This window comes from Oryzias latipes, chromosome 10 (assembly GCF_053564925.1).
Source record: "Oryzias latipes strain Hd-rR chromosome 10, Olatipes_Hd-rR_3.1".
NCBI lineage: Eukaryota > Metazoa > Chordata > Actinopteri > Beloniformes > Adrianichthyidae > Oryzias > Oryzias latipes.
The window spans coordinates 6,796,631-6,940,809 of record NC_136246.1 but is presented as its reverse complement, the minus strand read 5'-3'; the positions used below and the strand labels follow the sequence as shown (position 1 = coordinate 6,940,809).

Below are 144,179 nucleotides of genomic sequence, written 5' to 3'. Positions count from 1 at the left end.
TAGGTGAGAGAGTGTAAACAAATTTAGAAAAAAACAAAGGGGAAAGTGGTACAATCAGAATATGAACTAAGCTCACAAAGACACGGAGTCCACTCTTGATGCGGAACAAAGAACCGGAGTGACAGATTGGCTGAATGTTCAGGGAGGAAGGGAACGCTCATGTTGTGGGTTAGTTCACAGAAATATTCTGCTCTACAGCTACTAGAAAGTTATTCCTATTCTGAGCAGGTCAGTCTCAACTAAAAAATAATGTTCAAATCTTATAACAGGATACCCTAGCTCATGTTGGGCCTAAAAATCATTTTTCCCAAGAAGGTATTTTTTAGAGAAAAAATACTTGTTCTCATTACTTCCCTGCTGACCTCTCAGTTGCCCTGCACAGTCAGCAGAATCATCAGTGTCTGTTGGTCCTCTCCAGAGCTGGAGTCTCCATCATCATGGATGACAACCACAAGTCCTGTTGAAGACAGGACTCAGCACCACAACCGGAGCTCCGCTCAGAGGTGTCCGTCCAGCCATGAGGCCTACTGCCTGTACCAGGGCGTCTGCTTCTACTACCCTGAGATGGAGGCCTACGCCTGCAAGTAATCACTGTTTGCTTGTCCTCAGCCTGAAGATTTAACTGAATGCTTCACATGTATCAGAACTTAAAAGCTTCACATGAATATGTATCTAGAGAAGAGCATAAATGCGTCAGCAGGAAAAGCTTTGAATTCTCCTCTGCTGTGTCATTTTTGGAGCACCAAGTGTCGCTGTTGTTCCATCATCACACCTTCATCTGCCCCAAAAGCAGATTGAAAGACAGACATCGTTCTTCCCGTTAAAAACAACCTTTTATTGTCCCCCAACTCAGAATGTTATGATGTCTGTGTGTGATTTCCATGGTCATCTCCTCCTGCTTTATGCTCAGGTAACTTTGACAGGTTTCCTTCCTCGTACAGTTGTGGCTGCTTTTCCAACTATCACTTTAGTTCAGGATTCATTGCCTTTAGTTTGTAAAGGATTAAAAAGTTATGGATTTCAAAAATGCATGAATTTCTAAAGCTTTTTTTTCTTTTTCTTCAAATTTTCTTTTATATTCTGAATACAAATTCTAAGATAATTTAGTTCATTTTTTGGTGGTTTATCTAGTCCCCAGACTGGTTTAAACTGAAATTCAAATACTTTCGTCCCATCTTCATAATTTGCATTTATAAAAACAAATCTAAGTTTAAAAAAAAAACATGTATCTGCACACACAGTTCCCACGGCAGACAGTTTGACAGATTCAGGCATTAAACTAGGAAATACATAAAAATAAATCTATACAAAACAAAACTTACAAAAGATAAAGCGTATATTTAGACTGAAAACATTGACCTTATTTGCATCAGTGTTGTTCTGAAATGTTACACTTTTGTCGCGTTTTGAAATAAGGATAGTAAGTTCTCCTTTTACCAGCTCTTTTCAAACCACAAGCATCAGTAATGTTCTAACAGGAGTCGCTATGTATCAGTGGAGGAACGCTTCTGTAGTTACAGTTACATTTAGTGTTACAGTTACATTTAGAGTTACAGTTACATTTAAAGCTACATTTACATTTAGAGTTACGTTTACATTTAGAGTTATATCTAAATTTAGAGTTACAGTTACATTTAAAGTTACATTTAGAGTTACATCTACATTTAGAGGTACATTTACATTTAGAGTTACAGTTACATCTAAAGTTACATTTACATTTAGAGTTACATCCACATTTAAAGTTACATTTACATTTAGAGTTACATCCACATTTAAAGTTACATTTACATTTAGAGTTACATCTACATTTAAAGTTACAATTACATTTAAAGTTACATTTACATTTATACTTACATCCACATTTAAAGTTACATTTACATTTAGAGTTACATCTACATTTAGAGTCACATCTACATTTAAAGTTAGTTACATTTAAAGTTACATTTACATTTATAGTTACATCCACATTTAAAGTTACATTTAGAGTTACAGTTACATTTAGAGTTACAGTTACATTTAAAGCTACATCTACATTTAGAGTTACAGTTACATTTATACTTACATCCACATTTAAAGTTACATTTACATTTAGAGTTACATCTACATTTAGAGTCACATCTACATTTAAAGTTAGTTACATTTAAAGTTACATTTACATTTATAGTTACATCCACATTTAAAGTTACATTTAGAGTTACAGTTACATTTAGAGTTACAGTTACATTTAAAGCTACATCTACATTTAGAGTTACAGTTACATTTAGAGTTACATTTACATTTAGAGTTACATTTACATTTAGAGTTACATCTATATTTAGAGTTACATTAACATTTTGAGTTACATCTACATTTAGAGTTACATTTAGAGTTACATTTAGAGTTACATTTAGAGTTACAGTTACATTCAGAGTTACAGTTACATTTAAAGCTACATCTACATTTAGAGTTACAGTTACATTTAGAGTTACAGTTACAAAGGTGCTGACTGTGAAAACAGCTGTGATCAACATAATGGGTTTTAGCTTCTGTGTTCCTGGACTTTTGCAGACATGTAGAAGGGAGAACTGTGTGGTAAATTACTAATGAAACGGCAAAAAGTCCCACCTTTTATAATTACATACAGAATTGAATTAAATCAGAATTCGTATGCCTTCTTTTACAGATTAGAGAGCTTTCGACATCTAACATAGCCATACGTAGCTTTGATGGGGGTGTTGTCTGATCGGTTGCAGCTGTGTATCGGGGTACATGGGGGAGCGCTGCCAGTTCAGCGACCTGGAGTGGTTGGAGCTTCGGCGGGCTGAGAAGGAGAAGAGGAAGAAGGTGACCATTGCAGCCTGCATAGTGGTGCTCCTGTCCCTGCTCTCCCTCATCGCATGCGTCACCTACTGTTTCAGGTGAGAGCGGCTGGGGGTGGAGGGGAGAAGCTGAGGGTTGATGCTCTCAATCAGGTCCTTTCATTCTATAAACCAGTGCAGCAGCCAGCTGGTAGATTGTTTGATTTGATTTGATTTGATTTATTTTTGTTTTAAGCATTAATTGTAGTCAATATAATAAAAAAAATCCCAGATTTTTCAAGCTCATTACAGAAATGAGGAAATGCATAGACAAACTAAAACAAAGACATTTAAATAGAGAATTAAATGATTACATAGAGCAGGGGTGTCATCGAGGGCCACATCAGCATAGTGGCTGGGCCAGATACAACTTCTACATGTAACTAAATGTAATGAAAAATAAATGTAACTACTCCTTAATGTTAAAAAACTCATTGTTTGTTTATTCTAACTTTTTAAAGTGACAATTACAGTTGCATAGAAACATGTTTGCTTGTTACTCTAGCATAAATCCTTTTACATTTGATTCTGTCAGGTTAAGTTATATGGACAGTGTTTAAGTCCTACTGTTTAGTTGCCCAATCCCATATTTCAAGTCTGATTCCCCCTAGATATGAATAAATACACAACAATTTTTATTTTAAGAAATTAAAAACTTGTATGCTCTCGCGGGTAGAGCTGTGACGTGTTGGATTTTCTTATCACCGCGGTGATGAACCACCAGGGGGCGCAGTTAACTGCAGCCCCCCCCCCCCCCCCCCCCCCCAAAAAAAAAAAAAAACCCACATAAAATTCCCTGGCGGCTGCATCAGAAATAAATACAATTACAACGTGGTATTCTTTATCAACAAATAACAGTAATAACTAACTACTGCCTATCTAACTAATGAACTAACAATATAGGTGTTGTAGATTGACTGTGACTGTGTGAGCACGCTGCGTCGTGTGTAGGACTTGGAGGAGGGAGCGCGCACACGTGTGTTGGGGGTGTGTGTTGATTCTTCTGCAGTGGACCGCTCTGGAGATGCATGTGAGCCTTCACCTGTGCTCTCTGGTACAGACATATTCTCAGAATATTATATATTGCCCGGTAATAAACAGACTGCAGCAGTGACGTGCGGTGAGGTTAATGGCTGGTGAGGCACTGACGTCATCAGTCAGATTTACAAACATAGGAACCATACTGAGTAACTTATTCACCATTTGATTGACAACAGTTAACGTGTTTTGTTTAAAATATCATTTCAACATGTGTTTTTTTCATATACAAACTGCAGCATAGAAAAAAGCACAAGCGTCATTATCGTCTTACCTTTACTTGTAAATAAAGTCCATACGCCGCTCCTTCTGAAGAAAATGACTTGCCGCTTGCTATCACTTCTTCTGTACACTTCTTCTTCTTCTGACGACATCTCCTCAGTTTGTAGCCTCCGTCATTTTCTCAGAACTGTTTTTGGTAATGATTTCCCACTCGCTCTATATTGAAGTTGTGCGGTTTAAAAATGGTCATAAAGTCTTAAAAGTCTGGATTGATAAAATAAATTGTTTTTATGATCAAGATATTTCTGTACAATTCTGACGGCTCGTTTTTGAAGTAAAAAGAGAGGATGTAGTTAGCTCTTATAATTATTCCCCCAAATTTCTATACATTCATTCATTCATTTTCTTAACTGTTTTTCCCTTTTGGGGTCACAGGGCTGCTGGAGCCTATCCCAGCCACTTTTGGGTAAAGGCAGGGGTCAACCTGGACTGGTAGCCAGTCTGTCGCAGGGTAGAATGTCCACAAACACACACCCATTCACTCTCACACTCACACCTATGGACAATTTAGATTGACCAATTAACCTATGAAGCATGTTTTTGGACGGTGGGAGGAAGCCGGAGACCCCGGAGAAAACCCACGCATGCACGGGGAGAAGATGCAAACTCCACACAGAAAGGTCCCCTGTTGATGTCGTTTTTCATGTCCCCCAGCTGGGACTTGAACTGGAGGCTTTCTTGCTGTGAGGCAAGAGCGCTAATCACTGCGCCACCGTGCACCCACAATTTTTGATTTTCCACAATTTCTATACAGTAGGTGAAATATGGTAATATTAAGGAGCAGTACAATAAACATCTACTGTTGTATTCTAATGTATGTTTAGATTTATTTATGATTGAAATACATTTTGAGACTTTAGTTTGTATGTGTCTGATGTGTTGCTTCCAACTTAGTTTGTTATCGATAACAACCCCAATCAAAGAATTTGATTTCTGTGACACTTTCAATTGAGACATTTTTCATTTTAATTGAGAGCTCGGTATTGGTGTTAATGTTACCAAAGACAATCACTTTGGTTTTATCTAGGTTCATTCATAATTAGTTCTAATCCATCCCTGGTTTTTTTGTTTAACTCTTTGTTTACCACATTGATGAGTTCCCTATGATTGTCTGTAGAATAGAATACATTTGTGTCATCAGCAAATAATACGAGTTTTTAAAGTTTTGAAACACTGAATGCCGGTACATCGTTTATGTAAATGTTGAATAGCAGCGGGCCCAGAATTGATCCTTATGGGACACCACAACTTATGTCTTTGGATTTTGATTTAAATTAATCAATCTTGACAAACTGTTTTATTCCCGTTAGATAGCTTTTGACCCATGTTGGTGCTAGTCCTCTTATCCCATACACTTCCAGTTTGTCAGGTAGGATGTCCTGATTGAGAGTGTCAAATGCTTTTTTATAAGTCAATGAAAATTCCAGCTGCATTTTTTTTTTTTTTGTCCAGAGCATTTGTGATTTCCTCCGCAGCATCAATGATAGCCAATGAGGTTGGTCTGTTTTCTCTAAAACCATATTGGTTTTCATTTATAATGTTATGTTTATCAATAAATGTAACTAATTTGTTATTGATTTTTTTTTCTCTCAAATTTTTGAGAATTGTGGAAGAAGAGAAACGGGTCTGTAAGTTAGTGTTTGTCTCTTTTGAAACTGGAAGGTTGATGGTTTGAATTCACAAAGGATTTTCATATGAATTTGTATTTTAATCAATTAAACTATGTTTGTGCTTTGAAAGCAACATCCAAATGATCACTGTAAGAACTTAAAGCAACGATACATAAACATTTACTGATAATCACTTAGTTAGGGGATTATTGTTCAACAGATGTGTGCAGTTGTGTTTTCTTAAAATGTTAAAAGAGTGAAGTGAAAACCTTCACAGGGATTTAGACACCGTTTCTGGGTAAAGGTCTCAAACTTGGAGGGGCAGCTCAGTCATGGATCATCTGACGCGCTTGGCGGTGCGTGCAGGTACCTGCTGATCGTCCCGGGGTAAATGTTGCGAGCAGACGGCTCAGGCTAACAGGAAGAGCAGTTAGAGGTGTTTATCAAAACGGCGGCGGCGTGAGCCGTGTAATGTGAGCATAACAGCAGAAGGTAGGGGACCACTTGGCCTGTGGAACAAATGATGACATGCAGCGCTGCTTAGCTGAATGAGGAGGTGGCACAAAGCACGCACTGTGAAGTCTTATCTCCACCTGAGATGTCTCCAAGTATCTGATTTGTTTTACGCTTGTTTGGCCGACTTACAGACAAAGCTGCTGCCACTCTACACTCTTTTGACTCACAAAGTACCCCCCCCCCTCCACACACACACACACACACACACACACACACAGCTCCTCAGCCTTCAACATTAGAGTGCTCACACTTTTGGTCCTGCTGTGGAAGTGGCACGCTTTCAATTACATGGTTGGTTTAACTTGTTCTACAGCAATTACACACAAAAATAGGTCATTTCTCAGCTACAGAATGGAGCTGCTGAGGTATGACCCCACGGAAACACTACATGCTCACCAATCGCTCTGCCTCAAATTGCCTTCTGCACTTCACTGACAGCGTACCTGTGCGGCGTTTAGCTTCTCCTGATTATCAAAGACTGGAAATCGGATGAAACCTCTGAACATCATACTTTACCTTCAGGCTCTTTAAACTTACATCAAGGTAAACATTTGTAAATCCTGCCCACTTTTCCATGTTTCAGTTTTCACCTTTTGTCCCGCATTTCCCAGTTTTCTACCATTTTTCCTGCATTTTTCTGCAAGCTCTGGGTTCATTGATCATAAGTTTAACCCTTGTGCTATCCTAGGCACTTTAATGTTGGGAGTTGGGTCATCTAGACCCACTAGACAGTGCTCTGAACCTTTTTTCTTCAATGATTTGTGATCTTCACTGGTGTCCATGGATTACATGAAATCTTTCCACCTTTATCCACCTTTGTCATGGTAGGGAGAACACGTCAAAGTAAGGGTGGGGTCATCTAAGATAGCACAAGGGTTAAGCAGCAGAAAAACAAAGCTTATTTTGCTAAATTAAACTTAGTGGAGAAGTAAAATTTATAGAGAAGGTTTTATTGTATACAAACAAACAAGATCAAACCTGTGCAGAGCTCTGATGACCAGAAAACAGGATGTTTTGATTCCTTAATCAATCGAATGCAGGAAAACTATATTGGAAAAAGTACTTTTGTTTTCCTGTGTATTGTTTTTTTTAATGTAAAAAACCTTTTACAGGCACAGTTTTTGCTTTATTTTTTGCTTTTACATAATACATGATTTCATTAAACTATAAAACAGAAGACCATGAGTTGTCTTCTTTATCCAGATGATGATGTCACTGGTCCTGAGGCTTTGACCTCACATTAAGGGAGTCCATCAAAAAGTTGCTCCCATGTTTCTTTTTTCCTCGGTCAAGCCTTTTGTGAGTCACAGAGGCTTGAGCAGTGATGATTCTTCTCCCTGTCAAGTCTGTTCCTCTGGAACAGTTCTACCATCAAGCTGCAAACCCTCTCTGACAAACATCTGAATAAAGCAAAACTGTATTTTCAATAAAAAAAAAAATACCCTCTTTTTCAAACAGCATTTTTTTCATCTGATCCCAATTCAAAAAGATTTAAAAATACTCAGTACTGCAATTCTATGCTTATTTTTCTATATAAATGCCCTCCAGCATCAGAAAACTGCAACAAAAACATGTTAAAAACACCAAAAACACAATTTTCATCTGAGTGGGTCTTTAAGGATTTCATGTGTTTATTATTTAAAGATATTTTTTTTCTGTTTTCCTCTCTGTAGTTATCCTTAGCTCAGTATGTTTGTGGCTCACAGAGCTTCATGCTGCCTGCCTGGATCTGTCTTAGTTTAAAGTTAACAAAATAAAAAAAAAACATCAGAATTTTAAAGTTAAACATCTTCCTTCAGTGGTCATCAGTGTTTGAAGGTATCTGCAGGTATTTTGGATCCACAGCTGCCCTGAAGTCCTCATTCTAAATGTTTCTTTCAGTAATCACAACATCCTAGAACTCTGCAGAAGACCTTCAGCATGCATCAAACCAGATCAATGCATTTGATCGGAAAATTGAAACTGAAAAGCTGCAGACTTTCAATAAAAAACGTTAAATGCTAATATGTTATTCCGTCCACCTGGGAGAAAATCCTCAGAATTACATCCTTTTCCAACTTCCAAATTTCTTTAAAAATAAGATCAATGCAACCATTCAAAAACACACCTTTCTCCCACCAGACCCTTGCTGTCACTCACAAGACATGCATCTGTTAAATGAGACTGAGCTATGCTGGTCTGTGTTTTGTAGGACCAGAAGACTCCTCTATAAGGGCCCCTCTGTGGATGATGTAAGGGAGATCAGTGTGGCAGAAGAGAGCGTGTCCCAGAGCACCACCGCCAGTCTTCCTCAGGTAAAAGCAAGACCGCGTACAACCCCAGGGAGGGGCGGTCATGCCAGCCTCCAGATGTGTGGAACAAGACCGCGCTCTGAAGCATTTCTGTGTGCAGTTCTGCCCCGCAGCAGAGCGCCGAGTGGTGGGAGGGGCCCTGCCTACAGACTCTCCAAAAACAGCCAGGAGTTCGTCCAGCACCACAGAAACAGGTGTTTGACTAATGAAACACGTCCTCATCTTACTCTGGTTTTTTTGCTCACTTTTCTGTCTCTTAATTCTGTGATTTTGGGTCAGACACAGGATCTTTGTCCAAACACATCTGGTACCAAAGTCCCGCAGCAGCAGCTGTTGTCATGGAGACCACCCAACCAGATACCAAGCCCACCAGTCTATCACAGTCTGGCTCCTGTCATGGCAGCTCCTCATCTTTTCAGGATCCTTTCTAACTCTGGCATGATGCCGGCACACTTCCTGCAGACAAATGTAGATGAAGTCAAACATGAAAAAGCAGCGTCAGGTTTTTTCTTTTTTGGAAAAACAACGTATTGTGTTCAGAGTGAAGATAATAAAGAACGTTTGTTCAGCGTGCTCACGTGGATTACAGTTTGGTTTATGAGCTGCTGCATCTTTGAGAATCACTTCTTTCTGATCCAAAGGAAAAATTAAGATGGGCTGTGCTGAGGAACAGAACAGGGGTTAGCGCCTTTGCCTTACAGCAAGAAGGTCCTGGTTCAAATCCTGGCTGAGACCTTTCTGTGTGGAGTTTGCATGTTCTCTCTGTGCATGTTTGGGTTTTCTTCAGGCACTCTAGCTTTCTCCCACAGTCCAGAAACATGCTTCCTTGGTTCTTTGGTGTCTCTAAAGGGGCATGTGAGTGTATGCCCCTGCAACAGCCTGGTGACCTTTCAGGGAGTACCCACCCTCGCCAACAGTAGTTGGATTCGCTCCATCAACCTGGAGACTCCAAAAGGGATTTAGTGTGTTCTGAAGATGGATGGAGAGAGGACAATTTAAGACAACTGGTTTTCAAAATGTTGTGATTTTCCAGGGTTGTAAAAAGGACAAAAACCCTGAAATGATGTTTGTAGTATAGGTACCTCTCTTCCTGTTCTCTGCAATTAAGTAAAAACATTTTAAATGTGAAGTTGCCATTTTAAAAAAGAGACATTATAGCTCATTTATAGCTGGATACTCAGCTGGAACCTGCTTTAGTTATGACATCATTTATTAGAGTCAAACTAAATGGTGCCATGAGGTGATTGAAAACCTTTGACCAAACTTCTTCCTTTTTGTTTCTGTCCCACAGAAAGCACTACAACTATAATCTGGTCATGTTCTGTTTCTATTGTATTTGTGTCAATACAGGTCTGCAGATTGTTGGATTGTTCAAAAGAAAACTTCTCTTAAAAATGTCAGAATCTTGGCTGTGGCACACAAGCTGCATTAAAAGACATCAAGGCCTGAACTGAACAGGATGACCACAGATTTTAGATGCTTATGGGAACAATAGAGTCTCATTTTGATGATGGACTAACATAGTAATGAGACCAGAACTCTATATTCCACGACCAATAAGTGTATGATTAGTTATGTTCACATGTGTTCAGGGATAAATGTGATATAAAGCCTCCTTCATGTTGTTAATAATTACAGGACCCGCCAAACTTCCAACATGGCCGAGCCTGGTCGGGCCATATTTATAACATCCCTTGTGGGCCGCCCTTTTTTCCCCGGGGTTCCCCCCTCCTGGGCGGGGGCGGCGGGCCCCTGCCTTGCTCCTACCTGGACCAACCGTGGGCCGGGTGGGTGGCTGCCTGGAGTGCGGAGCGGGTCTCCCTTGGGGGGTCCTGGCTCGTACCTGGGGTCGGGGCGGGGGGATGCCCGGAACTCCTGGGTGGTGGTGGGGTGCTCGTCTGGGGCTGTGGGCGTCCCTCTCCGGTGGGGCCCTGCGTTGGGCTCTTCCGGCGCGGCGGGGGGCTGCTTTCCTGGCTGGGCTGGGGCGGCGCTCTCTTTCCCTCTGCGCCTCCCTGCTCTCTGGCTCTGGGGGCCTCGCGGCGGTCCGGCTGGCCCTGGCCTGGGTGGCGGTCTTGGTCGCCCGGGGGGCGGTTGTTCCCTGCCTGTTCCCGTGTGGCGTTGGGGGAATTCCGGCTGCCGCTGCTGCTGCGGCGGGGGTATGGGTGTGGGGGTGGCTGGGCGCTCCTCCTCCTTCTTTTCACATTCCACCATCCATTTTAGAAGAACATAAACACTCACCTGAGCACAGGTGTTAGCTCACCTTTGCACTAATAGTTTGCATGATTGAATGAATGAAAGATTTCACACTAGTTGGTTTAAAGGCATAGGTATGCGTTCGTGAACACTATCTGTTTTGTGTGCATGTTGACATGTGGACATTTTTGCGGCTAGCAGGTGTGTTGATAATATTTGAGTGTGTGTGAACAGGCCCCGCCCTTTATGTACTACATTTGAACCGTACCGTAACGATAAACAACCAGTAAGCCTGTCTGCTCTATGCTGCTTCATGGTCTTACCCCCCTTCCCCTCCTATTATCACCCTCCTACCCCCCCCTCTCTCTAACGTCCCTCTCTCTTCTTCCCCTCTTTCCTTTTCCGTCCGGTCCAACACCAAAGATTTTCAAACATGATTGAAATTAATAAATTTTGGCCTCAATTACAAAAGGGGTTTATTCAGACATACCTTTGGTTTGTCTGAAGATGAATAACCCCTCTTGTTAAAATAAAATATGTCCAACACAAGAGGCCCTCAGCTCTCATCTGTTTGCCTAGCTGTTGGACAGGACAAGTTAAAAAAAAAAAAAAAAAAAAAAAAAAAAAGAAAAAGAAAAAAAATAATTACAGGACAATTGCTGCATACCTACAGCGGGGGTGGGGGGGGGGGGGGGGGGTAAACTGAAAGATTCTAGAAGCAATTTATAACTGAGGAATAAATATAAAAATGTTATCTTGACCACTTGTTCACTTTACATAAAAACTAATTTTGGTACAATTGTGCATTCCTAAAGTGCCCCATCTTTTGATCTAGTCTCAAAGTGTTCCCAGTGGTCTTTTAATTATGATCATGCTGTTTTTCTCCAAAAGGACAAAAGCTGTTGTTTTCTATAAAATATTTTCTGCAGAGAACCAGGAGTACATTAGAAATTCACCTCTGAGTTGTCAGTTTTTGTCTGGTTCATCCAAAGGACAAAATTCCTAGCTACACACAGTGTAATGTTGTGTACTCTATACACTGCAAAGAGAACTGCAATGAACAGTTTAACCCTTGTGCTATCTTAGATGACCCCGCCCTTACATTGACGTGTTCTCCCTACCATGACAAAGGTGGATAAAGGTGGAAAGATTTCATGTAATCCATGGACACCAGTGAAGATCACAAATCATTGAAGAAAAAAGGTTCAGAGCACTGTCTAGTGGGTCTAGATGACCCAACTCCCAATGTTAAAGTGCCTAGGATATCACAAGGGATATAGGAGAAACCAAGCAACCTCTACACAAGCGGCTTCACCAACATCGCAGAGCCAACCCGAGTGGAGCTGAGTCTGTAGTGCACCTCCACCTGAAGGCCACAAACCACTTGTTCGAGGACAGTGAAGTTAAAATTCTAGCCAGGGAGAAAGGATGGTTTGAGCAAGGAGTGAAATAAGCCGTCTTTGTCGATATTCCTTCTCTTAATAATAATGGTTATGTCAGGTTCATTCTTCCATCCATCTACGGCAGTGTTCTGAAAACCAAACAAACCGAACCAGTTCCACCTGGGTCGTTAACAGCTGAAAGAGATGACCAGTTTGTGGAGGGAGTCACTGGCTCCCCAACCCCCAGCTTAAAATGTTTTTTTTTACAAAAAAATAAATATATAATCTCACGAGTGTGTTTCTTTGCATGGTTTTGGGCTGTTGTTAAAAAAAACCTAACATGATGCACATTTTGATGAGTCAGCAGGTTTATACAGTCATGTATCACCTCTTTTCTTGGCTCATGAAGATTAGGTCACACAAACACCACATTTTTCAAACACATACACTTTCATGATAACATACCGTAGTGTAATTGTAGTATTATTTCATTCATTGGTAGAGCGTCTGCTCTCTGTTTTTTACTCCATCAGACTCCTCTGAGCTCATCTCTGATGATGCCTGTCTATCCTCCGCCAAATCAAACGCTCTGGTGACGTTTGTCCCAAAGCGGCCGTCCTCCTCCCCACTCTATCTCTCTGTTTCCATTTCTACCTCCATCTCTTCTCAGGGCTGACTGGCAACAGTTAATAAAGCTGTCTGCGTCTCTCTGCCTTAAAAACAAAGCTCTTTCACTCAAACCATCAGAGGCCACTTCGATATTGATTTTTGTGGCGAGACACACTTATCCATATATTGGCCTCAATTAGGTCTGATAAGTGGGTTAGAGGGCAACTCTAAACAGAACCAGATCAGATGAAATCAGGCTCTTTGTCAACTTATCTTATTTTAATGTCTAATGAGGGCAACAGGGGCAATGGAGGCAGTGACACTGGAAGAGACCAAAGCCTTGGGGAGCCTCCTTTTATTTCCTTCTCATTCCTGGAGAGTTGGTTGATTTAAAACCACTGAAACAATAATAAATGTTTATACAAATTTGCTTTGCCAGAAAGGAACTATATAAACCCCAAATGTTAAAGAAGCTGCACAGGTAAATACGTTGCCCATCCCTTATATTAGGAGAATTCTCTGAGAATAAAAGCCGCCATGTTTAAGCCACATTGGTGTTCACAGCATCTTCATCTTTTTGTGCAGACAGGGACGCTTTCATCCGTTCATTCTGGAACCGCAGCTGATGTCCAAACAACGACCCCCTCACAGATGTAAATACCTGCTGCCTCACACGTGCACGGTGCGTGTGGGCATGTTGCATCCTAAATGCCGTCAGGTAAAGAAAACCGAATTTGACCAAAGGAGAGAAACTTTTTGTCAGATCCATTAAAAAGAAAAACAGTTTAAAAAGAAAGAGCGGGAGAAAAAAGAGAAGGCTTTTGAATTCATGCGCAAACAAAAAAAGCAAACCAGGATTTACAAATGAATAGTTTGAAGTGGAAAAAAGGCTTGGGCAGTGGTTTTTCATTTTCCTGTCAGATGGATCCATTCTGGTCCCACCACACTCATCCCAGAGCACAGCTGATGAGGGCGGAAGAGGGAATTACACACCCACTCAAAGGCATTGCTCTGATCCTTCAAGTGGGCCTTCAGTCCCTCCAGCTCTGGAGCAGGATGGATAAACAGGGGTTTGTAAGGATTCAGAACCATAAAGGGAGGGGCGGGGGTGTCTAATGTACGCACTGGACACATGAGCCAGAATCTGAAAGCATGCAAGCGTAGAAGCCTCAGGAGGTCTTCACCATTGGAGGTGGCTGATGGTCAGAGTGTGAGGGAGACAGTTCAGAAATGAAGACTGGATTTATGTCAATGAAGACACTCAGGCTGAGACACTCAGGTTTGTCTGTTTAATGATGTCAAATGAATGTGAGGTTGAACAGTCAGGAAGTTTTCATCTTTGATTGAACATCAAACAGGAAGTCCAACCATAAATGTCCATGATTAGGACAAACAGACTGAAAGAGATGGAGCTTCTATCAGCCCAAATGAACCACTTTGAGGAAATTACGTCAGTAAATCAAAGCTCGGAAGAATTCAGAAAGCAGTCACATTTTCCTGTTGCCTTGAAGGGGTCGAAATTTGCCACTAGATGGCAGCAGAGCGTAGAGCAGTGTGCTGCACAGTCTGACAGTGTGCCAATGGTATTTTAAACACATCAGTGATGAACCATAAATGTTTTATTGCTGTGACATGTGATCATATCTCTGACATTAGTGACAGCTTTACTCAATTCTTTTCCAATCAATTATTTTTCTTTTCCTTTCAGCTTTTTCCTTCAGGTGTCGTCACGGTGAATCAGCTTCCTCCATCTAGCCCAGTCTTATGCTTCCTCTACTCTAACACCAAGTACCTTCATGTCTTCACTCACTGCATCCATAAACCTCCACTTTGGTCTTCCTCTAGAGCTCTTCCCTGGCAGCTCTGGACTCAGCATCCTTCTACCAATAGATTCACTGCCTTTTCACTCTTCATCCTCTAACCCTAACCCCCTCACTTCACCCTAACTAATCTTTGTTACCTCCGGCTCCACAGCAGTGTTCTATTCTTTGTTCTCTCTCATTTTTTTCATTCATTAAATCTTTAAAATATCCTTTCCATCTTGCCATGTCACTACTGACAGCTATCCCTGTCCACAGCAGCTGGTGGAGAAGCTGAGGCTACTAGGTGTGGACACTGCAACCTGCAACTGGACACTCAGCTTCCTGACAGACAGGCAGCAGACAGTCAAGATCAGCAGACACACATCCAGGCCCATCTCAGTGAGCACGGGCACACCACAGGGGTGTGTCCTGAGCCCACTGCTGTTCGGTCTGCTCACGCATGACTGCGCAGCTCGATACAACACCAACCACAAGTCAAATTCACAGACGACACAACAGTGATCGGTCTCATAAGCGACAATGACGAGTCTGCTTACAGAATGGAGGTGGGGCAGCTAGCAGTGTGGTGCACATCCCATAACCTCCAGATCAACGTGGACAAAACAAAAGAAATGGTGATCGACTTCTGAACATCTGGTAATCACCACACTCATCTGATCTGGGGCGGACGTGGTGCAGCGGTAGGGCACGGACTGTCCTCCTCATGCATCCATGCTCTCACAAACTCCACTCTGCAGTAAGACAAAAAGGATTACACCCCCCACCCCCCCAAACAAGACTGCTGCTAAACGCACACAAGTCACTTTAGTCACACTGAATGCTGGTCTCCATTTAGTTTTAATTTTAATTTTTTTCTATTGCATCTCTATCTATCTTATTTACTGCTATTTCTTTTTATTCTTTGATTTTTTTTATTGCTGCACTGTCATGCTAGTGAGAAACAACATCTGTGTATTTCTCTGCAAATACTGTGTGTGGAATGACAGTAAACCAAATCTTGAATCTGAATCACTCTAACCTGCTCCATGTCCGTCTCATCTCTCTGCCTTGCTAATCTGGAATAGGTTAGCCTCCACATCTTTACTACCCAACCTAGCATACAAATCATTAGTTCCTTTTTTTGCCCTCGGACACCTCTACTTATGCTACATGTCCCTGTCTTCCTGTCTATTCTCATCAGTCCTCTCAGAGCCCCACTTCTTCATAGCTAGGCTCCTTCCCCTCCTCATCCTGATGATGCACCAATCACACTCCTAAGTGTCTCCCTGATCACATCAGCTGTAGTTATCCAGTCATCTGGGAGTATCTCCTGCCCACCCAGAGCCTGTTTCAACTGCTTTTTAAAAGTCATGCAACCGTCTTCCTTTTTCAGCGTCCAAAATTTGTCCACGTATCTGCCTTTGCCCTTTCTTTCTTCATCTTCATCCCCAGAGTCATCCTACACACCACCACCCCATGCTGCCTGGTAACACTCTCATCTACCACTACTTTGCAGTCACTGATATCCTTCAGATAACACCGTCTACACAAGATGTAGTCTGTGTGCTTCTACTTATAGGTCACCCTATGTTCCTGCCTCTTCTCAAAGAATGTTTCACTATAGACACTTCCGTCTTTTAAGCTAAATCAACCACTATCTGTCCCTCTACATTTCTCTCCTGGATCGCAAACTTGCCCATCACCTCTGTTTCCTGCTCCAAGATGTCCATTAAAATCTGTGCCAATGACAGGGATGTTCATCATCACTTCATCAAGGTCCAACCAGAATTTCACATCCTACCTGTGGGGCCTACCCACCAACAACATTAAACATCTCACCTTCCATTTCTATCTTCAGACTCATTACTCTATATGGCACTTTTTTTACATGCACAAAACTCCAAACAAACTCCTCCTGTAACCTTTTTGTGCTTTCCTAGGCACTTTAACATTGGTAGTTGGGTCATCTAGACCCACTAGACAGTGCTCTGAACCTATTTTCTTCAATGATTTGTGATCTTCACTGGTGTCCATGGATTACATGAAATCTTTCCACCTTTATCCACCTTTGTCATGGTAGGGAGAACACATCAATGTAAGGGTGGAGTCATCTAAGATAGCACAAGGGTTAACCCTTTCAGAGCACTGTCTAGTGGGTCTACATGACCCAACTCCCAACGTTAAAGTGCCTAGGATAGCACAAGGATAAACATGACTGACTGTGTCTCTGGTGGGACACACTCTTAGCAAGAAATATGTCCAGTGTCTAACCATTCCTCTCTCTTGCCAGCACAGAAGTGCTGATGCATGCTTTTATCTTTAGTCGTTTAGATTATTGTTTACCCAAAAAGTCTCTTTCAAATTTACAACTTCTACAGAACTCAGCGGCACGAGTTTTGACAAGGACCAGAGGGCGGGAACATTTTACACTGCTTTTAAAATCGCTGCATTGGCTCCCTGTGCATTTCAGGATTGATTTTAAAGGTTTACAGATGTTTAGATGGTCTTGGGCCTTCTTCTTTAACTGATCTGCTTTTAAGATATGAGCCCACGTGGACCCTGCGGTCCTCCAGCACTGGCCTCTCAGTTGTTCCTATGGGTGAGAACCAAACCATACGGTGACGCCTTGTTCCACCATTACGGTTCTCGCCTGTGGAACAGCCTGCCGGAGAACCTCAGGGCCACAGAGACTGTAGAGGTTTTTAAGAAGAGGCTCAAGACCCACCTTTTAATCTGGCTTTTATATGACTTTTGTAATTGCTTAATTCTTTTATTCTTTGTCTATTTATCAATTTATCTGTTTTCCCTACTTAATACATTTTTTAAACTTAATCTAGCCACAGGGGTTGCAAGTTACTTCTGTGCCGGTCCCAAGCCCGGATAAATAGAGAGGGTTGCGTCAGGAAGGGCATACGGCGTAAAAATTGCCAAATAACCATGCGAATCATCCACAATAGTTTAGACATACCGGATCGGTCGAGGCCCGGGTTAACAACGACCGCCACCGATGCTGTTAACCTACAGGATGTCGGTGGAAATTTGACTACTGTTGGTCGAAGAAAGAGGGAGGCAGAAGGGTCCGTGGCCAGAGAGAGAAGGGAAAAGGCAGGAACATAGGTTTGAGAATAGGGACTCTTAACGTTGGCACAATGACAGGGAAAGGCAGAGAGCTGGCAGACATGATGGAGAGAAGGAAGGTAGATGTACTGTGTGTGCAGGAGACAAGGTGGAAGGGCAGCAAGGCACGTAGTATTGGAGGAGGATACAAACTTTTCTATCATGGTGTTGATAGGAAGAGAAATGGGGTAGGAGTGATTCTGAAGGGGGAGTTTGTAAACAGTGTTCTAGAGGTGAAAAGAGTCTCAGACAGGATGATGAGCCTAAAGTTAGAAATTGAAGGGGTGATGGTGAATGTAGTCAGTGGGTATGCGCCACAGGTTGGCTGTGAGTTAGAAGTGAAGGAGAGATTCTGGAGTGAGTTGGATGAGGTCATAGAGAGTTTTCCCAGAGGAGAGAGAGTTGTTATTGGAGCAGACTTTAATGGGCATGTTGGTGAGGGCAACAGAGGTGATGAGGAGGTGATGGGTAGGTTTGGTGTGAAGGAAAGGAATCTGGAGGGACAGATGGTGGTGGACTTTGCGAATAAGATGGAAATGGCTGTAGTCAACACTTACTTCCAGAAGAGAGAGGAACATAGAGTGACATACAGAAGTGGAGGTAGGAGTACTCAGGTGGACTACATCCTATGTAGACGAGGTCATTTGAGAGAGGTTAATGACTGCAAAGTGGTGGTAGGAGAGAGTGTAGCCAGACAGCACCGCATGGTGGTGTGTAAGATGACTCTGGAGGTCAGGAAGAAGAAGAGAGGGAAAACAGAAAAGAAGACCAAGTGGTGGAAGCTACAGAATGAAGAAACTTGTGAGGAATTTAGGCAGAAGTTGAGACAGGTCCTGGGTGGTCAGGATGAACTTCCAGATGACTGGGAAACTACAGCAGAGATTATCAGGGAAACAGGTAGGAAGGTGCTAGGTGTGTCATCTGGAAAGAGGAAAGATGGTAAAGACACTTGGTGGTGGAATGAGGAAGTACAGGAATGCGTCCAGAGGAAGAGGTTGGCTAAAAGGAAGTGGGATGTAGAAAGGACTGAGGAAGGTAGACAGGAGTACAAGGAAGCGCAGCGTAGAGTGAAGAGAGAGGTGGCAAAGGCCAAACAGAAAGCTTATGATGAGCTATATGACAGGTTAGACACAAAGGAAGGAAAGAAGGACTTGTACAGACTAGCCAGACAGAGAGACAGAGATGGGAAGGACGTGCAACAGGTAAGGGTGATAAAGGACAGAGATGGAAAGGTGCTAACAACCCAGGAGAGTGTACAGAAAAGATGGAAGGAGTATTTTGAGGAGCTGATGAACGAGGAAAATGACAGGGAAAGAAGGGAGGAAGATGTGGTTGTTGTGGAGCAGGAAGTAGCAGAGATTGGAAAGGATGAGGTTAGGAAGGCTCTGAAAAGGATGAAGAGCGGAAAGGCCGTTGGTCCTGATGACGTACCTGTGGAGGTATGGAAGTGCCTAGGAGAGACAGCAGTGGAATTTCTAACAAGGTTGTTCAATAGGATTTTAGAGAGTGAGAAGATGCCTGAGGAATGGAGGAGAAGCGTTCTGGTCCCAATCTTTAAGAACAAGGGTGACACGCAGAACTGCAGCAACTATAGAGGAATAAAGTTGATGAGCCACACAATGAAGCTGTGGGAAAGAGTAGTGGAAGCCAGGCTTAGGAAGAAGGTGGAGATTTGTGAGCAGCAGTATGGTTTCATGCCCCGTAAGAGCACCACTGATGCCATTTTTGCTTTGAGAATGTTGATGGAAAAGTACAGAGATGGTCAGAAGGACCTGCATTGTGTGTTCATAGATTTAGAGAAGGCGTATGACAGGGTGCCGAGGGAGGAGCTGTGGTACTGTATGAGGTCGTCTGGAGTGGCAGAGAAGTATGTCAGAGTAGTTCAGGACATGTATGAGAGAAGTATGACTGTGGTGAGATGTGCTGTAGGTCAGACAGAGGAGTTCAAGGTGGAGGTGGGACTACACCAAGGATCAGCTTTGAGTCCCTTTTTGTTTGCTATGCTGATGGACAGGCTGACAGACGAGGTAAGACAGGAATCTCCCTGGACAATGATGTTTGCGGATGACATTGTAATTTGCAGTGAGAGTAGAGAGCAGGTGGAGGAACACCTAGAGAGGTGGAGGTTTGCTCTGGAAAGAAGAGGCATGAAGGTCAGTCGTAGTAAGACAGAATACATGTGTCTGAACGAGAGGGATCAAGGTAGAAGCGTTAGGTTACAGGGGGCTGAGGTGAAGAAGGTGCAGGAGTTTAAGTACTTGGGGTCTACAGTTCAGTGTGATGGAGAGTGTGGAAAAGAGGTGAAGAGGCGAGTGCAGGCAGGTTGGAGCGGGTGGAGGAAAATGTCAGCAGTATTGTGTGACAGAAGAGTGTCAGCAAGACTCAAAGGAAAGGTGTACAAGACAGTGGTGAGACCAGCTCTGCTCTATGGGTTAGAGACGGTAGCAGTGAGACAGAGACAAGAGGCTGAAATGGAGGTAGCGGAGATGAAGATGTTGAGGTTCTCCTTAGGAGTGACCAGGTTAGACAGGATAAGGAACGAGTAGATCAGAGGGACGGCTCATGTTGCCTGTGTTAGCGACAAAGTCAGAGAAGCCAGACTGAGATGGTTTGGACATGTTCAGAGGAGGGACAGTGGATATATTGGTAGAAGGATGTTGGAGATGGAGCTGCCTGGCAGCAGGGCAAGAGGACGGCCAAAGAGGAGATATATGGATGTCTTAACAGAGGACATGAAGTTGGCTAATGTTAAGGTAGAAGATGTTCATGATAGAGTGAGGTGGAAAAGGGTGATTCTCTGTGGCGACCCCTGATGGGAAAAGCCGAAACAGAAAGAAGAATACATTTTTTAAACTTATATGACTATTTATACAATTTTTAATATACTATAATTTTATCATTATTTTATCATTATTTACATACTGATGTTTCCTGGGGAGCCGGTTTAGCTCGTGCTGGTTTGCGGCGCCTTCCAACCGTTCAACTCCGGGCTGCTCCCTGTTCCCTTCTCTACCTCTGTGCCGGTTTGAGAAGGTTGCGTCAGAAAGGGCATCCGGCGTAGAACATTTCCAAGTTTACCATGCGACTTGTTCGCTGTGGCGACCCCTGATGGGAGAAGCCGAAAGAGGAAGAAGTAGACATACTGATGTTTCCTCTTGGGGATCCATTGTTCTGGGGCACTACCGGCTCTGCCTGTAGGGGTTGCTGTTGCAGAGCTCGTTCTCATAAGGCCAGCTTGGGTCCCACTCTGTGGTCTAATAGCCATAGAGTGGGCCCTGACCTGCTGAGTTGGGCGGGCGTCGTGGCAGTGACCCTCGTGGTCTGGTGGCTTGGAATAAATCCCATGATATCGTTTCCTCACAGCAGAACTATTGAATTCTATGTATTCATGATCCTTTGATTCTATGTTTTACTTTCTCAATTACCGATATGAAGCCCATCGAGACGACTGTTGTTGTGAATTTGGGCTATACAAATAAAATTAATTTGAATTGAACTGTTTCTTTAAGCTGCAGTTCTTACATTTCTGTTCAGGATTATAGTGGGGGAACTGGCTGGTTGGAGGGAGGAATCTGAGAGGCAGGGGTTGTCCTGTGTTTTCTGTTTTAATTAATTTTCATCTCTCGTGACTATTTTATTTGCTTTTATGTAAAGCGCTTTGTGTTTTCAACTGGAATGAAAGGCGCTATACAAATAAGATAAGATAAAGATAAAGATACTTTGTTGATCCCAGCTTGGGAAATTGGGTTGTTGCAGCGTCAGCGTTAGGCTCAAGATACAAACATACAAACAATGGGTGACAACAGAGAACAGAACAATCAATCAGAAGGAAGCATCAGTGAAAAAAAGCTGTATGACAGCGAAACTGCCTTAGCCTATTGGAGAAGGTGCTCCGCCTCTCCATCACAGCTTTAAACGGGTCCAGTTTACATGATTACAGAGCCAGCTCTTCTAATATGTTTGTTCAGTTTATTAGTGGCCCTGGCAGATATGCTGCCCCCCCAGCAGACCACCCAGAAGAACAGAGTGCTGGGCACAACAGACTGGTAGCAAATCTCGAGCATCCTGCTGCACACGTTGAAGGACCTTAGTCTCCTCAGGAAGTAGAGTCTGCTGCTGGCCTTCTTATACGCAGCAGTGCTGTTGCTCTTCCAGCTCAGTCTGTTGTCGATGGTAACTCCCAAGTACTTGTACTCCTCTACCTCTGCCACACCTCTGCCCAAGTTGCTGAGAGGCTGAAGCTGGTGGTTTCTTCCTGAAGTGCATCACCATGTCTCTGGTCTTTTCCACATTCAGCAGCAGGTGGTTTGCTCCAGCCCAACTCACGAATTTATCCACGAGTTCCCTGTACTCCTCCTCCTGCCCACCATTAATGAAGCCGACAACCGCAGAGTCGTCAGAGAATTTCTGATGATGGCATGACTGAGTTCTACTGGAAATCACTGGTGTACAAAGTGAACAGGAAAGGAGAGAGCACAGTTCCCTGTGGGGCCCCCACACTGCTCGTCACCACGTCAGACAGGACACCGCCCAGCCGGACAAACTGCAGCCTGTCCGACAAGTTGTCAATGATCCAAGAGACCAAGGCCCCGTCCACACCCATCAGCCGCAGCTTCTCACCCAGTAACCAGGGCTGCATGGTGTTGAACGCACTGGAGAAGTCAAAGAATGTGACCCTCACAGTTCTCCCCCTCCATCCAGTTGAGAATGAGCATGTTGCAGCAGGTAAATAACAGCATCCTCAACCCCCAGGCGTGGCTGGTAGGCAAACTGAAGTGGGTCCAGAGATGGTTTCACCAAAGGTCTCAGGTGGGATAACAAAATCCTTTCCAGCACTTTAGCTGCATGGGACGTGAGGGCAACAGGACGGTAATCCCTGGGTCCAGAGGGTGCAGCCTTCTTGGGAACAGGAACCAGACATGCGGTTTTCCAGGTGGCCGCCACCTTCACCAGACTGAGGCTCAGGTTGAAGAGGCGCTGGAAAACTGGATAGCTGGGCGGCGTTTGAAGTTGAAACAACATTGTTCTATATCTGTCATTTACTGTTTATCTCTCAGTGAATGCTTCCATCAGCCAAATGATTGATAATAGGAGCTAGGTGGACATTCAGATCTGAATGGAACTGTTTGGTTATAAATGAAAACTGATCTTGCAGGCGTCATCTGCCTGACAGAGATAAACAAAGATTCACCAATCACTCGGTCACACCCATCGTTCCTGACAAACTATGGATCTTTATATTTGTTGAATGTGTTGATTTCCTGTAATGCTTTGGAAATTAATCGTACTTGACATTTTGAACTGGTAAATAAATCCCCTTGTGAAGTCAGCTAGATTATTGATCCATTCTTGAACTCCAGCAAGGAGGCATTGGTACCATCTTTTTTCATTTCAGAATGTTGAGAATCAGCTGACCTACATGGAAAATCACCACGCATGTCAGCTGGAATCAACAGGAACATTACCCCTTCAAATGGGCACTAATATGCAGTCTCAGTTCACTTCTGAAGAAACATCTACTGTCAGTCAGTCATTGTCATTTTTTCTCTGGGACATTGCAACTTCTTTCTCATTCTGCAAAAGATAAATGCATCACAAAAACAGACTTGTGCTCTACTGAGAAGAACAAAAGGATGGCAGATCATAGTTATAGGATTTGTTTTTATCAACAGAATACAAATTAGAATGAGCGCTGGAACAGGAGGGCCCACACTGATCACCAGTCACCTCCACCACTACCATCTGTTCAGAGAAGGTATCAGCCATGTTGAATGGTTCAAGTCTGGCCAAGTAGTAAAGAGAGGAATTCTTCTTTCCTGAGAAGAACAGAATGCAGAAACCAGACTGGAACACTTAACTTCACCTCAGGTTCCTAAAGTTTCCGTTTTTTTAATCAATGAAAAAGGCGACTGTGTGTTTGACGCTTAGAAAGACACAAACTGAGTGTATGAGGCCACTGCTGGGAAACTGAGGAATGCACTAAGAACATGCGGTAGTGCAACAATAATCCTTACTTCACTGGGATGAAGCCTCCTAAACTCAATTGTTAAATTCTTGTACTAAAGTAAAAAAAATAATCTGCAAAACATTGCAGGACATTGCTAAGTTATTGTTTTTAAAAACAATACATTAAAACATTGTGCTTTTAAAACCTGACATTGGTGAGGTTGTCAATTCATCTCTGATTCTTTCTGGACATCAAGATGAGATGGTCTGTAAACATGACCACTGTGTACAAAAAAGAGAGCAGGGAGTTTTTTTTTAGGAGACTTGGCCAGCAATTACAAGGGTGGGGCAAAGCAACAAGAGAAAAAATAATGGAAGTCCTGCGCTTTGTAGTACTAGTCGGGAATAATTCACTTATTCAAATTTTATATTTGCAGACCAATTTTAAACGTCTGTAACAACGTCAGGTACAACCCTTTTTATTTGCTACTTTGGTACAGCAGAAGCATGCTGTAAGGCGGTTACTGAGGAGACAACGGTTAAGAAGGTTTTTAACTAGATTGTTGGGAAAACAGTGTGAGAATCTTGCGTATCACTTTAAAAGTAGTTTTAATTAACCTGCATTCATCTGACCAACTGTCAATGAGTAGCTGTGTCTCGTCGTCATGGTTGCTTCCTTATTACTCTGTAATGCTTGGCTACGGTGGCTTGTTCAGTTCAGTTGTTCTGTTCAAAGCACAGACAGAGAGTGGTTCCTGGTCCCAGACCATGGGTCCATTGGAATGTAGTCAGACTTAAAATTTGTTCTGTTTTTTTGTGGGAAACAAACTCTGGTTCACTCTAAGCAAATTAACTGTTTTCAGTCTGAATACACCCTTTAAATTCTGTTCCCAACTGCGTTATACACTCTCTGGCCACTTTATTAGGCACACCTGTCCAACTGCTTGTCAATGAAAATTTCTAATCAGCCAATCACATGGCAGCAACTCAGTGCATTTAGACATGTAGACATGGTCCAGACGATCAGCTGCAGTTTAAACCAAGCATCAGAACGGGGAAAATAGGTGATTGAAGTGACTTTGAATGTAGCATGTTGAGGATTTCAGAAACAGCTGATCTATTGGGATGTTCACCCACAACCATCCAATCAGATGGTAGGGTCAGAATTCGGCCTTAACAGCATTAAAGCATGGATCCATCAATGGTTCAGGCTGGTGGTGGTGGTGTAATGGTGTGGGGGATATTTTCTTGGCATACTTTAATTGAGCACGATTACAATGCAACATGGATAGATTTTTTTATTTTAATTGTGATTCTACACCAATGTTGTCCTGCTTCTATTTGTTAGTAAAAGTAGAAAAAGGATGAAGGCGTACCAAAGTGGTATTGATAGATGTCATGTTTAACTTTCTTGCATTTTAATTCAAGTAAATTAAAATGTTGCAACAAGAGGATCTTATGACACAGGGTGGATTTTTTTAAATTAAATTATTATTACACTATGATAATTTATTGTGGTTTAAAGTATTTAAAAGCTATATATCATAAACTAATGCACATAAAGTGAATTTTTCTAAACGGTGAAGTCCGACTTTGTGGCTCTCGTTGGCAGAGAAACTGATCCAAATGGCTCTTTTAGTGTTAAGGTTGCAGGTCCCTCTTCTAAAGCATACTGTACTTGATAAACATACTGTCCATCTATACTTGAGTATTGGGGGTGTAACGGTACACGTAGTTGTACAGAACCGTTTCGGCAATTTCGGTTCGGTTCACTTTTATGCCGTTTCGGTTTTCTGGGTACCCCCCCCCCCCAAATGTATTAACTTTGCGCCGAGGTGGAACTAAAGTTAACCGTGAGTTTCTGCCGAGACACTATGTTGTCTGTTGTTCTTCGCAAGTGTGTTGCTCAGTTCGCCGGAACAGTAATAAAAAAAAGTTTCCTCCAGAAGAACAGAGACTGGTTCTTTTATTAACCCGCTCTGGAGGCTATGAGCGGGGAAGTGAACCCCGAAGGGAGATCGGCCTTCGGCCCTGGAGGAGACCTCCACTGCGTTTTCCGACCACGGTCAGAAACGTCATGGCAGTAAAGGTTCAACAGCTATTAGCTGACGGAGGTGACAGTGAGCATGTCAACAGTATCAGCATGGCTAATGCAGACGCGAGGACAGAGCTGGAGGACCCCCACCCCCCATCTCCCTCCTGTGTGGGAACACTGTGGCTTTGTTGTCAGCATGAAGGGGAAAGACAATTGGATAAGTCGAATGCTGTGTGTCGACATTGTTACACGAAGATAGTATGTATGCCACAGGTAACACATCTGCTAACATACTTAAATGACATCACCCGACTGTAAAAATCGGGTCTACAAGCAAAAAAATGTTCAAGTTAATTTTTTTTTAGGCCAGTGTTAAGTATCCAAAGTTTTTGGTTCCAGACAGTTAATACTTGTCTTATTTTATTTATTCTTATATAAAACCAATAAATACATTTTGCAAGAAAAAAAATTCTGCCTTTTTGTACCAAAAAAAAAAACGAACCGAGACCTATGAAATTCTAAATCGAATCGAATTGACATTTTAGTGTACCGTTACACCCCTATTAGGTGTATGAAATAAAATAAACTTTGAGTGTATCAGAGATTGGCAGCTGATTCTCATGTCTCAGCCGTGTCATTTCCAGATGTAGGTCAGGCATGCCTAACGTGCAGCTAACTCTGCAGGTATGAACGTTCAAAGAAAGAGCAGAGACTAGAGCAGGTCACCTGAGAGCGACGTGCACTCAGCCCTACTTTCGTTGACTCAGGTGTGAGGCAGCTCAGATGTAGCGCGGCCCCACCTCCCTTCATGGCGTGGAGCTCAGTCCCTTCAATCATTTGGTCAGATGAGACAAAGGGACGGACGGGGACACATGCTCACTCCAAACACTGCCAGCATGGCTGTACACCATTTATTTGTGTTTTTGACCTTCAGCACCAAGAGACCGATTATGCATTGTAATGACAGGATGGCAGCAGAAGAACACCACAGGCATGTCACATCTCTGCTCGTCTGCATACACCCAGGTTCTCTGTTGTTTTCTGACATTGATACAGTAGAAATGCACAAAAAGCACAAGACACCATTACAGGTACATCCGATTTTTCTCAATACAGCAGATTTTGACAATTTTTTTGTTTGATTTTTATTCTCCTTTGCTAAACATAAAAATATTTGTCCTTCATTTAATCCTTCAGGGCCCGACGACCTGTTTTCCCTTTAAGACACAGAAGAGTTTGGGAACCAGTGGCAGCTCGTACCTCGAATGCGGTCAAGACAAGCTGGGCGGCGTGTTTCCGTCACACTCAGGCGCAGCGCGCTCGTCCGTCAGTCCGTCCGCCCGACTTCATTCCGTCGCTCACACCTCCGATAAGCTCAGATGTTAGACAAGTCTACTTTGTCTTGATATGCATGTTATTGATACAAATAGCCTGAGAAAAATCACACCCTGCCCTGCCACCCGCCCGTCAGCTCACATCCACCCAAACTGCTCCCGCCCAAACTAAACAAGCGCAGACAGGCAGAGACCGGGACCTGTCAAAGGTCACACATCCACCTTCATACGTACCTACTATTTTGGAAATTAATAAATAAAGTAGCTTCTGGCAGATGTGAAGGATTTGATCCCATTCTTTTTACATGTTAGGTTTCATAAAGAACTAAATCTAAGTTGAATCAGAGAGGGGGGCAAAGCTTTGATGGCTTTGATCATGGTGCTGCCTTCCCCTCCTCAGTGACTTCCTCTTTTTCTTTTACATCTGCACATTAGTTATTGTGCTCAAGCACAACCCCCACCCCCCAACCCCCACATCCTCTGGCTCCACAGCCTGTTCGTCTTTGATTTTCGTCTTCCATTTTCAAGCACCCGCCTGACCGCTGTGACTTTGGTCGGCTTCTACTCGCTCTTCTTGCTGCCGCTGGCGGCGGACGACTTTGACTTTCCCACATAGGCTTCAAAGAAGAACTGGACGAAGAGCACAAAGTAGCTGAGGTACATGAGGGAGGACCACACAATGTTCTGCATGTGGGACGGACACTCCTGGCCCTGCTGCATCCACGAGTACACCAGGTAGTTGACCACGCAGCCCATAAGCATCTGGGTGATCTGGGTCAACGTGATGAACATGGCAAACTTGCGTGACACCTTGAATCCGGCGGCCCGCAGGGCGTAGTACGAGTACATGACGGCGTGCACCAGGTAGTTCATGGTCATGAACCATCCGCCGCCAGCCACCATGTCTTTGTAAGAGTACCAGGAGTAGAGCAGCACGGTGATGTGGTGGTACCAGTGGAGGAAGATGAGCTTCTGCTTCCTCAGAACGATGAAGAGCGTGTCACCTGCAGGCAGACGAGATCAGGAGGAAAAGCCACCAGACGGCAATGAGAACTTGAACCAGATAAAACCAAAGACAAGTCCAGAGTCAGGAGCATGACGAATGCAAACGCAGTCATCATGCAGTTCCTGTGGTCTTTCAGCCAAAGTAACAATAAGTGATAAAAAAAATCCTCATTTTTTGTAGTTATGATGATATAAAGGCTAAAGACAAAACAGTGGGTCAGATATGCAGTTATTTCATTTGTCTTTGTTAGCTTTAAATCACTTCATCCCATAATAAACTCAATAATATTACTTGATCACTGAGTAAAGGAAGGTTTGAACTTCTGCTGAGGTGGAGCAGATCAGAGCAGTCTCTGCTGCTCCTTCATCCTTTTATCTGTTTGACTATCAGCTGTGCGATCTTACCCAGCTCAGGCGCTTTACTCAGAACAAAGGCGTACGCCCAGAACTTGCTGACGGGTCCGTTGTAGAAGCTCTGGTCACAAACCGACTGTTTGAGCCCTTTGGTCATCAGGATGAGCATCATGTAGCTCCCGGTCCGTATGGCACCAAAGATGCTGCATTCACAGAGACGTCAGAGGATTAGGGAGTGGCTTCAGCTCCTCCCCTCAGGTCACGTGTGACAGTGCAGCTGAGGACACTTCCTGTTTACAACCCTGTGGTTTGACAGCTTATCCATTTCTTAGACAAACACTCACCCTAACACATTTGTCAACTATCCAAATCAACACCTGGAAAAATGTGTGACTAATGTGACAAATCAAAAGAAGTTTTGATTTGATTTGTTTAAAACAAAGCAAGAATAATGCACAAAACAATACAATCAGTAGTTATGCATTCGTACAAAGACGTTTCAAACTTAGGATAGTTTGCTTCAGCTGTCTGTGTTGCTGTTGCTTTGGGATGTGGGAGGGGCTGAGTCACTGAATGCAGCTTCTCTGAATAACCCTTTAACACAGAAGCTTTAGCTGCAGTGTTGACATTGTTTGTCTACCTTAACTCTTCAACCCTTTGCACAGCTAATGTAGTTCCAGCGGATTGTGAAGCGCAGAAAAGCAGCCTTGTGCGTAGTACTGTAGTACTACTGTAGTAGTACAGTAGTGAAGTCAATCAACAGAAATCAGCTAATTCTGCCGCAGTGAAGCGCAACTTTGCGCCATTATGCAACACTTTAGGTTAGTAAAGTGGTGCACAGCTGATGAGAAAAGCCTTTTTTGGCTGCATCAGAAACAGCTGATTCACATAAACGGTTGAAAATGTACATTACGTCTAATGTCGTATGTTATTTAGGCGTCTCCAGATACATCTTCAGTTTTTCAGGGTTTGGAAAAACAATAAATAAAACACACTTTACATCCACAATTCTTTAGAACTAATTTTCTAAAAAGGCCCGTAAACTGGTATTTGGACCAACTGTTACAAGGACAAATTAACAAAAGCTGATTTGCACATTAAGATTCTAAAAGAAAGGGTTGTTTTTTTTATTCAGTTTATCACATCTACCTTTCTCCACAAATTCAACCCTCCAGTTCTCATCGCTCTGGTCTCCAGAATGACAGTCAGGCGCTTTGCCATTCACCAGTCACTGCTAAAAACGTGCTGACTGGCAGGCTTCTCCCCGTTTGGCGGGCCTGTCTTTGTGTTGCTTAGCTACATTTATAGTCTCTCTTGGTTTTACACGTCTCCGTTTCTGATTCTATGAAAAATCCTGCAATCTTTTCTAGAGTTAGCTTCTTTTTTCATGTTAAACATGCTTACATGTCATCTGGTTCTTTGATTTGGATTCATTCTTGGTTAAATCCCCACAAATTCCTCCAAATACTCCCAAAACGACACGACATGTTTGTAATTATAGCGACGTTTTTTGAGCTCGACTCTTCAGACTCTGCGCTCTAATCCCAGTTTAAATCCCATTTTACCTGAAAACTGCCAGGGTGAGCGACCACAACACCAGCGGTTTCCTCAGCTCAAACTTCTCCCTTTGTTTCATGACATGGCGCCCCCCCAGGATGCAGGCGGCATAGAGAGCAGAGAACAGAAAGGACTTCTTCCTGTAACAGAGAGGAGACATTAGGGATCCACTGTCACGTCCACAGCAGTCAAACAGGAACATGTGAATCACTCTGAACTCCACGCCTGGAATAACAAAAAGAGGCTTTTAATTTTTTAAAGCTGAATGTTCCTCTTCCAGAAATGCTCCTATAATAACTGCAAACTGAGTCTGGACCAGGTTCTGCTGTAGACCTGAGTCCTTCACTGCTCCTCCCTTAGCAGAGAGCATTCTGGGTAAAGCGTTTTGACCTGACAGACAGACTGCTGAGGAGACCAGAGCCACTCTGAGCTAACCACAAATGCAGCATCTGTGGGCTCTGCTGCCTCTAGAATTTACCGCTCTTCTCTTCCGTTCAGTCCAGTCCTCAGAGCCGCCGGCTGTCTTTGGACTGAGACTGTTTTTGGCTGTTCCTTTGACCTTTGATCCCTCTAGCTTTAGCCTGATCTTCATCATTTAAATGAAGTCATGACTCCATGTAAGAATGAACGATGTTGCATTTTTCCTGTTTCTGAAATGTTGATTTTTGAAAACATATTGGCTATTATCTATAACAGATATTCTCTATTTATTGGGGTTTTTGCCTGGATCCTGTCAGGTTAGGACACCCGGTTCAGTCTGTTTCTGTCCCACACAGACCGGATCCACAATGAGAACAGAATCCATTTGAGACCAGCTTTAAATCCAAAAACATCCGTGATTTTTTCAAGAGACACCTGTAGTGCTGCCCGGCAGACAGGAAGCTCCATTAGGTTAGAGACCCGACCCCCCCAGCTCTCCAGGACACCACCTCCATAATACTCTTCACTAAATGCACCAAACATTGAAATCCTCTTTTTTTTATTGTGATGGATTTGAGGGATCAGAACTGAAGGGAAAAATGTTACAGGGACTAGAGTCCGGGAAGATTAGCTTTCCATAAGGACAAGTCTGTTCAGCATTCTGTTCGTCTAGAATGTTCCTCTAGAACAGGGGTGTCAAACATACGGCCCACGGGCCGTATCCGGCCCGCCAGGTGGTTTAGTCTGGCCCACACATGAAGAATAAAAATCATAAGGATGTCTAAAAAAGAAAGCAAGTTTCTAGTCCATTCCTGTGGCGAGTTATGGTTATTTAAAGAAATAACCAAAATGCGCAATTCCGCCACTAGGGGGAGCAAAGGAAAAGCTTAACAGGTGAAACAACATATCTCTGCATGTGCCAAAAACGAAACCTAACAGCTCTGTGTCTGGGTAGGCAGTAGTTTGGTTCCCTGTGAGCCTCACCACTGAAGGATGATCAGTAGTGACACTAATGACCAAAAATGTTGTCAAAAAGAAAAAAAAGGTTGAAGTGAAGTCCTGAGCTTTCCAGGAAAATGGAAAGCGTTTTATTTGTTCACGGAGCTGAATGCAAACCTGCAAGCTTGGTATGTCTTTAACAGGTTCTCCAAGAACATAACATTCAGCACCACTATGAGACTCTCCACAAAAAAAAGTTTCACCATTTGCAGTTAAGAAAAAAAAAGATTTAGCAACTATTAGCTGGATCGATAAATAACCAACTGTCTGGATTTACTGCAGCCATGACGTCAGTCATGGAGCAGTGAAAGCTAGCTACCTTATTGCAAACAAGTTGGAGCAAACATCCAATCCATTTTCTGATGGTGAACTTATTGAAAAATGCTGAAGGCGGCAGAAGTCTTGTGCCCCAAAAAGGAGTCGACCTTAAACATGAGTCTGTCAAGAATTACGATCAGATCCAACATCTCTGAGGAAACATGGGCAGCCATATGAAGGAATCTAGTCATTTATTGTATTTTCAGTCACTATTGATGAAAGCACCAACATCACAGATATGTACAGCTGTGCATATTTATTAAAGGTGTTGCAGAGACCGTCACAGTGGAGTTTCTGGAGTTGATGGACACAACAGCAACTGATGACTTAGTCAGCTCTCTAGTTACTGTGCTGGACAATGTTGGAGTGAACTGGTCACATGAAGTAATTTTGGTCACTGATGGCGCTCCATCAAAAGGTCAGGAAGAAGGCAGGTGTTGCCACAAAATTCAGGCAGAAACCAGGAAAAGATTCTTATAATAATGAATAATAATAATAATAATGGACATTTCATTGTGTTTTGCACACTTGAATGACAGTAAATGTGTTTCTGCACAGGATTTGAATCCTGATATTGACGGTCTTGTGAAGTTTCAGGAGAGAAAGGAGGTTAACTCCAAACTCTCATGTTCACAAATGTTTGCAAGTTTAATTTAGTGTCATTTTGTCATCGTTTGGACGTTTACATTTTAGGAAGATGTTTCATTTTTTTCTGTAGCCCCTCTTGAATTTATTATCAGGATTGCTTCAGTGTCAGATTTAAAATATTCAGGCTGTATAAAATTGAATAAACCAATATTTTTTAAAGTGAAATTAATTTTTTTTTTAAGATCCATTGGCCTCTGTGAATGAATGTGTAATAAGAAATAATCAGGCTACCATGTTGGTTGAGGCATGTTTTCCAATTGGGTAAAAAAACAAGAATAAAGCTGTAATTTTGCCTTTACGTTACTGTTCCGGCCCACTTGAGATCAGACGGGTTGAATGTGGCCCCCGAACCATAATGAGTTTGACACCCCTGGTCTAGAAAAAATGTCACGGATTTTTCAGTTCAAGCTGCTGATAGAAGAATTTAGCTGCTTGATGTTCTGACTTCAACAAAGAACAGATGCTGCACAGATAGGAGACATGGTTGGAGAAGGAGTCAAAGAATATGTCTTTGTCCAAACAGAAAAAACCTTCTCTCAGCAGAGGGGGTGGAGGGGTGTGTGTGGGGGCTGCCCACCATGTTCAAGCTGGTTTGATGTCTTTGCCCAGCAGGGCCGTGCACAGGATTTTAGAGAGGCAGGGGCCCAGAGTCAGAAAAGGGCAGCAAAAACACTTTTTTATTTGGTCTTTTAGCGATCTACCGGTACGAAGCCCATTGAGACGACTGTTGTTGTGAATACATAAAATTGAATTGATATGGAAAGTAAGTAAAATTAAAAAAACAAACTACTAGTACATAATAGATTGTCCTGTTTAGGTTTATTTATTAAATGTTTGTGTTTCTGCCTCCAAGCCCAGTTTCCTGCATTTGGTCTCCTAAACTTCCAGTTCCCTGATGGCTGGATCCAATTTGACTCTGGTTCTAAGCTCGGATTCTCTTCTGTGTCATATCCTCTTAACACAGGATTTTGTTCTGATTGGAAAGAATTTAATTCTAAAATATTGTAAAAACTGAATGATACAGAGTAAAAAGAAGACGATTCTAATCAGGAAATATTGACATATTAATTTACTGTAGTGTCAGACACGTAGTGAGGAAGCTTTGAACTCGCCATAAATCCAGATTTATTTTCAACTCAATATCCAACTTCCTGTTCCTACATGATCTGGCTAGAGTCAAAAGTGACGTCTTGACTTATATAGAGCATTTTTCTCAAATATATAGCATTTAAGCTCGTTAAACCAGTGGACTGCGACTAGTTAGACCAGAACTCTCAGATTCAAGCTGCTTCTTTGTCACATCTCTTCAGGTCTCCATGGGTCAGCAGCTTCTCTCAACGTCCTTAGCTCTCTCTCTGGCAGCTCTGAGTCCGAGTGCAGCCGCAAAGACAGAAGCAGCAGTGCAGAACCCCCGTATTACAAGAAAAATGGGTTTGATAGAATTTTGGGATATTTTGTAGCCACATTTTTTCTTGTATCTCTAACAGAAATGTATGAATATTAATACCAAAAAAGAGGCCAGAGGGCACTAGGGCACTTTTTGTAACAGGGCTAAAAGGGCAGGTGCTCAAGCACCCCTAGGGCCCTATGAGTGCACATGCCTTCTGCCCAGCAGATGAACTCTTCGAGCTGCTTTTAGTTGATTTACTGACTCAGGTCTGCTCTACTTATTTTGATTGTCTAAACACACACGACGCAGCTAATCAGCAGCACTAAGTTCAGCATGGGTGGTAGATCTCCAGGACCAGGGGTTGGGCAGCTCTGCTTTAGACCCGTGTGTGCAGCTGAACATCAGTGTTCTGAGCATCACTCAAAGCCAGATGACTAATCTAGAATTCAGGGTCCGAATGTTGCTGCACAATAGCCATGCCCATAACCATCTGCCTTCAGCTCTGGGACCAAAGCAGAAGCATGTCAGTTCTAAAAAGCTCAGAGAAGCCTCCTCTCAATCGCTCCACACTGACAGGCTGCTGCAGTGAAGACAGGAGGCTGTTTGTGGCGTGACTCAGCAGCTCTGTCAAAGGAAACAGGGCGTTGTGTTTTTCAGGCGGAAGGATGCTCTTATCTCTGCTTCTGCGCTGAACAAAAGGACAAAACGGCTGTTCAAAGTCAGCCGAGCTGCTGCCACAGAATGACAAAAGGGTGGACTGCAGGATGACATCACAGTTTTCTCCCCCACACAGGGGAGGGGGCAGAGGAACTCACAACACAGTGGCCTACATACTCCGGAGTGGCTGTGGGGGGGCTGCAGAGGATGAACAAGCTCAGAATTCCTCTTCAGGGAGGAGCCAAGGTCAGAGGTCAGCGTGATTCCATGATGAGTCCTGTATCCCTAAACATTTATGTTTCCTCCAAAGAGTCTGGATGCATTTATTTTGAAAATCATGTACAAATGATGGGAAGAAATGGATTAATGCCTCATGTAAAAAAAACAATACTAACACCTTCAGCTTATCACCATGGAGTCACAAGGATTACATGATCAGCCCTCCGTTATGTCCAGAGTAGAGGTAAGATCTTAAGCCCGAGCCCGAGTCAGAACCCGACCCGGCTCGAAATTCGGGTCGGGGACTAAAATGACAATCATTACGTTCTGGTCGGGTCGGGCCGGGCTTTTCTCTCGCTGAGTTTTTAAATAAATATATGTTTATAAAATGTATACTAAAACGATGTGTGGATACTAAACTAAGGAATACCTGTTATAAATAAATAATTTGGTTAAAACAGAGAAGGCACTGTAAGGTAATTCATTGCTATATAACTACTACTAAACAAGCGCAGAGGCAGAGCCAGGGCACGCTTTGCGCACCTGTCGGGAATGTAATTTTCCCTCCGCAAGTCAGCATCTATTTTTTTAGGTATCCCCGATATGGAGCAGCAAGAAGTCAAGGATAAACTTAAGACAGGGGAACTGAAAAGGCAAACACGCACCGCGGCTGCAGAATTTCTCTGCATAATGAAGCGAGTGCGCATCAAGATCTCTCTTTCACTCTCTTTGTCTGGCCTCTCATTCTGTGTTCCAGCATTATTTTGTTGTGCAAATGCATTTATCATGATCATAAAAATATGTAGATATTTTAACCTTATGAAATCTGGCGTTTTTTTCTGCCAAAAATACTTTGGGAAAAATTGAAATTTCGGGTTTGCTTCGGGCTCGGGCCTGCAAATCAAGTTAATTGGTCGGGTTTGGACCGGGTTGGGCTTTAATGCCCGCGGGCCTGTGTCGGGTCCGGCTGGATTTTTTAGGCCCGATCTTACCTCTAGTCCAGATGATTAATTGTCCTTCTGAAATGAAGAAGCATAAAAAGACACAGCCAGAGCTGCTGTGGGAAGAGGAAGTGCTGCTGTTGTCCCTTCTTAGAAATGAGAAATCCAGCAAGTTTAGGTCAAAGACTGACTTATTATTCCAGACCTGCGAGCTGATAAGCTTATAGAGCTGCTCCATCACATCGCAATGATATTTATCATTAGTACAGATAACTTTACATTTCATTCAAATGTGTTTTTTGATCATTAAGAAATAAAAGTCTTTGTGATCCCAGGGCTCTAGACTACATTTCTGCAGCGGTGCGCATAACTTTTCTTTTTTTCTTGTTTGTGCACCCAATTTCTCGACCACATTGCATTTAGCTCAGCAGTTTCCCATGGTCACTTTCCTTTTTAGCCACTGTCAAATCAGACCAAATAAAAACATGCTGTTTGAAAAAGCTCAGATTTGTGTAGATATCGGTGAACAACAGTCTCTCTGCTCTGCTCCATTCTGATGCTTCCACCTCCAAACAAATAGATCCATGAATGTCTTTGTTTTCCTCGTCTGAGCTGGAATCTGGTCTTAAACTGTACCGCTAGGTAGCTCTGATATTGATCGCCATTTTTGTTGCATCTGTAATGTTGCTATACCAATTATGGTTGGGGTTGTTAGGGGCTGTAAGCTAGCGGGAGAGAGTGTAAACAAAGATTTTATGGGATATCAGCAAAGGGCTACTCCTGTCCAAACATTCCCAACCACACCTCAACTAGCGAGAGTGATTTTCGGAAACCTTTCAAATAAAAATATTTTTGTAATTATAGTTTTATCGATCAGCCCTGCCTCATGTATTAACTACAGAAAGTCAAAAGAGTTCAACTTCCAGCTATGTTTCAGTTCCTAAATCAGATATGGTTCATGTGGCTCCCAGAATAAATGATGCATCCAGGAAGAAATCTCCAGATCAGCGGTCGGAGCTTCATTTCTCTTCCTGCTCTCTTAATCAGCAAGTGACAAATACTGCACCATCATGCAGGTTTTCTGCTGAAACTCCATCACGCCTTATAGAAGCCACGGCTGAGGCTTTGTAGGTGTTCACTGTCTGAGACCGGAAACAAAAATATGACCAACTAGCAGAGTCTGACAAGAATCTGAGGCAGAGCCAATAAACTAGTCTAAAACCAACCATGTGCCATCGGTCACAGAGATACCAACTACTGGACCATGGCTCAGTCACAGCCCATGTGTCATTCAGTACCGACCCATATCAGACTAAATACAAGTATTGTATCAGAACCACAGGCTTTTTCCATCCCTCGTAAAGTCACTAAAGTGCGTGTGTTCAGACTCGGACTCCATCAATCAATCTGGATTTATGTTTCCATTTCAGGCTCTAAAAAAATGCCTGATGCAAAGAAGACATTCTTTCAGTTCAGATGCATATGACCCTCCACAGAAGTGTCTGCGGCTCATGACATGGTAAAAGCACACAGAGGTCAGAGGTTAAAAAAGAAACAACAGGAATGCAATGACAGCCAAGCTTTCCCTGCTGGAACGCTGCTGCACAGCATTCCAGCAGAAACCTCCACCTGGTTAAGAAAAGCAGGATTCATACGAGTTGAACTTTTTAAAAAGCGCTTCATTCTGTTGAATATGGAAGAATTCCTTCTCAAATAACTAGAAAAATTATTTTCACAAACGCTCTTTCACTTTAACTCTCATAGTGAAAATAAATATAAAAATAATTCTGAACAAAAAAAATGTAAAATAATAAATGTAAAAAAGATAATGTTTGTAATATGAGCTCAATTTTATTAAATTGTTGTGATTAAAACTTTTTCTTATTGCATTTATCTACATTTGTTCAGTTGTGTTCAAAGAAGTTCAAACCTTCATCCACCTGTTGAGCCTGGATGTGACTAGGTCACCAGTAATCTCTGAGCCCACGAGGGAGGAACGAGCAGCAGATCTATGACCTGCCTGATCCAGATGGTTGGGAGAGCAAGGACATCCTCCTCTGGAATGATGTCCAGATGACGGACGTCCAGAAGAACGCAGTGTTGGAAACCTTTATAATCTCAATAATTTAGACAGCACTCAGAAAAGACAACATAGTGAATCTCTGGGAGACAACACCAAGACCACATCACAGTCTGACTGAGAGTTATCTTAATTTTGGAGGGAAGGAGGTAAAAACCAACTAGTTTTATCACAAGAAGGAAAGAAAAACAAGAGGAGTGGTGAACAGCACCAACTGTCTTCATTCTTCCGACTCCTGCCTTTGCCACAAAGCACATCTTTGTCCACTGTGGCCTTCTGCTCAGAGTAAAGCCACACACACACACACACACACACACACACACACACACACACACACACACACACACACACACACACACACACACACACACACACACACACACACACACACACACACACACACACACACACATCTCTCTGGGGCAGCTTCCATGTACATACACAAACCACCAGTGCAGCGTTTGCACAACTATCCTCACACTCTTGCAGAACTGTGGCAGTTAGTCTGAATTTGCTGTTTTCTCTAAGCCCGAGGAAGCACAAATGAAAAATACAGAGTCAGAGCTCCTGTGGGGATGGGGAAGGGGCCAACTCGAGAACCAGCAGAGACCTCATGTTTGGGAACCTTTGCTGAATAGAAACCGAGCAGCATCATCTCTAATGAACTGAAAATGTCAGTGTTTAGCTTTCTGGCTACTCCATTCAGGGGTCCAATCATCCCCATGTGATTCCGCCTCCGTTTTACAGCGGATGCCTTTCCTGGACCAACCCCCGCATTGACCCAGACCCAGGACCACCACATGGGAACCCTTAGAAGTAGTATCAAAAATGTACAGCACCTGTTATTCTAAAGAGGTCTCCAGTCCAGGAACTGACCTGACCCAAGCTGAGCTTCGGATGAGTCCAGGTAGAAACAGCAGTCAAACTGTACATGTTGGCTATGTTAAAGAGAGATGCTCAGTCCCAGTGGGTCCAAACTTTGGGAAAGCATTGGTCACATTTGTGTGTTTATGGAGTTCCCAGGGGCAAAATCACTGCACACGATTTGTTCCGTGTCAGAGTTTACTTGACCCCAAAGTACTTTGGTACTTTGTTCTCGCAGTACAGCACCATGGACCCGAGATCAGTATTGTTCTTCTGCGAGTACAAAACAATACAAAGAACACCAGATTTCTGTGGCTGTTCCAACAAAGCAATTTTCCCCTTGCAGGACTAATAAAAGTCTTCTAATGTCAACTTCTGGTTCTACAAATCCTATAAATAGCCAGAACACTCTTCTTCCACTTTCGGCTTCTCCCATCAGGGGTCGCCACAGCGAACGAGTCGCATGGTAGATTTTGGCAATGTTTTACGCCGGATGCCCTTCCTGACGCAACCTTCTCAAACCGGGCTTGGAACCGGCAGAGGTAGAGAAGGGAACAGGGAGCAGCCCGGAGTCGAACCCTGGTTTCACGGACGGAAGGCGCCGCAAACCAGCACGAGCTAAACCGGCTCCCTAGCCAGAACACAAAACATAAAAACTAAAGCCTGTAGTCGTAGTGTCAGCAGGACATTTGGACAAACAAGACAATGCAGGAGCTGTGCAAAAAAATCCACAAAAAAACGTACAGCTGCACTCAAAGTTCACGATGATCTGAATTCTTGAGGATTTAATGCAACAACCAATAATACCTCAACAAAATGAAAACATTCTAACTGATTTGTGGCGATCTACACAAGTTGAGAGGAGACTTGAGGCTGACAGAAGGGATAAATACTACCACTGTATGCGAGTGCAGACATAGTCAGTGATGTTCGGACGAATAGTTCACTGTGAGTAGGCCCTTTGTGACAGATCAGTGTCCTGTTATGTTATCAGAAAAGAAGATCTTACCAGAGTAACTGGTTTGTAATGTTGTTGTTTCATTGTGACAAACTACTGTCTATCTGAAATCTGGCTTCATATTTGATTAACTTGAGAAACTTTAAATCTACAAACAGAACAGTTGTGATAATTCCACTTACCCGTGCTTTTCAAACAGACAGTTCTCAAACTAAACCAATACAGAAACTAAATAACAGCAACATGACTGTATAACCTGTGGAAAATCCGAATTAACACAAGTTTAACGATCCACTCCCATGAAAATTGTGTTTTTAACATGTTCTTGTGGCATTTTTCTTCTTATGTAGGGCATATATAAAGAAAATGAAGCTCAACACTAAATTTCTGTGTATTTCTTTAATCAAATGGTTGTGAACCAGGAGCAGACAAAAAAATGCAGTTGTAGCAGTGAAGTAGGAGGTGCTACAGTCGACAGGTCCACAAGCTCCCTCCTCCACTCCATTTTAATATATCGACTTGCTGACAAATAATGTAAATCATGTACATATTTCAGGGTTCCTACATGTTTCTTCATGTTAAATTTAAGACTTTTTTAAAGACCCTTTTAAGATCTTGAATATAAAAAAGACCAACTTCTAAGCCAAATTCCCAGCCCTATCGAAGAAAAAAAAACTAAATCCCTGAATTTCAGAACAATTACTTGTCAATAATGAAGTAGAACACAGATTTTTGTTTACTTGTTTGTATCTGGAAAACTTCACCTGCAGTGTTGGGTATCCAAATATTTATCTATGAGTCACGCTGGTGGAAGCACATCTTCATCCTCACTTGCAATCTTCCTCCTGAACAATCTTCCCTGCATTGTTCTTTTTTCAATAACCTTTTTAATTAATAAGTTGACTGTGAATAAATTGAGTGTTCCTGCACAACAAATCAAATGTACCCTGGCTGTAACATGCGCATGCTCAGCATGTTTGTCTAGGGAAGCATTGGTCATATTTGGTGGTGATGATGAGACACCAAAAACCATAGAGATGCTAAGATTATAAGATGAAGTGCTGCCAGGTTGACAATTTTAGCGAAATCAGCCCACAGATGCTTTTGAATAGGTGTAAAAGCATCAAAGGCAAAACACAAAGCCGTGCGTACCTCCGCCACATCGGGCTTACTTTTAGCCCTGGCCACAACTAGCTAAAGCGGGTGTTTCTTTTGTTGTTTTTTTTGGCATCTGTTATGATAGTGCATAACGCGCCTTACTAAAACAAAGCTGGTTAAAAAACTACAACTTTAGAACAGAAAAGCCATTCGGAAAAAGTTTTAAACTGCACTATTTATGAGACCAAGATAACATTTTTAAAATCCTTTTTAAAAGCTTTTTTTCCCGAACTTTGAAATTCAAGGCTTTTAAGGGCTGGGCGTTACTGCCGGAAAATAAACTCTCGAATTTTAATTTTTTTTATTCGATTTCCGATTTATCCCAATCCCCCCCACACACACACACACTTAAGGAAAGCAATAAGTAAAAACGGCAGAAACTTAAAGCAAATTTACCTTTAATTTAAGACAAATGTAACCCCCCTTTCTGGGATGAATAATAAATAAATGAACACAGTCTTTGAATCAAAGTCCCAGCTGTGTTAGTCTGTGGCAGCAAACCCATACCAGTTCCAAACAACGGATGATTTTATTCCTTTCTTGGAAACAAACTTCCCACTCTCACTGGTAGCCATGTTGTCACTTGCTGTTTCGTGTGTGCTAAGATGTTGTTGTTTGTCGCTTGCCATACTGCTGTGTGAAACTAACGCTACGGAAACTCTGGCCAAACATGTGCCATTACACAAAAACTCAATTTAGTTATTTTTAAATCGCCGAACAAAAAATACGAATGAATCCATTCAATCGATTTTTGCCCAGGCCTACTTTAAGACTTTTTAAGATCCTGCAGGAACCCTGGTCTTTGTTTTCCTCGTCTTGAGTTGGAATCTGGATCAAGACTGTACAACTGGATAGCTCTGACATTGCTCACCATTTCTGTTGCACTGATACTATTAGGTTGGGGTTGTGAGGTAAGTAAGCTAGTGGGAGAGAATGTAAACAAATGGATGATGGGAAGGAAGGCAAGCTCACTCTACACCAACACACACGTCTGACAACTCTGAGGTAAATTTCTGATGAACTCCTGCTGCTCTGCAGAAACTACAGTATGTCCAAGAAAACAACACAGGTTTCTGGATTTTGGCAAAAAAACAGCATTTAGATTAAAAGATGATTGAAGTGGGACTTTAACCGGGGACTCTTGGTTGTTATGGTGTAAATATTTGTTTTAAAAAGATGTATGACATAAGAGGAGGATTGATTCTGCTGGCTTTGCTCTCCCACACCCACAGTGTTGAATAAAGCTGCAGGCTGACCTACTCTGGAACGCAGATTTGTCTAAAGTGGCCAAGAGATTTCACCATTATGTAACCCTGTTTGCAGTCAGAGAATATATCTGCCTGTGACAGTGAGCAGGTGCTTGTCTCACCTGTAAGTGTGTGGGTGACTGTGCCAGACATGGAAACATATGCAAATGTGCACACGTAGAGCCACATTTATCCAGTTCAGTGCTGCTTGGAAGAGGCAGAGGAAAAAGGTTTACTTTGCCAAAGTGTGGGAGGAACAGAACATGACAGAAGAGGTTCTGTCATGGATTCCTAACTGGTGAAATATAAAGTTAAATTACATGAAAAGGAAAGGTGCGTGATCCTCCAGAGGGCTCAGTTAACATGGTAAACTGCAGCATCGTTAATAAAAACTGCTCATTTGGGAGGATAACAGGATGATGGCAGCAAGCCTTTAACCAAGCAAATATGCTTTTAAATGTGCCACAACAGATAAGAAGCCATGTCAAAAATCAGGTGTCTGTGATAACTGAGCCCCATGAATGTATGCCAGTTGGACATCTGCTATGGTCAGAGGATTTCTAATTTTTATTCACTGAAAGTCACCCCCCATCTACCCGTTACATTTGTCCGCATATGTTTTTTCACTTCACTTTCATTGAGTGCTATTTTCGTGAACCATAATAAACTCTACTGTGTCTATCAAAGCTCAGTTTAAAACCGAAAAGACTCTTCCGAGATTGTGATGTAAATAAGCTTCATGGTTTGTTTACTTTGGAGCTGTATCAGACAGAAAACAAAGCTTTTTGATCCATTCAATTCAGTTGTTTTTTGTGGAGCTCAAATAAAAACTTCAAAGGCTCTGAAATGTACCAACAATATTAAAGCATCACTTTTTTCCTTATTTTTAGTATTTTCCAAAATGCAGATGTGGTAGCTCTGCAGACTAACCCTAGCTTAGCCAGTCGTTGATCAGAATGGTACAGTTGGCATGAGTCAACGATTAGTTGTAATTTATTACTACATTAGTTACAATGACAAACTGTAGAAGTAGGTAGAAAGCGTGTAAACAAGGACTGGATGAGCAAACATCTCAGAATGCACCAGCTTACCGGCATCCACTTGGTCTGGCTCAAAGTAGCTGTGGGTTTGTACGGGTCCGAATTTATTGTAAAGCAAGTTCCTTCCTGAATTCACCCTCACAATACACCATAGACATGTAATCACTGAGTGAAAATCTCTAATGTCACTCATTGAGGGGCAAAGATGAACCATAGAGTGGGAGCGACACCTTGACCAGTTTGCGCCACGCAATCCTACAGCAAGCCAAAATTGGCCAATTAGCCCAGATAAAGTAAAGTGAAAGTTCTGTTGAGTCTATTTATTAGTTAGACTTAAGACTTCCTGGTTTATTGGTTATCAGTACACACCAACTGTGAGGTTGTCTGGCAGGAAAATAATGACTGTTTGGTTTTCTGTAAGCGGGGCATAGTTGATAACATCGACTGCAAAAATGTGTTTGAATGCATCCATGCATGACTTGGTATCCTTCTTCAACAGAAACCAAGTCAAGTTTTATAATGGGAGTTGTGCCATATACAAACTGGTAGATCTGCATGCTGTGAAAGGTTCTCTGAGAGTTTTTATTGAACCACAAGACTTTGTTACATCTTGAAAGAGTCATAAAATGAAGAGATGAAAGCTCTGGAAACATTGTTTATGTCAAGATGAGGTGAATAGTTGTGTTAGAAGATATTATCTACAAGGAAATTTGTCTTCCATTCTGCAGTAAAATAAAGAAGACGATCAGGATTCCCTCCAAAAAATAAACATTCCTTAAAACTGGATTTCTGAAATGTTGATCAGTGTAACGTTGAATAAACTTGAAAAGTCACTGAGAGTGATCGGACATTCAAAAAGAGGGTAGAAGAATTAGCTAAATAAATTAGCATTACCGGTAATTAAATGAGTTAGCTTGAAAATATCAAAGATCCATTTGTAACTTGGAACTTCATTGGTAATGAAAGTTAATGGAAACGTTCAAAGCTTGTGTAAGAAAAGTCATATTGAAGAGAGGCTTGATACGAGTCGATATTCAATAAGTCAACATTTTCCATTACTTTTCATATAACCTTACAACAGGGGTAGGCAAACTAAGGCCCGCGGGCTGGACCTGGCCCGCCTCCATGTTTGGTCCGGCCCACTGAACAGTATCAGAGACCAGAGGTTTTTTCTTTTTTTATCTGGCCACACGATTGAGACCCGCATAGAACGTGACATTTTAACCAGCTCGTAATTAGTACACTGATCTAGTTTAAATTTAAACTGCAAATGTTGTTTTTAGATAGTGTTTAATCATTTGCTTTAGTGTAACTTCTAAAAACTTATTTTGTTTAGTGTAACTTCTAAAATCCTATTTTGTTTAGATATGTATCAATACTTTGTCAAAATTCTTGAAAAAATCTAAAAATATAAAATAAATAAAACAATGGATATAGTTCCTAGGGCAATCATCTACCAGCTAAAGCTTACTGGGGCGTGCACCATGACAATTCTCCCCTCCCGAAGAATGTTTGGCAAAAAGCAAGCTCAGCAAAAGCAGCTGGGCACGGTGGAGGTAAGATGATGGCTTGGGCTTGTGGGATGTCCCCTTCCAGTCACAGAGTGCAAAAAATAATTTGGAGGAAAAAAAAGCCAATTTTCGACTTTGGTTCCTTTCTCTACTGTCGCAGGGAGACTTAACTGGAACGTTTGGTTTGTTGGTTTCAGAAGCAGAGAGAAGGCAGTTGAGGCTGAAGAAAACTGGCACAAAAGTAAATAGAGCACAAAATCCAACAGTAATGGTGATCAGACATGACAAGCCAGCAACCGCAGTGGCATCTCCCAACACACACATGCAGCATCTCCCAACACATGTAAAATCCCAGGAAACAATCGAATTTAAGCCACTGAAGGTGAACGTGTCTCCATCAGGCTGATGGAGCGTGAAAGTGAGCAACAACACTTCAGGAAGACCTCGGTTCTTCAGCAGGTCGTTAATAGTCAAGAGAACAATGGCAGCTTGAAGCCTGAGGTTCTTTAGCATGGTCAGGCCCCTCCCCCAACAGCTGCCACTGGTACAGAGGCAGCAGCATGCAAAAATACTTCACCTTCAACTGCACCGTCATCAAGATGAATCTTTGACGGCAGTAATGCATTTAGATGCTCCCCTGCCTAATATAGTTCTGCATGGGGTCATCCTCTCCATCCTGTACATGACGGACAGCACAGCGCCTTTTCCAAGAGGCTAATCCAGCTTCACTGTCACACCAACCTCTAGCATTACCTCACTCCATTAAGACTTTATAACTCTTCATCCTTTTGCCATAGATAAATTCATTTGATGTTTGTTGTTTTCTGACCGAGTGCTTCCCTGTTTTTGTCACTCATTGTTTGTCATTGAGCCTGTACACGGAACAACCGAATTTCCAAAGCTGGGATCCATAAAGTATCTTTATCTATCTTATCTCATCACAAAATCCATCATGAAACACAAATATGGGCAGCTAGATGGTCTGCTGTAGCTCAGTGGGTTGAGCAGCTAACTGCCATTCAGTTGGTCAGAGGTCCAATTTTCTAGATTAGACTATCACTTGACCAATACACATGAGGACACCGGTGAGACCAGGATTCAAATCTCTGAAGGTAATCAGGTCCATCACCAAGAACCCCACACACACAGAGCACCAGCTTACTCCCACCCTGCCCTCCCATGTCCAGGGACATGGCGTGCACACTTGGTTTCTGCAGGCGAAGAAATGTCAGCTACGTTCAGCTTCTACAGTTCTGGCTAAGCTTCTGAGTTTCTGAACTTCATCACTGCCACTGCCGTGCTTCTGATCCTTTTGATATACTGTATTTGATGATATTGTCTTCTGGTGGTTCCTGTAACACATGTAGCCTCTTCTTCTTAAAGCTGTACGCCTCTTTGCATGACCGTTTCTGCTAATTGCATTTTGTAGAGTGCAGTGTTCCCCTTTTGCGGTCCTGCAGTTTTTCATGGAGCTTTTTTTTACATAGCAAAGTATGTTCTGCATCCTGATTGGGTAGAGACCTTGTCAATCATTCTCCTCCATGCAATGTCTCCTGAACAGAATGCACTCAGTTTTCCTCACAATTCTTCAGCCGTCTCTTTTCATTATACTGGACTTATAGTTCCATGAGGGTTCGAACTTAGTGAGTTTACCACCATTAAGAGGTAGGGGTGTGGTCTTCAGTCAAGCCTACTCCTGAGTGGTACCCATAGAAATGCTGACTCAGTCCAACGAGTACCAATCACTGCCTTCTGATGTCGTCTGGTTTCACTATGTCAACGTCCGCACCCCAAGAAAATGGCAACTGAATTGACTTCATTTCATTGGAACTGGAAGCAAGTCAGTTTCTATGGGTGACAACACACTCACTCTGTCCAGTTCTCATTTACAGTTAATTGTAATCCGACTTCCCAGATTTCACCTAGTGCAGGTTAATTTTAAAATGGATCCCCTGCGTTAAACAAGGGAGCACTGTGATTTATAACAACTCTACTCATGTATCATCAAGCATGTTCAGGTGTCTCACTGTGATGCTGCAGATGTGTCAACCCTAAAACATCTTCTGAAACCAAGAAAAGTTCTCTGTAATTTTCTGGACTCTTTGAAACTGAGCTGGGCTTCCTGCGAACAGAGTAACAGGATACTGGCAGGAACCTCCTTCACTTATCAGGTACCAGAAACCTGAGCCCACCAAGCACAGTAATTAATTGAAACTTGGAATCCTAGTTCCAACATTGACCAGAGCCCATGAATGATAACTGCTGAAATAAAATTCCAATTACAGCAGAACTGTATTTGTCATCCCCACTGATGTATCAGTTCATGGACATGGTCTGTAGAAGTCCATCAAATGTTGATCAAACTTTGTAGTTTAGACAAAACCTCCAAGTCTGTAGTTTCACAGAGGAGCTTAACTGTCCTTCATTTCTCTTGTTGTCCTTGTTTCTGTTGTTATCACCTATATACAAATATATTTCCTTTTTCCCATGAGGGCAAACATTATGTCATTCAAGTAGGTTTCATGACAGAAGTTTAAAATGCAGAAGTAAAAAGCCATGTCAGTCTGTGATGTGTGCACACATGTAAAGTACAAATTCAATTTCAAAATTCCTTTATCAAGAGGTGAATTTCAAACAGTGTCCCCAAAGTTTTTATCTACAATCTGAGACACTAGAGTCAGCATGTGTCCCTTCCTCCGCCATGAGGAAGGGACACATGCTCATCGCCATGTTTCTCCACTGAAGCAGCAGAAGTCTGAGGAGAAGCAGAAGAACCCTAGTCTGCAGATAAACCACCTCAACATCAGAGGAAAACTCTCCGCTCTCATGTTGGTTCATGATAAGGCCAGCTTTGGGTTATCAAAGTCCACAAATATATACCGCATTTATTGGACTGTAAGCCACACCAGATTATAAAGCGCATCAAGCAAATTAAAATCAGCCATGTGAAGATATGACCACACCACACAGAAATCCTAGAGGGGCGAAGAGCCAGCAGGCGACTGGTCAGAAACGTTGATGGGAAGTGTCTCTATTGAACTGTACTGTTATTCGTGTTGGCCTCTTTTGCAGCTCAGATAAAATACAGGATTGTGTCAGGTAGGGCATCCGGCATAAAAACTCTGCCAAACCACTTGTGCGAATCAGTCAAAGCGGTTTTGCTGTGGCGACCCTTAAACGGATATGCTGAGAGATGGACAAGCAACCTGTGCAGAAAGTCAGATAAGTCAATCTTTATTCACAATAACTCAATATTATTTAGTTGTAACACATAAAATACAAAACAATGCTCTCTCTTTTTCAGTTCATTATGTTAAAACTGTTATGATCACTCCACCTGGCTCTTGACCACATAATGTTTCAATAATCCATCAAGTGGTGCAACTTCATGGTTTACCAGTCATACAAAGAATTTGGACAGATTTCTGAGCGTCATGTACCAAAGAAAAGAGGCCAATAAGGACAACAAAAATACATACGGCACTCCAGTTTATTAGTTGCACGATTTTTTTTTAAAGAAAATTTTATTTTAAGTGTGTCTTAGAGTCAGAACAAACTACAGTAGAAAGGTGTTGATTTTAATGCAAATCATTTTTTATCTCATATGTGAAGGATTAGATTTGTGCACAAATTTATTAACATCTGTAGTTAGTTCTGACTTTTCTGCTGCTAGACGGCGTAATCCACACATTCATTCGAAACAACACTTAGATCTGCTGATACATGTCTTCAACAAACCACATTCCCGCCAACAGACTTGAAAGACCCACTCTGGTCATCTTTTAATCCATTTATAAAGCATCCCCGGGTGGTCTTCGAATTATAATTTTGCCATTTCTAGCAAAAATAAAAAGATCCTGTGTCGTTGTCTAAGACATAGTTTCTGCAGAGAGGCAGGAGTACATTAGAGATTCACCTCTGAGTTGTAGATGGGACAACTGGCATGAAGCAACTCTGTCCTCCTTTCCCCTCCCCGTTACTGAGAGCTTGGAGATGGGAGCTTGTGGCCCGCCCAGCATAACTTCTAAAGTGGTGTCAAATTATTGCGTTCATCGCAATTAACTAGTTATAGACAAATTAGCATGTTTCTTTTATTGCATTGATCACATTTTTAGTCTATTATTATTGTCTTGTTAACAAATATAAAAACAGAGGTTCAACTGTGAACTCAGCTGAAACGCCTCTTTCATCGCTTTCATACCGTGCAGGTCACGGTGTCCATGTTGGCGGCACGTACCGTGTCACTGGTGTGACATTGTCAATGTGTGACTTTGTAGTTCTTACACTGTTTTTTCCCCCCAGAGCAGTCAACTTTCTAAACAAAATATGAACTTTCAAAATAAAAAAAATAAACTGTAACAACTGTATACCAATTATGTGCAATGAAGTCCACAAAGTGCAATAACGATTACCGGTATGTGCAATACATGTAAGTAGGTATGTACATATCAATAGTTCCGAAAAACTCTTCTCTTGTTCTTCTCTTTATTCCATATATATATATGTATATTACTTTATTTAAATTGCCCAAAGCAGCTGGAGAGAACCGGGATTTTTGTTGTCACAAGCTTCTTGTGTAACTATGACAAAGGATTTCTGATTTCTGAACTAACCCAAAACAACTATCATCTATTACGTAAGGGATAAAGCCTGACAAGGTGTTCGTTATCATAAATTGATGGGGTAAGTGGAGTGCTGATTCCATTGGGCAGTAATTTGTGGAACAAGGTGTAAACATGTGTATTGTGGTATTAATTTTGTATCAATATTTTTTGGATTATTCAAAACGTGTTCATATTGTTTTGATGTGTTAAATTAGAGCACTCTGGACCTGATGTTTTGTTCTTGGTGCCCCCCCATTTGTTCGATATTGGTGGTGGTGTAAAAGTAAAGGTTGGGGATCTGCAGTTATAAAAACACTTCCTAAAGCTATATTTTAGTTGGGTTTTGATCTTTTCTGTGCTACAACGTCACCCAATTAAAATAAAATACCTAAAAATGAGGCTTTTATAGAATTTTTTTAAGTTTTATTAAAAATAGACTAATTAGGTTAATTAATTAATAATAATAATTTATACTTTATTCATCCCACAATGGGGAAATTCTTCTCTGCATTTTGGCCCATCCCCTGGGAGGGGGGGGGGGGTAGATCCGCCAACCCTTCAGTTGTTGGACGACCTGCTCTACCGCCTGAGCTAAACTGCCGCCCTCCAGGTCATTCATTGCATAATAGCACTAATTTCTACTTCATAAATCAGCTCAAACTGCAGCTGGACATTTGTTCGGTGGAGTGCTCCTCTTCTGTGCATCCTTTTCCAGCCTCACAGCTCCTGCTGTTCAGAACAAGGATTCTGAAGAATGGACATGAATGTTTTGGGGAGACTACTTGTCTAATTATTTGTGACTTTTCAGTTTCAGCTATAAATTATAATCAAAAATGAACCAAAAACTAAGCATCATTGAAAACACAAACAGTACCAGATCAGATTATTAAAAAAACGTGATCAGGGTTTAGAAATTACACCATAGGATCAATTTTCAACTCAAGATTAACTAAATGCAACTTTAAATTAAACTGCTCTGACCTTAAAATATCATATATATTGAAATCAAACTGCACGCGCCTTTACCCTTTGGTTTATCTCTTCTGAGCCATGAGAGCGGTTCGGCACCGGTAAGGACGCGGGCCTCTCCCCGCCTCACAGCCATGTGCTCCGGCCCAGTCAGCCTCACCGCAGAAAAAGCTCTGGGATGTCGGCGCAGATGAGCAGCAACCTGATTGGCTGACGCCGTGTCAGCAGACATCAGAAGATGAACGTGATTGGCTGTTTGTCAGTACCAGGGCATGGACAGCTCCCACACGCCGCGGCCATCCTCCTGCTCTCTCACAGACATGTTTCTCTCAACTGACCGGCGGTTCGGTTCTGCTCAGTTGAACCGAGCATCATGAGAGTCAAAACTCAAATGGACGCACAGTGACTGTAGTAATGCTAACTATAACAGTAGCTCGCTATGCTTTCCTCCAAGTCCGAGCCCCCGGCCATGATGGTCCACGATGACGGTCCCCGGCGTTAGTTTCAAAGCACGGACCGAGAATGCAGCAGAGCCTGACAGACATCACCCAGGAAAAAATGCTTATGTTTCCATCTGAAGCGTGAATCCGCCACGCATTTCTGTGAACTTTTAGCCTGTTTGCGGAACATTACGGATGCTGTGACCGCCTGTGCGGTACCAGCCTTCAGGTTCGACCGAACTGAGACCATCGGTAAGATTAAACACAACAAACGGAGTCCCGCCCGGGCAGAACAAAGAGGCTCAAAGCCCATCCCGACGCGGATGAGGCAGCCGGGTGACCTTAGTTTATGGCTGATATGAAGGCAGCGGGCACGAGCGCTGCCGGAGGATGCGGAGCCACGCGCGGAGAACCGGCGGGCTTTATAGACAATCCAGACAGACGGAACCGTGTGTCTGGTCTGGTTTCACGGCGGAAACGGCCCGTTTGTGGTTCCCGCGCAGAGAACAGCAGACGGCTGATATAACAGGATAAAAGAGGGTTAATCCCGGTGAGCAAAGCTGATGCATCTGCGCCGGAATAAATAGGCTTCGGTTCGTGTCCAGCTCGCGCTGAGGCGGACTCGGTGGCGGGGGGGAAGGGGGTCAGAACGTGAAGCCTCACCAGTTCTCCTGCATCCACCGGATGGCTTCCTCCTCGTTGAACTGCCGCTCGAACTCATACTCATGCAGGGCCAACACCGACATGCTGCTGCGCGGCTTCAGACGGCTCTGGAAGGTGTGCGTGCGCGGCCTGCTCCCCTCGCTCGGTCTCTCGATGCTCTGCTCCCCCTCAGCCCAGCACTCGCATCGCTCGCGCGCCTCTTAGGACCCCGCTGTTATGAGCGAGCAGCTCTCCTCGCGCTCTCCTCCTCCGCCACCAGCTGCCGGGCCGACGCCCTCTTCCTGAAGAAGGTCGCCGCTGGGTCCTAGCGCCACAACAGATCTCCAGCATCCATTAAAAGCTCTTGGGTTAAATCAGACCAAGTCTTGCGAACAGTGACTGTTTGTAGTTTTTTGAACATCATTGCCAGACCTTAAAAATAATGTTTTCTATAGTTGCTTCATTTGTTGTTGGACATTGTCATGCTTTCATGGTTGTGTAGCCGGGGCACACTTTTGCTGTGGGGTGCGTGCAGCGCCGGCTAAGATCTTCTGCATTGTGTTTTCAGATTAATAACGAGTCTCACACAGGAATTGCCATCCAGGATGAGGGATTTTACTGTGTTAAAGCAACAACAACAACAAAAACAAAATACAGCACGTGTTTTATTTCTGGTCTCACTCCAACACACACCTCCACTCAGCAGTCTTCATGGAGACTGAGGGGAATGCCGCGAAAGAACAGGAAGTAGCGAACCATCAAAATAAAACTCTCTGCTTAGAACATTCTTCTACAAATAACAAAATAAAGATAAAAAAAGGCAAAATTTTGATTAAATTAAGACAACAAATATTACATGGGCTACATCCTCCCCTCCTAGATTTCGCCAAAATCCATCTAATAGAAAACAAAACCTCAATACTGGGCAATGGCTCAAAGAAAGCTCTCAGCTTCACAGTGAATTAGAAAATTACCCGCTATACAGGTTCAGGGTGATCAGACCTTAGTCTCTCCTAGATTGATATGATGGCGTCTACACAATACAGGTACCTTGCCACCAATACTCGTAGATTCTGAGGGTTACTTAAATACCAGGTACCAAAAAAAAAAAAAAAACTATCCTCTGAACTTTCAGAATAATGTCAACAATGACTGAGACTTCCTACTAAGAGAACTTGCAAATCCTTTCAAACCCAAAGGCCTCTGAACCATAGTTTCGATAAGTCGGTTGACCTTTTTACTTACTCTCCCTACGCGAGTCGTGACTACACATTCCTCACCCTGGTCTATCTGACTGCCTGAAAGCTCAGAGGCACTCATTATCCATTAGCCAGTCTGCACCATGCTGTTTTCCACATCTAAAGAGTCAGGTGTGCAAATCTCCTCCTCATCAGCATCACAAATCTTCACAACGGGTAGGAAGCTGACGTCCAATAGTAGGTTCCTGTGCACAACTTTTGTTACTCTGTTGAGGTCTTCTATTTTGTAGGTATGGTTGTGTGCATTCCTGTCCTTAACTGTGTACACTGTGGGGCTCCACTTGTCAGCTAACTTTTTCTTGCCTCGTTCACCCTTGTTTGCAATGAGGACTCTATCTCCGATGTTCAGATGAGTGCCTTTGATCTTACGGTTACGCACACACTCCATTTCAGGGCTACGAATTCGAGTCGATGGGCTGGATATTTCTTTTGGGAGGTGCTCGAAGTCTTGCTTGCAAAAGCAATGGGTCGGGCCTTTGTTTGACCAGCGTGAACCTGTGATAACACAGCACCAAGCCCATCCAACGAAGCATCAATGGACAAAATCAGGGGCTGACTGAAATCTGGATGTGATAGAACGACACAATTTAAAAGTCTGTCTTTGAGTTTAGAAAGGGACACTTCACACTCATCTGTCAAATCGGAGGGCTTGAGTTTTCTGTATGAGCCATGGTTGCTGTTTAACTTGATTCTACCACGCCTCTTTTGGCCAGACGTAAGAGAAAACAGTTGCTCAGCTAGGCTGGAGCAGTTTGGGATTAAATGCTGATAATATAACACCATGACCAGAAAGGACTTTATTCGCTTTACAGATGGAGTACAACCATCATCTTCCATGAGGTCTGCCTTTGTCATTTTTGTTATCACATCCACTTTTGTTAAATCTACAGCAACTCCGATTTTATCAATTATGTGGCCCAGGAATTTAACCGATGACCTCATTAAATGACACTGTTTGGGACTTAATTTCAGGTTATGGAGCCTAAGCCGTTGAAAAACCACTTCAAGCCTCATCTTAGCCTCTTGTTCTGTTGCCGCAAACACTAGCAAATCATTAAGGTAACAATGAAGGTTGCTGAATTTAGATCTTCAAAAATACTGAGCATCATTCGCATGAATGAGGCCGGGCTGTTGCATAGTCCTTGTGGCATTCGATTATACTCGTTAAGTCCCACGGGAGTTGTGAATGCGGTTTACTTATTGTCACTCTCTGCCATTGGGATATTATAAAATCCAGAGGTCAAGTCCATTGTGCTAAAATAGGTATTTCCACCTAGAGCAGCTAAGCAGTCTGACTGATGCGGAGTGGGTGTGCATCTTTGAAAGTCCTGCCATTAAGCCACCTGAAATCGGTGCAGAGTCAAAGACTACCAACCTTTTTCCACACTAGGACAAGCGGGGAAGCATATTCACTCACTGATTTCCTTATGATGTCTTGCTCCTCCCTCTCAGACAACACTTGTAGTAATTTCTGGTAGTGGGCAGGTGGTACTCGTCAGTAGGGCATTTGGATCGGTCTTTCATCTGTAAGCCTCACACAATGCACAAAATCTTTTGCCTCACCACAATCTAGTGAATATTTAGAGAAAATGTCATTACTGTTCCAGTAGAGCAACAAGCTTTTCCTTACCACTGTGGCTTGACTGGCGCTGGTCTAAGTCAATGTGGCCAAGACCCAACTGTTTCAGCTTCTGTTTTACATCTAGGGGGTAGCTGTCCGACTTTTCCTGTTTCTCGAGATTTTCAAGCTGGCACAAACCTTGGGAAAGCACAAACTCCTCTACTGCAACACATGTAGAAACACCTGCCAGCTTAGCATTCCTCCTTAATGTGACAGGTTTATCAGACACATTAGTGACCTTCATAGTGACCCACCTGTCACCCCACAATGGCGTGACCACATGGCCAACCATGTTGTTACGTGGCATGGACTTGGATGTTGTGGGTGTTGTTTTACAACTACTGCTACTAAGCACAGTCGTTGTGCCTGGTAGCACAACGACTGGTTTGGGAGCTTACCCCAAACCAAGTGTTCTTGCCTGACTGGCAAAGTCACTGACTTCTGCAGCTTAACTGTCCCGATCTTATCTGGGAGCTCATCATGTTGCCATTGGGAAGAGTTAACCATGAGGTTAAGAAACTGCTCACACTCTGTGGAAAGATTGCCACTGGAAGCTACGTGCAGACAATCATTGGTCACCCTGAACTGACTCATCAAAAACCTGATTACATTAGTGCCTATAATCAAATCATCACGCTGCCCAGACACCACAAGCACGGGTACAATACAGTCCTGTCCATACAGCTTCATTTTCACTTCATACACCCACTTAGGTCTACTCAGTGCTCCCCCACTACCCACAAGTACAACCTCTTGAGTTAAAGGAAGAGGACCTGAGAGCACCATTTTGTTCAACATCTCTAACTCTGCTTTTTCGCTGAGAGTGCACGCCATGGATCCTAAATCTAACATTCCCTGTACTTCAAATGTGTTGTTCAACTTAACGGTTATGTAAAACAGTTCATCATAAGAACCCACTTGCTGCATGTCCTGTACAATTACCTTGGCATCAGCCGGTGCTACACTGCATGCTGTAACCCTTGTGCTATCTTAGATGACCCCACCCTTGCATTGACGTGTTCTCCCTACCATGACAAAAGTGGAAAGATTTCATGTAATCCATGGACACCAGTGAAGATCACAAATCATTGAAGAAAAAAGGTTCAGCGCACTGTCTAGTGGGTTTAGATGACCCAACTCCCAATGTTAAAGTGCCTAGGATAGCACAAGGGTTAACATAGTGTTCTGGAATATCACCACTTTCAAGGGTATCGTCATGAATGCCCACACATCCCCTCATCCAATGCGGGCCAGCTAGTTTGAAGGCTTAGTGTCCTGTTGGGTGGATGTCCCTGATTTTTGGTTGGACTTAACGTTAGGGCAGTTCTTCTTTATGTGGTTTGGTTAAAAAAATGCTAAACACAAACGCTTTTGTCTGCAATGAGCAAGAGTGGAGTGCTCTGGAGACTTGCAGACCCTGCATGAGTGTCGCTGAAAATGATCGAGTTTGATAGAGTCAGACACTGCATTGTTATTCTGTGATAGTGCATGGTCAAAAATAGTCATTAATGTCTTTAGACAGTCATCGTTACATGAGGGCTTAAGGTTATTGTTTTGCTTAACTGGCTCAGCTGGATGAGCTGCACTTTCCAAGGGACTGGGTTCAGGTATTTGGACATGAACTGCAACAGGCCGAGTGTGTTTAGGCGTAGAGATGGTGTGCTCTTTTCTTTCAATTTGGAAGCGATCAATGTGTTCTTGGACCTCACAAGCAGTCCATTTGTCTGGGGCTTTAAGTCTGAAAATGAATGCAAGTGTGGGGTCCGGGCAGAGTTTAACAAACATCATGGCTGCCTCATGACAAGGGTCTTCCGTGTGTTTCCCCAGCCACATTAACCCCTCTTCAGCAGCATCAACAGCTTTATTTAATCGAAACCAGTACTCAACTGGGGCCTCACCTGGCACTGGGGCTGTGCCATAAAAATCGGCCGTTGGCATACATGAGTACGTTACATCACTGAAGTGCAGTCTGAGAATGTCATAGATGACTTTTGGATTTTCCTGAGACTTCATGGATGGGCAGCTAGGCAAGGTTATCCTTACTACATCCTTAGCTTTGCCTGTTAGCTTATACATTATTTCAGAATGCTGTTCACTAAGAGGAATGGCTCTCTTTCTGAAATAAACTTCCATTAACTCCTGCCACTTGCACACCGTGTGCTTGTCCAAACCATCTCCCCTGAAGACTGGAGGCTCTTTTGCATCTGGCTGGAGAACAAATTTTGCACCGGACAAGTTCAGGTAACTGGGATCACTGGATGGCTGTCTCACACCACTCTGAGCGGGTGTCTCATTCAATCCTTGTCCCATCTCATTTTTAACTGATCCTTTATAGTCTGTCATACTTGCTGAGCAATATGTGTTATCAATTAGTCTAAACTTGAGTCAGTAACAACAGGAAAACCTGAAACAGTTTCAGTTTGATTCAGACCAGCAGGTACTCTTTCCAAGATTCAAGTGGAACAAAAGGCTGGTGATTTTGTATCTGCATCTCTGACGGGAGTTTGGAGTAACTCATTCGTATGTCTCCCTCTACCCACTCCACAAGGAAATGTCTGAGTCTGAACTTTTTGCTTTTCTCCACCATCATTAAAGAACGCCATTTCGTAAGGTAGTAATCAAATTACCTGAAGTCAAACACAGTCTTAAACCCAAAAAGAAAAATAAATATCTGTACAAATGTCTTTTAAATTTCTCTTTGCCCAAGTAGAAAATAACCCCTTTGGGGCAATCTGCAGCAACCTCTGATGACCAAGCTGGCATTGATCCACAGCTCCAGGAACGATGTAGGACCACTCTGAGCAGTTTGGACCCGGGTCACGGCACCACTGTAGCCGGGGCACACTTTTGCTGCGGGGTGCGTGCAGCGCCGGCCGGCTAAGATTTTCTGCGTTGTGTTTTCAGATGAATAACGATTCTCACACAGGAATTGCCATCCAGGATGAGGGATTTTACTGTGTTAAAGAAAAACAAACAAAAAACAGCACGTGTTTTATTTCTGGTCTCACTCCAACACACACGCAACAAATATTACATGGGCTACAGTTGTCTTAACCCTTGTGCTATCCTAGGCACTTTAACATTGGGAGTTGGGTCATCTAGACCCACTAGACAGTGCTCTGAACCTTTTTTCTTCAATGATTTGTGATCTTCACTGGTTTCCATGGATTATATGAAATCTTTCCACCTTTATCCACCTTTGTCATGGTAGGGAGAACACGTCAATGTAAGTGTGAGGTCATCTAAGATAACACAAGGGTTAATAGTGACATTCTGTGATGCTCACTATGCTCACTTCGCCAAATATTTTCTTTAACTTCATAACCTGAAATTTGACTTGTAAAACAAGACTGCACCTCTCTCTTTTTCATGCCAATGTGAGGTAAAACACATGCTTGTTTCTGTGCAGCACATTTCTCACCTTGACATGTTTGCATTCACCTGACCAAATAAATAAATACCTAAACACTCAGTGATAGGGTTGTAACGATTCATCGATGAATTGATTTATATTCCTGGGATCCAACCAGGTTGATCTGTCTAAGGCATTTTGTTTATGGAATCGAATCGACATAAACCATTAAAAAAAACATTTCAAAATGATATAAATTGATGATCACCATTGGAAAGTACCATTTGGAATGATGTACATTGGGTTTATTTTACTATAATGTAAAAATAACCAAGAGCATCACAGCAGACAACACAGATGTGATGTCAGCAGAAACTGATCAGTCCATCATCACAGTCCAATGTGTGGAAACACTTTGAATTTAGCAAAGTCATGTGACCATCCAGTGTCTACAATGTTCTAAGAATGTTCTTTTTGGATTCTTTGGATGTGGAAAAACAACAGTGGGCTGAACTTTAGGAAACTAACATGTGAATGGATTTGACATTCATTCTAGTTTACTTGTTTGTCTGGACACATATTTTATTTACACTTGATGATCTGGAAGAAATCCAAGAATCTGGAAAACGTCACTGTTCAGTAGCAGCTATTTCTCTCTGAGTCACACCGGTGGAAGTTTTGGATAAAGACGTCCTGGATCCAGATTACGTCAGCGAAACGGATCGTTCACATGAACCAAAATCCACTATGAATTACCGTAAATCAATGTAAAAAAAATCTTTACACCTTTATTTGGTGACTGTTACAGTTTTCTCTTCTAATATTTACATATTTTTTTCATTCTGGCCCTCTTAAATTTTAAGATCATCCTTAACTGCACTCCATCTCCTGGTCCTTCCACTATGGGGTGGAGAGCATTCAGCAAATCGCTCCTCTCCTCTGCAACTCTAATGCATGACCTCCACACCTGAAATTCCCAACCAGTGTTTGAATCAAGGCATTAAACTAACTTTGTTAGTTAAAACCTTCAACACCTCAGCTAAAAATGCTCCTTATCAACTTTAATTGACAACATAATTGAATTACATTTTTTTTACCTGTTAGACAGACTTGACTATCATGAAGGAGGCCCCCAAATATGAACATTTTTTTTTCCTTCCTCTGGGTTGCTTGGACTCTGCTCCACACTCAGCTCGTTCCACAGCTTCATTAGAAAAGTAATAATTAAAACCCGTCTTATAATTAAAAAAGTTTCAAAACATTTGCAGAAGTTGATATATTAGTTTCTTTTTGTACTTTTGTGCAGCTTGAAATGGAATTATGTCAGTAATAATGTCAATATTTGAAGAATGGCAAATATAGTATTTATGATCAGTACAGTGGGGCTCTTTCTTACTGTATGCTCAGTGTTTTCTTCTGTTCAATTACAGATTCTGCTCTGTAATGTAAAGATTCAGTGAGCAGGAGGACGTCTTTCTGATTTAGAAAACATTTTAAAGGACTTGGGGAACATTATCTTCTTTTTTAAAGTTAATTCTAGCTTATTTTTCATCCATTTATGAAAAAAAAACGTAGTTTCATGAATTCTTGCATTTAAACACCAGTTTGACTGTCTCTTTACATAAATTTTGATTATGTAATGAAACAAAGATTTCCTAAAGTTGAATGAAAGCAGCTCTTTTACACCTCACTGCATTGAAACCTCTAAACATTTTCAGTCATCCCCAAAATAAAATGGGATAGAATTATATGCAGAACAAAACTGTATTAAAGTTTTAGGACCCAGTGCATCATAAAAAGTACAGCAACTTCATTTTCTTCCTAATTTTCTTTTCTTCACTGAAGTAAAGTAATTTCTCTCCATGTTGAGAGGAACTATTGAGGTGATAAACTTCCTCATCATTAGCAAACACACATGAAAACCACATGATCTTTGTGCAACTGCTCTTTTTGACATGAAGGAACACGTTTAAAACGGGCTGAGGTTCATTTTGCAGAAAGTTCTGAGCTTTTCCAGTCTGTCGGGTTGGGTTCATGACTGGAAGTTTGGACTTATTCTGAATTCTGAAGACACTGAAGAACAGAGCCACTACAAAATTCCTTCATACCCAAATTATCTACTATAAATGTCGGAATCAGTGAAGTTTTTCATGTGTTATACAAACATGCTCCTTTCACACAACTTTATTTAAAGAGCAGATAATATACATAGAATTAGACACTCGATGAAGTTATTAAACAAGCTCATCATGTTTGGTGACAAACTCCATTTGTTAAAGTGCATTGTTTTATCAGATCATGGCTCTTTTTAATCTTACTATACTTTTACATGAAAATATTATTATTTTAGAATCATTTCATGTTTTAAAAATAATTCTCACATTACATTTCTTATGCATTATGGTGCCATTTTCTCAATTGGACTTCTTGTTTCACCTAAAGATAATGTAAATAAATAAATAAATTATAAGTAAAAATGAAAGAATTGCAATAAATTATTTTAGTCACGTTCTTTTCATGGTTAGTATTCTTTTTTCTTTCTTCCAGAAAGCGTCAGGCATTATTCAGACACAGTTCTCAGTATTTCATTCATTCAGCTTCTTCTGTTCTCATGGAAGTCTTCAGGTCTATCATGCTTTCATGTCTTCACACTGATGTTTTCTGGAGCATTATGTCAAACAAAATTACTCAAATGGACGTAAATAGTATTGATCCAAATAAATACTAAAGAATTTTAAAAAAAAGTGACTAGACAGTTAAAACCCAGTATTGTAACTGGTTTAACATAAACCTTCTTCAGTAAATATAAAAAGGGTAAAGTAAAAACCCTAACAATCTGAAGAGAAGAATCTTTCCTTAAAGTTACTTTAGTAACTGTAATCAAGCCTGTAACTTGTGAGTGGCTAAAGTGGTTACTAAAGAGGCATGTGTGTGTGTGATAGTTCTATCACTTTTGTGATCAATATCACTGATCATATAAAAGACGGAAAAACAGATTGAGATTTCACGGAGTCCTGCTTTGAGCAAAAGACTGTTGTCATCCTAACCGGCAGATTCTTCTCTTTCAGCGGAGATTCATTTAAAAACGAATAAAAAGTAGACGCTATCATTGAAATTTTTCAATTTAAAACTCTATCAAATGAGCTGTATGTACAAAGACCAAACAGCTGCATCGGGTGGCATGGTGGGGTAGTGGTTAATGCTGTGGTTCAAATCCCACCAGAGTGTTTCAGTGTGGAGTTAGCATGATGTCCCTGTGCATGTGTGGGTTTTCTCCAGGCATGAGAACAGTTTCAAACACCACAGACCAACTTAAAGCAGTAAGAGAGATAATGATAATGTTGATAGCAGAGATTGATTGCAGAGGTCTGTTTAAAGACGCACCTATAACTGTCTTGGAAGGACATGCAGGTCATTAACAGTTTTTATGATCCCCTGCTCAGTCGGCTGTGATTCTCACGACTGAAAAGTCTAAAGTTTAATAAGCCTCTGCTATCAGCCAGACAGACACAGAAAGACTCTGGATTGTGCCTCCTTGTGGTTGCATTTGCCACGAGCGTCAGTGAAATTGAAGCAATGAAGAAAACACTTTCTTTGACAGATGATTGTTATTTCTGGTGCAGAACAGGTTTCGTGTGGACATCGCTGATCCAGAATCTGCAGCTGTTCATCCGACCCAACTGGAATATGAACTTCAGCCTTAATTTCAGCCTTAAACTCCTCATGATTCCACAAAAGAGTCACGCTTACATAAACACGTGAATAAACAGAACAGCATGTGTTTTTGGTGCTTGAGGCTGTTTGTTGTTTATTTTATGGTTCATTCATTTTCTGTGAGTCAAACCTGTTAGTGTTGTAATGGTTGCTCCATCCGTCACTCCAAAGAATGGCAACACCTGACTGAACTTTCCCCCACACAATGACTGGCACTCGTGCGCACGCACACACCTGCACTGTTGCCTCCGGCCTGCTTCTGATGTTATCTGCCTGCAGGTGTTATCACGCTGAAATGGGTGTGTCTCACCTGTCGGTGTGCTCCACACGTTTTAACGTTAGTGTTTCAAAGTGAGGAAGAGGATCTGTGCTGATCACCTGGATTAACATGTGAGAAGGTTTTTCTGCGATAACTGTTCCACAAAAGCATGATGAGTCCTCTTTTTAAGGATGACAGAAACAGCTTCACCGTTGAAGGTAAATACAAGTTGAGTGAATCAGTCTGAGAAGGATCATTGTGTAAACACATACAGGGAGGGTCCATGTCCTTCGCTTTTCCTCCCGTTTGCCGTTTTGCTTCCGTCCTCGCTGAGCACGCCGGATCATCTGCAGCTGTAGTGTTTCAGGGTGTGAAAGTTTTCTTTAACCTCTTCCTGTAACAGTCTTCTCTGGATGGGATTTCTGGTGTGGCAGATCTTCTGGCATCAGTGGGTCATGCTCAGGTGACACAACGCAGAGCGTGGGTGTTAGAGCCTCACCTGCAGCTTTTTTTTTTAATGTATCCGTTGAGAGATAATAAAGCCACAGGTATACTTTTAAGGTAATGTTGGGTAAAGTGCAGAAATCCTCACACAGCCTCTCAGCTTTGTACCAACAAAACACTGTATAGAAGAATTTGATGACTGTAGAGTCTGTTTGGTTTGAGGTTGACCGGCTGGAGTGACAGAAAAAAACATGATTCTTTTTGTTGATGTTAATATTCTGGGCTGTCAGGCTCTTTTCCCAAATGATCAGTCTGGCTTCAAATCCCAGGCTTGACAGTTCCTCTTGTGTCCGTCCTTGAGCAAAACCATCCTGCGTTACCTTCAACTGAAAAAAAGGTATAAGTTACTTGAGATAAATACCAAATTGTTCTATTCTTCTTTTCCTTTTTAAAGTTGTTTGTTTTACTGAAGAGATGCATTTATTTTTCTGTCAAAAATGATCTGCACTCCACAAAATTTTACATTTCTGCCACAAAGATTGACAAACTGGTTTGGAGATCCGGTTCCATTATGGGATGTCCCTTAGAGTCTGTGACGGGTGAGAGAAGAATGTTACAGAAACTGGACTAAAGATAGGCTCTAAAATATTTCTTTCAGAGCTGCAACACAGCAGTTGTGGTTGTAGTCATGAACACAGAAGCTAATTCATTAGCATTAGTGCATTCTCTTCTTTAACCTCCGACACCAAATAACTCCATTGGTTAGTTGAGTCTTTAATATCTTAATTGGTCGACCAAAGGAAGTAGAGGCGGGATTTAGCAAATTTATGAAGGTGGTATGCCTCGCCCTGATCAGAGTGACAGCATTTCTTTTTTAATTTTGACACATAAAGCGCCATGCTAAGCAAATGAAAAGGCATTCCACCAGGGGGCGCTGTTTTGCAATTTCATTTGAATTTTGACACAGAAACAGCATGGCATTTTATAAAGCAATAGATTTTAAGTTACTTTAAAATGAATTTAAAGCAAACCATGTAATAAAATGTCCTTTTTAATATTGAATAGTAAATTGCAAAGTTGACATAAAAAAACACGACAATTTAAAATGCAATTGATTTTGTTTTTAATTTAATATTTTATTTGTTTAAATTGTCATATTGAATTTTAAATCATAATATTGAATTCTCAATTGCACAATGTATTTTCACATACTAAGCCTGAATTCTTTATGGAATTGACAATTGAGTTTTGAATATTAGTTTGAATAATGACCAAAAAAAAACATCCATAGATTAAATTCGGCCAGTGTCTCAGGAAATGCCGGAGTTTGGCGGAAGCTAAATCTCCAGATGCCGGGTGGCATTCTCTCGACAGCGCAAGGATTTTCACCGCTGGGTGGAGGAGCAACTGACTATACAATAGTTGTCAATGTTTTAGACAAAAGTCAACAAAAATTAAAATATCTGTTTAACCTTTTTAATACATTATACATGGAAATGTTTGTTTTACGGGGTTGAAACAGCATAATAGGTTAGAAGATGGTGACGGGGTTGAAGGGGCAAATACAGATTCATGTATAGTTTCTTCATCATGAAATTCCGTGTCAGGACTTCCCTTTAACATGATGTATTCCATTTTATCATCGTAAGAAAACCAGATACTATTAGAAGTGTAGTCTAATGGAGTTTTATTATAAAGGAGCTAAAGCAACCACAACAGCTTTTGAACAACTAAGTGAATAGTTTAAATGCAACAATCTGTTGCGTATGTCTGTTTTTTTGTCTGTGCGGGTTGTATTTGTGTGTAGACGTTAAAGGTCTAATGAGAGGTGTGGTAAAAGTCACCTCTTTAACAAACAATTAAACTTGTTTAATGAAATAATCAGCTATAATAATGTGAAAAAATAATCTGAAAGAATAATCTGAAGTAATTTGCTGCTGTTTTATTAGAATCTTTAACATGGAACAGAAATTGTACTCAGCGTGCATGCATGCAGCCATTTTTGATAAATGATAAGTAATAAAATCATTGGATAATCTAACAATCCAAATCATAAAAATCTCATCCTCAGAGTTTTTCAACTTTGCTACACTAAAACAAAATGGAGTCGAGTGTGATGGGATTGAAATGTTTGCACACAATTGTAGCTGCTTCCTGTAATATGAAGAAATCACATGGTGATAAAGTATTTTAATTCAGAATTAAAACATTTATTTAAACAGCTAAAAACGAAGTAGTTTTCTCTTTTCTGTTAATGTTTTGGGGTTGAGTTACTGAGTTGAAGTGGCCCAAGAGGTAGCACTCCTTTATGTATAATGAAATTATGGGTCATACCATTGTATTTAGTAGGGGGGGAATAATTTGTGCTATGATACTAATGTAAATTCCTCTTTAAGGGAAATATTCTATTCTTTTCTATTCTATAAAGTTGTGCAGGCTCAGTATATGAAAACAAAAAAATCAAAGTACATTTAGGAGTTAGTTTTTAATAGTTTTGAGACCACAGAAATCTTTTCTACACAAAGACCCAGGACACCACTTAAACCCTGTGTCCAGCCTGCACCAAAGACGCTTTGAAAATCCAAGTCAGTGGTTGAATCAGCTGGAAGTAGTTAAAATGATGTTGTATATTCAATTCTATTTTATTTTATTTATATACCCTAATATTACAACAATAGTCATATATACAGAATGAGATCTCAGAAATGTGAATATTTGTCAGTGCACATAGGATCTCCTGAAATCCAGCAAACATCACAGAGCAACAAGAAGTCATTTAAAGCCGTGAGCAGGGACCTACCCACTCTCACCCTTGCTGACCCCCAATTACCCCCCTTTACCTTCCCTCACTGGCTGAGCAGCTGCTACAGACCCCTCACTCTCCCTTTCTGTCTCTGCCTCCCTGGTCAGAGCTGCATGTGACAAATTCATTTTTAGAAGAGTCTGCAAAAGTACATTCATGGATTTCCTCAGCAAAAGAGGTTTTTGTTAACCCCGCCCACATTCATGAGAAGTTCGTTTGTCATATTGTTTTGTGCAGCTTGAGCCAGGAATTAAATTGTTACCTTTTCACAAAGTTTCGGTAGAAAACATGCAGGCACCATGGAAATGTCTCTTTTTTTTGCGAGCTTGCCATGCGAACGGCCGTCAGAATCTACAACTTCTAATTCCAACATTTTTTCTCAAGTAGCTTCCTATTGATGCTTGAGGAGTCAGGATAGAACAAAAACCCTGGAGGAGTTTACAGTTGCAGAAAATGCAAAAGGGCAAAATTCATTTGGGGAAAATTCAAGATGGCAGCTTCTTCCCAAGGGCAAAGGTCAATGAAACCCAAGTCGTGGTTGTAGAATTTTTAGCCTCATTTAATTGTGTAACGGTTTCTCCCACTGTGATGTTACCATTTGGTGGTGGTGGTGGTGTGTGTGTGTGTGTGTGGGGGGGGGGGGGGGGGGGGGTTGTTGTTGTTGTAGGCATGTTTTCTGTGAAATTTTTAAGGAGGTAGCAGTTTTCACTCCAAACTGCAGTAGGAAAGGAGAATTGTGAAAACAATCTGGACCTCACAGCCAAAGACTGCTGCAGGACAGTGGTTCAAAACCCCCATTAGAAGTGTGAGAAGAGCCTCTGGTTTCTGTGTATTGGTCACAGTGAGGTGGGCATGCAGAGGTCGGTTTCCTGACTTGCCATGTTTATTGTCTTCAAAGCTTGCTGTCCAGCTTTGACCTGCTGCTTCTGCCATCTCTGCGGTGAAAGGTCTCAGAGGTTTTCATACGTGTACAGAGGTGTGGTAACTTCTGCAGACTTTGAACAACCATCACTGTTTCTATTCAATAAATTACAAAACAGGAGCCACTATTTTTAGCCCCAACCTCAGATAAGAGAAATCAGACAGCAGATAACATGAAACGTCCTCCAGAGGTTCCATTGAGCAACTGGTTCTGTTTTTCTTGGACTGTTCATTCTCTCAAATGCAACAGCACACTCTCACATGTCATGGTGCCTCTGTCAGCTCCTCCCCCTCCCCTCTTTGCTCTGTTCCTGATCTTCACCAGCTGTGGACACTCAGCTCATCAGCCTCCAGACCTACAAAAGGAGATCCAGATCCAGCATTCATCGCCAGTTCATTGCTCCTCTACGGTGCTTAGTCTGGTCATCCTTGTGTCATGTTCATGTCCCTAATAACAACTCGTTAATCCTATACTGATGCCTTGCCTCCAGGAAACCACATCCACGAGTGTCCACCTGGTTCCAGCTCCATAGCTCTTCCTACGCCACGTCTGCTGTTTAACAGCGTTCACCTCTGCCCGTTCTCTGCCAAGTCCCTCCAGCCACGCCACAGCCGAGCTTCCTGTTCCTCATCGCTCAGCATTCCCACCAGACTCCACCTCATCAGTCTTCGTTAGAAATGCATCAAGGAAAAATAAATCTTCTAATTTACGTTCTCGTTCTCCTGTGCTCCTTCTGGATTCCAGTGTTTGGGTCTGTCTTGTTCACGGAATCATGACATCACATTTAGAAACAACTGAAGAACTCGAGGAAGAACACACTGATGAGCCTGAACCACAACCTTTAGCCTAATAAGTGAGTCCTCGAGCAAACGCCTCCAGTCGTCTCAGTTTTAAAGGTGTTGACTCCAGACAGCATTTTTCTGCTCCTTCCTCAGATTTTCAGCAGGATTTAGATCAGGACTTACAGAAGAACTGTATAGGTCCATGTTTTACTTTCAGTCATTGTTTGGAGTTTTTCGTGTTCTTGTTGAAAAATCAGCATCCTGTGATTGAGATTAGACATTCTGACACGAGGCAGCACCTTTGTGTTCAAAATGACATGATAGTAAAACCTTTCACAAATTCAAGACACTGCGTTGGATTTAGAAAAGCTTCCCAGACTATGACAGCACCTCCTCCATGTTACATAGCAGTGAGTGTCTTTCTATTGATATCCTTCACTTTTGCCTCTGAGAGCACACGGCTGGTGTCAAAAAGCTCATCTGTATACAGCAGGGCTCAGCAACGTTTGTGACATGAAGAGCCAGTTCAAAGTCTTCTCCTTAACATCTGTCCCATCACTAACTATGATGCAAACTCTGATCTGAATAAATACAAAACATTTCCAATAGATCTGAAATTGTATTGACTTCACAAACAGCAGGTCTTAACCCTTGTGCAATCTTATGGGGTCCAGATGACCCCACCCTTACATTGACGTGTTCTCCCTACCTATGACAAAAGTGGAAGAAGTTGAAGAGGATTTCATGTAATCCATGGACACCAGTGAAGATCACAAATCATTGAAGAAAAAAAGTTCAGAGCACTGTCTAGTGGGTCTGGATGACCCAACTCCCAATGTTAACGTGCCTAGGATAGCACAAGGGATAAAGGTTTTTTTTAACATATTCTAGCAGTAACTCACAAAAGTGCTTACATAACAATATTGATCAAGGAAAATAGGTCAAAATTGAAATAGTATTGCAACTATGTTTAGAACAGATGGTACTGCATTTGTGGTATGTAATATTTACAGCAATAGGATTGGATACGTCAGAATTTCACAACCATTACCATAAAAATAAGCATTCTTTTGGCTTGTTCATCTTTTGTCACATTTTGAGACATGACCTGAATAACTTAATTCTGTCATGGTGCTTTTATTTAATGTCAAATTAAATTGCTTTTTTTTACATTAGTTTGCTAATTTTAGTAATAATAATTTTCCTCAATATGGACAGCATCACTATTCAGTTTTTGCACCCCAGTAAATGGAGTGGAGATCAGGTTTAGTTTTCATTTAAAAACTTGTTCACATTTCATTTTGACATTTGGCAAAACAGACAAAGTCTGGGTTTAACCGGACTTATTCAACAAACTGAACTTATAACTTCATAAATGTCAGCCGCTGCAACGCCAAAAACATGACCAAAAGAAAAAAATAAAATAAATAAAAATACAGCTGTGCAGTCATAAACGTGTGCAACAGCTCAGGCATCAGCTGTGTGGTTTTCCCGCTCACGCACACGCTTACGTTCGCTCAGACACGTGCTCGTGTCACCCCACCTGTCATCTCACCGCCAGCTGTTTCAAAGCACACGGTCAGTATTACAACCTTTTCATTTCCCCGTGGCAAACAATTGCATTCATTTGAATTCTAATTACCCATTCACGGACGCAGAAAAGTGGGGTCACAGCAACAGCCTTGCGTGGATGGACCCTATTCTTATGACGCAATAGGGGGAAAAAAAGCTCATAGTGAGAAGAGATTGTCACACAAATCCGATATCTTTTTCAAATCCAAAAGATACAGACGACAGATCAAGTGCTTATTGTTGTCACTCCCCGCGTGCCAACTGTGTGCCCTAGGTTGCTAACCCCCTTGTCTAACGAATATAATCACAGAAACCCTATGGATTAAAATGACTGTGGTGTTTTTCCTTTATTTACTTCCAACAGGGGGGGTGTCTTCTTTTCCATAAAGTCCAGTTTGGCTCAAACAGCTCCTGACGGTGTGATTAAGACTGATGTGCTCTGACCTTGGAGTTGACCTTTAAGGTTTTTCCAGCCTTTTTGGTTTCTATTTGTTCTATCCTTCTCTTCAGTTTTTGCAGACACTTCTGGTTAAGATGTTTTCGGTCCTGTGGAGTTTAAACCTCTGAATCAGTGAGGCTGTAGTTACAGGAACATCATGCTGCTCGGAGATGACCTCACAGCCTTTACCTTCAACATCCTTGCCTTTAAGACTCTCTGTCTTCTTTGTTTGGTGTGGGACACACAATATCACCACACAGCAGAGAAGCCACTGTCCCTCAAAAACAGGCAGAGTAACTGAGTCCAGGTGTAACGCCTATGATGCTACTGAGTGGACACGCCTTAGTTTTAACATCAATCTTTCCTCAGGCACAGCCCCACACATCCAGGTTTATGATTATGTTGAAAAAAGGTGAAATACTTATTGTTTCATTTTATGTACATTTTTACTTCCAGTTACTATTTGTCATGTGAAGTTACTTTTTAAACCACTCTGGGTTTAACTTTCATTTTAAAAAGGAGTGTCAACAGTTTTATCCACCATACTCTTCATAAATGTAGATGCCCCTTAAGTTTTTTTTAACCACAAGAATAGTGGTCTTTTTTGCATGAAGACATATGACTGTTTTGTTCTGAAGAGGAAAACTTGATGCTTTTGAGATGAACATTCCATTCCTGTCTTTTGTCAGATTGAACCTTCTTAGTTGAAAAGCAGCATGGGAACTGATGCTCCTGCTGCTCTGTAGTGACAGAAATGATGGGGTTCAGATTCAGATTCATGAACCCAGCTGTTCTGAGATGTGGCAGAACCTCGGGTCAGAACCAAGCCGGTGAAACTGCTTTTAACTCAGCTTTTTTCTAGTTTAATTTCAAGTCTGGTTTTATTATCTGGCTTATTCTTATTTAAGGCTTTTCTACCTTCCTTGAAGGTCCAAAGAGCTGTACAGTCACAGTCCCATTCACACTGCTGCCAAACATCGTCACCAACTTATATCCACCAAGGACAAGGCGGGGTTCAGCGTCTGGCCCAAGGATGCTTTGACACCCGAGCAAGCAGGGCGGGAATAGAACCTGCAATCTTCCGATTAGATGTCAGCCGCTCTTCCACTGCACCACAGCAGGCATGTTACAGCGTCATGGTGTTACTGCTCTCTGTAGAGCCTCTGAACGCTGCCTTGTCTTGATTTATGAGAGAAAAGGATCAACGACCTAAAAAGGACGGGGGGGGGGGGGGGGCAGCAACATGACCTCCTCCCTGCAGGTGGGTATTTGGAGCTTCCTGCTTTGTTTACTCAGTTTTGTCAATGACACCACAGTCATGTCAACTGAGAACAACTGACCAGAAATAGCAAACCGTTGCTTCACTGCATGACCATGAAGGACTCTGAGCCAACATCAGGTCTGCAGAGCACCTCTGGACTGACACCACAGATGAGGACATTGGTTTGTGGATCAGAACCAATAAGAACTGATCCATCTTCTATTTTTATGCGCTCTTCCTCTCTTCATGAGCCCTCAGCTTTCCACACCAACTGCAATGGTTGATTGGACCGATTAATTAAGCCATCTGTTTACATCAGCAGATGACTGTAAAAGAATGTATGCGATGACTCAAAGCATTGTTTTGGGTGTTTCGTATGCATTCCATTTCCATTCATAGATGTTTTAGGTTCTGTCCCATCAGTCAGGTCAGCCTTGCCTCTGGATCAGACTGTCAGGCAGCAGAGGAGGCTGCAGTCACTGCCGCACTGCCATCTGGTGGCTTCTCTGCAGAAGTTGGCCCATCTGCTCTCACCTGATCTGACCCAAACAAATTGGATTCATAATGTATGGCTTACATTACAGCAGGTTGATCTCATCACTGAGGCTGAGGACAAACCTGGCAGTAAATCTGCTCCCCATCTCTGTGGGCCTCTGCCAATAAGAGGGAAAATTGGTGATATGATGTCTGAGTGGCGCTGAATGTATTGTTTTAACCAAAAGGGCAGCAGCTGCAGCCGCAGAGTCGTGGCGCGGAAAGTGGAAATCTGACCTGTTGGTTTAGAGGAGATGAGAACACATTGGCCCTGACCTTTCCTCTTCATTACCCGCCGTGGAGCTCATAAACTGGAGAGAATACAGAGCTGCTGTATTCTGCACATCAGCACCTCTGCCTTTGTTCCCTCCACCAGGAATTCCACTAAACTCACTCCGTCCTCATGAATGCATGACTTTAATACTTATGCTAAAATGAACACAAACCGTAAAAAGAAGACTGTGTTTATTATTTTAAGGTTTTGTGTCACACTTAAATTTCACAAGTTGAATTTAACTTTTATACTTAAAAGTGAATTTCCCCTGATTTTTCCCCCCAAATATTAATAATTATCATTTTAATTAACATACTAATAAAAACTTTTGCATAATTAATTTATTCTTGACAGAAGATCTCAGCAACAACAGCCATGATTACCTTTGGCGCCCTCTTCTGTCTGTTTTATAAAACTATTTGCAGTATAAAAACAATCGTTTTGTTATTTCATTTTTATGTGCATTTATTATAACTGTGTGTTTTTCATCGTTCCTTTCACTTTCAGAAAAGTATTTATAAACCTAAATGCTGTGGGACTAAATCTTAATTTTCTGCATGTTTAGGTTTGTCTTTCGTTTTTTAGCTAAAGAGGGAGACCTGGAGATGCCCCTTATTTAAGCCGATTGGTAATGTTTCTCTCTGAGAAGACAGAGCATGCTGGGAAATATCAGAAACAAGTTCAGCCTTAAATGTCAGGTTTGCTTCAGAGTGTCAAAGAAGTCAGAACTGAAATCCTTTTGGATGATGCTTCAGCAGATGGAAGAGATTATCCAGCTGCCGGCAGTCGGACGCTTTCTTATGAAGTTTTAATAAGAGGAACAGGGACTGCTGCACGTCTGCAGTCACGGCTGTGCATGCGTCAGACCTTCACCTCCAAAGAAACCGTATTGCAACTCTACAGCAGAACCTCGTCTGCATGCTCATCACCTAAGAAGAGCAACTGCTTTTGAGACGAGAGAACAACGTCCCCGCAGGGAAGTCCACACTGAGCTCCCCCACAGTGAGCAATAATGAGGACGGGCAGTGGGGGCTGCAGGCTGACCCTTCGGAGAGCAGCTCTCAACCATGGAGCAGCACCAGGATCAAACCGTCTGAGTCCCTTCTGCATTTCCAATCTAAACTGAACTTATCAGAAGAACGGAAGAGTTGGTACTCACCTGCAGGGAAGACTGCCGCTCTGCTGCAGAAACTCTGATGGGTTTTTGTTTGGCCAACAGACAATTGATCTAAACTGAAGAAAACTAGAAAGAAAACAATTTTCTCTCTCTCAAATATTGTCCACAAATCTGTTTAAATCTGTGACACTGAGCTAAGATAACCCATCCCACCTCACAGGTGTGCCGTATCAAGACGCTGATGAGACAGCATGATTATTGCACAGGTGCGCCTTAGACTGCCACATACTGACTGGTTTTCTGAGTTTGGGTACTCAGAAAACCAGTCAGTATGTGTGACCACCATTTGCCCCATGCAGTACAGTACATGCACAAACCAAGTCAGGGAATCTCATTTGCATGCTAGTCATCCTCATCTGAATCTCAACCTGACTCCTGTTTGTCGTAGTAACCCACTTGAGTCGACAAATGCACACATTCAATGGTGTCTGGCACACTGGAGAGGCGTCCTCTTCACGGACAAATCCTGGTTTACTCTGTTCAGGGCAGATAGCTGACAGTTTGTGGCATCATGTGGGCGGTTTGCTGATGAGTGTTGTGAATCAAGCGGCTCATGGGGATGGCGTGGTTATGGTATGGGCAGGTGTGTTGACAGATACAAGGGTGTGTTCCAGTTCCTGACAACATCCAGGAACTTGGCACAGACATTAAAGATGACCAAGATTCCCATGGCCACAATCCACAACCTGATCAACTCTATGCCAAGGAGATGTGTTGCACTGCATGAGGCAAAGGCTGGTCACACCAAATACTGACCGTTTTTTTGAGTCCCCAGACACCCCCCCCCCCCCCAATAAAACATAACAGCACGTTTCAGAATGGCCTTTGATTGCAGCAAGTTTAAGGCACACCTGTGCAATAATCAAGCTGTCTGATCAGCGTCTTGAAACGGCACACCTGTGAAGTGGGATGGATTATCTCAGCAAAGGAGAAGTGCTCACTGTCATAGATTTAATCAGATTTGTCAACAATGTTTAAAAGAAATTGTTATTTAGTGTTTGTAGAAAATATTTCAGATCTTTGAGTTCATCTCATGTCGAATGGGAGAAAAAACAAAAGTGTTGCCTTTATATTTTTGTTCAGTGTAGATGCACATTTTTGGAAGTTGTCAGAGGATTTTTTGGAGGTGAACAGGGGTTCCATTATATTTTATGATGATTTGATTATGCATTTACTTGATTCCATTTTTATATATGAATATTGTATTCTGAAATATGCTTTCTCGAAATAAGATTTGCCGAGGTCAGCAGTAGGCTTGTCTGTGATTCCCGGTCTTTGTTTTCTTTTGGAGTGTTGATGAAACAGACACCTCCTCATTGCAGACTAGATTTGTATCCTTGAGTGGCACAAAAATATTTTTCACGCACAGACACAGAGTCTGATGACGTGTTTTATATGTTTACATGTTGCTTTGCTGAACAATAAAAAAAGCTGCCTGCTGGAAAGCAGACAGAGAGCGGACAACCACAATGCCTAACAGGTCGTGTTTTTTCATATCTCCCCTTTTGCAAAAGGTTTGAAAATTCATGCAGACTCTTGTGTGTATTTTCATTTCCCAACTACACATTTCATTTTATGGACGTCCTGAACCATCCGGATCTGCGAAGGCCAGACGAGACGGCAACAATTTCTTGAGAGCTCATGGTTGGTTTTTTGTTGGCTATATATGTGAGAAACATCTGTATGGTACATTGATCACCATTGATGTATTTTTCTTCAATCTTCCATTAAAACTGAAAGTTCTTGCTGAGTTGGAGTTTTTTGCCCTCCTCTCTGAGGCTGACCCGTTGGTCCTCCGATCAGACTGGTGGGTTCAGATGTTCAGGACGCCTTCAGATTGAAATAAGTGGAGCGCAGCCTTCCTGCAGATCTCTGCAGACGCTCAGATGCTGAGGACACCAGAGGAGCAGGTCCCACTGATCAACACTCCTCGTGGATTTTCCGACAACAGCCTTGCAGAAATCCTTCAATCTGTACTGCAGAGCATAGGTTGAGCATGAAAGTCTGTCCTGGACGGGATCCAAACCAGTGAGCTGCTTTCCACGCCGTCTGCTCTGTCGGTTTGGACTGACGGACGTGAGGACCGCAGGTATTTGCAGCAGGTGTTGCTGTTTGTCGGAGCAGATCCAGGTCCCTGTTTCCCTGCTTGTCTGAAAACCATCTCTCTGTTTAGGTGTATGAAAATGTATGCTCTCAATTAAGAAAACCTTTCCTTTTATTTAAAGTAGTTTTACTCAACATTGTACACCTTTTTTTAATGGTCTTTAACTTTTTTTAACAAAAAAAAACAACAGAAAAATGATTTTCAAAGAAAAATAAAACATTAAGACCATATTTAGAAAACGTCTCTTTTGCCCCAGCATATACTATATTTATATAGGGGTAAAAAGCCCAAAGTAAAGCCATCATCATGTCATCAGGGCCAAAGCTGTCGGACGTTCCAGCTGAGTCTGGTTCACACAACTTGAAGTTCATGTTTGCTCTAAAGCCGCAGCAGAAATCAGGCTGTCAGTTTATTTTGTGCAGAAACCAGAGAGCAGATGTCAGAAGAAGAAAATGTCATTTATTGGCTCCAAGGAAACTTGAAAGACTTGCATCTGACTGGGTGAGGGCTTGAGCCAAAGAAATATTTTTACAGGGTGTAAACATTTTACACACCAGTCAGTGCCAGAAGAGCCACAGTGGCAGATGTGTGTGTGTAGGTGTGTGTGTGTTGGGGGAGCACCCATGTTCTGCTGTCAGCTGAAGCTGCTGGCAAGAACTCCCGCAGCATCCGGCCCTGCGAGCACAGCGGGCAGAAGGAAGTGTTAATCTGGGCACGCCAGACAACAAAAAGAGAGCTGCATGAACACACACCAATGCTCATGTGTGTGTGTGGGTGGGTCTTTCTGTCTCTGAGCATAAAAGTCTTCTTTTCCTCTTGTTACATCTGGAGCTGTGTTGGTGTTTTCATCAGCAGAGCCTGAAACTTCCCTGGGATCTCCAAACTTACCCAACATGCATGGTCCTATCTCAGTCACAGAGTCAGAAGAATCAAGTTCTGTTCGGTTTATTTATGAAGCAGAAATTCACAGAAGAGCTTTTCTCAAAGCAAGAACCATCAAACTGATCAAACCAGTCATGACTGTCTTATGACAGTTTAGTCCAATAAAGTCATCCTGCCTGAAATCTATTCTCTGATCAGACTGAAAAGGCTGTTGGTGTAATCCCTGTGTTGAGGACGGAACTGGAGAAGAAGAACAATTTTCTTAACCTGCACTCTCCCTTACGGGGTCACGGGATTGCCAGAGCCAGTCCCAGCTACTGTTGGGCGAAGGCGGGGTGCACTCTGGACAGGCAGTCTGTTGCAGGACACACAATAACTCCCACACACACACATTCACACCAAGGGACAGTTTAGAGTGACCAGTGAACCTATGAATCACGTTTTTGGACTATGGGAGGAGGCTGGAGCTAGTGCAGAGAAAACCCACGCATGCACGGGGAGATCACGCAAACTCCACACAGAAAGGAGCCAGCTGGGATTTAAGGTGCTACAGTGAAGAGAATCAAACAAATGAAAACATCGACATTCTTCATGTCATTTTCATTGTCTGTGAATGTTTTGTCAGGTCTACCTGCCTCTCTGTTCTTTGCTGTGTGTGTGACACTTTTAAAGCTGTTACCTTTAAAAGTTTCCCTTTGGGACCATAACGGTTGCCTCTGTCTGTCTCAAACAGTTCTGCAGTTCCTCTGTTTGCTGCATCCACCTCTGAATCTCCATCCCGGTCACGCTGACAGCGTCACTCCTGAGGAGCTGTTGCTGCGTTCCTGTGGAACAGGTGGGACTGTGTGCTTCTCCCCAGGCTTTGGATCAATGCGGCAAAAAAATACTGAAGTTTTCCTCAGATGGAGCATTTTCTGCAGACAGACGTCATGTTTGCATAGCCGGTGAGAACTTTAGATGCTCCGTTTCCACGTGTTTGCATGTTTCTCATGACTAGGCATGAATGTTTGCTCAGGTTGAGCCTATCTTTAAAAATGTGCAGAAATCTTCCCCCGTGTTGAGTCAGAGCTGATGCCACACATCTCCTCACTAAAGTTCTCACGAGTATGAAATCAATCAAAGGAAATCTCAGCTGTAACTCTGCATCTGCAGTTTGGGAAATGCTGCAAACTCTGACTGCCTGACAGCAGTGATCCAACGTAAACGTCAATTATGGCGTTCCAGTGCCTAAAGAAAATGGAGGGGCGGCGTAAACGGAAGGTGTCTGAATTTGATGCTCAAACTTCAGCAGCCTCAGACTTGTCAGCCTCTCCCGATTTAGACAACAAAGATTTTGGGGAAGGGGGTGATTATAGTTTGGGTTTTACCTCATTTCCTGACCTGTCAGTCAGGTTGATGGTTATTGGAGGAGTTTATCTCACAGAGACAAATGCAGAAGCATCGGAGCTCCTGCAGCAACTTGTCTGAAAACAGAATCCTCTTTTTGAGGCAAAAACTCTTCACGATACTTCAAACCGAGCTCCGCCTTAAACAGGGTAGAAGAATTGGCTCTGAAGGTTTTCATGAGTTTAGTTTGTTTTCAGGAGATTTCCCCTTGAGGCTGAGCAGCTCCTCCTTCCTCGGCGCACACACTGGTTTGTGAATCAGATGTTTGGTTTTGCTCCATCTTCAGCGGGACTTCAGAGAGCAGGAAGCGTGTGTGATGAATTTATCTGCTTTCACACGCTCTGGCCCACCGCCTGCCCCCCATCTGCACCGAACCCCTGCAATGAGAGCAGTCCAGAGGACTCTCGCCACGCCTGAGCCTCTGAGCCGCACAGCAGTAAACATGCTGCCGGCTGCAACTGCTCTGTGAGCGTGAAAGAAACTCTTTCACACCTTTTTAACACAAATCCAACAACTTCATTTAGGAAATGTCACTGGAGCATTTGGGAGAGGGCTGGCAGTCCAACGTGGGCTTTAGGTGAGAGTGAGATGTGTGAGGTCACACCATGTGACCTTTAGCTGAAGCTGCTTGGCCACCATTGGTCCAGAGCCAAACAGCCCCCTCCCCCATCAGCTATGTCTGCAGCCAAGAGCTGAAAGTGCGGGCTGAGATGTTTGCTAACATGCAGGCAGGTGAACATGTGAGTGTTCCTGTCAGCTCCGGTTCTGACGGGCTGGCAGGACTGCCTGTGTGCTGCAGGAAGAGGAACTTTTCGTGCTCTAAGCAGGAAAACTTTTTCCATTCGAACACATTCTCACTGCTGACCACTCTGTGGATTTGTCTGATTCTTTTCCACTGAAATAATAACACGAACTCGAGGTGATTCCCAGCAGATACCTCCAAGCTCCTGTAATTTAAACAAAAAGCTCGTGCAGCACATCATATCCCCCCCCCCCCCCCCCCCCCCCCCCCCCCGGGCCCCGCAGGAATATGGAGAAGCTGCTAATTATTTAGATGGGAGATGAACGTGTTTGTGGAGACGCGCGCGCCTCAGCCGTAACAATTCCGTTTAATCAGCAGGCAGAACGAATGTCTCATCGGGATGTGCTAGACCGATATCAGAAACCATTTCAGGAGAACATGTGGAACCATAACGGACTGGAGTGATTCCTGTTCCGGGACGCGCTTAGGACAGTTTGGAGCGACAGTAATTCAATTCTGCAGATTTTCAACCAACAAAAATAAATACCAATTTAAAAGGTTTTGTCAAATAATATTATCAGGTAATTAAAGCAGAATTTGCCGGTCATAATAAACGCGTTAGAGCTCGTTAAAATGTCTTCTTGCCCGGGGAGGCGCCCCCGCTCAGAGCGCAGCTCCGGCCGGCTGCACAACAGGCTCCCCCCGCGGCCCCGCACTGATTGTGCGGATGTGGATTCAGACGCAGACGTGTGTATTCGCCGGGATTACCCCTGACAGCTCCATCAAAAGCTGACACTTTGTGGACTATTTCAGGTTAGGAGTTCGTGGGCTGCAGCGCGGCGTGCACGCGCGTGGGTGTTGTGTTTTTGTCTTTAGAATAGCAGTTGGAGTTTAGCACCGGAGATGGTGGAAGCTTCACGTGAACATGTTTTTGCATTCAAATATTTTTTTCCTAGTTTAATTTTAATAACATAAATAAAATCCGGGAGGCCCGCGAGCCTCGGTCCGCTCCCGGTGTCCCCGCTCTGCTGCGGCGGCCTCCTCCCGGACAGAGCTCCGCGCATTTCTGCGTGTTTGCTTCAATTGGTAAATAAAGCTTACAGCGCGCGGAGGCCGAGGAGGAAAACAAACGCAGAGATTAAAAATAAAACCTACTCGATGCATATTTTTATATTTAAAACTGAACGTTAAACCAAAGCGCAGGGACTCTTGGGAGATGATTTCATGGAAGCAGGAAGGGTGAAGATAACGTTTTCTCGGTTGTGGTCCAGATCTTTTTGGTGGATTGTGCGTCCTTGGAGCCGCAGCGCGCGGCCTTTGTTTTCCTCCATGGATTATCCCGCGCGGGATCGAAGCTGCAGACAGAGCGTCGATGCTGCACGCGCCGCTAACAGACTTCTGTGCAAAGACTCAAAGAAGATCCTCCAGCGGGATGGTTTGGAACAATAGATTTACTAACATTAAATAAAACACAACGTTGTTTTTTTTTCTTTTTTTGGATGTTGGGAAAATAAAAGAACATAATTTCGTACCAAATATTTTACATAGAGGAGAAAACAATCATAAGTCTCGGAGACATTTTGGATGCTTCTTTTTTTTAAACCCAGAACCACTAATCTAAATCGATATTCACAGACAATAAATTTATAATATGTTAGAAAACACAGTTGGTGCGTTTTATGTACATTCCCTTTTTGTTTGCAAGCAAAACATGACGTTTTTCTTTCTTTCTTTTTTTTTAATCCACATGCGTTTATAAAAACGAGCCTGGGGAGGGACAGGGAGAGGGGGGCTAACGCGCATTCGCCTCAAAAACAGGAGATGATGGTTCAAATATATCTATTTATATTTATGTACAACCTGACGCTCAGAACCGCGACGGGAGAAAAAGGGGTTTTTTTTCTGTTTGAACTGAGAGAAACAGGCCCTGGTGGGGGCGGCTTAATGTTCTCAGCTCAGGTTCGAGCCGCAGTCCTGCTCGGTTCAGCTCGGTTCAGTCTTTGAGTGCTCCGTTTGGGAAGAAGACTAAAGTGCCAGTCTCTGTTCCTGTTTAGCCAGACTGCAGAGAACCCCGCTGTCTGGACCGGAACCTTCTCTGAAGGGGAACGATGGAGAGCAAAAACACGGGGAGAAAATTCTCGGTTTTCTGAGGAGTTTCTTATAGTGGTGGTGTTGGGGTGGGGGTGGGTGGTGCAGGAGGGGGCAGCGTCTTGAGGATACAGTCAGAATGAAGTAATTCCAACTATTCCAGCTATGAGCAGAAATCCCCGCGTGGATCATGCGCCGCCGCCGGCTCTCCCCTCGGTGCGCCGCGCTCCGCTCACAGAGGTATGGGGGGCGTTGGGAGCGCAGGCCCGGCTTAGACCGGCCTGTCCACGGCGTACTGGCAGGCGCTCAGGTTGGTGGCGGGATTCTGCACGCTGGCGTATCCAAAACTCGAGTGTTGCTTCGCTTTCAGTCTCAGGCTGGCCAGGCTGGAGTTACAAGTGTCCCTGTACACGTATGGGGGGGTCGGAGGCGCGTAGGGACACGCCGGCGTGGGCACCCCCGAGTTGAGGGACGGGTTACTTAGGTTGTTCAAGTTGTTAAGGCTGTTGAGGCTGGATCCGGGCACGCCGGTGACCGCCGCCGGCACCATGCTGGAGGTCATGGAGGAGATGGAGTTCGGGGGCGAGAACATGGTCTGCGAGGACAGCGGGTTGACGTTCATGGAGTTAAAGAACGGGAAGCTTTTGGTGGACAGAGAGGCGGACGTCAGGCCCTTGGCGGCCCAGTTGTTGTACGTGTAGCTCGGGTACATGTCGTCGTAGGGCTGCATGAGTCCGTTAAACTGCGGCCCGAAACCGTTCTTGCAGAGTTCGGCCTGCTGGTTCCGTTCCCTCTTCCTCCACTTGGCTCGCCTGTTCTTGAACCAAACCTGAAAGAAAGAAAGGAAAGGATTAAAACCCTAAATAAAGCCGTCTTTCCCGCTGCAGGGTCGGGCTAGATTCTGGCCGTCTGAGCAGAGAATCCTCTTTTAATGAGATAGGAGCAGAATCCACATTGCCCCCCACCCCCAGCCCTCTCAGGAGCATCTTGACGTGGAGTGGATGTGTATTCCCCCACAAACACTCTGACCCTAATCTCACAGCCCGCAGTGACAATGGCCAAAATTCCAGCTTTGCGCCTCTTTCACGCGGACACAGAGCGCGCGTGGGTCTGTCAGCGATGACAGCAGCTTCTATTGTTAACGGGCTGCTGACGGACAGAAATAACACCATCCTGTTCGGAAAATCCGCGTGGAAAACTTTGAACCGCTGTAACATGATGTGCTTGGAGCTGGGATTTTGTGGACTGCAGATCAACATTCCAGCAGCAGAAAAAAATATTTATTTTCCTTCAGTGTCTATTTAAACAAGAATCAGATTATTTGTCTTTCAGCTAAAAACTATAATTATAAATAAATCCGTCGGGATTACTTGGACTGAATTCGGGCCTAAATCCACACATTTCCCTCTTTCATTTAGGAGCGTCGGTACCGGTGGGACCAGCTCACCCGGACTCGGGCCTCCGTCAGGTTGGTCCACACGGCTATCTCCTCCCTGGTGCTCATGTCGGGATAGCGGTTCCTCTGGAAGGTGGCCTCCAGCTCCTGCAGCTGCTGGCTGGTGAAGTGAGTCCTCTGCCGCCGCTGCCGCTTCTTCTTGGAGGGGTCGTCCGAAGAGTCGTCGTTTTTGTTTTGGATCTTCTCCTTTTCTGTGAGGACAGACAGTTCCATGAGGACACGAACAGAAATTTACGGAGGAAAGAATAGATCAACAAACATCACCGTATTATATTTTACTGAGATTTCAGGAATTTTCCTATATTTCAAACTTTGTTATTATATTTTTTTATAATCATAGACCCTACATTTTTATTTGAACATTTGAGCACCTTCACCCGCAAAGGCCAGAGCTATGATTTAAAAGATGAAGTAGCGCGCGCGCGTCAAAGCTCCCCGCTGTCGCTGCTGACAGCCATCTTTTCTTTGACATCTTCCAGGGCAGGAACAGGACCTGGACTTGTATCAGGACCGGGCACCGGGCGGTTCTTACCGACAGACTCCGGGCTTGACGTGTCCGACACGGCTTGCACCTCCAGCCGGTGTTTGGAATCCGCAGACCGCTGCAGCGGCTGCAAACTGGAGGCCATCGCTAGAGCGGTGTGCTGGGGGGACGTGAGTTTGTTCCCGGGGAGGTGGAGGTGGTGGGGCTGCTCTGTATTTAATGGATTCCTCATAGAGTTCATCGGTAGCGATCGCACGCGCTTACGCACAGGCAGGAAGTCTGGCGACGGCGCAGTTCGGCTCTCCAAATGACGCACGGCGCGCAGCTCCTCTGGTTCACGCGGAGCTGCAGGTCGCGTTAAAACAGAACATCGAGGTTCTCCATAACCTCCGTGGAGAATGCCGCAACCTGTTTCGACTGTCGGAGTGACAAGGACAGGTAGGCGATATTAGATCCAGAGACTCGCGCGCACTCCAAAGCTCACCTCTCATTTCAGCAGCTGCCTGTGCGCGTTGCCTGACCAACTGCGCCCCTCTCCCTGGCTCCACGTCAGCACTTTGCCCCTCCTACCGCCCCTCTGACAGGCGCGAGGATGTGATGGGCTCGTCAACCAACCAGAGCAGGAGTGTTTGTGCGTGGCGCGCGCGTGTTTTTCTCAGCCAAATAAACGCATGTAAAGAAAGAGGAGCCGCGTGGCGCTCCCGCGAGCCCGAAGCCAAATATAATCAAAATCAAAGATTTTATAAGGTGGTCACGAGGCTAAGCAAAGACAGACTGGGCCGCGCTGTGGACCCCCGTGTTTCTCCTGTAGTTTGCTCTCAGATGCAGCCGTGTGCGCGTAGTGCGTATATGTTCGTGACAACACGAGAATCCAACACAAACCGCTTCACGAGCATTGTACAGACACGCGCACGGACAACAGCAGAGCTCTGCAGCCCCACAATCTGACAGCTGACTCTCCCAGATGTGCACGCACGTCAGAAAAAGCACGTGCCTTCTCTGTACTTCAGAAAGATGCGCGCTGGTCCAGAAAAGACAGACAGGAATTTTAAAAAGGACAAATGTGTGAGTTTGAACGAAAAGTTGATCATTTACTTTATAGTCATTATTTTTATCCTTCCTATTATTATTATTATTATTATTATTATTATTATTATTATTATTATGTTTAGCCAACAAATGTCTGATGTACGAATAGAGGAAACGGAATTTAACAACTGAGATGCTTAGAGCCACAGGATCTGAGCTGTGTCTTTGCACAACAAATTAAAATAAAAATTTTGAAATTTGAATTACAACAATAAAAACTATGTAACTTTAATCCCTTCTGTGCATGCGCATTTATACCCAAAGTTATCCTTACTCGTGCGTAAAGACGGTGATGGATGATGTAGTGTCTGTCAGATGTCACGTTGTGAGCTCCTCTGTGGTTCGTCATTGTTTTCATAAAGTCTCTAACAATATTTCGCACCTTTTCCAAAACGCAGTAATCTGCTGCTCCTTCTTTTTTCTTAAAGCAAACCTGAAGTGGATTACTGCCCCCACTCCTCCAACCCCTCTTCATTTCTTCTAATGCTTTGTCTCCTTTCTGCGGATTACTGCTGCAACAGGCCCCCACCATAGAGGGCCATTAATTAGCAATTCCGTCAATACAGGGAGGGGGCTTTTTACATGGGATTAAGGAGACATCAGATTCCTCCATTAGTGTATTCCTCCTCACGAATGGGCTTTGGTCATACATTTAGTGTGTATGTCCATGTATGTCGCAGTGGCACAGCCTCCTTCCTGCGCGCACTTTTCATTCCATTCTTCTTCTTAATCAATGGCCGCTCACTCGGCGCAGCCGTGCGTCACCGCGGCCCATCAGCGCCGACTAAATGAGACTCTATGAGGGTTATTGGTGATTCATTTAGGGTAATAACAAGACCTGATGTCATTTCCCAACCGCCCCACACTTTAATGAATTCCTTCCGGGCCTTCCCGCTCCTCTGCACCGTTTTTAAAGATTTGATCTGAAAACCTAATCAGAATAACTGGCAACACTAACATCCACGACAAACGCGTCCGTGGATATTTAAAAGAACTATTTTATCATACATATAATCTGTGATCTTCCGGATGCATCAGTCACCTTCACCATGGCACCCCCTGCACCCCCAAGAAAATGCTGAGCGCCGCAGCGCGGACACAGTGACCGCCAGGGGTCGCTAACAGACAGCGAGAGACGCGGGTATGAGGGAAGCTGCTGGTCCCTGACCCGCACAGGCCCGCAAATGACCCGCACAGGCCCAGAGGACTTGAACAGACAGACAGACAGTTGAAATTCAACTCTGGAAGTGTCAAAGTTTCCGCAAGAGAACTGAACATTTTCATCCAAAATAAAAGCTGACAAATGAGTGCGTAGAGCAATAATAACAGCTATTTTAACCTTAAAATATATGTTATTGATTTATTTATTGTACAGCTTTTCCCCACATTTTTATTATTGATCCCACCTGCTACTGTGATTAAAGTCACACTATTGTGCACTTTATTAAATATACAATGACAACAAATACTGACTGTGTGTTATGGATTATCAGACCATTTTAATGTTTTTTTAATGAAAATCGTCGTTTTTAAATTTTTCTTAGAAAGAAAATTAAACAATATTTCTCTGCAGAAGATTGGGTGGAGACATACCGATTTGAGCGCAGGTGGAGGCCAGTTTGCGACAGTGGGACTCCATGTCGGCAGACTGAAGACAGTTTCTGTAGAAATAGAAAAGATCCGCAGTTACGCTGAGGGGATGTGAACTCATCCACGCGTGTTTTTTCACATACTTAATATGCAGCCTTGAGAAAAGATTTTGTTTGTTCGTTAAAAGAAGCACCAAACGAAGGTGTGTGTTTTTCCAAAATAAAAAGGATTAAAACAGAGTTTTTGCGTGTCAAAAACTCTGTGAATTTATTAACAAGACAAATTGCCATCTTTTTTATTTACAAGCTGATGAAGAAAACAAAAACTCTTTATGTCCCATGGATTCATGTCGAGGTTGACTTTACGGCAGACGCCGTGATGTGCGTGAACTGGTTTCCGTGGCGTGCTTGAGCCCGCAGGAGTTGTGCGTGGAGTGATTCGGGGTAAAATCATAGGATTAGAGTCTGATTGAGATGTCTGTCGGTGGGATATTACAAAATTCATTAGCGCAGCCGCACGCGCGCTCGTGCGGAGTTACACAGATGGCTTTTTATGAGTCCAGGCTCGCGCTGTTTGTTTATGATAATTCAGGTGGGGGTTGGGGGGTGCATTTGCATGCAGTCATGCTGTTTCCTCGGTTCTTCTCTTCACCTGCTCCTGATCATCTTCTCCCTTCACTCCAAAGAACTGATACTGCAGGTTAACTGTCTGTCACGCGCTTGAACCAAACCTGGTTTCACGAGAGAACTCAATATTTCCTGTTCCCTATTCACGCACGCGCGTTTCCCTTTGCATTTATTTGATTATCTTTTTTTATTTAACCTGAAACAGCTACATAATTATCATTAAATCATTTTTTATGTTTTTTTTTATTTTCGTCGCTCCTTTTGATCTAATTTCGTGTTATTATATACTCATTATTTCTCTTTTGTGATGCACATCAACTGTTTTTAATCAAAAGCAAAGACTAAATTAGAAATCAGAACAAAAGTAAAGATTATTAAAAATTATGCCACAGTTTAAACAAATGAAATCACATTTCGTTAATTTAACAGAACTTAAAGATAAAAATTTCCCAGATTTATCTAGAGAATACCATCAGTAATGTGACTGATAATGAAAATATTGATATTAACAACGATAATAATAATAATAATAATAATAATAACGATGATAATAATAATAATAATAATAATAATAATAATAATAATAATAATAATAATAATAATAATAATAATAATAATAAAATTAAAAATAATACTACTAATACTACTAATACTAATAATAATAATAATAATAATAATAATAATAATAATAATAATAATAATAATAATAATAATAATCATGATAATAACAATAATAACATCAAATCAATAGTAATCCATATAATAATACGCATAAAAACTGCATTTGCTCATTTTTCCTGTAATGAATACCGGCTTGTGTATTTCTGTTTCCTAACGTTTCAGCGGGAAACAATCCCAAACTTTTTTCTTTTTATTGGACTCTCAGCTTCGTTAGAGGCAAAAGCTGCGCCGCGCGTCAATAATTTTTAAAGAATTTACTTTTCCGTAAACATGTCCTGACTGCAGGTTTACGGTTGTTAGATTTTTTCTGCCTCAAGTTTTTTTATATTAAAGATGTATGAACCAAAATAGAATGAATGATTGTATTGGAATTGGTTGTCATCCACAAAACATAGAATTGATATTATTCGGCATGAAATGAAATTAATTTGTATTTATTAACCAATCAAAAACGTGAACATTTTTTTTTATCTTAAGAGAAAACTGGATCTTATATGGCAATATTGTTTTAAAATTTACGTCAAATAAAAAAGGAACAAAGACGCTTTAAAAGGTACTTTTGATTTTTTTTTTTTTTTTTTTTTTTTTAAAGGTACTTTTCAAATATTTCTTCACTTCTAACACCGGGAAGCACAGCATGATCCAAACCCGTGAGGCCCCCTTCCCACACAGCCGTCCGTGCTCCTCATGCTCCTGCCGCAGCTCCGCTCTCGGAGGAGCAGGAGGGACGATGGAACAGATTCCTGCACTGCCAGAAACTCTCATCTCGGCTGGCCGCCTTCCGTGACGCACTCACCGCCTGTGCGCCTGCGAGGATCGGGTCTCCCTGCCGCACTCCTTCTGCTCAGCGGCGACGGGATAAATTCCACCTCCGGACACGCGCGGACCAGCTGCCGGGCTTAAAAATGAGCAGGAACCCCCACAGCAGCAGCAGCAGAAGCAGCACAAGCAGCAGCGACGTCTCTGCAGTTTCGCTCCGAAAACGTGACGGTGCGTGCGTGTGCCCCCACGCTGTGAATCCGAGCAGACGCGCAGCGTTGCCTTCAGGTTTGTCTTCTCATGTATGCGCATAAATAATGTGTTTACGGCGCAGGGAAGGGGGCGCTTTCATCCCAGCCTCTCCTTGGCTCGTCTTCCTGTGTCTTCCTCAACTTTGGTCCTCCCTGGAAAGACGCACATTTTCCAGCTTTTGAGCTCAGAGAGGGACCTGCGCGCGCCTGTGTACGCGCGCCTGCGAAGGGGTGTGTATGTTTGTGTAGCAGAGAGAAACTTAGAGGCTCAACTTTCAGAAACAAACAGATAAGAAACTGTTGAGTTTAAAAATCAGGTGATGAAAAGAGGAGAAGCCTCCGCTCAACCCAGCTGTCAATTTCCATTTCCTAGTCGCAGCATTATGACATCAACCTACACTTTTGTTCTAAAGGAAATGAAAGCGTTTCTTTAAGTCATTTGTCTAATTTTTGTTTAGTTTCACGTAAAGCCGCGCAAGCAAAAAAAGAAAAGGGACCTTTGAAAAAGTGAAGTATTGGAGCCGCTGCCGGGCCTCCTGCAGGCCAGACAGCGCGCTATCGTGTTCCGGATTTATGTGCAGATAAAGTGAACAGCTGGCTTGGATGCAAATGTTCTCTATAGATCTGCTTGGTTGGATACAGGCTGAGTTTTCTCCCGCATCTTAAGTGCGGACCGGACGTAACCCCCCCCCCCCCCCCATCCCATCCCCACCCTGTGCGCTTAATCCGTCTTTTACATTTTTAGTCATACTCCCATTAAACCAGTAATTAATGCGCGCGCATCCACGCGGGAATTTCCAGGCAAAGGGGGACACAGAGGAAACCCTGCATCCTTTCTTCCACGCATGAAGAAAGACAAAAACACGTAGGGCTTTTAAGAGAGACACATTTCAAAGTGGGTGTCATATTGAATCAGAAAGGAGTTGACAAAAAAACATAATAATAAAATTAAAATACATATATTTTTTCCTTTCTTTTTTTTTTTTTTTGCTGCCCGAGCGCATGCACGCGGATGTGCGCGACAAACCACGTTCAAAGCAGTCAGAGAAAATGTTTGCCCCTTACGAGAAGAAACAGGCCTGGAGAACATTTCACGCGCTCGATCAGACAAAGCACGCGGCAGAAAAGGCAGTCAGTGACGCGCGCACCGTGCACATCACCGAGAGAGAAGAAAGGCGCTCCTCTTACCTTCTACTTCAGAGAGAAAGGAGCGGCGGAGCTCCCGTTTCTCACGCACGGAGGAACGCCTGAAGTTCACAGAAGGCTGCGGGGATGAAATCTTTCTGCCTCGGGGGCAAACCGGCGGCTTCTTTTCATTTCAAGCGCTTATCGATTCTCCGTTGTCATCTTTGGCGACGCAGAAGGACACTTGAAAGAATTTCTGATGGGGGTGTGATGTGAGAAACAGGGTGACCTGCTCCGCTGGTGCGCTCCCCTGATTCCTAACGAGCTCATCAGCCAGCCCGTGTCAGCGTGGACACTTCAACTTTCCCCTCCTGCATACTGGAGAGGGCTTTAAAGCCCCTTTCATGTGTCTCAGCGCAGCATCCAAGCCTTTTACTTTGTGGAGAAATGACAGGGGGTCCACCAAAGACACCCCCCCCCCCCCGCGCACGCCCTAAATGGACTTTATTTGTGCAAGTTTTCCTCTAAACCTTCAGTTTGAGAGTTTCATTGAGACTTTCACCCGTGGGCCTGGGTCCACTCTGGGTCACGTCACACTTTGACACAGCAGCCGTTTGGCCCCCTGCGTCTCCCCGGGCAAACATTAAGATGCCGCTGCAGTCTTTGCATCCTCCTCGTGCCAGCAGTCAGAGCAGCCGCTGCACATTCAAAATGAAGATTTCCCACAAACATTATAAACCAGTTTGAACGTCTGTCACCCCACCCCACCCCACCCCACCCCCACTCCCAGCCTCAAACCACATGCGACTGTCGCCTGCAGCAACATGTAATAAAACGTTGAGTCAAACTGTTTCCAAAGCCACAAATCTTTAAACAAATGAGTTGATGCTCTGCTGATAGGTTGGAATGACCAGTAATTTAGATTTACTGAGGGCTGGGAGTCACTGAAGAGGAGGTGACTGACTGAGGGAGGACGGAGGAGAGCGAAGGGAGAAACAGGGAGGAGCCTGCTCCTGCGTGGAGGACCACTTCATGGTCGTTATTAGAGAAGAAGCTGCTGTAAATGAAGCAAATTCAAAGGCTGGATCTGTGATAGCTCTTCAGCTTGTTGAGCGGCTTTGAGGCTGATCCTCATATTCCAGCTCTGCTCTGTCACAGAACCAGAAGGACTAGAGCTGCACTGACGCACAGCAGCGGAGCTGCGCCTCACGGCCTGCAGGCGCTCTCTGTCTGTCTCGCATGCTGCGTTTTCAAAAGCACCCAACTCTTCATTGTTTTAATCATCCTCAATTTCGGGGTTGCCTCCCCAACTGAGATTATTTTAATCCCATGTCCATGTCTCCGGCTGACCGCTGTCAGTCACGGTCCTGACTCAACAGCTGGATTTGGTCAAAACATCCGTGAGAGCGACGCGCCGACAGTCTGCCCGGTGCAGCAGCCCGGTGGCACGGCGGGGGCGCACGCGCGCACAAACACACGCGGCCTCAGCCTTAATCACAGGTGCAGCGGGACGATAAATTGCTCAGGCAGGTCTCTGATCAATTACCGGCAGAATCGATGAGGAGCTGCCACTAACCTGCCCGAGGGGAGAGCGGCCAAGAATGAAAATGGTGCGATAAAGCGGCCACGATGCCTCCCAGCCTCTCTGTAACATGGAAAACAGCTTGGTTACATGCTAAGGCTCCTGTCAGCGGGCCTGGGGGAGCAAAGGTCACAGCTGGAGGTAGCTCAGATCTAATTGGTCTGCAGAGAGAGGAGCACCAATGGAGTGAAGGAGATCCTGAAGGAGGAATTGGCTTCAGCAAACCCAAATGGATCATTCCCTTTAGAAAAAGAGTTTTTGGTCAGACTGCTTTTTCTGTTATCCATAACCGAGTGGAACTTCATCCCCAAAACTATTAGAAATCAAAACACTTATAATTCATTTAAGACACAGTTAAAGAAAGGACTCTGTGACAATCAGAGCTGTCGACACTGAGTGAACCTCCTCTCACTGATCCCTGCTACCATCTTGTCTTGTATACATGTTCAGACGATTGTCTGATTTGGATTGTTTTATGGCTAATTTACTTTTAGGTTATTGCCAATTTTACAGAAAGTATTGTTTAATATATGTACATAAGTTTATGTAAATATGTAATCTTATTTTCATCATATAGGGAAATTTTAACATCTACAGGGACTGCAGATGAAAAATAGCCCTTTGGCTAACTCTGGCATATTGATGTAAATGCTTATTATCGATCTATCGAACACATAAACACATCTAAAATCTAAAACATGGAATTAAAAAGAAAGCAGTGATGATGGATGATTTTACAAAAGATGGAGACAAACTGTCTGCTTCTGACCATCTGTGCTGCAGACGCCAGAGTGAAGAACATCTTCACTCTCGCGTCTGCATGAAAACAGAAACATCTTCATGATGGAGCTGCTCTGAAGCTGGATGTGCACGTGAACACCCATGTGCTCTGAATACTGCACAGAGGAACTCTGGTCAGAGCTTGTTTCATTAGTGACTAGACTTTTGACTTTTGAAAACAAAAGCTCAAGTCAAACAAAACTAAAGGTTTGGTGAAATGATTATTGCTGATCAAAAGATCAATGGAAACCTCCCAAACTCTTCTCTTCTTTGGCCTCTTGTTCCGCTTAAAACATGTAATCGGTCAGTGTTTAGTAAAAATTTTAAAGGATTGCTTTATTCATAAATAGAAAGGCTGAAGCCCCAGGAGGAACCTTTGAGGCTCTGCTGTGCAGCAGTGTTCCCACTGGCAATGCCACATGTTCTGTGTTGAAACCAAACCAGATGTGACACCAGTAAGCTCAAATGTGGAAGAAGTGAATCGTTGCATCCCTGCTGCGTGTTTACATAGAAAGTGTGAGAAAAATGGGTCAAATTTAAGAAGAATTTATTATTTATTGTGTTATTACATTACACATGGCTTTAATGAGCCAACCGAAAGACTTTTCTTCATGTTAATCGCTTTTTAGTCATTTAAAGGAACAGACTTATCCTGAATTTTTAGTATTTTGTTGCTTTGTAAAGCACAACTCATATTGAACCAAAACAAAACTCTGACTTAAAAATCGAGGTTTAAACCAATAGGGAAAGTAAATTGTTGCAATCCTCACTTAAAAAAACACTATCTTTGTAATTTTGCACAAATGTACGGAAGACATTGTGTGGTGTGAGTGTATTTTTGTGTAGAATGATGTGTGTAAGGAGACAGAAAGAGCAGCCACACACAAGTTCCCTTTCTCCCCTCTTTGTTTTGGCTTTGATTGGATGTTTTAAGTTTTTAAATTTTTCCTTGCATTACAAAATTCATTATTTTCTCCCATGTTTCTCAAGTAAATTTTTCTTTTGCTACAAAATAATTAATTTGTCCTCTTATTCATCCTCTTTGTTGATGAAAGCATCAAAATAAGTATTTCTAACAGTTTTATCATTGTTACTGTTTTTATTTCATTTAAAATGATTGCTTTTGTTATTTTTTAATGCTTATAGAAGTTTGTATTGATGATTTTTTTTTATCTCTGCCTTTCTTGTGATTTACATCAAAGTTCTATTTTCTATTTCATGTGTGAAATAGTTGAAATAGTTCAAAGAAAGCAGGATTTTTGTGTTTAACCTCTGCAAACTCTTCCTCTGCTCACATACATCTTCCTCACAGAGCATCAGAACCTCACACATGCTCAGCTCGCGTTGACAGGTTCACCAACAACATCCTGACAAAAAAAGAAGGAACCGGTCACATGCCCAGCAGCAGTGTGAACCCAAAAGACAGGAAAGCTTCCTGGTTCTGGAGGATTTGCAGGTGTGGACACCATGACAGGATCTGGTCTGAGCTTCAGTGAGGCTGACAGACTGGATCCAGGATGTAAAATCAAAGAGGAGCCTTTATGTGGTTCTTCAGGAAAGCCTCTTAGTGCTTTTCACCCTCAAAACCTTTCTGCTCCTCAGTCTGTCCTTCTGATCGGTCCAGAAGGCAAATAGTAAAAAAGTGAAGCTGGGAAATCCAGATCATCTGAAGAACGAATTGTCTGAAAGCTGCAGAGGGGGCGGAGGATGTGGTGGTGGTGTGGATTATCTGAAATCAGGATGCTGGTCCCATGCCGTGTGTTGTGATTAGTTCCACCGCTTCATGCTTCACCAGCCGCATCGCCCGGCTGATCTGCAGATCAGCACGCAGTTTTCCGGCAGAGCGGACTGACCTTTAACGCAACATGGCTGAACAGGTGAGTGTAGAGCTGAGCTTCATAGACTGGAACCCGCTGGAAGGAACCAAACAGAGCCTGTGCAGCAGTGTGCACACGCCTCTGCACGAAGACCCTGACCTTTCCTCCCAGATTCACTTGTGTGTGCATCAGAGGCGAGTGTGTGTGGAGGGGTTTGTGTGTACGTGCTGAGGAGGTGGGGGAGGGTGGGGGTGTCTAATCCAGTCCCAGTGTGAAACTGTTGACATTTGTTCTTTTTTCCCTTCATTATGTGACTGAGGCTGTTTTGCGCTGGATTAGCTACAAATCTCCCATGCAGCACATTCAGCATGCCACTAGTAGTTTAACTTCATTAATAATGGATGAAGAGATTGTAATCCAGGAGGAAAGGAGTGAGGAGGACCGAGCAGACAGAGGGGAGCAGAAGGACCCCCCCACACACCCACACACACACACATAAATGGATTTTTTTTTGAAAAAGTCCTGATGGTTTCATCACAGTCTAGGGCGGCTGTAGGTTAAAATCCAGACGCGTTTGAATCAACACATTTTCCCCCAAAGATTGCAACAACAAATAAATATTGTCCAAACAAAACTAAAATGTGTTTTTCAATTCACACATCTCAATAAAGGCTAACATTTTCTGTTATTGAGGAAACTCAAGGTAACACAGGTCATAACGATTTTCATGAAACTTTATGTAAAGAGTCTACCTTTTGGCTCAGTTTTACTTGACTTTGTGCTGTTTGATCTGCACATTAGTCAAAGCCTGAAAGCACAGTGTTTTCTACACATAGACATAGGATTAAGGGCTGCACGATTAGCACCTGTCAGTGAGAGGGCCTGGTTCAAATCCTGACTGGGTTCTTTCTGTGTGGAGTTAACGTGTTCTCCCCGTGTATGTGTGGGTTTTCTCTGGTTTCCTTCCACAGTGCAAAAACATGCCTCATGGGTTCACTGGCGTCCTGTTCAGGGTGTCCCCCACCTTCACCCAACAGTAGCATGGAAGACAACAACCTAATGACCCCAAAAGGGATTCAGTGGGCTCTGAAGATAGATGGATGTATGGATGGAATGTTGGATTTATGGATGGATGGACATTGGATCTTTACAACTACGATTTATCATCATTTATTTATATATTTGGCTACGTTTAATGTTTCTGTGCATTTCATTGGCACCTCTAGACAACCTCAGTTGTCTGGAGAGTTTTATAAATAAATGAAATTAAACTAATTTAGTTTAAATGATCAGTCAGGTTTTTTCAAATTATTAATCCATACATTAGTCATTTTTAGAGGTACTCGGTTCTCATAAGGGGGAAACAAACATGACCAAGTTTTAATTCTGAGTAACATTTTTGTGGTATGTTGTAGTGGGAACAAATAAATGCTGCTTTGTTCTACAAAGGAATGCCTTTGAACCTAAAACACAAGCTCCAGGAACATGCATGGAAGAAGAAGTATAGTAATGAGTGGCTGTGTTTTGTTTTTCTGCTAGCAAAAATCACTCAATTTATAGTTGTTATAAACAACATTTTTCCTTAAATCAGTGACTGTCATGTAGATGGCAGGACTTGACTTCAACCTATTTCTGAAATAAAACATTTTCAATTGTTCTGCTAACAGGTTTTGTTTTATATTATTAATCTTGATTTATCGCAAGACTTTTGCTGGCTACGAATAAAAAGTACTAAAATAAAGGAAATGTTCTGCTAAAAGGTCTTTCTATTTTAGGGAAATGCTTTGTGTCATCAGTGAGACAAATATACTCATTGGAGCCCAAGATCATAAAAAACGTTTATAAAATACTAAAACAAATGAATTATTATGGGGGTAAATTCTTATGTGGTTCTTGTTTGAATTATAAAATGAACTCTTTCCATTTTAGTCACTTTCAGTCATAAGTAAAATTCCTCTTCTTGGTCTTTTCAGAAATGAGACTTTGATCTTTGCCAGACTTAATCAGTTGGAGTTTCTGTTCTTTGGTTTCTGCGGCCTTATGGGTAAATAAGACATCTTCAAGTCCATGTAAAGAGGAACAGAGTCCACCACTGCTGGTTTTCAGAAAGCCGAAGTTCTAGAAGTTTCTTCTTCTAGTCTCGAGATCATGCAGGAGGAGGGACAGCGGAGTTCAGGGTTTGAACCCCATCGGCCTGCTTCCAGACGGATTTCCTTCGAACAACGGCTCTGACAGGGCAGAGCGTCTTGATCATTTGTTCACCAGGAAAGCCCACTTAACAGTAAGAAGAGATCTCATCGTTCCCTCCGAAGCAGCTGGATCCCTGACAGCTTTCCGGATCAGAACACAGATTCTTTCAGGCGTCCACGCCAGCTGCAGTGCATCACAGTGAGGCCTTTCAGAGTAAAACAAGCTCCACCTCTCCAGCAGTTTTGAGTGATCCTGAGGGCTGGCAGCCATGTTGGCAGGCTCAGCCAACCGGTGGCATCTTCCTGCGATCAACGCAGGCTCCGGCACATCCACTAATAAACATGGCAGCTTGTTAACTGGGATTTGGGCTTGATGTTGCAGGCATGCAGCAAGAAAGATGTAGGCAGAGTGTTGAGTCTGACTGTCAAGCAGGCGAGTATCGTCTCATCTGAAGGTTCTGTCTGGATTAGAGGGATCTTCTGAAAATTTCAGCAGCGTGGCAGAAGATGCTGAAGTTTCAATAAAACATGAAGCACAAACACAGCAGTGGGGCACTCTCTGTGGAACAACAGGAGGTATCAGGACACCAGTTTGCTGCAGAGGGAAACACACGAGGCCTGATCAGAAGCTGAAGTTTCAACAGAAACACATCTGCTGCTGCTTTTTACTGCACCGCTTCTGCTCCTCAGGGGGATTATGATCAGAAGTTTTCCGAAAGCTTGTCACCGTCTTCTTCAAAGTGAACAATAAAGTTTTTCCTCACACGGAAGCTCTCCAAGGTCGCCTCCTTTCCTCATTCCCAAACAGTCACTGACAGATTGCGTCTAAAATAAAAGCTGTAATTAAAAAAGATGATCTGAAATGATCCTGCATGACATAGGACTGAAAAATATAAACCAGACTGTTGGTTAACTTTTTGCTCAAGGGCATGGCAGCTGTTGTTTTCGTGGGGGTGAACCTGGATGAAGCGCGCTGCCGTCAGATGGTGTAATCAGCTGCGGCCCGTTTGCGGCGCAGCAAAGCGGCGGACAGCTTGATGTGTGAGGTGCCACATCGCTGCAGATAAATGCTTAATGGGCTAAGCTCAGGTGATGTCATAGTTCATTGTAACGCAGTTGCCAGTCTCATAAATAATACTCAAGATTGTTTCCAAGAGCATCCTTTGACTGACAGACTGCTGGCGCTGCTGACCCCTGGCACGCCGCAAATGTCACACAACTGTTTCCATTCCACCACAGCAGGATGCCACTACCACTCTGATCTCCAACATGAAGACAAACGTACTAAATTAGAACCGAGGAGGACCCAGTGGATTCTTCCAACTCCACCCGAGACGTCCCCACATCCAGACACAGACGCACAAAAACAGCCTAAAGGGGTCAAGAAGCACATCTTCAATGCGTTCAATTGTTTGTGAAGTTACTGGATTTCATGGAAACACTTTCCACTGTTTCTGTGTTTCAAACAGTAAACCTGAGGCTACACTGCAAAAAGAGGTAGTCTAAAGAGAAGAAAAGAACCCTGATCTGAAGAAGATAGTCTCTAGACAGTAAAGGACAATCTTTCCATGCAGAAAGTCATTTTACTCATCAACCTTTTGAGCTTTTAAGTGTATTTTAGAACAAAATGTGACAAAAATGAGAATTTTAGTACAAGTTGGTCCATCCTATATTTCAAAACTAAAACTAGCACTTTGAACAGAAATCTAAATTTTTGTCTCCAAAATAATGACAATGAATGCCGACCTAACTCATCAATATTTATTGGACTCTAAAATAACATCCATAAACCAAAAATGAAAGAGCAATTTGAGTTTTTAGTCAAAGTCTTCTACTGTCAAGAGTTTGGAGCAAAAGGATTCATTTTCATAATCATTTCCCTATTTCTAGATTCCAGCTCCTAATGAGACAAACGGTGCTGATATTAAGGAAACCTTGGAAAGGTGGAGCACAAAGAGAAGTTAAACCTGGTTGAATGTCTAAAAAAAAGAATTTGAATTTTTTGCAGTGTAGATTTGCTTCAGGTCCGGAAGTCAGAACTGCTCAGATTCTTGCCTTTCTCCTCCAGTCTGTTAGCTCTTGAAAATGAAGCCTAAGAATTGACCGAACTGTGCCAAAGACGTCAGACTCAGTGGAGGAAACTCCAGTGTAACCACACTTTGGAGACTCCCTCATGAACGCGTTGCAGCGCAGAGAAAGTCATTCTGACTGTTCCAGGAAGGTTTTCTTTAAACCCCTGAAGGTAAACAGAGAGCTGCTTCACAGAGAAAACGTTCCTTCATCACTTTGATTCAGAGGTTATTTCTAAAAAAGACATCATTTCTTTAAGAAGGAATTCCTCCTGCCGTGTCCAGGTTCTGAGGGACGGAAGTGCTTCTACCAGCAACCAAAACCCCGTTCCTCCTGCAGCTGTGCTCTGCCCCCCTACCTGCTCACCAACAGTCTTTATCACGTGCCCTCACGTGCACGGTCACTGACGACACCGAGTTGCGTGTGGTTTCCACACTCCAAGGCCGGACAGGGCTGCTCTGGCCTTCTGTGTTGTTGGCGGGCTGCAGAGCTTGTGGCGCGTCAGCCAAGGCCACATGAGCCCAGGAGCATTCCCCCCTCCCTCAGATGTTTCAATTAAGTGCAGGGCTGTCACGAAGTGTGTTCAGCTAACACGAAACACATTGACATTGACATGCAAGCCCCCTCTGTTGATGGAGGTAATTAGAAGATTGAAAGCTCGCTCCACAGAGTCTTGCATGATTGCGCTGCCTCACCATCCGCCCTGCCCCTCCCAAGTGCGAGCTTAACGGGTTTTAGGTATCACGCAGTCTTCTATTATAATTCTAACAAAAATATGGATTGACCATCCTTCAGGGAGACCCGTCTGCCAAAACAAGCACACACTTTGATGGTCAGGACGAAATTTCTGTAAATGATGTTGTGCACGGGGGTTCAAACGGTCTGGAGGGACCAATCCTGAGCCAGGGAGAATACATCAACAGAGAGCTCCACGCTTTCTGTCACCCTCCCCTCCAATGCTTTTGTTCACATTCACCCCGTCACAACAAGACATCTCCCTTCAGCTCTTCTGATGTTTGCATTCTCTTCTGATGAAAGGATGGGAAAAGGTAAATTTCCGGTACTTGGAAATTAAAGTTTCACATTTTTTCCTTTGGCCACTGTTTGGGTTTTTCTATTCACATCCGAGTCAAAGACTGAGAACCACGGCGCATGCTCAGTATGCGCTCCAGTTTATCCACCCAAATGCAAATGAGGAAGTCCTCTGACTCTCAGGTGCATCATCGGAATATCTCCACATTGGTCCGGTTCTCTCTGGCTTCCTCCCACTGTCCAAAAACATGCTTCATGGCTAATTGCCGACTCTAAATTGTCCCTAGGTGTGAGTGTGAATGGATGTGGGATTGTAGCCCATGAGTGGCTGAGATGGGCTCCGGCATCCCCGTGACCCTGAAGGGACAAAATGGCAGAAGATGAATGAATACCTCATAAGTAGAGAATCACTCTCTCAGTTCCTAAATTCTTTAAGTGTGTGTTTTTTCTTTTGCTGCCATGTAAATGCATGTGTGATGTTCATCTTCATGTAATTGTAATGTTTGTGCTGTTAGTCTGCGCCGATTGCTTCATAAAAGTCGGAGAATGGGTGCACAACTCTGGAAATGAGAATCTGGAGTGATTTGTCAGAAGTTGGAGGAATTGAGACTGCTGCCACGTCCAAACGGAGCCTCTGGAAAAACTGACAGAAAAGCTTGAAGGAGGCTTGTTTTTAAAGGAAAGCTGTTGGCCAGGAAGAGAATATGCCCACAAGATTTGCCTCGTTCAGAGTTGGGCTCCAGGTAATGAATGATCGATGTCTCCCCCTGGCCGGAGGGACATGAATTCAGCCGAGGTTGACAGGTTGCAGATCCGTGATCCTCACAGAGAGGAGGGAAGATCCCAGAGTGTGTATAGGCTTGGCCCTCGAAGACCGAGCTGGTCTTAACCTCTTCTGTGGAGCTCTTGGTTATAACACAGACCATTCTGATCAGTGGACCTGAGGGGGCAGTTCAAATACTGCCGGGTCATCAGGGGGCCATATTAACAGAACCAAGGCTTTGTCACCAATCCCACTGAACTTCAAAGATCTTTAGGGGGAACAAATCGATCAATTCCTGACTCCATAACTGCTCCATGGTCCTGCAACAGAAAAAACATGGTCGATAATTTTCTCCCTTTCTGCTGCTCCTGCATCCCCAGAAGAAATAGAAGACTGCCATCACACCGAGCAGGGAAACTTTCTGAGATTCACACCGAAGGGTTTATGCTCACATTTCAAAGACACAGCTGACATCAAACAGAAAGAAGAAAGGAGCCTGTTTCCTTTTAGCTCCACTCATAAACAAATGAAGATTTCTGGGGGGAGCACCTGCTCCTTTCTCTCCTGGCACCCAATTATGTACCCATCCAATTACCTCGGCACACAGACCACAGATCCGCTTGGCTTTTGAACTCCACGAGCTGTAATCACATCACTCAGTGCGCTCAGTGAAAGCTATTCTGTAAATTTCATATCGTTCCTCCTTTTGAAATGTCAGCCCAGAGGCATAAAAGCTGAACTGATGTTCATAAACTCTGCAATGACCCTGTTTTTAACCTGACGTTCTGTTGGGTTTCTGCAAAGAACTTCTGTTAGATTTTCCAATTTCCGTGTTCCACTGCAAAAAGAATGGCTCTCCGCCTTAAATGGGACAAGCGTTTAGGCAAAATCAAGATCCATCCATGAAACACCGTCAAGGTCATGACATACGCCTCTGATATTTGGTTCATTAAACTTACAGCAGATTTATCACGTTTTTTTTTTTAAATATTCTTGCTCTATTTTAGCGTTGTAATAATGGAGGGGTCAACACTTTTCATGTTCATGGTAAAAATTGAAAGGACTTTCTTTGTCCATGCTGAGTCTGCTGATTGCCTGGGTTCAGGTATGTCCAAACTCCAGACAGGACTTCTCCTGCACAACATGCAGGTCTTCTGGTGAGATCCTCCCTCTGCTGCATTAGCAATGTGGGCTTCAACTTTAGCAAGACCAGAACAAACTAAAAACAAAAAAACAGAACAGATGCTTGGTTTCATATTCCCCTCCATGGATGATTAGACATTTGAGTATCCATGTGGTCTATCATGCTGTCCAAATGTTTGTGGGTCCTTACTGTCTCCTGATGTTCCTCCAACCATTCAGCGATAAATGCTACAAATTTGTACCTGATTAGATTACTTTTTTTTATGGAAGCGACTCTGTAGCATAATTGAAAATAAAAGTCAAAACCAGAAATGCTTTTTAATTATCAAAATGAAGCTTCATCAAATCACTCAAAATTAAAATTAAAAATCAATCCTTCAAAATGCTTTTTCATTTTCTACTTAAAAAACGTAACTTATTCTGTGTCATAATTAAAATTAAAATGCATAGAGGGGATTGCATTTTTATTTTCACATCCACCCTGCGAATAGTGTTGGACGCACCGCGGTTCGTTGAAATTTGAGAAACTCTAAAGCATCATATGAGTTTGTGTTTCCAGTGGTGTCCAGAACAAAATAAAGGCTGATGTAATTCCCACATATTTACATCCAAGATGCTCAAACAAAACTCTCGCATTCATGTATTGCTGAGTTTTTGACTCAAAACACACGGCCATTAAATGCTCGTTGCCAGTTGAACTTTGAGCAGTCAGCGACTTGGATTTGGTAGTGACGCATGGATGGCGTTCCTTTCAAGTCACAGAAGTTTGAAAACTGATCATAAGGTAGAATTTAATCATTTCGATTTTTTATATGACACCAAGTTTTTCATATATTGGGATAGAGCTGTGAAAGAAAAGACCTGGGGCGAGAACCATGACATTTGCACTGCTTCTGCTTTCCAGCCCAAGCCTCTTCCAACTGTGAGTTCTAGTATCAGGTAGCGACAGTCCAGTGTGAACACCATATGCTAAATGCACATTCAAGAATGCGCTTTTGGCATGTTCTTGAACGTGCAATATTTGCGCGGTGTGAACGCGTGCACTATGAAAAGAGCAGCAGTAGCCTGTTAGGGTCTGCAAGCCCTTCTTTGCTGGTCGGAAAAAAGTTCTTTATAAAGTATGCCATATGCTCTTTATAATATATATTTATAAATGTATTATATTTTTAAAATACTACGGAATTTACACAGTAAAACGAAACTGCAGAACATTAACGTCTTAATTTGTTCAGTTTTTAGTGTTGTGTACGGTAAGTTAAATGTTGGTTCTGGGATGAAAATGAGAACTCTGCATGCACATGCAGCACTGCCCCCTCCTTGGTTTGTCTGTTGCAGTGGTAAATAGAACAAAGTTTCACCTCAGTCTGCTGCGGTACTTTAAATGTGATCTGTATGGTTTATTGAGTTTATTTTTCTAGGTGTTGGTACAGATATTGTAAAGACTGATGTCCCTGAAGGCCTGCATGTAAAATCCCACCCAACTCTGTGAACTCCATATTTGGAGCTGCAACACAACACAGTTGGTCAGTTTGTTGTTCTACATGCTATATGCAGATGAACTTCTTGCAAACGATGAACCAGACTTTTTTCCTTGTCTGTTCATGCTTACACAGCAATCAGAGCTCAGTGTGTGATGAAACAACAGTTTTGGGTCGCATGTGTTTTGTTTTATGTTCAGCAGACAAAAGGATTACCTAAATGTACTGTAGGAGCTAAAGGCCCAGAAACTATTTAATTAAGTTCTAGCTCCTTTGATACACTGAGATGTGCGACGCCAGAGTTGATTGACGCGCCAAGCAGGCTGTCGTTTCCTTATACGCCGAAGAAAAATGAGTCTTTTACTCTGATCAACTTTGCATTACTTTGTTTCTTTTATTAATTTACACTACTGAACGGGTTGGACTACTCTTTTGCTTCATTTCCCGCACAAGCGGTCAAAAACCATTTCTCCATCTGGCTCATGCACACCTGTGTGTGGTCAGATCATCAACCTATTTATAATTGACAGCAAAACATGAAAACAGCGACACCCACAGGACATGTTTCTCAATAGGGCTCCTACATGTACTCTAATCCATTAATTTACAAGCGAAGTAACCCCACTGTGATGTGGAACAGGAGCCTGTTCTTCATCTTTCCACAGAAAACATCTTCCTCTGCATTTCCTTGATAACCTCAACGTTCTGCACTTGGTTCATTGCGTTTTTATATTTACATGATTCCAGGTTTTACAAAGCCAACGTATTTTCAAAGGAAGATCAAACTATGTGATGACAGATCTTCTCCACCCGTCTGTTCCTCTGTGTAATAAGAAGGTGATTGGCTGAGGTTCTAAGCAGTTAGCCATTTAAAAAACAACCAGCAGGCCATGTAGCCCAATCAGAAGAGATCTGACTACAGGGCGACACCCCAAAATAGCTGATGTTACACAGAGGAAGAGGTGAGGGGAGCAAAAGTGACTGTGATGAACCAAAATCAATGCTGCTCTAAACAACTGAGATTAGACGGGCATAAAACAGCATGACCTCTGACCTCTGAACATCTAAAATCACATAGTTTTGTTGATATCTAAGAAAAGGAAATATTGTAAGTGAACAGAAGGCGCCTGTACTGATGTTGGTGTGGGTTGAAAATGTTGTAGAGAGGGGGGGGGGAGGGGGGGGGGGTCTGAGAAGGTCAGGGAAGAGGTTCTGTCCTTCCACACTCTGTCGGCATGCTGCCCCTTTTTCTCTCTGCTGGGACACAAAGCAACTGTTTCCTGGCTGCAAGGCATGAACAGCGAAAGCAGAGACATCAGCTATGCAGCCCCAGCAGGAACAATAGAGCAGCAGAAGAGACAGGGTTCCACCTGTTCCTCACAGCTCAGCTTTCACTTTGTGGAAAAGGAAGAACACGCATTTCTGCCTTTACAAAGACAGAACTGGTCTGAAAGGAGAAAAACAGCTCAGTGTGTGAGCCGTGTAACAAAGCAGGTCGCAAACACAACACTCCTGCACCAGGAAAACACTGGGACAAGCTGTCAGGACAAGCAGGCATCACACTCAGACAAACACAACGTTGGTGGCACACATCAACAGTTCAAGAGAGAAGCTGGACAAGCATGCACACAGGAAGTTTGCTCAGTTCATGCATGCTAACAGTAAAAATCCTTTTGGAATCAGCGTAAGCGTGGAAAGTAATAAGGATTTCGGGGTTTTGAAAATATTTACAGGTGACACATCCAAAACGAGTCATGTGTGACGATTTTGGAGTTTAGTAAAGCCTCAGAGGTTCATGTTGCAGTTCGGTTCTTGCATGAAGCATGCACTAAACTAAAATGTCTCAAAGGGAAAAACACAACAACTAGACAGATGCCATTAATATGGTTTGGAGGGGACATTAAGAATGTACGGTGGCCCTGATGTACAAATCACACCAACAAATCACATTAATGCAACAACATGTTAAAGATCACGAAGACAGTTAAAAAAGCAAAACAAATAATAAAAAAACATTACATTTTAGAAATCAAAACACAATTCCAAAAGATGAAATTAAAAAAAAATGAAACATTTCGGAAAACAAAAGTAATTTCCAGAAAAGAATATGAAATGTTACAACTTTTATTAGTATGCGAACATTGAACATACTATTGAAAACACTCAAATGTTAAAAATCAAACGTCATCATCCCATCAGTTTATATGTTTTTGCATTGAGTGATTTGTCGATGGGATTTCTACTCCAGGGCTACCGTAAAAGTAATAATTGATGAACCAGTTGTATGACCAAAGAAATAAACATAAAGATGAAGGAAATAAAAAACAGAGCAAAACCTAATAAACTTTAGGCATTGATCCTCAGGTGACCTTTGAGAGAGAAGAGTCGTTTCTGGGCTCCCAATGTTGATATGGAACATTTCTGTGTCTGTTGTGTGTCCACCCTCATTTTAGCCGTCAGCATGATGAGCAGTCAGGTTCAAGGGCAAACATAAACAACTCACAAACATGATAATCTCTTTCACTTTTCTCTAATAAGAACAAATAATAATACATTTTATTTGTTAGGCGCCTTTCAAGGAACCCAAGGTCGCCTGTCTGTACTTCATGTGTCAGTTCATATCAGTCAGTTTCAGAACTAAACAACAACACAAGTGCACAAAAGAAAGCACAATTACAGTATTTAGATACACAAGACACTTAATGGAAATAAAAACAAATCAAGCCGTTTTGGAACTTGATGTCATTTGTGTTTAAGTAGAAAAGGGTCAAGGCCTCTAAACAAAACACCAACATCTCTCCAAAGCTGAACAGAAGCAGTCTGTCAAAGCAAACAGGCTAAATAAATGCCACCTCACATAGTAAACAGATGAACTGAGAGACAGAGGACTCTCCAGAAATACATTGGAGTTTCAACTCTCTGCCCTCTGAAGTGGCATCACGCCGTCAGACTTTTCCCGCTCTAACATTTGCTTATTGCTGCTTTCAAATTTCTACCTGATTCAATGCGATGCTGAACATTTCATATACTGTGACTTTGTGGTGGTGCTGCATGAAAGGCCAGAAGAACTAACAGAAGATCAGGCACATTTCCTGGCACACCACATTTCCTGGGAAAAATTCCATAAATGTCAAACTGGCAGTGATGCTGAGGAGAAGAAGGTCAAAGGGAAGGGAGGCGTGTGCAGCTGTGAGGAGAACATAAGTCCCTGAATCATGCCGGAGCGTTCACTCATAAAACACGGCAGCGTCTTTAAAGGTTACAATTCCTTTCATTTTCTTTAAAAGTTATTTACGAGCAAAATCGAAACGAGGCGTTGTCATGGAGACAACATTTAACTTTGGGGAGTAAGACACGGAAGCAGCACTGTCTGCTGAGCATTTCAGCGGCAGGACAAGCATGAAACATGCTATAGAAGTTCAGCAGAGAAGCTGCCCAGGCTCTCCGCCCAGTTTCTACGCCACCACTTCACACACTTGACAGCCTCCTCCAGCACATCCACAAGCTCATTCATTCCCAAGCCCTTTGACAAGGTGAGAAGTGCCAAATCCTAAAACAATTGAAAGCAGAGCTGGAGCATCAGCTGCAGCCATCAATCATCCCTCGATCAATCACTGTCATCTGGCTCCGTGCCAGCCTCACCCCAGCCACACCCTCAGCAGGCAGCTCTCTGGAATGCTGGGTAATGAGGGATAGTGTGGGCCATCAGGCTTCAGATTACAAGCTATGTTGGGAAGAAAGCAAATATGCATCATGTGAGTCTGCATGAGCGTGTTTACATTTACATCTAGTCACTGATTTAGTCTAGAAGAACCATGGGATGATCACTGCAAACATTCAGCCGCTTCTTTGAGGACATGAAAAGAAACAGCTAGTTGAAATGCTGGGGGGGGGGGGGGGGGGGGGGCATTGTTGACGTGTTAGCTTTTAGCCTGACATCACTCTGATTTATGTTCTAATCTGCTGCCACTCAGACAGTCTTCTGCTTTAAGCACTTTTTCTGTTCATCACTGTTAACAGCCTTTTCTCAGCTGGTGTAGATGAAAATGTGCAAGAAAGCTCACGCTCTCTCCTGCCAAACCAAGAGCCATACGAGAAACTGAGGACCTCCTCACAGTACTCTGATCATTTGGTGTCAGATCAAATTAGATCTTTTGTTTGGCTGCTCTCGTTCCTTTCACCAAACCTAACTCGAGAACGTTGATGGCCAGTTTTGCATCCATGTGCATAATAACTGTGCAGTCAGGGACAGCTATCATCTAGACTGGATCTGTGATGAACTCACATCAGCTGATGTTGTGACCAGAAACATGAACAATGCAATATTAAAGTGACGAGTGGGACAGTGATGATGTCATCACAGCAGCTTTAAGGTGCATGAGTGATGTGTGCCGCTGATGGTTGCAGTTTACTGCTCTCCCAGGTGTGTGGCAACTAAAGAGGCTGGTACTAGAACAGTAACAAACTACAGATGAATGAGACAAACAAACAAATCCATGAATAAAGAAACAAAGACAAACTACAGACAGCAATTGTTGTCTTGTTGTTCTGTACATTTACATTACAATGACAACAAGGACTATTTGTCAGAGAGAAACACCAGCAGTACCTCCAAACAACCAGGGGATGCTATACACTACTGAGGAGGAAGGAAACACATTAATCAGGAGATGAAGATGAAAGAAAATCGAACTTCCTCCCCTAGCATGTAAGAGGAGGCGGAGTCAACCAATCAGAGTGCAGGACTCAGAGAACTTGATAAAGTTAGAAAGATCTTCACAGATTCAGACTTCCTGCTTCAATAGCTCTTCTGATAAGTGTTCAAATGTGACAGACTATCTCAATTATTTTGTATTAACACAGAGAGTGAGTGAACTAAAAATGCATTTCTAAAGAAAAAAAATGTTTTTTTTCCAGCATTTTAATGAGAAATGATCTCTTCGTGCTTAAATGCAGACAGAGTTTGGGAGAGGATGATGACCAGCCCCCTTGTGTGGAAAAACATCGTATGTCCCAATATTAAAGACAGAGTTCATGACACGTGAGCTCCTGCCTTTTAATGTGAGACATTGCTGGGTCACTCATGTCTTTAATATGGATATTACAAGGCCCATTGGTTGAAACTTTAGAAAAATGTGGCATTTTAAGTTTTATAAGCAAAATTGGAAGATTTTTTTTAAAGTTAGATCAACATATTGAATTGAGTTGGATACACATAAAATTTAAGTTGAATAAACTTAATTCAATTACGGGTTGCCAATTGAAGTGAGTCATTTAAGTTGGATCAACTTTTTTCTTTTTAGAGTGTACTCAGCTCATGCTAATAATGTCATTCTTTATGAACTATTGTAGACATTTTGATAAGGCGTCTTTATTTTCCATCAATGTATTCTTTGTCTGTCTGTGGTTTAGTTCATGTCAGTATTTGACATACAAACATCAGGTAACGCAGGAAAACAGCTGCACTTCAGGAGATCATGAATAAACAATCCATCATTTAGAAAAGAATCAGCGCAATGTTTTTTACCTATTTCTTCAGACTAAAAACGTTAAAAATATTGGTGGTGCTGTGTTAATGTTTCAGATCAATTTAAATTTAATATTATTTAATAATTTAATTATTTTTCTCAGCATTAAATGGTCAAAATGTTTCTAGTTTAAGTAAAGACTGACAGATTATTTATTTCAGGCACTTTAAGCAGGGTTTTACGGAGACCGTGTCCTGACATTAAGATATAAAAATATATCTTGTTCCCACAGATTAATATCTTGTTCCCACAGGTTATTATGTCGTTCGCACGAAATACTATTCCGTTCCCACAAGATACTATTCCGTTCCCACAAGATACTATTTCGTTCCCTCAAAATACTATTCCGTTCCCTCGAAATGATTAACTCGTGTGAACGCAATAATTATGTCGTTCGAACGCAATAATTAATCCGTTCGAACGCAATAATTATTCACGTCATAAGTCATTCACGCGGATATGCTCTCTGTACGCCGGCAAAACTAAGCCGCTTTCAGCGGTAACTTCCTGTCTCTGTGACCCATATTCGTTCAAAAAAGGAACATGAAAAACAAAAATGATCACTTTATTACTGTCTCAATGAATATAAGAAAAATATCAAAAGATTTATGATAACTAGGCTGCTTTGCCATACGATAGCTCCTGCTAGGCTACTACTAGCTCCGCCGCAGAGCTCTCTGATCATATATGCCGGCATTTGGGCAACTGGCTGGTCTGTTGACAGACAGCTGATATTGTAGTTTAGGGTCGAATAGGAATAATAATATTCAGGACTTGTCTTTTATTAACTTTAGCAGTCAGTATCTTTACATTCGAAGCCTTTAGGCTACATGCTAACTGACTAGCCGATCATTTCCTGTTATTAATTTACGTCATAGATTTACAGCAGATACCTTCACATTTCTCTCTGTGTGTGTCTCATTACATTGCATTGAAGACACGGAGGATGTTTAGAGAACAGATTTATTTATTTCAAAAAGCACAAAAGCATCCATCGTATTCACGTTCATTCACATGATGATCTGGTACGCATCTTGCTGCAAAAGCCGCTTCCTGCCGCTACTTCCGTGTCTCTGTGAGCATTCAATAGGGGTAAAAATAAAAGCAAGAATGGTCGATCTCTTATTTTCTCGATGAAAATCTGAAAAATATCATATTAATGATATCACTGGCCAATCATTGGTCTTGTTGTTAGACCTTGGTCACAGGGACACGGTGATTGGCCAGTGATTGGCAGCAAAGCACCCTGGGAAACGGGACGTACTGCTATTGTTGTTATGCTACAAGCTAAAGGTAAGTGCTTTAGGCGAAGCATCCAGCTTAATATGATATTTTTCAGATTTTCATCGAGAAAATAAGAGATCGACCATTCTTGCTTTTATTTTTACCCCTATTGAATGCTCACAGAGACACGGAAGTAGCGGCAGGAAGCGGCTTTTGCAGCAAGATGACTGAGGGCGTACCAGATCATCATGTGAATGAACATGAATACGATGGATGCTTTTGTGCTTTTTGAAATAAATAAATCTGTTCTCTAAACATCCTCCGTGTCTTCAATGCAATGTAATGAGACACACACAGACAGAAATGTGAAGGTATCTGCTGTAAATCTATGACGTAAATTAATAACAGGAAATGATCGGCTAGTCAGTTAGCATGTAGCCTAACAGGCTTCGAATGTAAAGATACTGACTGCTAAAGTTAATAAAAGACAAGTCCTGAATATTATTATTCCTATTCGACCCTAAACTACAATATCAGCTGTCTGTCAACAGACCAGCCAGTTGCCCAAATGCCGGCATACATGATCAGAGAGCTCTGCGGCGGAGCTAGTAGTAGCCTAGCAGGAGCTATCGTATGACAAAGCAGCCTAGTTATCATAAATCTTTTGATATTTTTCTTATATTCATTGAGACAGTAATAAAGTGATCATTTTTGTTTTTCATGTTCCTTTTTTGAACGAATATGGGTCACAGAGACACGGAAGTTACCGCTGAAAGCGGCTTAGTTTTGCCGGCGTACAGAGAGCATATCCGCGTGAATGACTTATGACGTGAATAATTATTGCGTTCGAACGGATTAATTATTGCGTTCGAACGACATAATTATTGCGTTCGCACGAGTTAATCATTTCGAGGGAACGGAATAGTATTTTGAGGGAACGCAATAGTATCTTGTGGGAACGGAATAGTATTTCGTGCGAACGACATAATAACCTGTGGGAACAAGATATTAATCTGTGGGAACAAGATATATTTTTATATCTTAATGTCAGGACACGGGCTCCGTAGGGTTTCTGTGTTAAAAGTGGATTTATATTGTTTTTTTTTCTTTTGTTAATGTTGGAAGAAACAATTTCAGGTAAACTTACACAAGTTTTATAGATACTAACCTAAGTTAGTGTCACAGCGCAAGTGTGTGTCTGTGTTTGTGTGTGTGTCTGTGGGGAGGGGGGGGTGAGGAGGGCGCAAAACATTTTCTTTTTCCTAGGGGGGGCCTGGTAAGAAGCACTGGTGTAGGTACAGCTGCTGCAGTGTACCCCCCTCCCCACAAACACACACAATTCCCCATGCTCAGTACAAACCATAGAGCGTAAATATGGTAAATTTATATGTCTATGGTGCAAACATGTGCCAATGAAGAAAAAAAAGAACATGGCTCTTGTTGTTCACTCCAAAGTGGCGTCTTTGTCATTTGCGACCGTCCAACTATTAGCATTGCTGCAGTTACTAACAAATCTCTTTTGTCCTATACCATGTACCAGTGGTTTTATGCTCGTCTGCTTTCTGTTCTCTTCCTGCTGTAACTACTAATTTATGTGTTCTATTATAGATGTTCCTGGAATTGTCCAGTTGGTCCATCTTTAGCATGTTGTCTCTTTGATGCAGTCACTCACAGATCTCACATCGTTCTGCTTTCTGGTCCACGATTGCTGCAATAATTGGTTCATTTTTTCTGACCTATAATGGATGTTCCTGGGATTTTGTGTTTATCCTTTTTTTTGCGTAATGTTTTGAATAACATATCATAGTTCATCCCCACCGACATCTTTGTGTTAATTGCTTTTGTTTGTTTGTTTTCTGTCCATCCCAAATTCTAAAGACTTTCTTCTCTTCCATTCAGAGTTTTTCTCTCCTCTGTTTCTGTCTGCTTTTTCAGTTTAGTTTAGTCTGTCTTGTTTAACCATTACCTATTGAATTCTATGACTTCACGTTCTTTATGATTTCATGTTTATTATACAACTACCGTTAAGAAGCCCATTGAGATGACTATTGTTGTAAAATTGGGCTATATAAATAAAATTGAATTGAATTGAACTGAAATAGGCCATCATAGATATCATAGCGTTCTTGGAATGATCCGGACTAAAACTGTAGGTATTAAAGCTTGCTTTGATGTTTTTGCCTTTTGTGTGTAGTTTTGAGATAACCTCAGTGACAAAATATCACTAAACTGAATTAAATTTCCTTGTCTAAATTGTCTTGGAAGCTTGATTAAAATAAATATGTTACAAGAGTAACGCCAGATAGCCTTACCCTCCACATAAAAAATAGATTTAGGCTTTTTACTGATTATGTTCTTCAAACACATCTGCTGTGCTCCAACAAAGTAGCAGATGCTTCGTGCATCTGAAGAAAGACGTTCTCCAAAACATGCAGAGAAACAATCCAGAAAAGTCAAAACTCATAACAAAGTTAGAAGATTCAGTCAAGACTAAAAATAGGCCAGATCCTATCAGAACCAGCTCGAGCTGGAGCTTGATGGAGAACTGGACGGTAGCTGTCTCCACCCAAACAAACCTCGTGATCATCCGTCACATACATCTAGGAGTTTTTTTAGGTCTTGCTGATGCAAATACTGCCTCTACTGTTAGCTCCAAAGGTTTATTTAAGTTACATCTGTTCCATTACTACATGCCGTCAGAAAACAACTAAAGTTCTGGAGGCATTTATTAATAAACAGAGGTGAAGCCTCAGCGTTTCAGACCAACCTCATAGGATTCAGATGTGGTGTCTTGGTCTTACACATTTTATTTGCTGTACATATGTATTTGCACATTTGCTTTTACTTATTCAAAGAAAAGCCCCTTAATTCAGCATGAACATCCAAGATTTCCACCCTCAGACAAATAAGTGTCTGTAAATGGCAGCAGAAATCCCATCATGCCACAGAGCAGACTGTGATCTCACCATTAATCTGTGCGACAAACAGCGGCTGTTGGAGGGCAGCACCAGGTCTTAGGTGTAAATCCTCTGTCCTGAAATTTCTTCTCAGCTGAAATGGAAATTTCATCAGAAAATTCCGCTCATTTATTATTCATGGTCGCCCCTCGCCGCTGCCTCACTAAAGGTGATGAAAAACGATGAGGGACACTCGAGTACATCATCTGGGACTCGCGTAAATTTCTATCAGAAGCAGTGAAGTGGAAAAGGCAGGAATTAATATGGCATTTGGTTCTTACTAATTCAATAACATTATGCCACATGTTTATTTGAGGCCTATTTCTCATAATCACATCTGCTCACTTGAGTTTGATGCAGCAAACATATCACACATTTCAGAGCGGTCCGCCTGTTCTCTGCATACACTACATGGAGACATTTAGTCATTTGAAAAACAAAACCTTTCCTGTTTTAGTCTGTTCTGTCCTGATACATTAAATGATCCAGGCTAATCCCAAACAGAATTTATCCCCATCAACAAGAACATCTTTCTGCATATTTTCATGTTCTTGTGTTTTCATACTGAAAACATTTGGGGTTCGTTTAAAGTAAACCAGAGTTGGTTTTTCCCAATGATCCAGAACAAATTTTCAGGCTGAATACACCTAAGTGGACCCTGGTCTGGGACCAGAAACTGTTCTCAGACCCATCTTTTGAGGTGGTCTTGGTTGGTTAGGACTGTAGTGATGGTTGAGTCAGTGGAACTTTCCCTCTTCCTACGGCATCTCTGAAGCTCAGCCACAGAGATCTTTGGGTTCTTCTAATCTCACTAAGGCTCTTCTGCTGTTATTGCTCAGTTTAGCTTGGAGCCTGGTCTTGGAAGAGTTCTGGTCATCCCAAATTTCTTCCATTTAAGGATTCTAGAGGCAACTGTGTTCTTAGGAACCTTGAGTGTTGCAGAAATTCTTTTGTAACCTTGACCAGATCTGGGCCTTGCCATGAGTCTGTCTTTGAGCTCCTTAAACCTCATGATTCTCATGTGTTCTGTCGTTACATTCACACCTGGTTTGGCAACGCGTGTTCAAGCGGCCACTTCCAATAAGAAGTCAATGCAAACGTGGACACGTGCGTTTTGGGCTTCCATGTTCAAAACTCTTGCATTCACATATTACTATGTACGTTTTTAAGTCAGTTTTAGGGTTCTACTTACAAAATGCGAGTCTACTGAACTCGCGTTGAGCGTTAAACCAGTTGAACTTTGACCAACCACAGACTCAGATTTGTTAGTGATGTTAGGATAGTGTCCAATTCAAAATATGGAGGGACCAACCATTTGAAAAGCGATGTTATGGTGAATTCCCAATGATTTTCTATTCTAAAATTATTGCTTTACCAATGGATGCGTCTGTTGATATAACCACCATAAATAATAAAATGAGTGGACAGTTTAGAAAGTGGGGAGCAAAACCCAAAAAATTAACTTCCATCTGAGGACAAAAGGAAGGCTGTCTGCAAATCCCAACAGCTGGATGTGGTTCTTGATGCTGATTCAGACATTTACAAAAGGTACAGAACATTAATAGAGCTTTAATGGACAACAAAGTTAATTAAAAAGAGTCATTATTGTTATTTAGAATCAGAAATTAGTTTGGAGCTGAACTACATCAATGCCATACCACAGTCTGCAACAGACAGTGCTGTTCTGCTGGCAGAAGACTGATGGAGACAATGACTGCTGCTGCAGGAATGGACCAGAACTTTGGCAGACTTTTTCCCCTAACCCCCTCCTTCCTCCTGAGAGCCAAGTTCATAACCAGGAAGTCTGTTTCCTGGTGATCCTTATCGCTTTCATAGGAAAAAAACGGTGGCAAAGATGACCCTTTTTGACCCACGCTAAAAGAGGGACAAGGCCAGGACGAATGGCTGCGATCCTGCATCTTTATGGAACACACTGATCTTCTGGCCTCTCATTGGCTGCCAGGGGAGTGCCCTTTGTGGCCCTGGTGTTGTCCATCCTGATCTAAGACTTGCTTACAGGAAGAAGAACACTTCCGAACTCACTACTTAAGGCAGAGGAGGAATCACAAAGCAGTAAAAGCTTTTCAGAAAGACACATCTAGGAGATGATGGTCACACTGACCAGTCTCGCTAACTCAACCAAAGCTGCCCACACTTTACTGGATTGTGTTCTAGAATGTCAAACATAATGGCGTTCAAGCGCTGTGTTAAATTCAATGCTGCCTCGTTCTTTTCATTTTGAGTTATATATTTGTCTGGATTCCTGCAGAAATGATTGGATCTGTTGCTCACCTGCAGAACTGACCTGATCATCAAGGAATGCTGGGAGTGTGCTAATCTGGGAACTCCCCAGTTCTGGATTCAGATTAAGAAAGAAAAAGAAATCCTCACAACAAGGAACTCGCTCTGTTTTTCCAGCATTTCTGCATCATCAGAAGAAGATTTAGAAGCAGCATGAGACTTTCAGAGACACTCATCTGACAGTCAAGAGCCTCGTCTTCTCTGGAAGGCATTTACAGGAGAGGATGCCTTCCAACCAGTTTGATTTGTAGTTTTGGGTTAAACCCTTACATGTCTGTCTGTGGCTCAGAGAACTTGAAACCCAGCGCTGAGTGATTGTTTCAATGTAAATGGTCCATGAAAGCCCCTCCATAACGTCTGCATTCATGCTGTATTATGGACCCAGCAGTGTCTCCTGGCTTTGGAGCCACTCTAAGAAACTCTGTGTTTGAGGAGAAGCAACAGAACAAATCTAGGAAAGTTGTCTGGTGTGTCAAGATGATATGTGCTTGTTGTCACAATGGGGCTTCTGCATGCACAAACTCATGGTTCATACTGGAGGTACAACTAAGGCCAGCGCAGTGTTGACACCTCCAGCTGTCTCCAGGGCAGGAATAAAGATCTGACACCCGCAGCGGACCGGCAGGGACACCAGCTGGGACTGGAGCCAGAGAAAATGCCTCCTCTGTCATCGCAGGCGTTCTTTGTGTCCCCCCATATGCTGAGTATGCTTTACCTTCTTCTACTCACTTTAACTCTAATCTATGCCTGTCTTTTTCTGCTCTAGTCCAATCCTTTCCTCAAACTTGCTCTGAGTTCTTCCAAGCATTCGTCTCAATCCTGCACACCCTCCTTTCTCCTCTAACTTCCAAAACCTTTCCAGTGACTCAACTCTGGTTTTCTGCCAACTTTTGCTCCCCATCTTGGCAACATCTCTGTGGCAGAGGAGTTCCTGACTCCAGTAATGACTTCATAACAACCTCTGCTGGCACAGGGAGGGCTGTCAGCTCCAAAGACGGAGGCCCATCCTCACTGTTGCTTCACTGGTCTTTTTCATTGGACTGTTTTTCTGTTTCCAGACTGTCCGATAAAGTGTTGCAATAAAAATCACTGATTCCATAAATCACACAAACTCCAGATTTTCATGCAGTTTGAACACTTGAGATGATTCCTGGAAGTTCTTAAAGGAAAGATGTTAGCTTTAACATCTGACAGTTGTGGAGAAAGATGGTGAAAAGGACAGGAAGCAACTCCAAGTTAATGATTTCTCACCTGAAAGGCTTTGAAGAAGATGAACAAGGACACAGCAGTGAGGCTTATGATGAGCGAGTTTGGTAGACTGAGATTAACATTTGGGAATAAAATTTACATTTGTGGTTCAGGTGAGCTTTCACAGCTGCTGAATAAAGCGTTCTACCTGAGGAGAAGCCTCTGGATCAAACAGAAGCTCTGGTGCTGGTTTGGAAGCTCCCTGATGTAACATCCTGTCCCTGTGATGATGCAAAACCAGAAATAAACAGGAAAAGCTGCGTTTTAACGTAAGCCTGCCATGGAGAACCAATATTTAGGTTCTCTGGACAATTTCGTCTATTGTGATGATGAAAACATTTTTTGCCTTAAAAAGAAAATTTTTGCTTTTCCACAGTAAATTTAAACGAAATTAGGGGCAAAAAAAGATGAAAAAAATAATTTTAGAAACAGTCTCTCCACATTCTGCAAAATTTACAGCTTTTACCAAAAACTTACAGAGTAGAAATTTCCTTAAAGGTGGGAGCACATCACTTTCCCTGCTGACTGGAGATAACTGGTTAAAGTCTGATTTTAAAAGTTCTACTGATTAGTGTTCAACATGATTTCTCAGTCCTTCAGGTTTAGTGGGACGTAATCTTTTGAATTAAACTCTTGTGACAGGGGGTCGAAGGTTTTTGACTGGAAAGGCCCAGTGGGGCTGATGAAGGGCGAGGAATGCCTTCTGAGAGCAGAAACGCTGATGCGGCGGGAAAGGAAAGCTGCGGAGAAGAGCGCAGCGATGATCACAGGCTCCACGAGTTTCTCAGATGGATTTTTGTGGTCGCGTTACAGAAGCAGCCTGCCGTTTGAGCTCTTCCCCCCAAACGCTTTCCTGCTGCTGCTCTTAAACTTTCACAGGACTCATGTCTTCATGTTGGGGGTGTTGAGTCCTCATGTTTAGAAGGCCAATACAATCATTAAATGTAGTTTAGTTTGTTGCTCAATGGATGCTTAGGAGTTTTGGTAGCTTCATTTATTCAAAAATGTGTGAAAGTATCCATTACAGTAAGATCCCAGCTCAGGCTAGAAACTCTGCCCAACTATAAAGTCAGGAGCATGCTGTCTCTGCAGATCAGAACCTCCTGACCTGTTCAGCTTTTGCACAAACAAAGAATATTTTTTTCCTTAAGCCTCTCTGTGACAGCATCTGTGGGCTTAAGGCCAGCAGTTATGACTGATGGAGATGGTTGTCCACCCAGCTGCTCCCGAAGCCTCTGACAGAAGCAGCTAAAGATGTGCAGGACAAATATAGAAGGCTATTTCTCACTCCTGGTTGATGGATTACTCTGAAAACAAAGTATGTACCGTCCACAAAGAAGTAACAATGCAGACGAGGACCTGCTGTCACACATGCAGACTTTTTCACCTTTTCTTTTTGGTCCATGAATGTGCATGAAACACACTTTGATTTTCAGAAGACCACCAAGAACAGAAATCGTTGAAGCTAAAGGCTGTCAGCTCCCAGCATGGAGTGCACTGCCTCTTTACCCAGAGTATGTGCTTTTGGAGTTTCTGTTGAAAATGTCCTTCATGAAGTTATTGTTCATCTTCCAGCATGACTTGGGAGCCTCACTGCTTCAATGGCTAGATTTCCAGGTACTTTTCCCTCAGGTAGCAATTTCTGGCTCCATCTCTACTGTCATCTTTAACCCTTGTGCTATCCTAGGCACTTTAACGTTGGGAGTTGGGTCATCTAGACCCACTAAACAGTGCGCTGAACCTTTTTTCTTCAATGATTTGTGATCTTCACTGGTGTCCATGGATTACACGAAATCTTTCCACCTTTATCCACCTTTGTCATGGTAGGAAGAACACGTCAATGGAAGGGTGGGGTCATCTAAGATAGCACAAGGGTTACAATGTTTGAAAACTTCCTTTGGATCAAAGCTTTCATGGGCTTTACTGCTGAACAATTGACTTAAGGGAGCCAGGATCCAAATAGTTTTTGGTCGGACATGCTTGTGGATGATGACTTTGCTCTTTTGTCACTGGAATCAGCTCCACGGCAGTCAGCAATATTGATCGGGAGCAGGGTTGAAGCACTTCAGTGACCGATCCTGTTTGCTGTACAGAAGCAGCTACTGTGCCTTAGTTACTGACTGAACAAAAGCCAGTACCCAAGTCAATACATTTACAAAGACATTTTGATAACAATAACGGGATACCGCGATTTAGCTGCAGCTATAACTGTGTAAGGAAAAGTCCCGCCCCTTTAACTGTCTCCGCCAATCATTCTTGAAGGCTTAATCACATGTCATCAGTCTGACCAATCAGAAGTGGTTAAAGTATTCACTTCCTTGTTTCGATTTAGCGCAAAAAACTCTCTCTGTTCTAACAAAAATACCAGCTAAAGCTCGTCTTTAGTGGTGTAGCTTTCCACAGAATCTGGTATCAGACTGGAACAAGTGAACAGAATCATGAAGCTCAAAGACGCTGGTCTTTTTGCGGTCGGCAGATTACGGGCACTACATCTCCCATGATGCAGTAAAATGACTGTTTTAGCGCACAATGAGTCTCTCCTCTTAACGTCTTAAAACAACGAACACACATCAAACAGTTTTTGAATCTTTTGACTTAACTTTTATTACATCTTTTAGAAAAAACAGCTGCAGCTTCCAGCTTTTTCTGCAACATTTATCACAAAAATGCATGTGAGATTGCAGAGCGGCTGTAGATCAATACAGACTGAGCTTTTTCTTTTTATTATTTATCTATTTTTTTGGATGCTGGTGTGCCGCGGGATTTTTGTCAAGGTTAAAGTGTGCCGTGGCTCAAAAAAGGTTGAAAAACACTGTCTTAGATGACCCCACCCTTACATTGACGTGTTCTCCCTACCATAACAAAGGTGGATAAAGGTGGAAAGATTTCATGTAATCCATGGACATCAGTGAAAATCACAAATCATTGAAGAAAAAAGGTTCAGAGCACTGTCTAGTGGGTCTAGATGACCCAACTCCCAATGGTAAAGTGCCTAGGATAGCACAAGGGTTACTCAGAGAAGCTCATCTGACCAGCGTGAAGTTCAAAACCACGTCCAGCAGCTCACAGGCACCAGCAGACACTTGCATCTTCTCTGCTCCAGACCCATTCAAACCCATCTTCATCATCAGAAAATTTTTAAACAGTTGGTGAAGTTTTCTAAAAAATTCTCCATGTTTGTCCATTGAAGAATGTCCAACCTGCTTTCTCATCAGAGCAGGCCAAATGTTTTCATGAAAGTAGGTTTTAAGAGGCTGAATGAACACTGCTGAGTGAGTCTAACACCATTAAAGCAAAAACTGAACTTAGAAAGAAATGTTCAAAATAAATTGAAATCACTAAAAAACATTTTTAATTAGAGAAACAGCCTTTCCTTTCAACACACTGATGTTTTATTCATTCAGCTTTGTAACAGTCATCCGCATAGACTAAAGAACAACCTGAAACGTTGAACTCATCTGCGTTTTTTTCCTGCGGGAAAAAAAATGAAGACGTGCGTCTAGATCTCAGATGGTTCTGCCCGTCAGCTGCAGTTCGTGCTCTCGTCTTAGCTTGGACAGAGTCAGGTCCAGTTCAAGTTCATCTTCTACCACTTTGTCATCTGCCAGACACAAAAGTGACTCACTGCACAACTGGAACCCAGCAGGCTGTGGTATCGGGTGTCCCGTTTGCTCCAGAATAACCAATCAATGTCAGGAAACAAAGTACAGCACAAATTAGCACAGAAGAAGCAGACGTGGGAGATCCGTGCAGGCAGAGTTTGGTTTCCTGACCCCAAAGCTCAAGAGACCTATTAACATCTGTGCGCACCATGAATCAGTTTTGTCTTCGCTGTAATTTGATTGAAGAACATTATCATTGTTGCTCTAATGAAGTGCTGTTTTTGGACCTGCGCTACCCGGTGAAGTCATGGAGGACTCCGCTGCAGAGCCACACTCTGAAATCTCTTTAAAGTCGAGGCATGTCTGCTTCACCCTCCTAAAACAATAAAGGATTCAATTACATTTGTTTTCACACATCTTAATCTCTGGTTGTAAAACGTATTCAAGCCCAAGGAGGTGTGTTCACACAAAAATTCCTCTGTGAGTTTGTCAGGCGAGTGTGTGGCTGAAGTGAGGGAAATTAATGAAGTCTGTAACGGGTTATCAAAGAGGGGAACCTGATCTCTGTGACCGAGAACCCCACCTGTTTACGGGGAGACGGACTGGGCTAACACACTCACACACACACTAACACACATGCACATCACAGACTGCCAGACAAAAAAGTTGCAGGTGGGGATCAAAATGCTCTCACAATGCCAGAGCAACAGGTGGACAGGCCTTTTTTATGATGTCTGCCCTCTCTTCGTGCACTTTTCATGGCGAGGAACACGAAACATCTGAGTTCATGTGAGAAGCAGAAGCCAGAGATCTGATGGAAAGCTCATGTTCTGCATTATTACATATGATACTGTTTTCTGTTTTTTTGTTTGAATCACGTATTCTTTCACAGCAGCATTCACTTTTTTGCTCTTTCAAAACCTTTTCTGTATAACCTAAATCAATCCTGTTTGCTGTCTTCATTCATATATTATTGTCTGCAGTCCCCACAACACTGGATCGGTTCTGACCGTTTCATTTCTTCTGGGTTACTAAAAGGCAACATTCAACAAACTCCAGCGCACCTCACAGGTTTTGGGTTTTTGTTTACAATTGATTGCAATGTGGGATTCAGTGCTGTGCACAAAGGCCCAATGTGTGGTGAACATGGGATTGGAACCCACATATATGTGATTAGGAAAATGGTGCTGGACCAGGAGACACACAGATCTGTGCTCTCACTCTCATTGCAAACACACCCACACAATCTCTGGGAAATCCAGCTTCTACTGGGTTTTGCAGAAAACGTTTTCGTTATGAAGTAAATCAAAAAACAGACGGAAGGACGGACGGACAGACAGACGGATAGATAGTTTTTTACTGTTGGTGTAACTTGTGTACTGAAATAAACTGTATCCACTGCTGCCTGGTATGAACATCTTTTACAAACCAGAAAATTGGCATCCTTCAAAATCCTAATTTCATCAGCATTTTGAGAAATCAAGTAGTTGTGGAGTTTCTCCCTCTAAGCAGGACAGCAGACACATTTATCCTGTTCCTGCTGTAGTGTCCGCTTTTTACAGGCTACAGTTTCCTGACATAAAGGGTTCATTCAGGTCATTATTCACTGGAAACACACCACTTATTTAATAGAGAAGCAATGGCTCGAGTGTCATGACAAATTTTAAAGTTGACCTTTAGACCATCGTTGTTATAAATGCATGACATTAAAGCAGATTTTTTTTAGAATTAAAGTGTCCAAGGACAGATTGTGATCAAACCACTTGACCTTTGACAAACCTTCCTCACAGGAGGAAAAATAAGGATCACACTAAAAACTAAGCATCTAGTTGTTTCAAAGATTAATTGAGTGATATTTTGGGATGTAAAACTGATGTTTGTTGGTGTCAGACAGGACGCAGGAATTTGTTGAGAGCCTGAACAGGAGCATCCCTGGGAAAATGTTTGGCTCAGGAAGAGGCATTTAACTCCATCTGGATCCAGAGTGAGTTGATGGAGGGACAGAAGGAAGCCTCCTCAACCTGCTGTCTGATGACCAGCATGTCAGGCAGCGACACTCCGTCACAGCAGAGCAACTCCACTGCAGACATGCCACAGGTAGAAGAGAAGCAGCAGCTTCACCTGCACGCAGCAGCTAAGCCCCATTACATTTAGCTTTAATTCACATACACATGTAGCAGGTTTTATTAGCAACAGCTGCTGTCATTTGCCAGTTAGTAGACATGAGTGTGAAGTGGGCGGGAATGTTAAACACTGGAAAGATTAGGTTGGAATTGTTCTTGTGGGTTAATCTCATCTTCTTTTCTCAGAGAAATCCTGATACCTCAGAGGAAAAAGTGTCATCTGTTTACAGACGGATTACTGAAGGAGCTCCTGTATGCAAGCAAGGGGAGTACCTGCTGCACACGGGGCTAAAACTGTTCCAGGAGAAGAGAGCTGCCATGTTTGGATCATCTGCAGGAACCACATGCTTTTATTTTCTCTACAGTCTGAATCTGAGGCTAGATCTGTTCTGCAGTAATCACCATCCACTGTAAAAGTTTCCCCCCTTTAAGAGTCCTCCAACACTATGGTCTCATGTCTGCACCTGCATCAGTGAGGAAGCACATGTGCAGCTGCTGACGGTGCATCATGGGTCATGTTGGATGGATAATTCGTCCAGCAGAGTGTCCTGCAGCAGAAGCTGACGGGCCGAATGTGAAGAACATCATCTGCCGGCAAGGAGGCGATTGATGAGCGAACATATGAATCCAAACCTTGCCAGCACAGACGCTTCACCATGCAAAGTGGGAACTTTGACACGTTGTTATTTTTTAAACAAGCTGTTTCTGTTTTGTCAACCTCCCAGCCTCAACCAGTTTGTAAAAAATTAAAGCTGGAGTCAATGATCAATTCTCTGATAAAATGAAAGGAAATTACAAATTAGAGTTGATTGTATTGATATATAAATAGACCGGATTTAACATTTAGTTCTGTCTCATACTTATCAATTACTTAACATTATTTAAAGTGGGGGGGGGGGGGGGGGGGTTAAAAAAAAGCACAATGAAAAAAGTTTGAAACTTGGGGAAATTAAAGCCTTCAAACTCAAGCTGAAGTGATTAGAGTGCTTTCTCACAGATCATCTGCTGCTTCTGGTCAAATCAAACTCTCCACAGTAAACCCTTCACACTTCCTCTTCCTCTGGTGCTGTGTCCAAAAAATGAACCACAGTCATTTGGTCCTGTGTGCTCAAACTGTTTAAACAGTGACTGGAGGCTTCATTCCTGCAGCTTTGGCTCCAAATTCAAATCCTAAATCCTTCGATTCTAGGCCGTGAAAGACATTGTTTTCCACCAAACTTTAGCAGTTTTAAAAACTAATCTTGATAACAGGAGAACATGTCTCTGAACATCAGGTCTAAACCTGCTGGAGGAGCAGACACACAAGAGGGGGGCTTCCATAGCTGCTGGTCAAAGCTGGTAAAAACCTGGTTTAAACCGTGAACTTCCCCCTTTTGTCATCATTTCTATCAGATAATACCTTTAGTTTGATTCTTTTGACTCACTTAAAAAAACACATCTATCACTTTCACTTTGTCTGACTTTTATTCTCAGCCCCTCTTTCCTTAGCTTGTTTCTTTAAATGGTGCTGAATCTTTATATTGTCCTGACATATCAGTTCAATTGACAGCTTTTCCCAGTGTAATTTGCCTTTGTTCATATTCCTCAGCTCCCTCATCATTTGCAGTGCAGTGAAATACTGTTAGTGACGTTCAGTTTGATGGTTCAGTCCTTCTGTCAGATTCATTAACATCAAATGTAGCTCCATGTCGCCGTGCAGGTGGCTCGCACTAAAGTCGTGGACCACTTGGTGAACTCACAGAGAGAAAGTGTTCATGCACCTTTTTGCTACAGCCATGCAGCAGCACCAGGTCATACTGAACACTTAAGAAACTCGTGAGTGTAAGGGTGAAGTAGGTGAGATGTAGGCGTGTCCTAAAAAATTTTCATTCTACATCTGTACTGTTCTAGTACTGTTCAGGTGATACATGTACACTCCTTGAGTGCAGCCCGACTGATAGACATGAGGAAATTAGACAAACAGGCTGTGTCTGAATTCCCTGCCTAGGCTTTTAAAACCAATACAGACACCATGCTCACTACTTTTTTTTTTTTACTCGGCGGATCGATTTCATGAAGTTAAAATCTAATTAATTTGAGTGTTTTGCGACGATCATGTATGAGTCCACTGTCTTCTGAAGATAAAAACGTTGATGATTTATTAAAAAAATACATTTAAATCCATTATTTTGGCAAAAATTGCTCCAAAGCAATGCATTGTGGTCTATATTCGCCAATATAGTGAGCATCGATGCACACTGGTTTTTCGCAGAGACATCTGGGAAATTTCCAGGGCACTTGATTTTGGAATTGTAGATTTAAATGCCGGACACACAATATGGTGCACTATGTAGGGGTTAGGGTGGGAATTCAGACATAGCGTCAGTGTAATGAGCACTTATGTATCACATGCACACTCCGTGTGTGCAGGATTTGTGAACGGTCAGGAAGGGCCCAGTACTCACACCTCACTAACAAGTTGGGTGTGGCATAAGGACACCAAATGACAGCATCATCCTTAAATAATAAGTGTGCGTTACTTACAAATACTTCACGATACACGTACCACGCCCACAACAATAGTACGTCACATTTCCATGACGTCCCTTGAAGTTGTTGTCCAATCCTAAAGGGAACTGCAAGACGCACCAGTGCGGTCTGTATGTGATAGATTCAGTATTTTTTCATAGAGTTTAACCCCCTGGCTTATTTCTATTTCTATTCTTGTTCCTCTGTATGTTACAGATGTGTATTTGATATATGCTGTTGTGTTTTTTTTATTGCATACCTAAAAGTACCTTCTTGTAAAATGGCATAATGTGCAATAAAGTTGTTAAAAAAAAAAAAAAGACGCACCAGTGCGTCCCGTAAGATGCAGCTGATCCTCTCTATGACCCTCCACTGGCCCAGACAACCCCAAAAACCTGCAGCACCTGTATGTGTGCATGTGAGTTAGACTTTAGGTAGTCCCCAAGTGTCTGGTCATGTTTTGGTCACTTTTCCTCTCGGGAGCTTCAGCACATCCTCATATCTTTAAATCTGTCACAAATAATACACACATCAGTTGTTTTTCTGTGATGAAGAAATCTTCCACGGATGATCAGCTGACAATTTATGCAAAAACAAGTATCCATCTGTGTGGAGATTAAACAACAAACTGCCTGCAGAAAACTCGTTAGCTGTTTAAATCCCGCACTGTAGACCAAACGCTTTGATAAAGAAATGCACTGAGTTCACTGTCCCGTAATTATGAACTCATAAAACTAAACAAAAACTGTTTTATTGGTAGAACATTCATGCTGTGTAATCCACTTTAAATCCACTTTCATCAGCTCTGCACAAAATAAAATAAAATACATTTTCAAACTGGTGATCCATCATTTCATCTAAAGTGAATGCAGCTGCAGGTGAAGCTACAGGAAGCATTAAGGTTTAGGCGACAAAAACTGGACACCCGATTGACCAGAATGTGAGCTGCCCCTTAGAAGATTGTTCTTTTAATAATCCGTGTTTTACTGTCAGTCAGTGATGACATGACGTCACACTCGGGACTTCCCACGTTCTGCTGTGGTTTCCGTCAGATTCTTTGAAGATGAATCAGAGCAGTCAGAGGGTTCTCAGGGACCATGAAGAACCTGCCAGGATTATCATGTCACCATGAGTGGCCATGCTGATTAATTTACAATGCACTGAGGAGGAACTTTGGGTTTGAGAGCAGCCACTTCCAGGTTAAGCTCAGATATTATGGGATGATTTTTATGTGAAGTTAAAAGAAAACTTCCCTTTGTTCATTTTTCATTTGCAGCCAGTGACATTATTGCCTCGTCCAGTTGCTTCTTTGGATGAAGGTTCAAAAATGTAGACGGAAAATTATTAATGTTCAAACACTCTGTCAGCTGATGAAATCTGCAACAATTTATGCCAAGTGTTAAATATCCTGTCACTGATCCCATTACAGATAATTAAACATCCACAATCTATGGTGGAGATATGTCTTTTTTTATTTGATTTTCCACCAACTAATAACTAATAAACAAACTAAGAGAGTTGATGGTTTTCCCTTAAACTCTGGCTGGAATTATTATCATCAGCTGTGGTTTGTCATCCTTTTCTGCACCACAGCTGAATCCCCTCATGAGAAGAAGTGGAAGCAAAATGTGAGAAGAATCTTTTCAGGATAAAAGCCTTTAAATCTTAAGATGCAACACAAAGAAGAAGGAAAATCCTAACATTTTTTTTCTCTTTATTTTTACTGGAATATTAGGAAATGTGTTTATTTAAACCATGCAGGAAGCTGGAATTTAGTTTTTTACCAGTTCAAAAGCAACTGGAAATGTTTGGTTTCCAAACTGATGGTCTTTCAGGAAACTGAAGTTGAAAGTTGGCTTCTTTTTCACAATAAAGGTCCAGGAATAATTAAAAAAAAAAAAAAAAAAAAAACTTTGGTCTGCAACTTTCAACAACATCATTGGAGTCTGAAGATCCACTTTAAGTTTATGTCCGATGTTTTAAGAACAGAAATGGTAAGCACATCTTTTCCTGCCTGAATATGGAAACCGTGTGAGGCAACGTTCCCTGCATGCTGTTGGTCAACAGTACGTACTTTTGAAATTTTTCTGTCATGAGTTTACTTAAGGAGTCAAACTTCCAAACCTATTGGACCAGAGCATTGATTTGGTTCATATGGTGCGAATAACCTCTTGGTTATGATCAATGACGTGCAGAAGACGGTGGTGGTTCATGTGTGTTTGCTCGGCGGCTCTTTGTCCAGAAGCCCCGCCCCATAGCTATCTGATCAGTTGAACCTGATCACTACAGCTGCTTTTGTTGCCATTATCTTTCAAATGTTATTTTATTTAATGATGTAATTGTGTGTTTTGTATATTATCATTAGCTTGCACTGGAAGTAACTGTTTCTAAAGCTGCATTTTTCTGTTTCCTTTTACCGTATATCTATAAAAATGCACATGTTGGTGATGTGTTCATGTTTATTTGCCTTCGTCAGGCAGGAATCTGCTGACCCAAGCAACCAGTTAACTGACCTATTTTGCTCACAGGTCCACACTGGCAGGTTTGATCCACACCAGAGCATCCTCTAATGGTCCTCCTGGTTAATCAGATGTGAAGGATCACCTGAACTCCTGTTTGGACCAAGCAAGTGAACTCTGGTCCTCTTGAGAACAAGGATCTGTGTTCAATTACAGATGAACTCTGGTGTGGTTCACTTCAGTGTGAATGCAGATGGACTTTCTCCATGGACTACAGAGAGGCAATCCTATACATGTAGTATGGGGAGGAGAAAACTAAACAGTGTGAAGCTAAGGAAGCAGGAATCATGAAAGGGTTTGAGAATGTCTGCTGGATAAATGCGGTGCAGTGTGGAGCCACAAGCTAATATCTAACAGTCGGAGGACTAGCCACTTTTCACCATCCTGCGTTTCTTTTGTTTTAGTTAGGGGTTTTTTGGGCAAGATTGCTGCTAAATGTGCAGCTTTGGAAGTGTGTGATCTTTTTTTCCAAATGGTTTACAGTTTTTGGTTGACTTCTGAGAGTGACAGCAAACCCAAGCACATAGAAAGGGGTACTTGGTCACTGCAATTCACTGTTGTTTATTTTCACATGATGCGTCTAAACCGTTTTTAAACTTTCCGCCCTCAAAATTCTAAAATCTCCAAGAGAGACTGAAGAAGCTTGAATTAGTTTCAGTCTGGTATGTGTGGACTATGCACAGACCTCCTCCCCCCCTTAATCATTTTGGGTGCAGATGAGCTTGAAGTGTTTTGGGATCAAAGTTGATCTGAGTCGCAGCTAGAACGTGTCGCCCTCCAGGTTACTTTTAGCTTCTCCTTGCTAACTATCTGTCTTACTGACTTGATTGGAGATTAGCACTTCTTCCATTCTGGCGACAAGTAAACATCCTTCACTTTATTTTGAAGCACTGCCCCTCCACCCCCACCCCACCCACCATGTTGGCTAAGTAGTTAAGCACCTGCTCTTTTTGTGAGAATATGGGGAGAGTTAGTCTAAAGAGAGCGGGGCCTGTTTCACACCCATATAAGAGTCTATAAATAAAATCTGTTTGACGAGGGGGGGGTTGCATGTTGGGGGTGTAAAATGTGTGCATGATGTTGTGTGTGTGTGTGCAGAGGTAGTGTGAAGTGTGTATCTGCATTCATCTGTGCAGCAGAGAAGCCGAGCCGGACTCAAGTGAGTGATGAAATTTCACAACATCTCCAGTTTCCTCTCATGGGGGGTCACAGTGGTGGTGGGACGTGCTGTGGAGAATCATTTTCCAGGTCATTAGTAACATTTCAATGTTAACTACTAGAGCAAAAAAAAAATCAAACATGTCGACTGCAGACATACTGCCTCATCAGGGGATGTTAAGGGGAAAATACTCAGATTACTGCTGCAGCAGGGAGAACCTGAGTACTTCCTGGATCCTGATCCAGCAGCGAAGGTGAACCAGGCCCAACAGGTTCATCTTTACATTCGCAGTGAACCAGTGAACCATCCATAAAGCAAGAGGAATTTTTGATAGAGTTTGTGATAAATCAGAGCTGAATATTTGCAAAAACAATCTCGGAAGGAATTCATGACATTCAATTTTTTTCCTTTGGCCATGGCAAGTGATATTCAGGTCTGATCCCTGACCTTGGTAACATGTTTCTGTTTTCAAGCTTCCAAACTCACATCTGAATCAATTCCTGAGTGAACTGGGGCTCTTCCACTGGAATCTGAACAACAAACAAACTCATTTTACTGTCTGTATCTCACTGTAAATAAGGTGTTTCTTTTTTTTATTCATGTTGTCAGTCGTCTAAAAGGAAATTCTTCCCACTGCTGATGCCATCGACTGCTGTGTTTCTGACAAGGATCCTCATTCATCTCATAAAAAGAGGTCATTCTGATTTAAAGGCCAACATTTATCAAGAAATTGTGTTAAATGAAATTAGAAGAAGACTTCTTTTTCTTTCCTCTCATCACAGTGGAGGAAAACTTTCTGGACTCATTTGAACTGAACCCTTTCACGTTTCCTGTCAGATTCCTCTGAACAGCTGATCATCAGATAAAGTAATCCAGTCTCGCTCCTCATGTCTGTTAATGTGATCGCTTCTGACTTGCTGAAGGAGAAACGAGGGAGTTGGCGTCAGCAGCAGGTTGCTGTCTCATTAGTGGTCGCTATTAGCAGAAGAGTGACGTGGAAGCCAAGCGTTGGTGAAAGAAGGAAAAGAGATATTCTGCAGTAGAGCTGGAGATGGACTCCATCATGTCACATTCATTTCCCTGAACAAATGCATTTCCAGCATGAAACTCAAGTGTTTGCAAAACCAACAGAACCAACACGGCAGCGTGTGGGTGAGGGCAGCTGGTGGATGTTGGGTCAGAGTGGCCTGTTTAGAACCTCACATTGTGGATCCTGGTTGTGGTTTCATCTCAAAAACCTCCCAGACGAGGTCCTAACAGCAGGTCCTTATCGGTCTGTGATCCAGGAAGGATTCCTTCTCTGTTACAGAAAAAACGACTCAAATCGGATATTCTGAGGAAAAAGTGGAGCTTTCTCCTAGAAGTTTGTGAATTCTGCCTTTTTCTCTGCTGACCGCCCTTCCTCCCTGCTCTCCTCGCCTCTCCTCTTCTCCTTTCTCTGCTGCCTCCTCTTGTCCTTTTGCGCCAGCTGCGGTCCGCACAAAAACTGATTTCCAGAGTGTTAACCACCATGTTCTTCCAGCCGACGGCAGGATTTCATTTGCAGAGCACAGGGGGCCAATATCTAGGGTAATTCCTGGGGTTTAGTGCCACTGATCTCCTCCTGCCTCACCTTGGGGAGAAAAAATTAAAGCAGCTATGAGGCTGCCCAGCCCCCCCAGCTGCCCAGTCCTCCTTCATGAGGGACGATGATGATACAGGACACCAGCTCTGTCTCTCTCACCCACTTGGGACGAGTATGTCATTACATCAACATTAACTTTAAAATAAGCATTTGAAACAACAAACAATATTTCCAAGACAAAGCTAGATGACACAATTATTTTACTATCCAAAAGACTGTGTGTGTGTGTGTGTGTGTGTGTGTGTGTGTGTGTGTGTGTGGGGTGGGTGGGGGGGTTGTCACACAGTGAACCAACCTTTTTTTCTTTCTCAGGTTTAGCATCAGAGGTGAAGGTCGTGAAGGTGATAAAACCTCAAGCAAAGATGAAAAAATGGAGGGAGGTGAATGAAAAGCTGGATGGATTGTTTTATTTACTGTAAAAATGAAAATAAGGCGGATCTTTATTACTTATCTTTCTGCAATCACCAAACACTATTTTCAGAAAAACAGTTTAAAACTAATGTTTCTAACAAATTGAGGTCATGAAAATGGTTTGAAAGAGCTGTCACAAAATCACGGCTTCCTTCTCCTCCTTTCTTTATTTATATATTTTCATTATTGCAACATCGTCCTTTTACCGGCTTGTTGTTTTGGTGAAAACAGAATTTTTCACATTGAAGTCCGAAACGAACTAATGGGGATAATTTCTGTTTGTAATGTTTTCTGAAAGAATGATTTTCCTCTTTGAGGGACTCGTGCTGGGACCAAGCTGTAGCTTCTAACAGAAGTATTGGTGTGAAACACGTCTGTTAGTGGGGCTAAAGCTCAAAATGAAGAGGAGCAGGTCAGTGCTCTCAGACTGTGCTCTAATCTCTGATGTTGCGTTCATTTCTCAGGGCAAACATGAGATGACATGTTTGAAAACTACAGCAGGTTAGTTCACCAGGTTTAACACTTAGGTGCCCAGTCTAAAATCAAGTCCTCATCCATTTTCTTAACTCATTATATTCATTTTGGGTGGTGGGGCTGCTGGAGCCCATCCTGGCTACTGCTGGGCAAAGGCAGGATTCACCCTGGACAGGCTGCAAGTCTGTTGCAGGGCTACACATTCACACTTTAGTAACCAATCAACCAATGAAGCATGTTTTTGGACTGTGGAAGGAAGCCTGAGTGCCCAGAGAAAACCCACACATGCACCAAGAGAACATGCAAACTCCATAGAGTCCTACCTGGGATTTGAACCAGGACCTTCTTGCTGTGAAGCAAGATCACTAACCACTGCACCGCCCCAATCACATCTTCATTTAGGGGGAAAAATAAATAAAAATAAAGGTTCTCCTCTGTGGTTAGAGCATTGACTGTATAATTGACTGTTTTCAGTTTTTCCCGCCTTAAGTGATCAACCATTTTGAAATGAGCAGGAAAAGCCCTTCCAGAAATGCGTGCATCAAAAATGATATGAATGGTTATACGGGTAATTTAACATTTATTTATCCCCCTTTGGTTGGAAACAATGTCAATTATTTAATTAATTTCCGCTGTTTTTAGCCAATTTCCATGAATATACACACTGTGCTCTTTAAACTGTGGCTGATGGCCACAGTACGTGATGACTATTCCATCCATGTTTCAATTCTCCCCCACCTTTGCTTTAGTCATGTTTATGCGGTTTTATTAGCAGTCGATTCTCTGGCTTGGAGGCCGCTGTGCTTCAGCTATGAGACGACAGAGCAAACGAAGAGATGTGTGGACTCCTAGAGGAGCATCAAGACATGAGCAGAGATCACACTTGAACCCACAACCTCACAGGCGTCACTTTTTCCTGCAGTGGGGGTGAGGGGGGCTGAAACAAACGATCTACATATCAGGACGGGTGGAGGTTAGAGGAGGAGTGGATTTCAGCGAAGCCAAAGTCATAGTGTATTCAGATTAAACGCCTGTTTTTCTTTTCCTTCAGAGAATGGAACATGCGTTGGTCTTTTTGTTGCATGATGTGCACGGCGGGAAACACGGTTCTCGTGCACGCCTCTCTCTTTGATTTGACGGTTTACCAAACTGAACTCTCTGCAATGTGTTTCCAATCGGGTGGAGGTGCGGGGCCCGGCGTGGGACACACACTGGTCTTTGAAATGATTCACCAAGAGGAAAACATAAACAAATGTTTGCCACCAAGCACGTTTAACCCCCCTACCCCTCCAGAAAGCCGCAGCCACACGTGTGACGCATTACCGCCGAGGCAGAAAGCATGTTTTTGGAATTAAACTATTACCAGCCCTCCAAGCAAGATAAATTTCCTAATTGGCTCATTTCACAACATTTACATATCACTTTTTTTTTGGGGGGGGGGGTCTATGGCAGCTGTGAGGCAGAGGAGTAAAAAAAGTTTAAGTGAAGATCAAAGCAGAAAAGATGGCGGGCTCTACGGTGGCTGTCGCCTTTGGTGTTGCTGTCCACATGGTTCTGCTCTCCGCTCCGTTTCTCTGAGCTCCTGCAGTCAGACTGGAACACAGACGAGCAGCCAGACAGCCAGTTCCCCCTGCAGGGAACCGGCCTCACACTCACGTTGGCTGTCAGGCTGAGAAAACACAGACGTCACAACTATCAGAGGAGCTGAGCGCCTCCATCTCCTCGATCCACATCTGCTGCAGCCGAGCAGCCCGGGCAGCACTTCCACATGAACAGACTGCCTTCCAAAACTGCCAAACACTTTCTGCAAACAGCCCCCGTTGCCCCCTCCTCAGAGTGTGACACAATAAAGATGAAAATGCGAGGTGTCCGCTTCCATCCCTGAAAACCGCCGAATGAAAACCACATGCGTAAACACGGACTGGTGAGCGGCGTGGAGCGTGCACATGAGAGGAGGAACAGTAATCAGATTGGTTTCCTGTGACAAACAATAACATTTGTTTTAGACCAGCAGCATTTTTCTCAGGCGGTAGCTCCCATGGTAATCAGAGCCAGACTCCGCTCTGATTAAAGAGGGATGCTGCTACCTAGCTGCCCCCACGCTGGCTCGGGGGCAGCACTTGTTTGAGACGTTAACAGTTTGATTCGAGAAGATTCAAGGAAAACGTGTCACGGGTGATTACCTCAAAAAAGACACTAACGGGAATCATCAGCTGGACCTTCACTCTCTGCAGAGCCATGCACTTCAACTCCTGTATGGATCAACAAAGTCTACAACTGCCCACTTTGGATTTGAAATGCTTCATGTTGCAAAGCTTCAAAGGATTTTGGAGAGAAAGCTGATCTACTGTACTTTGATTATTTAATGGGTACTCCTCTCGGGTTTCCCTGCATCCATCCTGTCAGACAGTTTGGGTTCTCCGTTACTGTCAGCTTAACTGCAATCACACGAGTCCCTGCGGGAGCTGCAGTCACGCCCGCAGTTCCCTAACAGACCAACGTGCCTGTGATGATGGATCACATGGTTTTCATCACAAACTCATAGGAGTGTCTGCGCGCCTCAACTTAAAGGCTTTTGACCCCCGCGCTCTCTATCCCATCGGGGTGATTCTCGCCAGACAAATTTCCCCTCTTGCAGAGTTTCTGCCGGCTGTCAGGGAGCAGCTTCTACACTCGTTTACCCCCCCCCTTAAACTGTGCATGCAGACGTGTTAATGGACTCAAATACAGCACAAGAACGCAGAAAACGTGTACCACAGCCTTCTGGCTGCGCGTGTGGCAGTGATCAGACGTAACATTGGCTTTAATGTCAGCTCTCTGTAACTTGGCGTGGGCTGCGGGCTCAGACATTTCTGTGTATTTACTCACCACGCCTATGAGTATTTTCCTACGACTTAAAAACCTCAGAAATGTGCTGTGGTCTGGGATTTTTCCCCCGTTTTGTGGCTGGCTGATATTACCTAAAAGCACATGGCAGCAGAAGTGCCCATCTGCTGCGACGCATCGGCGCTGGATCCACAGCTCACGGCCTTCTGATCGCTGTAGAGTCCAGTGTCCAGAACCAAGGTCGCGTTAGTAGTAAAGGTTTTCCTGTACGGCTGTTAGTGGTGACAACAGAGCAAGTGAGATGCAGCCAAAATGCAGGAACTCCAACAAAAACAGATGCAGGTTTTTGATTCTTCACATCAGTCTTGGCAGGACGGCCTGCTGAGCCCACAGCGGATTACGGATGACCACAACACTTAAAAATGGAGGTGCAGACAGAAAACTGCAGGGGGGGGGGGGGGGGGGGGGATTCTTATGACCCACTTCAGAGCTGGACAAATAAAAACACAAAATACAATTTCCCTTTTCTTTTTGAAAAATCTTTTGTGAAACAAAAATAAACAAGAGAAAAAAAGACATTTTCTTAAAGACAAAAGGCTCTTAAAAACCTGTTTCTTTTTTAATACGTTTAGAATCAAATTTGATGAGCTGAGAATGTATTTTGGGTGTGTAGCTTAGCCGATTTCACTGGTGATTTTTAGAGCGCTTGAGTGATTTCTGAGATGGTGAGCAGTGCCAGCGCCTATGAGCATGGCGTGTGCTTTACACCCCCCCCATCTTACCCGATAGCTGTGAATTAATTGCAGGCATGAAGTTTTCCTTTGTACATTTACTCTCAGCTCTGGAAAAAAATCATGGGAGTTGAAGGATTTCTGGTGCACATTTTTTCTGGGTTAATAACATTCGCCAAGGTGAAATCCTTCTTAGTTGTCTTCTTGTGATCTCAGCAATGAACAAACTTAATTTACAAATACTTCTGTGGTTAATAGTCTACACTAGGCTATTGTAGCAGCAAATACCCATGTTTTTTTATTTTTATTATTATTAAGTTTTTAAACTGCTAATAGTACAATTATCCAGCTTTATAAGAGTTAGAAAATGATTGGCTGAACGTTTAACAAAGCTGATATGAAATCGTTAGCATGTTAAGTCATTTGTGTGTAAATGTAAGCACCTAAGTTATGAACTTTCACTGAGTTGAAATAAAAACTAAAAGATAAAATAAATTATTTTAGCTATTACAATTATTGTAATATTTATTTTTTCACATTTCTATTTAAAAACTGCACGAAGTTGGAGATTTTACAAATGACATGAGAAACCAAGAGCTGCTTTTATTTATTTATTTTTTTACCTGAAACTGTTTTCAAGCAAAACTAATAAACAGGGATTAAATATTGCCTCATGTGAGGAAAGATCAAGTAATATCAAATAATCGTTTATTTTAAACCCAGTACTAATGTTATTAAATTAAAAAGAATGAAAAATAGAAATTTTTGCTACAATGAAGTTAAATTTTCTAAAAAAGTAAAACACGCAAAAATGTCAGCCCTAGATGCATTCCAACTGGGAGGTGAGGTTCATTCAGATAAGGCCTTTTTCGTTTGCTCTTCTTTCTTCCAGGGTGGACATCGCTGCTTCAGTGAATACATCATGTCATCTCAAATGAGCCGCTTAAACATACAGAAGTCTGCTGTGGAACAGCAGAAGATAAATGTGAGAACGCCACTCAAATATAATCCATGTTAATCCCTGCAGCAGTCAGCTGCAAACCTTTGTGTGTCATACTCGCTGCAAACACGAAGCAAATTAGAAGCTGAGAAGTTGAGCATCAGTGCAGAAGCAGGCAGCAGTATTGAAGGATTTACACAAGTCAGAGTTGAAGATGAGTTATAGAAGTGAAAACCAGATGTGTCAGATTATGATGCATATATTTCACAGCCAAGCAACGAATGCGTTCATTCTCTGTGGAAACTGCTTCAGCTGTGGGATGACATGAAAGGAAAGTAATCCAGTGGTGGGACGGTTGTGACCGGCCACGTAAACGCTGTAGGGAAGTACCATTCAGCTAAAACTCAGGGCGATGAAGACATCTTCAAACATCAGCAGAACCAGGGGCGGAGCTACGGGGGTGGGGGGGCTTCAGCAAAAAGCTTTTCCCCACCCCCAATTTTTCAGTCAATGATAGAATCCGTATTTACAAAGATCAAGACATGATCAATACATGCTTCTTCAAGCATTACAAAAATAATGAAAGAAACATTTTTTTATGAAATATTGAGCCCCCCAAATTCTTTGCCTCACCCCTGTCGTGTACATCCCCACAAGGTGCCGGCCCATCTGGGCCATCACCACCCTTAGCCAGAATCTGCGCTTTTTCCATGCTATGGCAAGAGAAAACTCTTATATTTGGAAAAAAAAAGTCTTACTAAATGCCACAAATCCTATGCATTGACAGTAAAATTTGTATGTTGGATCCGATTAATTCTGAGTTTCGCCCAAATGAGTGCATGGAGCAGCAAAAAGAACCTTACACATGGAAGCACAGTGTCTGGCTCTGGTTTGAATACTCCATAGTATCCATAGTGAAGGTGTAGTGGACTGCTTTGCAAGCAGACATTTTGGTGCTTCAAAAAGCATCATGTTCACAACACAAAATGGCTACTCCAACTGGAAGAAAGCTACTCCAAGAAATTTTAATGTGCATTCAAAATCAGAAATTCATACTAATGTCATCAGAAAACACAGGAAAAGGGGGACATTGTGAGTAAACATGATTCCTTTGTGAGAGGATGGCTGTCACAAGGAATGCCACCACAAGCCACCAATCTCAAAATGAAATTTTGATATTTGGCAGAAATGAAATAAAGAAGTGATTTTCTGAGATCATGTTTTCGTGGGTTTCACGGAACCCCGGTTTCTGTACAAACAAAACAAAACCTGAACTCAATTAAACAACAGGCACTGAATCTACACTGAATAAAAATATAGTTGCAACACTTTTGTTTCTGCTCCCATTCGTCATTAAATGAACGCAAACCTCTGAAACATTTTCCACAAGCACAAAATAACAATTTTACTCTAATATTGTTATCAAATCTGTTGAAATCTGTGATGGTGAGCACTTCTCCTTTGCTGATATAATCCATCCCACCTCACAGGTGTGCCACATCAAGACGCTGATTACTGTATCTGGTGAGTTCACCATTCATCTCATGCAGTCCATCAGGCGAGTGGCCCATGGTGAACTGCCAGTGCCCAAGGTGGCGGTGCAGTTATGGTATGGGCAGGCATATGTTATGGATGTAGAACACAGGTAGATTTTATGGATGAAACTCTGAATGCACAAAGATCCCGTTGAGATCTTATGTACCACTGTTGTGCCATTCATCCAAGAATGTCTCCTCATGGTGCTGCATGATAATGCACAACCCCATGTTGCAAAAAAAAAGAAAACAGTTTCTCCTAAAACTTGAAAACTCTCTCCAAACTACCTCTACCTCCATCCTCTGCCTCTTTCCAGACCTAACTCTCACTGACAGTAACTCTATCAATTACCATATTGCCATTTGAGCATGACTACTAACAACACAATTTGATTTTTTAAATTTAAAACACCATTTCATGATTCGTTATCACCAAAAATCAGCCTTGTAGAGCATACCCATAGGTCTGATATGTATGTTATTAATAGTGGCCAATCTCGTTTTGAAGTCTCTCATTGACCTTGCTTTTTCAGTTTCCAATGAACGATAGGTTTGAAAGTGTTGCAACAAACAGACCTGGTCACGGTCTAGTGTAACAGATTTCCTTTAAGCGCTGATCTCTTTTTAATATTTTAAACAAACGTTGGAGTACTTTATTGATTCTTGTCCAATTTCATGTTGTAAATACTTTACAACATGAAATTGGACAAGAATCAATCTTACTGCATTTCCTTGACTTGTTAGGCCAATAGGAACTTTTGTTAAAACCTGGGACTGGTGCTGGCCAGTGCTGGTGGTATCATTTGGCAAGAAAGTTTATTAGACATCTGTGGTTCTTTTTTTTTTTGTTAAATGCTTACAGAATACCACATACTGTTTTAATATTACTGCCCATAATTTAATTTAATTGAATCCTGAAATGTTCATCTAGGGCTGTTGTCTAGATTTTGTGTCTGTTAATACGATTTCATAACTTATTGTGAATAATCCTCAATTACCCATCACCTGTTACATTGAAGCAAACCATGACAACCCGTAGTCTCTCTTAACCATTGTGCTATCTTAGATGACCCCACCCTTACATTGACGTGTTCTCCCTACCATGACAAAGGTGGATAAAGGTGGAGAGGATTTCATGTAATCCATGGACACCAGTGAAGATCACAAATCATTGAAGAAAAAGGGTTCAGCGCTTGTTGGATCTAGATGACCCAACTACCAATGTTAAAGTGCCTAGGATAGCACAAGGGTTACAGCGCCAATTTTAGGAGTGACCAAATTTTTCAACTTGTTGGCCACAAAGGGTTCTAAAATTTGACAGAAGAGTCAACTGACGGCGTGCTTTACACCACTGCATCCGATGCTTTGCATTGCAGTTGGTGATGCAGCTGCTCGGCCATGGAAACCCATTCCATGAAACTCTCTACACACTGTACTTGGGCTGATCTGAAGGTCACATGACGTTTGGAGCTCTGTAGCAACTGACTGTGGAAAAGGTCGGCGACCTTTTTGCACTATGTGCTTCAGCATCTGCTGACCCCTCTTCGTCAGTTTACGTGGTCTACCATTTGGTGGCTGAGTTGCTGTTCCCAAACTCTTCTCCTTTATTCTGATACAGCTGACAGTTGACTCTGGAATATTTAGGAGCGAGTACATTTTACGGCTGGATTTGTTGCACAGGTGGCGTCCTATGATAGTTCCATGCTGGAGTTCACTGAGCTCCTGAGAGCGGCCCATTTTTTCACAAACGTTTGTAAAAACAGTCTGCATGCCTGAGGGCTTCATTTTATACACCTGTGGCCAGGCCAAGTGATTAGGACCCCTGGTTCTGATCATTTGGATGTGTGAGCCAATACTTTTGGTAAGATAGTATATAATAATCTATTACCTTTGGCACGCTAAAGAACACATTTTTCCATGAAATAATTACTTCCACAGTTTATTTTCCTACACGGAAGTGAGACGACTGGATTTCTGAGGCACCAGCTTTTCTTCTTTATGGGTACTGCCCATTTAATGAGTTCAACCTAGAGCCAGCCTGTTTGCGTTTTGTCCCCAAAAAAGGATGGCTATGCATACGTATCGAGCGTATAACATGAAAGCGTTTTGCGGAGCACCCCAAGCTCTGTGGAGAAAGTGGGTGTGTGAGTTGGCCTAGGGGTGGTGCTGGCAGCGCAGACTCTTCTTGTAAAGAGCTGACTGTTAACTGCCTAAAAACATCAGATTATTTTCCATTACTACTAAATTGTAAACACAAAGGACAAACAAATCACCAAATGAATGCAACAGTATAGGCAGTGAAGTGTAAGGTGAAGATTAATTTACCTTATTGAACTAATTAGCGAACAAAAATGGTAATTCGCATATTTTTTTAACGCTGTTCTACCTTCCTCGAAGGCCCAAAGCACTTTACAGTCACAGTCCTATTCACCCATTCACACACCCATTCACACACATACCCATTCACTCACACATTCACACACACACCCATTCACACACATACCCATTCACACACACATTCACACACACACCCATTCACACACACATTCACACACTAATGGGGGCTCCACTGCCTAACACCGCCACCATTCTTCCACCAGAGGCAAGGTTCAGTGGGGTTCAGTGTCTTGCCCAAAGACACTTTCACATACGGGCGGGCAAGGCAGGAATCTAACCTGCAGTCGTCCAATCAGAGGTCGACCGCCCAAACAAAGGGATGATGTGAAATGGGGCAGGCTTACTTCACACCAACAGACCAACAACACACAACTCAGAGGCAGATTTTAAATGAACTCCTGGCACTCTGCAGAAACTAAAAAATGGCATAACCATAATTAAAAGACCACTGGGAATACTTTAAAAATAGATGAGAAGGAGTTTAACTCATGGAAATGTACTGTATAGAAGTGTTCCAGTGGCATAAAAACCATTATTTGGAGTGTAGCCCTTCTGTACTTATGTAGTAAATGAGTGGGCTCTATGTTCTTATTCTCTTATCAGGTTTGCTTAAAGGTTAAGTAATAATTTTTTGGATTGATGTTACTATATTAATAAGTAAGCATGTACTCTACTATGAGTATGAAAACAAAATAATCAATCAAGTCCCAACACAAGTTATAATGTGAACATTAACCCTCCTTTAATGAAGAATAAAGGGACATAAAATAAAGAAATAATAATACGTTGATTATTACAAAATAAAACAAAATACAGATTCTTGCTGCACAACTAAAGATCACACACTCACAGTGTAGTCAACATTTTCAGTCTCAGTTTAACTCAGTAAAAGAGTTCTTACTTACACTAAAGAGTGCAAACCCTTATCAAACCCTACGTTGCAGGCCTGAAACGCTGCTTGTTTTCATAGAGATCAAAAACTCCAAAGCCGCTTCTCTGGAACAGCAAATAAAATATAAACAAGGTACCTTGTGCACTTGAGTATGAATCCCAACAAACTCAACTATCTTCTCGCTGTCCTACCTTCCCGGAGTTGCACGCCTTGACTCTATTTTGAACCACGTCCGTTGTCCACACCCAGTCACAAACTCTTCGTCTTCATCTCCCACGTCACCAAAGGTTGTCTGAGCTTCCTGAATGGCTCACAGGGCTATCTGGATCTGGTCTGTCATTCTCCAGTCCAGGAATGGTCCTCTATAAGCTTCCATATCCAGCTGATCTGGATGGCAACTCAAAGTCATCTCCTTAACCCGTTAGGATCTGCTAATTACGACGCTAAAGTAACAGTTAACAGTCACAAGAATGCCCCTCACTAATACTAACTCATCAAAAGCCCCGCCGTTTGCTATGGTAACAAGAACATGTGACCTGGACAATGCAGCAATGGTCTGTTCTGTCCTGTTCACTAATGAGTGTCGGGCCACCTTCCACAGAAAGGACTGTCGTCAGCCATGTTGACATAAACCCTATTGTGTACGTCTGGGACCAGCTGAAGAAGAGACTGGATGTTCATACCCCACCCATAAGTGACCTGGCAGAACTGCATGTAGGACTTGTGGAAGAGTGACATGCCTCAGAACAACATCATTAGTTAGTGAGGAGCCTGAAATGTCACTGTGAAGCTGTCATTGCAGCTAATGGTGGAAACACCTGCTACTGACTTGGTCAATTTTTGTTATTTGGGGCTATCTTTATTGTTGTCTTAATTTTGGGGATCATAAATGCCAAAATAATGAAAACGATGTCTCTTTCAGTTATTATTAGTAATATCAAAGGGAACTTTAACATATTTCATTAATAGTCAGCCCAAATAGGAAAAGCCCTCATGTAAATGACTATATCTTTGACTTATAAGTAGTGTACTTCAGATTAAGGATTTTTACTATTCAAGTCAAGTGCAGTCATTTATTTAGGATGTATGAGAAGCAGGAAACTTTAACTAAATTCTAAATTCCCACAGTGTAAAACTAGGCAGGATCCGCTGTGACATTGTGTGTCCATGACTCATTGGCACTTTTGACGGGATGGGGTGTAGATCTCCCTCCACTGTACTTCAACTGTGGGTGGTGTCGACTGTCACACTGTCTGTGAAGGTGTCTGTCTGTTTGAGGTGAGCGGAGCCTTACGATCACTACTGTCTTGTGGGAAGAGAAATGGCAAACCATAAAAATTTGTTCACAAACAGCTGATTCAGAACCACAATTCTACAGTGACACCAGGAAAAGTCACCATATTTGTCGCTTTTGACAAAATAAGTCATAAAGTGGGTCTGGAAGGTCGCTAAATGTGGCGAGACAGTGTTGGCAGCATTGACATATGGGTGTCTAACCATAAACACTTCACGGAAGACTGATGTTCTGACCTGTCCGAAGCAGGATCTGATGTGACATTGCAGATGCAGAATTCATTAGCGTGTTTCTTGCAATGTGCTGTAGATCTTGCTCCATTTTAGAACAGCTGCTGGGAAAGCTCCTTGGCACTTTTTAGAAAATAAGTCATCAAGAGCAATAAGAAAGTAAGAAAATAAATAGCAATAAAGTAACCAAGTTAGCAAGGCAGCTAAAGACTTCACTAAAAAACTGCATAAGTAGTGATTGCATAAGTCTCATTTCCAATGAACGATGGGTTTAGAAAGAGTTGACAAATACACAGTGATTTCCAATCTCTTTTACGCAACGATCTCTTATAAATATTGAGCCGTCCAAGGAAGTTTTTGAATTATCGTTGGCACTACTATTGGTAAATATACTGTATGTGGTGCTGTACCTTGTTGCATCTTATTTAATCTATTGTTGTAATGCATACATATTCACATCAGCTAATTTCAATATGTGCCACAATGGACTAATTGGGCTAATGAGCGCTCCTTTGCACCACGGAGCAATTAAACTAGTTACATTTATCCTGGCTACAATGCAGTTGTAGTTACTTGGTAAGAATTGTAGCGCATCACTTCCCAGGTTATTGAATTTCAGACTAGAAACATCTGCACTAACTTAGTTTAATTAAATCAAAAGGAACAAATATTTACGTCAAATTCATGTTTTATCCCTGACAGGTACAAAGACATTAGCGACCCCAAAACTTGTATTTTTCTCACAAGCCACCTGAGCTACAAAGTGGTGTAGCAACACCAATCAATAATAGAAGCCAAACTGGATCTTACAGCCCCAAAAGGAGTAACTCACACAGAACTGAACATAATTATTGCAAAGTAGGTTGTGGAATACATGCTCCTGCTGTCCACTGTTGAGTCAGAGTTTTTCAAAGATCTCAGAAAAGCTGAGATCCGTGCCATATAACCTTCACAAAATATATTGATGATGAGAACACAAAAATTAATATGCAGCTAAATTCATCATTTTATAGGATACTTGAAATATGTTGATACTAGAAACCCTAATTTTTATTTTTATGGAAAGCTTGTTTTTGTCTATGTGCAAAATTCATATAATTTGTATTTATATTTTTCTTGTTGCAGTTTTGTAGTGTGATAATTCTGAATGACTGAATGTTGAAGTTCAAGTTAAGGTGGAATAGAAGATTGAATTACTGTAGTGCAGCAGAGATATATTGTTACTTTATTGTTGCTAATTATTCTTGTTGATGGTTTTGCATTTACATTTTTTCTCTCTGTTACCGTGATTCAAACTATTTTGTTTATTTATACTGAAATTAGAATAACTTAAATGTGTTAATACTTGAAACCTTTGCATTAATTTTTGCTTAGTTTTTTTTTTGTTCATGTGATGATTATTTTATACGTATATATTACTTGTTGCAGTGTTTTTGTGTGATAATTCTGGTAATTAAATATCCTCTCTCTCCTCTCTATTATAATTAAACGGCATCATCTCATTTTTAGAAGCATATCATCAAACTAGAAGTGTCACTTCTATAAAACAATTACAAATAAGTTATCTGTTATGTTTTTGGCAGCTGAGGGAATATATATAAAATGATTGTTGTTTTTTAACACAAATTTAAAACTGGAGTTAATTTGCTGAGTAACTAACTACTTTTAGGCTGCAGTAACCCAGTCAATAACTCATTACTTTTGGGGCAATGTAACCAGTAACTATAACTAATTACCTTTACTATAAGATTCCCGACATCGCTGCTGGTGGTATTCCAGACAGTAGATGGCTAAGCCTTTTCATGCTTACACCCTGTTCTGCTTTGTTAGTGTCATATTACTGTTCTGATATTTTCATTACATTTGGAAATCGTCATTAAGGATTGCAGGGATTGCAGGGAAATTGTGGCTGTAAATACAGTACCATACCTTATTTTACTGCTAAATGAACCCCGATAACAGATCGCCAAACTATCTTCATAGTAAGTAATAAGTGGTGTCCAACAACCACCGGTTGATCCAACAAATATTTGTTCTTATATTAAGGAACAGGATCAACAGCTGAGATAAGAGTCCCTGTTAGACAGAGCTCAGAGCTAAAACATGTTCAAGGCTCTTAATTTATTACCACTCAGGGCTTTATCTTTTAGCATATGAAAGCAATCACAAATGGTTTGTGTGATTCTAAATATTGGCTTTTATGTAAGCCTTTTTTTTCTTACTGATGGGTCACTTTCAAAGGAAACACCTTTGAAAGCCAGCTCTTTGACATGAATGATGGGGGCAGCCTCTGATTGTTTTTCTATCTCCCTTTTTCTTTTCTCCGGTTAGGGTTAGATTCGGTTTGATTTGTCAGCATGGATGGTGTCATTTATGTCTGCACTGAGCGGGGTGGGTGAGGGTTACAAAGACAGCAAGCGCCCCAACAGCAGGGAGGGAGACGAGAGAAAGAGCAGGACCTCAAACGGACTGGAAAGTTTAAAAAGGAAGAAAAGCTGGAAAAATAAATGACAAAAGGAAATGCAGCCTCTTAAAACTGACAAAACTGGTGCAGAATGTTGAGTCTGCAGGACAACAAATCTGTAACTAAAACACCATGCGTAAAGTTTTCTTTTGCAATAAACTGGAAAAGAAACACATTTCCAGGGAATTCTTCAAACGTTTGCATGTGAAAGCAGAATCTCAGTCTCAGCAGCTGACACTTTCTCCTCATTGAGAAGAAACAAATTTCCACCCGGACTCGCAGTGAAGGGAGATTTTTCTCTGTTCTGGAAATCATGGGGAAGACTGTGGCTTTCAAGCAAACTGTTACGAACACAAAGGCCTTAAACAAAACTGTCTAATCTTAGGAGCAGAGGATGACCGAAGTTTAGGGGTTCTCTGTTTTCCTGCTGGCACAAGAAGAAGACTGCCCACCCCCTTGAGCTAATGTCTTCAGTTACCGCTGGGCTGTGTAGCTGGGGTTCCTCATGAAGAGTTGGTTGTTGCGACCATGTGGCGCTGGAGATCTGGTGTATTATACCCACACACCATAAACTCTCCATTAACAAAGAAATGTTAGTTTACTTGTTTCATTACATTTTTTTTTCTTTGACTTTACGTCACTTAAAAAAAACATACTACTCACTCTGTGAACTAGTTCTAGTACCTCAGTGGTGCATTCAAGAACACTTGGACATATGGCTTTCACTAACGTGAAACCACGTTTCAGGGTCCCAGCTTGGGGGGAGGCACCCTGGCCCATACCCCCCCACTGGAAACACCCCCAAAAGACATGTACATTTCGAAACTAGCGTAAGTACATCGATGTCATGTGTTGAAAGTCGAACAGCGACCTTCTTGGTGTAAACTTGACATTTCGCACCTAGCCTCTTCCAGCTGTGAGAACATCCGCTGGTATCGGATAGCAGCAGTCCAGTGTGAACAGGGTATAGTGGTCCTCATCACATGCACGGTGTGCACGTAGCATAAGAGATGCAGCAAAAAAGTATTTCTCTTTACACAGTAGTGACGACACACAAGGAGGTTTTAAATTTAATACTGCAGCCATGGTTATGGGATGTCTGCGAGTTGGGATCTGCAGTCAGGCTTTATCGTTGGGTGAGAGGGATCACAGGAGGACAGACCTGAATACAGCCTGAAAACATCAACAGTTTTTTTCTGATTGGGCAGCTGATTCTGCTGTTTTTTAAAAGTCAAGGGAAATGTTCTTTGGTTTTTCTAGGTCGTATTTCCTTTTGTGAATAGCTAACACTACCGGTAAATAAAATTAAATAAATGGGTTTTAACATTTTTATTGAGATGCTGGTGAGCTGCAGTAATTTTGGAAAACTGTTTCATTTTTTGGTTAAAAGCTGCTGCAGTTTTACACTCAGCTTGTAAAAGTAGAACGTCAGGTCAGCTGGCCTGACGTTTAAAGAAACAGTGTTTTATTACAGAACATGGTGGCGGCTCCGATGCTACAGAAGACATCCCAGAGGAAGTGGTTGGGAGGAGGACGCGGTTTTTACCGTCAGACAGTTTTTCAGATTTCACACGAATGTTGACCATTTTTTTCTAGAGGCTGTTAAAAATTTACCGTTGCTTGCGTTCGATGTGAAACAGTTTCACTTTGTGTCGAAGACGGCCAGAGCCGAGTCACTTCCTGCATCCTCAGACCAGCCCCCCCCCCCAGTTTGTGTTGGAACAGGAGATGTTGTCCTATACGCTCAGGAGCCTCCTGCTATTTATTGTTATAATCCTTCAGCACACATTATAATGATGTGACAGAGCTAATATGTGCTGCGCTGAAATGTAAACTCTGCTGACATCAAATACTCGTCTGCGATTTCAGAGAGGAAAGAGGAAGATCGGCCTTTTAAGTGCTGAAGCGTAAACACTGATGTCCTCTGCTGCTGGAACTAAAACAAACGCAGAACAGCATCAGACGGCTCTCACTGCAGAAGATCTCACCTAAATTAAACCATGTGCTCACCAAATTCCTCCCCCTCCTCGTCCGCTCACCCCGAGCCTCTCGCTGCCCTTCCGGGCGCTCTTTGTCCCAAAGTGAGAGTTGATTACGGCCTAAGCCCTGCCAAGGCTCGCCCCGGTGGCCGCAGCTGATCTTTTATACTAATTTCTGATTAATGCGGCTCTGCAACACTGCGCAAACACAGCAGGCCCTCGCCACACAGAGCTGAGAATTAATCCTCCTTAATGCTCAGAGTCAACTTCCAGTCCTTATCAGAATTTGTTTTAATCTCTACCTAGGCTGTACAAAACTCCAGAGCTCAATAACTAAAATGTGCACCTCTAAGCAGCAAACACGGCAACAGAGCGACCAGAAAACAAGAAGCACGAGAGGAGAACAAATCAAAGGAAACCTTACCTTACAGACGGTAGTTTCCAAATTCTAATGCAAAGACAGAACAGAAGGAAAAAAAGCCTTTTCTTCTTCTATAATTTAAACCATGTCTCATCTCCAGCTCTGCATGCTGTTGTAAATTTTAAAGCTCCGATCTAGATTTCAGCCAGAGCCACAAGCATGTTTCTGGCTGTTCTTTTGTCGATCTGCCGTTGCAGATCTGCTCATGTACGAGCGGGTCCGAGTCCCCGTCGAGTCTCCTGCTCATCCCTGCAGTGAGAACGCTTGTCTGTAATTTTCTCAATAGGAGATTTGTGATATATTATTCCCCTAAATATCTGGCCTCGGTTCTGCCGCCTTTGAAATTTCTGATTTATGGCTGGATGTTTTTGTAGCATAACCACCAGCATATTCACAGTATTTCAGTTCTGCTTCTCCCTAAAATACCCACTCTCCTTTCTGAAGACAGCCCTGAAGAGGAAAAGATTTATGAAATTCAGAAGGTTGAGGCACGGGTGAGTTCCGGGGCAAGAAACTTAATTTGGGTGGATTTGTTTTTTGGTCTTGTTTTATTACAAAAGGGGAAATCTGTGCCATCATTTCAAAATGTAAGATCTTTACAGGATTTCTACAGACAAAAATCAACTATAAATCTGAACACAAGGAATCCATGCTTATACTGGAGTTCCACTCGTGCACATTTGAGCTGGTAAATGTGCATTTATTGAGAGTGAAAGAGGAGGCTCTAAGTAAAGGTAAAAGCAAACGGCAAGCAAAAGTGCAAAAAGCAGAGGAAGCAGAAGGCATGTGCTCACCTCCGTGCACAGTTAGGCCCCAGCAGACCGCCGTTTTGCGTTGACACGTCTGCATGAGACTTTCTCTGAAAAGCATGCTGCCGAACAAATTCATCCCTCGCTGAGGTTTGTGGAAACAGCTTTTAATTTAACGTCTGCATTTGGCAGACGCGAGCTTGGTTCTGAAGCTTCATCAGCGAGAACCTTCTGCTTTGGTCCACTGGAAGATCCATCTGGCTGCCCTGTAATTACGCTGCTGAGGAGATCAATGAGCTGAGAGGCTGCTCCTCCAAACTTGGGTCAATAACTTCAGTATTCTTTGAGAGCGTTCTGCTCTGCTTCCAGCCGCTCTACATTATTCAATATACACTGAGGTTAGCAGGAGTCTTTATGAGCTGTGAACTGACCACAAATACATGGACCGGGCGCTCCCAAAGCGCATCCCATACTCCCCATTCTCTCCTAGCTACTCTTCT

At 42.4% G+C, this 144,179-nt stretch overlaps 3 protein-coding genes and 1 long non-coding RNA gene across 9 annotated transcripts in view; 2 read left to right on the top strand and 2 right to left on the bottom strand.

Moving 5' to 3' along the window:
- Positions 1–9,147, top strand: part of LOC101167023 (pro-epidermal growth factor) — a 31,328-nt gene extending 22,181 nt beyond the window's left edge. For all 3 annotated transcript variants that reach the window (XM_020701754.3, XM_078953901.1, XM_078953900.1), the window contains 5 exons: positions 419–584; positions 2,733–2,897; positions 8,475–8,577; positions 8,675–8,768; positions 8,854–9,147. In XM_020701754.3, the coding sequence (XP_020557413.1) occupies positions 419–584; positions 2,733–2,897; positions 8,475–8,577; positions 8,675–8,768; positions 8,854–9,005 (680 nt within the window). In that variant the 3' untranslated portion in view covers positions 9,006–9,147. The remainder of the gene's footprint in view (positions 1–418; positions 585–2,732; positions 2,898–8,474; positions 8,578–8,674; positions 8,769–8,853) is intronic.
- A 17,407-nt stretch (positions 9,148–26,554) lies between these two features.
- On the bottom strand, positions 26,555–51,319 carry elovl6 (ELOVL fatty acid elongase 6). The gene is made up of 4 exons (XM_004086493.5): positions 51,035–51,319; positions 29,917–30,048; positions 28,403–28,554; positions 26,555–27,996 (listed from the first exon to the last, which is right to left on the bottom strand). Exons 1-4 carry the CDS (start codon positions 51,115–51,117, stop codon positions 27,554–27,556), a joined length of 810 nt encoding a protein of 269 aa, XP_004086541.1. The 5' UTR covers positions 51,118–51,319; the 3' UTR covers positions 26,555–27,553.
- A 9,892-nt stretch (positions 51,320–61,211) lies between these two features.
- LOC144994693 (uncharacterized) lies at positions 61,212–66,096 on the top strand. The gene is made up of 3 exons (XR_013658288.1): positions 61,212–61,436; positions 65,669–65,796; positions 65,878–66,096. It is a non-coding gene; the product is annotated as an uncharacterized LOC144994693 (long non-coding RNA).
- Positions 66,097–77,973: 11,877 nt separating this feature from the next.
- Positions 77,974–142,951, bottom strand: pitx2 (paired-like homeodomain 2). Of its 4 annotated transcripts, none has more exons than XM_078953465.1 (4): positions 142,934–142,951; positions 83,251–83,318; positions 80,076–80,275; positions 77,974–79,457 (listed from the first exon to the last, which is right to left on the bottom strand). In XM_078953465.1, the coding sequence occupies exons 2-4, from the start codon at positions 83,294–83,296 to the stop codon at positions 78,900–78,902; spliced, it is 804 nt and encodes a 267-aa protein (XP_078809591.1). In that variant the 5' UTR covers positions 83,297–83,318; positions 142,934–142,951; the 3' UTR covers positions 77,974–78,899. The 4 variants fall into 4 exon arrangements, with proteins under 4 accessions (XP_078809591.1, XP_023814718.1, XP_023814716.1 ...); XM_023958950.2 differs by lacking the exon at positions 142,934–142,951 and adding an exon at positions 86,753–87,069; XM_023958948.2 differs by lacking the exon at positions 142,934–142,951 and adding an exon at positions 85,351–86,172.
- Positions 142,952–144,179: the final 1,228 nt, after the last annotated feature.

Bases quoted from the DNA above. Each gene is read 5' to 3' on its own strand.
- pitx2 (XM_023958948.2), bottom strand. From the start codon at position 85,625: ATGCGCATACATGAGAAGACAAACCTGAAGGCAACGCTGCGCGTCTGC. The intron at 83,319-85,350 runs GTGAGTGCGTCA...CTATTTCTACAG, and splicing joins TCCTCGCAGGCGCACAGGCG to AAACTGTCTTCAGTCTGCCG. The intron at 79,458-80,075 runs GTGAGCTGGTCC...TCTTTCTTTCAG, and splicing joins TGACGGAGGCCCGAGTCCGG to GTTTGGTTCAAGAACAGGCG.
- elovl6 (XM_004086493.5), bottom strand. From the start codon at position 51,117: ATGTCGGTGTTGGCCCTGCATGAGTATGAGTTCGAGCGGCAGTTCAAC. The intron at 30,049-51,034 runs GTGAGGCTTCAC...TCTCTGTTACAG, and splicing joins CGGTGGATGCAGGAGAACTG to GAAGAAGTCCTTTCTGTTCT. The intron at 27,997-28,402 runs GTAAGATCGCAC...GTCTGCCTGCAG, and splicing joins GAGTAAAGCGCCTGAGCTGG to GTGACACGCTCTTCATCGTT.